General features: G+C 42.7%; 1 protein-coding gene across 1 annotated transcript; it reads right to left on the reverse strand.

Moving 5' to 3' along the window:
- Window positions 1–209: 209 nt before the first annotated feature.
- On the reverse strand, window positions 210–108,338 carry LOC125769994 (dendritic arbor reduction protein 1). Its single transcript, XM_049439121.1, has 6 exons — window positions 106,930–108,338; window positions 58,434–58,617; window positions 57,284–58,194; window positions 56,701–57,217; window positions 43,864–43,923; window positions 210–3,364 (listed from the first exon to the last, which is right to left on the reverse strand). Exons 1-6 carry the CDS (start codon window positions 106,981–106,983, stop codon window positions 3,177–3,179), a joined length of 1,914 nt encoding a protein of 637 aa, XP_049295078.1. The 5' UTR covers window positions 106,984–108,338; the 3' UTR covers window positions 210–3,176.
- Between the last annotated feature and the right edge of the window lie 2,555 nt (window positions 108,339–110,893).

The following is a 110,893-nucleotide window of genomic DNA, read 5'->3' on the forward strand; positions in this document are numbered from 1 at the left end:
TACGGGGCGATGTGTTAGAGGATTTTTTGAGCCCTTGTAGTAGTTTTTGTTCATCAAAATCATTGATTTAAAATACAAAATATTTCATTTATAATACAACCACTAAAATATTAAACATACTTTACCTTTGCATTACTGTTTAGAATAACAAATTAATGGACTTTAATTTTCGGATCCTGTACAGAGATATTCTTTTCACACATTTCCCATTTTCCTTTGAACATTCATATATTTGAGACAAAATGTTGAAACATGTTGCGCGACAATCGCCTTTCGATTCCGTTCGATTTACTTACACAGCTACGCTTATACGATATAGTTGTTGACCAAGATGTGGGTTTGTTTTTTTCTACGCATAATACATATAAACAATTGATAATAAGCGATAAAGCGATCAAACCGTTCGTTTTGTTTCGAACAAAAAATGAACGCAAAACGTGTGCTTAAAACATTCCAAAAACACATTTTACACAATTAGTACGGCTGCTTACAGTAGGAGAGCAAAAAAGAGGGAGAGAAAAGCACTAAATTAGAGTAAGTAATTAATCTAAAGCTAAAGTAGGCAACATAATTAAACGGTGGCTTACAGCTAAATTGGTTTTGCGATCGTGTTTGTGTTGTTTTTCTTTTTTTTGCTTTGCTTACGATTAGCGATGAAATTATAAAACAAATAAAACAAATAAACTAGTAAACCATCATAATACGATTTCTTTACATAGGATCGTTACACACGAGGTTGTACGAGGCGAATAATAATACTATGATTTTATGTACGTGCATTCATTCAGCAACGCCAATCGTTTTCATACATTTACCATTGCATCTGTTGTTGTACTTGATTGCTTCTTGAACTATTTGAAAAAGAGTACTTAAGGAATGTGTGTGTGTGTGTGTTTTTGTTTTGTGAAATGACTTCCATTTCCTTGTTAAGGGGGTGGGTTCACAATAAACCCTTTTACTTCACTACCAGGTCCTATACACTAATGGCAACTTAAGAACACAAGAGCTCGGCTTCTTCATATATCGTTGAATGATGCGACACAGAGATAGGTTTTATTCCCTATCTAAAGAAAAAAAACGTTCTTTTTGCAGAGCTTTTAAAGTGCAAGCTTATGTACACACAGCGACGATGGTATACGGAACAAAAAAATATACTGCAATTAATATTATTTTTAATTTTTAAATCACTATTATTTAGTAGGATCACGCAAGTGTTGGTGCTATTCTGGTTGTAAAACAAACGAATAATAAACGTACATTGATTTTCGTTTTGTGTTTAATAGTAATCGGCTTAAGTACAATAAAGATCGATTTGATAAATAAAGTGCATGGTAACATACGGCTCTGTAGGCAATCTAACCTTTTGGTAGCACTTACAAAAAAATCGAAAAAGTCAAAGAAACTAATAACATTAAATATAATGAAAAAAGAAAAAAAACGAAAAAGTAATAAAAACAACTATCTTACTATAGCTAATATGCAATAGGTAAAAAGGCCATGGATAGGTGAATAGTTTTAGGTTTTTTTTTGCAAGAGCGCAAAGAGATGCCGAGAGGAATAGAGAGACAGGATAAAATTTTGTACGGTTCGTAAGTTCGAAATTAGTATGCTTTGAGATCAGTTTGTTGTATTAGGAAAGTAGTTACAAAACAACATAAAAGGTAAACTCTTTTTCTTTTGCATTCGAAAGTCATTGCTTTAATTCAAGTCATGTTTGATCCGAAAAGCATCCGTTTTTGTAGCAACAGTTGTTTTTAAATTGCTGCTTTAAATAGTTAAATAATTGTACCTAGTTACAATAGATAAAGTTGCACTACAGTATTTTTTTGCAGTTTTTTTTTAAATTTATTTATTTTGCTGCATAAACGATCGATTTGATCGTTTGACGGTTTTGGTGATTCGAATAAGTCAAGGCATGGATAACGCTAAATTAAACAGAGATAAAAAAAACTAAACGCCCAAAACAAATAACAAATTTGTAACTCGCACTGACTCACACTGACCGATGGACGCAATAATGGGTAAATATTTAGTTGAGAGAAATTTGTGTTCCCTTCATACCGTTGATGCACAAATAATTTCGTTACCTATTTTAGGCCGGATTTTGAGGGAGGAAGAGGAGAAGGGATGAGGAATCTGTCGGAATGTGTCGGAATGTGTCGGAAACATTTGAGCAAGAAATTAACGATCCAGTTCTAGTTAATTGTCCCCGAATCGGTCCGTTTTGTTCGTATCGTGGGCGTTGGAAGGATTTGTTGATGCTGTGGGTGATCTTTCGTTTGTTAGGATTTGGAAGGAAAGAGTTTCGCTAAATATGGGGTGATCTTTTTTTTGTTGGGTGAATTACTAAACGTCAAGCAATTGCGCACGCACGTACGTCTGTTGGTTTTTCCAGCTAATTCAAACATATCCATACAGCAAAGTGCGCAAACGCTACGTTGTGGGTGTAACCACAATTGTTCTGTAACCGTTTTTCATGCAATTGTTAATTTTTAAACCAAAAGTTTGCTGCAGAAGATGGTGTGACATTGTGGGCGTATTTTTTTTTTTTGAGGGCAAACTAAGAAGGAATCCGTTACCAATCCGTTCATAGGCGCATCATTCGACAAATATTGATGCAAACGGTTATCGCTTGCGGTTGCAAAGGGGATGATGAAACGGGATACTGTGCGGGTGGCCGGGTTCTCCGTTGCGTTGGAGTAGCTGATGAGTAGCTGTAATTTGGAAATTAACAGACCAAAGCCGAAATCGAGACGAAAACCCTATAATTAACACCCTTTCGATCGTCCGACTCGAGAGTCGTTTAGCAAAAGCATTAAGACTGGAATTCGTCAGTCGTTTTTTTTCTGTGTGTGAATTTCGGTGGAGGAGTAGAGTCATACTAAACAGGCATTAGCATCTTTTACGCACGTCCAAAGTTTGTGTGTAAACAATTTTACATCCACTGTTTGGATGTGGGTTTTTTCCCCCCTTGACGGAGAAAAAGATTTTCCATGCTGTGTCGTCATACCGTTCCGAGGTGTGGAAAGCTTCCCTTTCGTCTGCTTCTTCCCTTCCGTTGCTTGATTCGTTAACCGTTTGCAGCTGATTCACGTTCGTTTTTCGTACGTTCTATGCCGAGGGTGAAACGCAATGTACAGCTTCTCTAATGCACGCCTAGCGCTTATCAGGCTATTTTACTTATTTTTTGGTAAATGCCGCTTCATGTGAAGCGCTAAGTGATCACTGCGAGCGAAGCTGCGCTCACAGACGATGCACTTGAACGGTTTGGCGCCGGTGTGTTTGCGATAGTGACGCGTCAGCTCGTCGGATCTTGCGAAACGCCACTCGCATTCTGGCCACTGGCAGGTGTACGGCTTCTCACCTGAAAGTATAGAGAGAGAGAACAAGCAAAAAAGGGAAACAAATACATTAGTTCTGGTGGTGGTGGGAAACATATGCGGCAGAATGAGGGGGGTGTTCGATCCGGCACACAATAGAACTTGCAATCGGTTGCACTGATGTCTATAATTTCTAGCCTTTATTATCATGTCGCCATCATCGATTTGTGGGCAAACAAACGCAGAGGAATCTCGTGTCACTTTTACTTGGGGGCCGGCACGGTTTTGTAAAACAATCAATACGAACCGCGGTTGATTCGGTTGACAACGTGATGCTATTCTTGACGATTGAATTGCGATCCGCCATCACATTCGATATGATGATCAGCTTCAACTCCCACTTCCACCGAACGAGCGAACGCATGGAAAGAATTGAAATGGGCCAATGTTTGCCATTCTAGAGGACAATTGCACTCCGTTTGGTGCGGATACTGTTTCGGATTCTTCTCCGAAGAGATGTGCAATTCGTGTTGCGCCATAGCAACCGGGTGACCCTGCGCGACACTTGTGACAGGGGTGGATTGTACCCTGGAGTTGGAATGGTTGTAGGATTTATGGGATTATTAAAAGCTTGTCGTGAGCGTTAATGGCCGGACGGGTACAGATTTGGAGAAGCATTTGTTCCGTGCTGAATGCTGGGAATTGACCCTCGACGCATTAGATTCTCTTAGAGTCTCTTGATGCAATGAAGCTTTTGGAATTATGGTATGAAAAATGAAAGCCAAGCGCTATAAATGTTAAGTGGCAATTATTGCTCTACTTATGTCGTATTTATGTACAATAAATTGACTCTCTGTCTTACATTTGTTTTATTTAACTATGTTTGTTTTCTTAATAAATTGTATCTCGTATTTACACATCTATTAATCGTTCAAACTAAAGATGTGTTTTACTAATTATAAATAATTTATAAACGAACGCTTGGAAAAAAATTGTAATAAATTGTTAAGTTCAACATTTCGTTGTCATTTTTAAAATGTAAGTAAGTAAAGTAAAAAAATATAAAAGATAGTATAAGAAAAGCAAACAAAAAAGATGAAAACAAGTGCAATTAGAAGTAGAAACAGAGAAGGAACAAGAACAAAAATGATGACAAGTAAAAACAAAGAGGCGAAATCCAAACAGAAGATCACAAGAAGACGATAAAATAGTAGGAATGGAACAAAAAAGAACAAGTGGAAAAAGAAAAAAAATAGAAGAAAAAGAAGAAGAAGAAGAAATAAATAGGAACAAAGAAAAAAGAAAACTGAATGAATGACTGAATGAAAAAAGAAGAAGAACGAATTTGTTAACCCCAATATAAGCGTTCCAATATGATTTGATTTTTCAACTTGTTCTGTTTAATTAAACAGGATTTAAAACATCTTTACAATATCTCAATATCAGTTACATTTCTTTAACGAATCATAAAATAAGAATGAAAAATGAAATGGAAGCTAAAGAATGTAAACGTGAAAAAGGATCGTACAGCAAACAAATGTCGTAAATATTTCATCAACACGAACGATTCAATAAATTATTTGCTCAACTAAAATGATTCGCGCATTAGAATATGCATAGTTTAGAAGGATGCATTCCTCTCTTTCGATCAGATGCGACAGCTGAAGCGAGAAATGATCCTTAGACATTCCTAAGGGCCATTGAGTAAACTTAAGGTGCAAAAAAACACAACCTTTGCACAGAGTCTGATCATACACGATGGCAGAAAACGGCATCAAAAGTAACGTTCCATCTGAAAAAAAAAACGCGATGATGATGATGATGGTGGTGGTGCGATTATGCACTGCACCGAAGCCGCTCGGCTATGCGTGCGAGTATTTAACTTATTTCAATCACGTCGCCAACTAATGCAAACAAAACACTCCGCGAATGCTGATTGGCAATCGTACGCCGCAGTTTTCACATGCCACCGGTACGATCAGCAGCCCGGTGGTGGTAGGGGTTTTGAGGAAGGAAAGAGGAAGAAAAAAAAATAATACAAAAAAAAACACAAATCGGAATGTTCCGTTCAATAATTGAATAATAATTATGATCGCGATTATCGATTATAGTTTGTGTGGTGTTTTTTTTTCTCTCTCTTTTATTTCCATTGCACCTCGTGCGACCCTTTGGGCCACGGCCACAAAACGGTTAAAAAGACGAATTTACGCCACAAATGAAGTGTCGTCAGTTCCCAGCGTGTTGCACTTTGGTGTTCGCCTACTCTGCCATAATTCCACCAACAGCCATTATAGCATTCGACTGTCGATCAACGAGATCGAAGATTCTTCAGAATTTTTCAAGCGTATATTATTTATGAGCAGCACGAGTATGGTTGTACAAAAAAGGGGGAAGAATAGTGAAGCACCCCCCCAGGGGAAATCACACCGGCTAGCAAACGGTGTGACAGCATCGGCTGTTTCTTATCCGACACACCGATCATCCATCCAGTCAACCATCTGCATTCGTTTGCCGTACCGGAGGCACAGTTTGGATGCAGTTTGGCCCACGTTTTTTTTCCGAAACCGAAACGCGCCATACAGTCCAGATCGCCCTCCGGGGCAATGGCGCGTCTTGTACGTGTTGCATCATGTATGTATGCGAAATAAAAGAGAAGTAAAATAAATCCAGAGATACGTACGTACGGGTGGAACGAATTCGGAATTGGCGCTCAACTTTGACATTCACCATTTGGGTGCATGGTGCACCCGGGGGCCGGGGCCAAAAGAAAAGATGACAAATGATTTTCTAATGCAAATTTGCGATTTCATCACGAAAACAGCACAAACTCAAATTCTGGTGTATGTTTGTTAAAGTGTGCACATCCAACCATGTGTGGTTGTCGGTCCTATTCGAAGAGGGAAAATGGAATGGAAAATCTGCGGAACGTAAAAGGTGAGCATATGGATATGAGCATCGGGTGTGAAATCTTATCATCACGGTGCCATGTTTTTGTTTGTGGAAGCCCTGGATTAAAATGTCACTTTCCCATCGGCCGCAGGCCGAGTAGGATAGTTATGCAATCGGTTTAACAAAGGCTTGCGTAATGTACTTTATGTTCTAGGCAAGTGGAGCTTTTTTGTTTTGTTTTTGTGCAGAATAGAGTTGTGCACATTGAGTAAGATTTAGTGAGTGAGTGAGTTAAATCTTGCAATGAAGTTTATGGTTTCAACTCAGCAGAAAAAAATCATTAAAGCCCCAATGACTCTTTTTCTTACTTCTTCACGTTTTTACTCGTTCATTCTCTGTGCTGAGTAATGATTGATTCTTTTGCGGTTTTATTCGTTCACTCTCTGTGCGGACTAATAAGTAACAATTTAAACCCAAAAAGAATAACAAAACACTCACTCACTCTTATTGAGTGAGTAAAAACGCTAAAGAATGAGTCATTGGTCGGCACAGAGAGAGAGAGAGAGAGAGAGAGAGAGAGAGTGAGTGAAAAGTGACAAGCAGTAATTAAAGTATTAGGTTAGAGTAATATTTATATGACTCTCAAAAGAGTGAGTAAAAGATTCAAATCTTTATAACCACTCTTTCATTCTGTTTCAACTCACTGAAAAGAGTGACAATTCTCATCTCTAGTGCAGAATCTTAGGGCGGCCCGGTGGTGCATGTGATAAACGGCGCCAGTCCACACGGCCGGACCGGGTTCAAATCCCATCCGGACCGTCCCCCCGTAGCAAGGACTGACTATCCGGCTACGTGGTAAAATAAGTCTAGTAAGCCAGAAATGGCCGGCGTGACCTGTAAGGTCGTTAAGCCAAGAAGAAGAAGAAGAAGTGCAGAACCACAGAAGCAACGCGGCAGAGTAGTGTTGGGTGAATCTGATTCAGATTCATAAATCTGAAAGAATCTCTGAACTGAACGAATGAGTCTAAATCTCTATTCTCAGATACAGATTCATGAATCTGAATGAATCTTTGGAATAAATACACCCCCGGGATAAGCCCTTTTAATTTCAATTTGTTGGCTGGGAATAATAAAAGATTCATGAATCTTTCAGGATTCATTTTTATTTATGAAAATTGATTAATATTTTAGGAGTCAGCTTATGATTTGCATGACTCTTCACTAAAGATTCATATGAATGATTCTTTTCAAAAGATTCAATAAGCACAACGCTACAGCAGAGTATTTTAAATAGCCTGTTCTTGCCTTTACTAAAGCTTGTTCTAAAGACGAGGTCTATTTTCTCTCTCTTTCTCTCTCTCTCTCTCTCTCTCTCTCTCTATTCATTGCAAACAGCTCGTATGGTACTGGACACCGGTATGTATCAATTATGGATGCAAAGTAATACAGAAGCTAATTTTGTTTGTTCAACATTTTTGCGTTTCCTGCAAAGCTGCAGCCGACCGCCGTCCGCTGCGGTAATTAATCATTCCCATACAATTCTTAAGCTTGTACGACTGATTAATCATGCACGATCATGTCAATTAGTCTGGTCGCTCCTAAGTCCTAAGACCGTCCCGAAACCGTACGCAGCGTCCTCGGCGACGCGAACAGAACAGGCGTCATCACATCACTTGTAATCGATCAGAACACCTTGCCGCGATTAAAATGGTACCCAACCACACTGTACAAACCGGCAGCAGCACCATCTCGGTACCATTGCTGCTAATGATAATGATTAATCAATTATTTCATCAAACTATGATTGGAAATTATAACTCTAACTGGAGCAAGCGCTACCGACACCGTCCGGTGCCCGGATGCCGTACTGATGGCGGCCCTTTCGAACGCGCCGTCGTTTGGGTTTGCTTCGGGCATCCTCTCTCGGGTTTTGGGGACCGGAGGAGAGAGGACTTGTGCACCAGTTTGTCGTTCCGATGTCGGAATCGGAATCTAGGACACTGCAGGTGACATGAAGACGAAGGTGATCATATCTGGTTCTTCGAGGTAGGGAGGATGTTAAAGGAATGGAGTTCCAATGAGCGACGTGGACAAGGAATTATTGACTGCAAATCGAGCCACCGGGTGACCCGTCACCAAAACGCTTTATGAGCGGGAGATGACTTGATTCATGTTCTTGCCGCTGCGCAATACACTGTGCGCAGAAGCTTACCACCTCCAGGTGGACCCCGCTGTTCGGAAACCTTCGGAAAGCTTCCCGCGTACGTGGATTGGCCACGAGCGCGTCAGTGTTAGATCGTTTTGCTCACCGGCACCAAGGAAGCAGACGGTGCAAAACTATCCTCTAGCACACACCGGACCGGTCCAGATGTGGCCTGGGCAGAGGAAGTTTGATTTATGGCGGTGAGATTTTCATAGGATGTGTGGTTGTGCCTGCACCATAAGCTTGTCCGGCGGTGTACGCTCGGGTTGGAATGTTTACTCAGAAGCGATGCCAACAGTCGACGCGAGACCCTGACAGCCTCTGGCGAGGCTTACGTCGCACGCCGTTTGACATCGCAAGCCAACCGTGCGGGATCAATGTGATCTTGATTGTTTGTACGAGCATGTTTTTTCGATCGTCAAACAATCGGTACCATGCAGAACGAGATTCCAAAGGGAGTGTGTGTGTTGTAACGTGGTGTGAACGCAGAACGCCGATCAATATCGTCGATGATCGTACGCGAAATGGAAGGAAAACGTGCGCTGAAGTGTGCTGATGCACACTGCCGATGCTGAATTACACGCAAAACGCGCAAACCATCTAATAATAGTTAACTCTCCTCAGCACACGCTCTGCTGGGGTAATATGTAAGGCTGCGTTATGATCAATGTTAATGCAAAAAAAACAACAAAAGGGATGCATTAGCACAAGAAGAAGTCTGTTTTTGGCGGATCAACTGTGATAACTAATTATTTGCTAACGCGTGGGTTAGATGCCGGTGCTAAGTGCGCTCGTCAAAACCTGACATCGATCAACGTACGCGAGCAACACCCTTGTCATCACTCAGTCTGGAAGATGCGTTTCGCCCGCTGAGTAAGACATAAGCGAAGAAAGAGCGCTTACCGATGCAACTCATCGACAGTTGTAGGTAGTTCTGGTAAAAAAAACGTAAAAAAAACCGAAAACCTTAATGCGTCGAAAAGACAATTACATGGATCGCTCATTGTGGTCATATTTCAAACCCTCAAGCAAAGCGCATAATGGCGCAATGAAGGTACGTGTGCGTGATTTAAGGTAAAGAGGTCTGGTCGGTCCCCATTCGGTGGGAGGAAAATCCCTGCCAGGCTTCATCAATCATCTTTGGGCAATGTGTAATCAACACGCCTTTGGGGCCGAATGCGCCCGGATGGAGGCGACATCCACTAACGTCCGCCATTTGGCCAGGAGGTGGATTGGAGGGGCGAAGGACAAAGAGGTGGGGGGCTGGGGGATGGGGGTTGTGTGGTGATTTGCGGGCACTGCCTACATATGAAGGTTTCCCACCTTCCTAGTTTTTGCTAAACGTGTACGCATATGAGGCAAATTCACACTGGTGGCAATAAATATAGGGACATAAGAAGTTTTATTCTTGATCATGTAATTAGTTGATCATGTTGATCCTGATTAGAACAAATCATACAAAAATTATGTCTGTGTAAGTAAATTAGAAAAAAAGAAAAGAAATGTTTCTGTACTCTAGAAAATCGAGTGAAAAGTAACAACTGTCGAGTGAAGGTTTGTTAAATTTACTCAAAACAGTTTGGGATCTTAAAATGGGTGGGGAATCCATTTCTTAAAATAGGAAAATTCAAGAAGAAAAATCTGAGTTTTAGAAGAATACTAAGAAGGTAATATCTGATTGATCCATGATAATTTTTTTTAAATAAACAGGTTAAATAAACGAGTTGGTGGTGTATGTGTTAAACGGGGCCAGTTCCACACGCCAGGGTCGGATATCAAGTCCCAAATCGTAGCAAGGATTGAGTATCCGGCTACTTGGTACAAACAAGTCTAGCAACCCAGAAATAGCCGTCGTGAACTAAGAGATCGTTAAGCCAAGAAGAGAGAGAGAAAGAGTTTTAGTTTTAAAATCCATTGATCCATTGTTTATACGACTTTTATTAAAAACGTTAAGCATAGTTGCAGTAAACAAAGAAGAAAAGATTAAATGAAAAAAAAATGCATAGCTCTATAACTATTTCCACAACTGTCTCTGTGCGAATATGTCGTTTTGTGTGATTTTATTCGCGCTAAAACAAACGCACTTCACTCTATTGCATACGTTGAACGGTGTTTGATAGTGCGGAAAGTGACGAAAATATGGCCAAACGTTTCGCCCCGAAGCATGTAGCAAAACACGCATCAATCGAAGAATTAGCATTAGAAAAATCCACTTAGATCCTACGCAAAACCGTACGCGAATCAATACGCACGTATCGGGCGTATCTTAACCGGGACACGTACAAGGAGTTGGAGGAGTTTGGTGATTTACGGTGAAAAATGTTCCACACGTCCTGCACTGTTGCACCGTTCGGTCGTCGAACATGATATCGGTTTGAAGCCCGAAACTGGGCAGCCATTAGGCCGCCGCGCAGTGGAGTTTGAAGCACCACAGCGAAGGTGTGAAAGAATTTGTGACGAGCTGGCAAAGTCTGGTATTAATTGCTTTTCATTGTTTTTTATGGTAATTAATTCCGCGTGATTGAAGGAAAGCGTCCCGAGGTGAACCAAGTGCGCAGAAGTAAATGTTTGACGATCGCTTACCGCTCACAGCTAACATATCATTTCGTAAGCGTATGCGAACTTTGCAAATGGTGTTTAGAAATTATTTTCTATTATCGTAAAGAAATACTTCTTTAACGTTTTAAAAATAATACTTCATTCACATGAAATATAATATTAAGTAAAAGTATTATTGATGCATTGAAATGAATTGACAAAATCCCTACACAAAGCAATGTTTAATAATTATTTACGAAGTTATTTAATTATTCTTTCATATTATAAATCTAAAAATCTCATTTGGAATTAATAAAAAAGAAAATGAAAAACATTTATTAAAATTGTTTTTCTATGTTTTGATCGTCATTACCGGGTTTTCACCTTCTTACAGGGTGACACATTCATTCAATTGTTCAATTCCCATCTTGTGCTAGTTTTTTTTTTAATCTTTAGCAAAATATTAAATAAATTATTTACATTAAAATAATTCACTCTTAATGGACTCTTTACACATTTTTCCCTATAAATTTGAAGAGTGTTTTGAAGGACATAGTACATTACTTCACTAATTTGTTCTAATGTGTTTGTCAAAGAGATAATTTAATGTGTAGTCGTGCATAACCTAGAAGGTTTAAATTCTTCATATCACAATTGAATACTTTTGGCTATTGATGTGTACAAAGAATGCAAAAAATGTACGTAATTCGATCCAGTCTGACGGTTGAAACACACTTCCAGCTACTTCCAACTATTTCTATATATTTCAACGCTTAGTAGCAAACGATTCTAATAGCTATCGCAAGTGGAAGTAGCCACCGCATTTAACCGAAACTGGGTCCAGTCGATCGATATCTACCTTTCAGGCGGAGGACACGCTGGCGGATGGCTAAGAGATTTATGGACAGCGCTGGCAATAGTTTCCGTCCATTTTTATGGCATACCGAATCTGCAGGGTTGTACCCGGTGGGGTGAGAGGAACAAAATGGAATGACGGCTCGTGTCGAATCGCGCCGTGACCGGTCAGTGCTCCTCCTTGAGGAAGGAATGCTAATTGACCGTCGTCATCGGTTTTGTTATTTTTTTGTAGCTTTTATTAAAGCGAACCCAAACCAGACAAACTGGGTAATGGGGGTTACTATTAATTGGAATAGTTTTTTTTTCTTCTCCTCCTTCAGAAAGGACCTTTATCCTCTTGTGGACGGCCACTAAAACCGTAAGCCATTTTGTTCACTGTACGTACCAATTTGTCCACAGACGGCGTGCGGCAAAACCGCCATTGGTCCGGTTGGTTTGCGGTTGACGCTTCGCTTTGTTTACCCTTAAGGTTCGATATTATTGATTTGTCTTCATTTACGTATGCTAAATTGATTTAAAACCAAATAAATATCACCGATGAGGCGGCACACCGGTTAGCGGGTGTCTCACCCAGTAAAGGAGGTAGACAGTTTGTCTTGTTTTCGCTCCCCGGGTCCCCCCATTATAGCCGAGTGAGCCACGGTTTGCTGATGATGATGAAGGCAAAAACTGTGACTACTTAGCCACAGCACCGTGTGCACATAGATGGCGAGATGGCCGGACACGAGAAAGCTAAGAAAACAAATGAAGTAAAACGTTTGCAATCGCGGAAAAGCAACAGCAGCAGGTAACACGGGTAGCAAACACCAGAAGGAAAAAAAACATAGCGCCCTTTTGCATGGCCGCCCCCCTCCCGGCCATGAGGGGTGGAAAAACAGAGTGCAAAAGGTGGGCGCGTATGGAGTAGCAATTGAAAATGGAAATTTATTCGCGAATATAAATGAATTTGAATTCTAGGAAATTTTTCAATTAACTTTTTTTTTGCTCTTCAAACATACCGTACACGCTCTCGCTCTCTTTCACTTGATCACATTTTTGCTTCCCTTCGCAACACCCTTTCTTGCAGCACACCGGTGGTGGTCCAGTGGCTCACTCGAAGAGCTTCATCCTTATTACGATTTGCCTTGGCAAAGGTACATGATTAGCCTATTCGCGTGCTGCAAGACGTTTGGCCGACAATCTCATTTGCCTTACTTTTTTTTTGTTGCTATTTATTTGTTTGCTTTATTAACCCCCCATTTCGGTGCAGTTGATTTTATTTCTCCTCTTACGACGGGAGTTGCTGAGCGAAGCTGTCAAAATGGTACCCCTTTTTGCACATTGACATAACGAGATTTACTGGCCGTAGCTGTATGGTTGTTACCTCATCGCGATATCCATCCATGGAAGTGGGAAACGTTGTGAAGGAAGTATCGCTACCGTGCTTTAGAAGACGCCATCCATGATGTTTCCTCCAGCCCCTGTGGGTGAGAACCCCGTTGAATCGTAGGGCCGAATATGTGGCGAGATTTAAAACGGGGTTGGAGAAAACTTCCATTCGCGAATGTGGACACCGTTTTTGCCAAAATTGGAGCATTTATCTTTACCTATTTTTTGTTTGTTTGTTTGCTGTTGCCCTCTCTTACGGGGTAGGAACCCGTAAACGAACCTTCGCCCGGTATGGTAACCTCGGCTATTGGGGGGTTTTTCTTTCGCCCCTTATTCCTTGGTTTGTCACGAACGCATATGGCGTTTATTTGGTGGTCGCTTAATTAGAGCACCTAGTGGTCGTTAATTGAATCGACCAAAAGGAGACAATTTATATCCCAATAAATCACCAGCCGGTACCGGTTTGCAGGGTGACTCCTACCAAATTTATCAATACGCCAGCTACGAGACGGAGTGGCGTCTCATTAGTGGAAGCGTTTCGGGGATGCACATATTGTAGGTATTGTAGGGAGCTTTTTATTTTAAAGGTGTTTGAAAGCTTTTTTAGAAAACCATTTTCCTGCTTTAAGCAGTTATGTTACAAAAATTTCCTTATTAATTATTTTCGTCGCTTATTTACCTTTGATGATTGCAGAACACTTTCACTCTAAAGTTATTGGAGAACATTGGAGCTTTAACGAGTCTTTTGGATACGGGAGTACAGGGTTTTCGAGTTCGAGTTTTTTTTTAAGTTGAAGTAGAATCTCTACAGGTAGACATATTACCCAATATTTTGATCTTTTTCAAAAATGAATTGATTATTTGCAAAGCTTTCAAAAAGCTTTCCAAATCAACACGTCCGACATATCGGAAAGCTTTGTAAACGTGAAGAAAAGGTTTGTACAGAATCTCTTTCACTTTCACAAAAGCTCTAAAAAAGAGATAAGATTTAACTTTTAACCTTTATAAATTCCACTTCAACTTAAAAAGAATCCAGAAATGGTTGCAACTTTACCATTTCATCACAAAAAAATCTTGTAAAGTGGGAAAGTTTATCAGAAAACTGGTGCGGGTAATGATATGCTAATGATTGCAGCTAACGATTGCATTACTTTCTATTTCCTGGTCTGTGGCATTTTTCTTTTCCTGCTTTAAAAGGAAATTATACAAAAAAAATAAATAAATTAGTTTATTTATACTTAACAAATTGTTGTTAAATAATTGTTAATGCTTTCACAATGCATGTTTAATAATTAAACATTAATTATCAAATATAAACGACAATCATTCCATCACATTCCCTTTTTCATACTCTATCGCCATGCGAATTGAAATGCTAATGTGCGTCACCCTGTCTATGGTTCCCTGGAGGGTGCGCTCGAGCCCATCGAGCCCGGACCGATAGCTCTTCAACCCCGGTGTAGCCGACGGATGCAGATGGCCTGCAACGGCCCCGGGTGGCCTTGGTTGGGATTTGCGTGATGAAATTGTAGCAAATTCCAGCGCACGTTGGCCTCGGTTTCGTTTGTGTTACCATTTATTTATATTTTTTTTGCTACCATAACCACATTATATCCCGCTCGCTTAGGTGCTGCTGGGCACAACGCTGCCAAGGCGCTGTCACTCATCGATTATTTATTGCCTGTTTCCATGGATCCCCACGGTGTGGTGGTGCTTCGGTATGGTAGGGATTTACCACTTTTACTACCGTTGTTTTGTGCCGTACGACTGGGTCGGGACGGGCACTATTCATCGATCCATCGTCCAGGCGCCCATCCATCTGAATGCATCCATTGATGGTGGCCCGATCGTTGGCATACGGGAGTTGAGTAATAGGAAGCATCCAGCCAAATGGGGGCAGGTTTGCTTGGAACGAAGGCGCTTGGAAGGCTTTCGGAAGGCGTCCGTAAAGGCTCCAATCCGTGCCTACCGTGTTAGGCTTACTTTTCAACCGTGTGGCACCCTCGATCAGCGGTGTCCAACTGTGGCGATCTGCTCCATGAGACCGTGTGCTGCACGTCGCAATAATTGATCATGAAATTTAAATTAAAATAAATCAATTTATTGCAATGCACGGACCCGAGACATCAAAGCGGATCGCTCACCAAATCGATCAGCACGCGCGGAAACAGTTGAATGCGTTTGATGCGAGCCAGACTTTGCATTCAATCGTTGACGAGATGTTGAAAATGGGAATTTATTTGCTTTCCCACTTTAATACCATCTAAAGACACGTTCAGAAATCTTCATGTCCATGTGGGGGAAGTGGGAAGAGAATTGTTCAACTGTTCTAATGTTAGATGTTGAAATGGAAACGAGATGGAAGTTTTGGTATTAAAATACACTTAATGTGCCAGTTTTGAAGACTAATTATGGGGAGCAAACGTCTTACACGAACTTAGACGTTTGACATTTTTGTGTGACATTAGATCATTTTTTTTCTTTCCGTTAGAATTTTCGTGTAACACGCTTGAGAGCTTTCAACATACTATTGTGAGCTTTGTGCGATCAGAATATCCAAAATAACATTTCTTAGCTATAATACAGAATTTTGCTTTTATTATTTACTAAATTTATAAACTAAATTTTTGGAAATAAATTTGAAAAAAATCAAACATTTTTTTGAAACCTTTTTTGGAGTGATAATTTAGACAAAAGCTTTCTAGAAAGAAAAAAGCTTTTATCTACTTAAACTACTTAAACTACTATACTTAATACGAATCTGCTTCCTTTTTAGATTGACAGTAATAATTTAAGCTTATTAAGCTTATTATTAATTATATTTAAAACATGTTAGCTTACAAAATAATTGCAACAATTTGCCCTAAAGCATATCAATCCATATGAATGTAAATTCTCACGGATATGTTTAAAGTGAACCAAACCAAAAAAAGTAAATGTAAAACACATGCATCCGTGAAGGTGAAGGATTCCGATGCGGTCCCGAACGCGAATGTTCCTTTTTACCTTTTGCACTATTAATTGGGTGCGCTCTTTTCTCATCGATCTACCGTTCTGTGGCTCCGGGACCGATCATTAGGTTAATGGTTCAATAACAGTATCGCGCATGAATGTCGCACAACGATCTTGAGCGTTCACCGTTGTCGGTAATTTTCACATTTGCCAGCCGTGCTTCTTTTTTTGTTTTTTTCTCTCTCTCCCGTTAATGACTAATTACACAGATCACTGATCGGTGTCCGTCCGAAGCCCCCCCAAGGGTCGCGAGGAAGGGTTTTGCAGTACTTCGTCCGCCCACTGACTGATCGGAACAATTAGAGCGTTAGACGTTTCGATGGACCCGTCGATTCGTGCTGTAAACGGCATGAAAGTGCAAGTGCCGCCTGTGGAAAAGGGGTTGTTGGTAGGGAAATTGTACGACGGAGCCCATGATCCAGTGATACAGGAAATGGTTTACAGGATGGATGGTTTAGGGCCGGCGTGTATTGAGCTTAGCACGCCCGTTGGACAATTATTCACAGCGGCTTGTCATAATTCATGCAATTGTGACAATTACTCAAACGCATTCAAACGCCCAACACGACCAAATCAATGTTTTCTGTCAACTTCAAGCAAAGCGAGCACCGAACGAGCACTCGTTTGACAGTATTTGTCATAACAAACGGTGTCTAACTACAGTGCGCTTATCAAAGCAAAGCGTGGCCGTCATGATGCGATACGGGCGGTGATATTTTGCACTGTAAAATTGTAAACAATTCATGGTCCAAAAATCCCGGGCAACTAATGTAGCCCGCGAGCTTTGGCTCTGACAGTCCAGAACGGTTAGTGAGCGCATTGTGCGTGCGTCATGATGTTGGGTCTTAAAATGTACGCCCGTTCGATTGTGCAGTGAAGTTTGCTCAGCGGATTAAAGCTGGCCAGTTCGCGCCTGTTATTATGGTATGTAAATTACGGTAGCTCTCCGTGTCGGTGACGGTTGCTCGCGTCATTTTTGCGTTGTCATTTGACTTCCCCGCTGGCCGTGTGCAGCGGAACGAGCGGGCAGTTTAGTAATCGAAAGTATTTTTACTTTAGTCTTTCTCAGCCCCGCCCGCGGGGGAGGGAGAAGACGGGAAGAAAGGGCGAACGCTTGGGGAGAGGAATTTGTCGCGGCTTTTTTTTGTTATGTTTTTTTTTGTTGCTCTAATGCCTGGCGATGATGCCTGACCGTTACTTTCCATTGCATCGTTGGAATGTTGGCGACGGAATCGATGGCTGACGACGGTGTCATTTTGCTGCAGACAACCATTAGTGGGTGTCCGCTGGCGCTAGGGTCGGGTTCTCGCGACCGATCCCAACATGCGCCCGGTGAAACCATCGCCCAATCGAACGGGACGGGAAGAGATAATTCATAATTATTAATTATAATGGCAAAGCAAAGAACTAATAATTCACGCAAGCGGTAATACTGACGATGATGGCGCAAGCGCACCAAACCCGTGAAAAGTTGGAGTCGCAACGAGTCCCGCCATGTGACCGTGCGCAAAGGGGGAAAGCGCAAAGAACTAACTGTACAGCTTCGAAATAATCGGTGACAGTAGTGTATGACAGTGTGGCTGAAGCCTTCGCAAAACACGACAGGACAACGCTAGAACACAGCAACACGGCCGGAGATACAATCTATTTCGCAAACGGCCCCTGACCTTGCGGGCGGTTGCACGTTGTGATAGAAAACAAACTACATGCAACCGGAGGCACACACTGGTGAAATAAACCTTATTCCGTATTTATGAACAATTTTAGAGATCGCAAATAAAATAAATCATAAGAGCACCACAGGGTTGCGCCCGACTATTGCCGTTCTTTTGCTGGAGCTGTCCGGTTTAGTCACATTCAGGTCCGTACCGTTTGTCCAGCCGTGTTGTGCTTGTGTCCAACCGGCCTGGAGTTAACCTCCAATTAGAACCAAGGTTAGGTCGGTTGGTAGCTATTGCCCATTGCACAGCTCCTGCCGACAGCGCACGCTTTGCATTCGGTTCGGTTACCTCCGGAAGGGTGAAGATCTTTGCACAGGGAAGGACGAAACGAAAAGACGGGGGAGGGGAGGGGGATCTCAGGAGTAAAAATGAATTCCGTTTGCAAAGCAGCAGCAGCAGCTGCTGACATGGAGGTGAAGTTGTTGAATCTGCTGCGAAGTTGGCCCAGTGTAGCTTACTGGAAATTGCGACCTTAAATGAGTATACTTTGAGTTCAAAATCTCCTCCGGTACCGGTTCTTTCGTCATGGCTATTTGGTGTGCTGAGTGGAGTCAGTTTTCATCACGGGGGTCAGAACACTGCGGCCCAAGTATCGCGTTCCATTTACATTGACGAATTGCGGTTAATGGTTGGCGAGGTTTCGGCTCCGAAAGGCCTTTGGAAATTAATGCTATCAGAATTGACCTTTTTGCTTGGACAAAGTCAATGAGCTACTGAGGTGAGCTAATGCGTGAATTATGATTCAATAGAAAATAGATTGCTCAAGGATTTGTGGTTAAATTCGATTTCAATTGATTCAAAATCGTTGTTTTGAATGATTTTTTAAAGTGAAAGAAGCTTAATTTCTATTGTCATGATGTGCGAGAATTCTTGAACAATTATAAATCTTCAAAGGTTAATGAATCTACATAGAATCGTGATAGATAGATCGCACCATAGATTTGACTTTTTTAGGTCCGCATCATCTCCATTTAAAATTGATAATCCAGAACCTTATTCGTCTTAGCAATATCTTCGGCATTTTAATTACAAAAAATGATAAAACCAAAAATTCAGCGTCGAGGTCTTTGCAATCGAAAGCTAGTAGTGCTTGCGATACTTCATATATACACAAAGTTTTATTGCAGAACCTGAATACTACAATTCTTGAATTTTCAAAGTGTAACAAATGTCTAGAAACTCACGGATTTCTAGACATTTCTCAATTATTAGCTTTATGTTTCAAGAGTTATGACTCATGATTCGAATGACTCTTCTCAAAAGATTCATTTAGTATAAAGCAATAAAGCACGCCTTACTGATCATTATGTGTCTTTGGGAGGCGTATTAATAGGTTTTAGAATTAGAAACATAAAACACGAGAAGTACCAGAAGTACCACACAAAAAAAAAATCTGTAAAAAAAAAGAATCGCCCCCGGCACAGGGTTGCTTTCATTTCAACAACCTCCATTAATGCGTCCGAACATTGAGTGTCCAATATACGTCAAGGTGAGAAGGAATCGTGCATGCAAAACCCAATGCATGTGGATACTTTCCAGGTGCCAAAAAAATCACCCTTTCGGTACCTATCGATGTCGATCGGATCGGTACTTCCTTGTGCCGTGCTCCGTAGAAGGAAAGGCACGATCATTTATCAGATCGCTTTTATCAGTCCGGTCGGGTAAATGGGCTGAAGGCACACCAATCCCGTCCAGCATGGTTGCATGGTATTTGAGCGTGATTCAAGCCACCAGACGTCGGTTTGGATCGGCATTTTGCTTCCCGTTTTCGGAACCGATCGATTTGTGAAATATTGCACTGTCCTTGACTATTGATGGCTTCGATGACGTGTTTTGGACGATCGATGTAGTGATCGATTTAGTGTTCCGCTGTATGTAAACATCGGCACAGGCTCGCTACATATCCACACACACACACACACACACACAGCCAACAACAGCCCCGTACGGTTGGTTGCTTTGGATGTCATGGAGGCTGCGCGGGTATATTGCGCTATATGCGCCACGTTCGCCATTACCAGCCGAACGTCCATTAAACGGTCGCGTTTTTTAAAGGTCCACATGCAATAGGCGGGTGTGAGTTTATAAATCAAAAACCCATTCAACTTGTCTTTTGCTAACGTGGCCTCGCTTCTGAATCGATATTGTTGTTACGGTAGAGCACCGTGGCACCCGGTATGACGTTGTAATTTGTTTCTGTAAAGTCCAGGTCACTACTATCGCCCTGTGTATGTTTTTTTCCTCTCTCTCCCTACTGACTGACTATTACCCTGGTTGCATTTTGCTCTCAATTTGTGATTAATTTGTATGCTCTTGAATTCCGTTTGGTAAAATAATTGCTTCGACCCGTAAAGTACAATTACATGGACTTCAAATTTGACGCCACAATAATGGGACGCATCACGCTGAAGGGGTCGAGCTGTGCTAATGCCAAGGAAACGTTTGCAACGGTATGGCGTTTCATTTACAAAGGTTTGATACGTTTGAGTAGTAATTTGGGAAAATTCCATCGTAGCATAAAGAGCATAGAATTACGGTAAGTAAATAATATAATCAACGATCAGAAGGACGGATTTGTTGTAGTTGAGGTTTAAGATACAAAAAACCCAATTTAGGTAATTAAAAGGCATCAAAAAAGCTCCTAAATATTTTTAACTGCATTAAAAAGCAAAAAGATAAATTTTGGCCACACTCAAAAAATGACCAATCGAGAGTAATTTCCACAGAAAGTAATCGAAATGGAAAAGAAACTTATTCCACCAATGTTTCAGAATTGATCACTGGTACACTTCAGAGTGGAGAATGCGTTTTTTGGTAAATGATATGTTTCGAAAGCAAATAAATGATATATCAAATGACATAATTCATGTATACAACCCGTTTGACAGTTCGGTCATTAAGCGTACGGTTAATGATATCGCTGTCAATTTCTCGTGATCGGTTCAGATCGCAGGCCAGGAGGGTAGGGGGAGGGGGGAATAAAAGCTTTCACGGCAAAAACCAAGAAACAGAGCCACGGTATACAAATCGAACAATAATAATCGATGCTTGACAGCGTGATTGAATAGAACCCGGAGTTGGACCGGTGGGTTTGTAACATGTAAAATAATAATTTTCGCAAACGATAACGAAAGAGAGCAAATTGGCAGTCATGAACGGGGCAGATGGCAAGTATAGATGTAAATTACTTTAACAAAAAAAAGAAAAAAAAAACAGAACCAACATAAAGCCGACCGATTGCACTGTTTTGTGCGGCTTTCTTATGCTCGGACGTAGCGTTCTATTTAAACCCATTCGGGCACTTTCGCTCCATGTGATTAATGATAAACGGCTCACTTTTGATTGAGGTGAGTTGTGATTTTAGTTTCCTTTTTACTTCGATCTGTTGCTGTGTATGTGTATGCCCCTTTTTGCTTCCCGCACCGTGTTTTCCACCCTGGTTTTGCTCTCGCATCGGTCAAGACGTTCGGGGTGATAAAATGTTAATTATGTCCACGGTTCAGCCAAAGCCAAATGGTTCCGCTTGCTGGACGTTTGCGATCATGCAATCATTTTTCTTACTTCGCTAAACTCCTACTATTTTAGATGGAGTGTTTCAGGGGTAGAAGGAAACAAGTACGAAACACCCTGCGAAAGGGACGATGGAGATATCCACTTGTTCGTCTATGAATTAAATTTAACGATGGCGTAGAGTGAACGGTGAAGGTGGAACACGCGGACCTGGGAAGATGTGTAATGGTGTAAGGCGACCAATGACGCCTATGATTAAGTGGATTTAATTTAAAAACGATTATGTGACCGCTGAACTAATAATCCGCACACCACTGCACACAAGTGAGCATTAAACGATCACCTTTTTCTTCCCGCCGCTGCGCCGAACGTATATACAGGACGCGACGGTTCGGGTCAAGTTGAATGATGACTTTGACCACCCATTGAGCTCCAAATTGTGGAGGGAATGCAGCGGGGGAATTTTAGGCAAGGGAAGAAGACAAAAAAAAAACGGGGAGAGAAACACACACTCATACCGCAGAATAAAAGGGGCGAAAACGGAAAAGCATAAAACAGAAAGCAAACAGCACTACACGGCGATTTGTGCGGAAATGTAAACGACACATCGTCACCGATCGATGGAATAGTGGATTTGGGCTGAGTGAGAGAGGGGTTTTTGTTTTAAAACTTTGAATTGAAAGTAACGCTTTGACCGACCGGCCGACGAAACAAAAATACCCGACGCTGTAGCCGGGTCCTTATCATGCTGTACCGAAGCATGGTGCATCATTTGCGAAGAGTGACTTGATCGCTTGTAAAAGCGACGAACCCTCGCGATGGCATGAGGCATAGTGTGTCGGGGAAAAACCGACCATCTCGACATCGTAGATTAGGACACATAAAATGCATCATAAGATCATAATAATGCATTGTGCGTTGTTTCGTCTTCATTTTGTTTGGTTTTTGTCCACCGCTGAGAAAAGCTGGCAAACAAAACGACGGGGACGAAATCACGGCAAACCACCAAACAACCACGGGGCAATGACGACCATTATGAACCGTTGCAAATTATATTCGACTCCGGGATCCCAATTGCATCTTTCCCCGAATGTTTTGGGGCCGCACCGGGAACAACAATGGGCATGGGCAGAAAAGGTTTTTTCATTCTTTATCTCGCCACTTGGAAAGGATGCAGGATGCAAACAAAAAACTGCAAGTGGAAAAAACATTTTAATATGCTCATAAAAGACACCAAACCATAAGACTGAGAAACGAAGGATAGAAACAGTTGGATGTGAAGATCGCAGGAGGACGGTACCTTCGCCTTGAAAATGGCAAGGTTTTACACTGGAGGTCACATGTTAGTCCACGTGGGTGTTGTAGAGTTGAAAGGAGAACTTTTTTTTGTATAGAGTATAATTCATGGGACGGGGTTATGATTCGGATGGACATGAACATTGAAGCACGTGCGAGGTAAGGCTATGATAAAGGCCATCAAGAAGAGTAAACGTTCAGACAAAATATTGAGGAATAGTAATATAGATTACTGGAAATTAAGATATTAAATGCATTAAATTTATTGAAGAAATATAATTTTGGACAAAAGGACAAGTTGTTTTAGATTAATTGTCTGCCATGTTGTTGATCTTTTTAAAAAGTCCTTAGAGAGCATTTATCCAAGTTTTCTTGTCCAAGTGTTTTCTGCTTTCACGTTTTTTTTCCACATTTTTGTAAGTTACTCTTTAAGCGTCGGGTTTTTGCGTGGGAGAAATGGCTCGCCCATGCCCACAGCCTATCAGCTTAACAAAAAAGCGATCCATTCGCCTTAATCGCTTCGTGATCATAATTGCATCAATTGCCGGTGCCATCGTTCGTGGAAAAATGATTAACTGGTCTGAAATTTCAAGCAGAGCTGTTGTGCGAAAACATTGGATGATCGCTGATGTTGTTTCCGTTTGGTGTTTTTTTTTTTGTTCAAAGAACTTCAAGACTGAAACCAAGAAAACCTTGCTGTAGGCTTGCCTATGGCAGGATAAAAAAAGAATGATGCGACGCGTGCAGCAAAACATTGGAGAGCACTTGGAGACAGAATTCTTTCTTGCCGTTGTCGTTGTCAACTTGTCATCGCGCAACGCGTTTTTCTTACGTTCATTTGTAAGCTTATCCGTTAAGGTGGCACGACTCGGGGACCCAGGACTTTACAGGTTTTTTTGCGAAGATGACTTTCATGTCTTCCCTGGGCAATCGTTGTACGATCGTTCTTGACGACAAGACAAGTGCCGGTATCGTTGGTTTTGCGAGGCGTGACTTGGCAAGGCAGTTGGCACTTTGTTCGGTGCACTTGCTCTTCACAAGTTTACCCAACGTGTGACGGTGGCTTGTTAGGCAATCGTTGCTATGTCGCGCGTCCGATTCCAACTATTCATGTTGCTCTAGAACTCCAACCCGAGTAGCTATTCGCCGTAGTTTAGGAGTTCTTGTGTTGCTTCTGGTCGTTTTGAGACACATCTCCATTTTACCAATGTTATCCTGCTACTTCCGATGTTGCTCCCGACGCGCCTATATGTCGCACACCCACTGTCACGGGGTGAAAAGAATCGTGACTCCTGTGTCGCCTAGTCACCCTCCGGAACTCTGGGCAATATTCTGGATCGGATTATCTGTGCGAATCGATCTATCATTAACAGCCGACCTCGCGATCTCGCATATCGCATACCCGATCTTGATTGCCATTATTTCACCTGATTTTCAGGTTGAATGTTGTCCTTCCCTGGACGGTGCTTCCCGATTTTCGCTTTCTTCCAACGGTGCGCATATCAGGTGCGCTTTCTTTGTTGTGTCTGATGCTTAACAACCGTTGCAAAAAGTGGTAATGTTTTCTTTATCAGCAGCAACGAATCTGTGCCACCGGGCGGCCGGGCATAACCGGTTACTCTACGCCAGGGCCTCCATCAAAGTCCCCCAAAAAGGGAGTGGGGGCGGTAGGCGGGAAAATCGAGCGGAGAAGGACTGCAAAACGGTATCTCGTATCGCGTACGTGAGATACTTAAGGTAATTTTATTTCGCAGATTCTCGGCCCCACGACCACGGCAATGGCCCCGGGGTGTTGACTGCGTGTTTTACTACAGTAATTAATTGTTAACGTTGTGGCGAGCTCTTTCCCTTATTCGTGCTGAATGTGTGTTTTTTTCTGTTGTTGCCTTCATCTTGTGTATGTTTTTTTTCTCTTTGTTCCCTTACTTGTGCTGTTGTTTGTCGTTTCCCATCTGGTGCGCGCTTAATTTGTCTACCGTTTCCGAACCAATTCAATGGAAAGTGGCCGCTTAGCTGATTGGCTTTGGGGTCAAGCATTTCGTTTGGAAGGATTCGCCAATCTTGCGGGTAAAATCGGGAGCTTCCAAAAATAAAGGTAACATCATGACCCACTGCTACTACTGATCGTCGTTTGATGGTTTTCTGCGGATTGATACCTATGCTTATGTGTCGGAAGCATAAACAGCCACAAACAAGCCCATGTATACAAGGGTAGAAACGACTTTTAATGTTACGATTTCCTAGCCCGGCCTATCGCCGCCGTTTGGCATCGGAGTTGATCTAGACGCGGCCCTGCATCTGACATACATTAACACGATAGTGATCTGCCGCGGAAAACGGGCGTTTAATTAAGCTACGTGCAAAGCACCAGTGTGCAGTGGGTGGGAATCGGCAGGATCGGCATGTCAAGACTGTTATCAACGAGACGTTTCGGTTGGCGTTTGTTTTTCCGCTGCACACCGCCTGTCGGAATGGGTGTCGAAAACTTTTGCAGCCATTATTTGTGTGGGCTTCCGTGCGAATGGAAACCATTCAGTTCATTAGGGTGGACATGTTTGCCAAAGGAAGTGAGTGCAATTAATGACGGGATGGTGAAACAACCGATCAGCAAGCGTGAATATGTTGTTGAGATTTCTGTTTTTTTTTACCTTGGCTTCCTGTTATACTCCGTTTTGGCACGTTGCATTAGAATAATGTTTCTTCGAGCAACATAACTTATTTCAATGCAACAACATTACTTATATTTCATAAACAAATCAAAACGCTCGTTGGCTGAATTATTCACGGTCAGCATGAAAATCTATCTGTAAGATCAAGCTGCTTCTTTGCGGGTGGTGGTCAAGAGTTGTGTCTGTCCTTTAGTGACTCACGAAGAAGTTTTTTTCAATGTTAGCCGGACTAGAACTCATTTGTTGGGATATTGGAACTGGCGATCTTAGCTTTCTGCATCGGAATGTGGTTTTCATTGGGAAGCTCGGGAACTGTCGGGCGATTGTGATCAATTTTTTTCCCCCAACAAAGTAGTTATCGTGATGATCGAATAAATCGTCCTTCATGAGAATTATCGTGCTTAGAATGTTTGAAAAATGTGACCTTATTTATAGTTAGAATTTTAATTGCTTTTAGAGTGATATAGCTTGTAGTCAAACCCACTTTTTTGTTTAAGTATTGATTTTAAAAAATCTTTAATTTTTATGTAATAAGTAGCACACTTCACCACCGTGCCATTTGGGTGAATCGTGATGCAGTTTCTTTTAAGTGCTTCGTTCAGCACTTGGCAAAGGGCTGGGAAATGGGTGACAGGTCGTGTGGCAGCGACCCTAGTAGCAACAATTTATTTGCTCTCATTCAATTCAATTATTCAAAGTCCCCTTTAGGGACTAAAGCAGCATGCTCTGGCGGTGCACCAATTGTGCACCGGCACCCGATAGCGAGCTCTTCGGTTGCATTCGGTTTTAATTAACTTTTGGCATGTCTCTTTGCAAAAAAAAGGCCGCACAACCGATCGGTCGCGGTTTGGTTTGGTTTTTTTAGCGCACGTTCACGAATCGATATTTATGAACTTGTTGAACGGTCGCTTTAGTGTGGCCGGCGTGTGGCATGATCGGTCCGGCATGCCGGGTCGCCCCTTTTTGCGCCAGGAAGCAATCGGTCGAAAATGAGGATGAAGAGAGAGAGAGACAGAGAGAAAACATGACAAACATGAGAACCCAGGGGCCGTAGCGTAGCGAAATATGATTAACTGCATATGTTTAGTGTTTCGTTTTTGCTACTCCTTCATACATTTATATTTTCCATCGCTCGCTCTCTCTCTTTCTCGCTCGTTCTATCGCTTATTTGGTCCGATACTACACCATGGTGAATTTTACGAGGAGTAGTCAATGAAGCGCGACTAGGTTCCATGAAGAAATGACCATGTTGAAGGTGTACAGCAGACAATAAACCGACACTTGCATGCTGTAGCGTCATTCGTCTACAGGATCGTCAGGATCGGGTTAGTTTTTTTTTTGGAGGAACCGATACTGAAGGAAAGAATGGGAGAAGGTAAGGGTATGGGTAAAGCTAGTTTGGAATTTACAACCGTGGACACACACGCGATTTGTTAATGAGAAGCATAGCAATCGATTACCCGGGTGTACCGGACTAAACCCCGTAGTAAAGGATCGTGCGCAATAAATTTCAACTAGGAACTGGCAGATGAAAGCTTCTCAATGCACTTTTGCACTCGTAATGTTGCACGCAGTGAATATTTCTAATTTTTTTTCACTGCGTGTTTTACATTCAGTGACTTCAGCACAGCAACCAAATGCATGTTGTTTTGCGTCAGCGTTCGGGGAATTAAAGACTTTGGGGGAGAAAAACAACATACACGAAGCACCCTAACCTATGAATGACTGCAATTTGTTGCGCATTACCGTTGTGGCATTGTGTAGTATATTAGCCAAGGTGTATAAACAATTTGTTGTTAATTATTAAAGAGCGTTTTTTCTTAATTACATTGTTGACACTTTAATGAAAAATGAAATAAGTGAATAAACTAAGAGATTATTTTCATGATACAAAATAGACTTCAAGTCATGTTTTTTGCAATTTAAATTAAATGATAAATTAGTGTCCTCCAAATCGAGTGGATAAAGATTTGTAAGAATAAGGGGATTTTGTGAATACAAAAAAAAAAAAACAGAAGGATTACCCTCACCAATCTATTTTCCCACGACCCTTGCGCTTGGATGTTGCATAAATCGTAGCATAACCAAGTTGACCACCTGTATTTTCGATCGTGCGAGAACGCGCGATCGTACCACGGGCAGCATTATTAACTTGACCCCGCTCGAAAGAAGAAACCAAAAGTGAAACTAACGACTTGAAGCCTAAACACCACTCGATAAGCATCGTCTATCGTCGAGTCGTTCATTTTGCTTTGCTTTTCTCCTACGGATTTCCACACCATTTATCGAAGGGAGTGCAAACTGGGCTTAAAGCGCTAAAGAACTTCAACGAGCGAAAGGAAAGGAACCGGTGTAAGGAAAAAAAAAAACAAAACACTTCCAAAGCTAGCCTAAAACACCCCCACAGTTTATTTCGGTCACCTCTGGTACCACTTGGTACTACCACTCCACGGGGTTCCCCACACTCCTCCCCTTCTAGAAGTGGTAGAATCCGTAGTGAGACCGATTTATTAGTAATTTTGATTTATAAACACCGCCGAACCAGGGCCCGAACGGTGAGATACACGTACGAGCGAAACCGTTGTTTGTTCCCGTCTAGTGGTTACTTGATATCGGACACTTCAGATCCACTCGGCACTCTGCATGTGTAAACGCAAGAGCACTAGACATGTCATTTTGTCACTTTACAGCTCCTCCAGCACAACCGTAACGCGTGTTCGGTGCAGTGACGGTGACGGTGGCTGGAGACTTGGAGACTGCCCTTTGCTGTCCGTTTGCCATAACGCTAACGAACTGCTGACCTACGGTAGGGAGTACCAGACCGGGAAGGGATTTTTTTTCCTGCTACCCTGAAAACATGGAAGAAGGCCGCAAATATCGACTTAACAGTGGTCCGATGTTCGAAAACGGATTACAGACAGTACAATGCAACAAGAAGCACTTTGGCAAATCTTACTATTTTGACCGATGTCCAGACAAAAAAAAATACACAGAAATAGAAAATATTACAAAAATCAACATCCACCATCGGTGATCGGTGTTGGGCCACTGTTAAGCAAAAGAGTTCGTCCAGTACAGGCACCACCGAACCGTGGAGTGGAAATGCAAAGTCAAACAGACACGTTTTCTGGCGTTTGGTTTGTTAATTTTGAAATTTCTTAAGTCAACTGGACGGTTTCGTCCGAAAAAAGTTGCGGTGTTATTTGATTTTCACCTTCCGTTAGCGCCACCAGCGGGGAAGAGCAGTGTGTGCAGAGTATGACAAATAAGGGGCCATCTGTACTGTTTGGTTTTTTAATATAAATTAAAAATATAAAATTGTTTGAAAATAGATAAAGTGATAGCAGATGCAAAATGTATAAATATGTATAAAAAAATTCCAATGCAACATTTTTTTTCTTTTCCTTACTGTTATGAGTATTGTAGAAAGCAAAAAGCATATAAATAGATCATGAAACTGGTTTTCTAAAGTTATGAACTAAATCGTAGGTTTGATGTTGTTTACATCAGCAGCACATCGATCCGTTCACCGGTCGAACAAAAAACGAGCATAAATATGATGCGAACTTGAAAACTACTGGAATTAATAATAATAGAAAACTGATGGACAAATGCGACAAGACTGCGACTGCGAACAGAAAATTAATGCGCGACACTAAGCAGCGGTCCCGGGGGTTTATGTACGTTCGTGTTGAGGCTATGAAGTTGTTAAATTTCTCACGCTCGTCGCCTTCGTCGCTTGAGAACAACAACACTCGTTGAAGTCACTTGAAACCCGTGTCACTCGCGGTCAGACGGGTAGCATGCGATGGAGTAGCTGCTGAAGTAGCAACTGCTACACCGGGTACCGCGTAGCACTCCAAAACCAGCTGGCCAGGGATCGCGTAAAAATCATCATTCATCAGTCAACGGACTGGGACAAAGTACAAAAGGTATTTTAGGAGGGCTTTATTCTTCACGGTAGCGGTGTTATAGCTACTGAATTGTTTCACCCAAGCAGACCGTGCAGCGGTGCGAAATGTAGGACAACATTTACAAGCGGTTGATGCGATCGCATGCGCTGCCCGAAAAACATCACCAGTGAAACTTCGTCCCAGACATTATAACTCCTTCGTGTGCGGTTTGGTGTGAATGCTCATAATGAGCCACAGACGTTGAAACAACACCATCGGTTGAAGCCTTTCGGCAACGATCCGATCGAAAAATGCGATCTCCCCCTATTGGAAAGATTCAATCAACATGAAAACTGATCGTTTTGGCCTCCTTGGAAGGAAGGAAGCGTACTTTGGCGTTAATATTTCGTGTGTTGGGGCTACCCATGAGTGTCCATATATGGAGCGTTTGTCGATATATGGAGCGTTGGCCTGGTCGATGATTTATGTTGGCCTGGGCGTTTGGTGCCAGGAAGCCGTTTTGCCAACGGCGAGGTTAAATATCCTTTTATTCTAAATTATTGAAGAAAGGTGACACTGAACAATCGGTAAGGGTGGTAAATTAACAAAACTAATGATTTCCAGAGGTCATATGTCAATAACCGCGCACGCTGGTAAGTGAAATAGCTTACGCGGGGAGAGCCAAAGACATTCGACCGAGCGGTCAAGACTAACTGCTTTTACAAATTTAGTAAAGCGAGGATATATTTCATGACAGTTATCAAAAATTATTAACAAAATGAGATATATTTTAAACGTTAATATTTTCAGTTTAAAAGCCTTTCGTTGGTTACCGCTATACTTCAATAATGCAAACTAACATTAATTTAGTAGACGGCTAAAATGTTGGACATCATTTCAAAATCACAAGAAATTAGTCGAAATACACATAAAATCAATCCCAGCAGGGTGTACAAATTCTACCGTGCAGGTGTGAAAGAAACCATGACGGAACTATCTCTTTTCACTTCTTCCATTTTGTTCACCGGTGACTCCACAACGCCAGCTCCGATAATCAGAAGTTGTGATACCAAAGTTTTGGCATGCGGTCAAAACACCGCACACATCTTGCGGTCTTGGAGATAAATGGATTCAGAAGCGTTAAATAATAGATATGAATCGCGCTTCACGCTTATTATGCCGCGCCGAACAGCGAGGCTCTAGGTAAATGAGAGCAGCCGTTGTAGTGGTTTGGTTAAGCAAACCTGATCAAGCGAAAGAAATGCGTTGCGGAAACTGTGACAACAACGAGATTCTTGCTACGGTGGTGAAGAAGGAACGAGGAGGAATGGTCAGGTGGGTCCACACGCATCCTCCAATCGGCAGTCTCGTTTCGCTTAACCTCACGGTGAATAAAACGCGACCGCATGAGCATACTTTAAATGACTATAAATATGACATAATTTACGGTTATAGGTTCTTATTGAATTTTCTTCCATCGCCTTTTCATCTGCGGTCACCGCCGTTCTCTAGCGTGCTGCCAAGTTCCAGGGTAGGTTCATTCACGATACGGCCGGACCTTTTGGCAGCAAGTGCGTGTAAAGGCATCCCGTGCTGGCTGTGTGTGTGTGTGTTTGTCTCCATACGTACCGCTTCTTCCAATAAGGAGAAGGAATCTACTTAACTAGATTTTTTAGACACCTCGAAACATCGAAACATTGGGGCATCGCGGTTCGGTTCAGTTTATGAGTAATAAAAAATTTAATTTATGCCTCGATAAGTTTGGATTTCTTCCTCCGCCCAGTCGCGAACCGCGGGCGGATATCGTGTCCAGGGTTGACGGTGATGACGATTTCCGCTGCCGCTGATGACGATACTGATCGAGCGGCATAAGGTGCGCACACGATTAGAGGCGCGAATGGAATGTGCCGGGCGGTAGATTATACCACATCATAGAGAGAGGTCCCCGCATCGTTGGTTTCCCACCCCCTCCCCCCGGCAAAGGGTCGTGGCAAATATCTGACCCCAACAGAGTCAACAGTGGGAAATTTTATGGGTTGGCAAAAAAAAGGTGTTCGCCTAGGCATTATCTATTTCTTTTTTACCAACAGAAAAATGATGATGTGTAAGCGATCGTTTTATTCCATCCCTTTAACTCCTTAAAGTCGATAAACTGTTTGCCCTATCTGTTGCTGGTGACATAAAGATGAGAATTCATTCACCTGAATGTGTGGCCGTGATCGTGAATGGAACCAGCTTCCATGGTGGCTTGATAGCCTAGGGTGGTATAAAACAAAATTATCCTATATCTTGCTCGAGTGCACTATCTGGTTGTGTAGGAAATGGTTCGATTAAGGAACAATGTATGCAATCGGAAACGGTCTTCAAGATAATGTCAATAATGCTTTACGCTTGTGGGCTTGTGCTCTGTTGACACATGACAAACTTGTGGGCAATTCTTGTTTTTTCCCATCCTCATGCAGAGGTAATTATGTTGCATGATGTTTCATTTCTAATTTCCCTCCGTAGGATTGACCCAAATCACTCCCTTTTGCGAGTGCGGTACGGTTGGAAGCGGAACGAAGACGCAGTTTCAGTACGCTGATCATCTGCAGGCGATCTATGCAGGTGGGTTGATGTGGCTGTTGCACCGTATGGTACCGTAAATAATAAATTAGCCAATCGTTGGCAAAGTGGGAATAGTAGATGCAAAATGGTTAAATTGTACTCCACTGTACGGTATGAATCATCCATTTAACCGGGCAATATCGCTTTACCGTACGTATGATCCGCCAGAAATCCTCCGCAGTGCTTCACACGATGTCACTGCGGGTATGGGAAGACGTTATGGCTGCGTTTGAAGGCAGCAGGAAAATTCATCATCAATCTTTTTGCGATCGCGTAAATCTTCTTGATTTCATCACTGGCAGTGTCGCGATCGCATGGAAGGTAACACGCCCGGGCATATCCGGAGGCGGCCGGCGGGCCAAGTATCGTACCGATCAGAACTGTCAACTGTCGTTGCATGATTTTGCAGAGCCGGCATCCTAGGCCATAGCAACGTTCCCAATAGCACAACGAACCAAAAACACCCTCCAGGCGGCAATGTGGACGAGTAGCGCAGTACACGTCGAAAGGGAGAAAATCATCCACCACAATCACAGATACGGCACCGATGAATTGTAGTGGCTAGCCGGAATGGAAACACGACAAAGGGGGGGGGGGGGGGGGGGGGTGATACAAACACCATCTTCTGCTGCTCAATTTCCGTACACAGAATGACAGGCCACTGGCACGCCGAGTGCCAAGGGAATAATTGCCGTCTCGTAGCTGAGCAGCAGCGCATTAGTTGCAGTAGTTTTCGCAGGCACTATGTACCACCTCGGTGGTGGTGTTCGAAAATTGAAACACCCACGCGCTGCTAATCAGACAGATCATTTTTAAATCCGTTTCCACCATCACCGTTTGTCGTCCAACTCGCGCCGTGTCTAGCCCGGGTCGCGGATCAGTGTTCAGGCAGGATCTCTGGCTGCTGGTGGCTGATCATTAGTAATGCTTGTTGTCGTCATTGTCGCCAACAGCAATGAATGTTTGAGGTGTACTTAGAAGATGTAGATATTGAACAGGATGTCTATCTTCGTTGCACATTCGAGATCCTCGCGCCTCGTTTAGCGAGCAGAATATGGCAATTTGTGTTTTATCTAAGATGTTGGCTTCTTTACTACATTGGTTCGTTGTTTTGAATGCATCTGAAGTTTGTATATTAGTTCTATGCAATCTCCAGAATCCAGAATGACTTCAGCAATTGTAGTTTCGATTTGTTTCGAACTGCGCCATTGTTTATTCTCGAAGTATTCTTAAGGATTTTCTGAATTCTGGATTATAACACGTTACACAAAACATGGAGAGAGAGATATATGGCTTGTGTAGGTCTTTTTTTCTGGAGAGCGATAGAGTGTTGACCGAAGTACTTTCCGAAGAAAATCTTTGGAGATCTCTCGTATCTCTCAGATACGATACGAGGACGATATTGGTTAGTGTCCCGAAAATCTACTCAGAAGATAAAAACTTGTCAATGCTTTTAGTAGATTGTTTATATTGAAGTAATGACGTGTATTATAGCAGATGAATTATAGCAATCCACTATAAACCTAATGAATATTGACGAAATAATGAAATCACAGTAAAATTATCGCGACTATTATTACAAACATTAAAAACATAGTGATCTGCTTTACAATAAATTGTTTTTTAATCAATTTTTATCGATTATCTCTGCTATAAAGCGGTCGGTTAAATTTGGCAGGACAGGTGCAAACGGGAAGGCAAAGGTGAAAGAGAGATCTCAATTCTGACACTACAAAACCTCAACCATTTGCGAACGCGTGGAGCATCGAAATGGAGAGATAACAAGATCACGCATCGCACCAACATTGGACAACATAAATTTGGAGCCAATTATCGTGTCCCCGTCTCCTCCACCGATGGCGGGGAGGGTGGAATGAACGCTTTCCATATATGTCGTTGCAGCAGAGGGTACGAGAGCAAACATAAAAATCTCGTTATTTCGGTGGATATTAAGTTTCAAAACATTAAATAAATTACCACCTCGTCCCGATCGTGGATGGGTTTTTGCTCGTTGCGGTTTTTTCGTTTTTGGGGTATCTCCGAAGGGAAACCCCTTGTGTTTGGTGACACTTTTCTGGAGTTTTTGGAGAGATGTTTAAGAGGAAGGGATCGTTACACCGGTAACAATCCGTACATGTTGCAATTATGGATCGACTGAGAAATGCCGAACGAGTAGAAAATGGCTATCGGTGGACACATGCATCGAAGAATCGTTTAATATGTAGCATCCCGCATCTTTGGGTTCGTAGTGTAAATGGAAACGTGGACGTGGATGCTGGTTTCCAGCGCTTGCAGACGATCTCGTCACAGCGGAAAACTTTTCAACCTGATCAACTGATGCCCCACCAGGTGAGAGGATGACGATGGGAGGATGACAGAATGGAACTTTTCTTGAATGAAGATGAAACCAGTTTGAAGCGCAATGCAAAGATTAAAACCACACTCCTGCACCCTCCCGTAGGACGGTTCTCCTGTGTTTGTCACCCGCTTTACTACCAAAGCAGAACACTACAATTCACCAAACGACATAGCGTCTGATTTGAGCAGTCGTTTCATCTACCAGTGGCATCCACAAAAAAAGCTGGAAAGAAAAATGATAGAAATCCCTGGTGTGGAGACGCAAGGTGGCACGGTACCACTAGCGGGGCTGGTGAATGACCACCAGATAAAAATAAAACACAGCTTACCATGCACTGAAACATGCCGCACCGGGCAGACAGGTATGCAAAGTGAGCGAAGACAACGCCACCATTGCCGAAACGAAAAGGGGGTAGAAAACGAGTAAAAAGGAGGTGGAGGAGGAGGGAGTGGAGGGAAGGAGTTGATGAAATCCCCCACAAAACGAGTCTCGAACGATTGGAACGGTCGGATGATGGAACGAGTCAACTGATAAGTGATGCTGAGAGCCTGCCTGGGTGAGCTGGTCAAGAAGATTCGATCACGGCTGGTTCCGTGGAAATGAGAAAGGAAACAGAAATGGGGCGGCAAATGGAAAGAGGGGGTGGAAGGGGCACTACCCAGATGGTCCTTCTGGTTAGGCGGCACAACACAACGACGGTTCGAGAGCCCGGTGTGTAACCGGTGAAGCAGGAAATGTTGTACAAATTCATTCATTTATTCCATTCATTAAATCTTCGCTGAGCTTTTTCGCTCGTTCCGTTTTCTGTTCGTTGTCGTTTTTTTTTCGTACACTTTTTTTCGTACTTTATTTTCTTGTTCTTTTTCTACCTTTTCTTCTTCTTTGCTTTATTGTTCGCGTTCTTTTTTTCTTCTTCTTTTTTTTGGTTTATAATTCTCTCTCTGTTTCTCTCACTACACTTCTTTCTCTCGCTTGGTATCTTTAGCTTAATGTTTGCATGTTTGCATTTTCTATTTCTTCCACGACTCATCGCGCTCTGGACCCATTCTGGGGTATGGGCAAAAAACAGGCGTAAGGAAAACGTTCGTTTCGAAGTGTTGCGCTGTGTTTGCGTATACATTCCCCCGCGCATTCAGCTGTATTTCGAATTTGCTCATTCTTTCGTTTTGGCCGGCTTCCGGCACAAGGGTCGATCTGTGCCTGCGCGTTTGTGTGTGTGTATAGAAGTGGCCACTTTGGTACGGCCACTTTGGTGGTTCTGCTTTATCGCTTCGCTAAGAGATGCGTTCGGGGCGAAACGGATTTATTTATTGTGCGATATTCGGTGATCTACGGTTGACATCGTGACCCCTAAAAGCGTGTTGAACATGCCCAGCATATCATGAAAGGACAAGTCGAAAAGCAAACGTTGTTTCGTGGTATCGGGGCGTGTCAAGTGGCTGGAGGGTTTGTTGTGTGTTTTTTTCTCTTGTTTTATTATTCATTATTATTATTTTACACCCCGTGGCACCATCGGATTCGGATCTCTGGGCGCGTTGGCGAATGACGATGCGTCTGCGATGGGTTTAACATTTATTTGATTAAGCGCCCGTTTGGAATCGGCCCAAGATTGGTGGAAGATAGTGATGTGGAAATTTATTATCACATATTAATTTAAGCATTACTAGCTGTTTTATACAGCGTGTAAGAATGCTTTTAGTCGGGTCAATTACTTTTTTGCTCAAGAAATCGTATCTGCAGAATTTACTTGTGTGTTGACACCTGTTACGGATAGTTTTGGACACGCTTTACAAACAATATGTGCAAATTGAAAATGTATAGCTAAATTAAATTTAAGAACAAAAATGTCAAAAAAAGCTTTTCTTAATAATAAATTTTAGTTAATGTTTACAAAAATATAAAACATGTAAAAACGTTTAAGAACATGAAGAAAAAAACTCAACAATTTCTCTTGTATGATGCCCATTTCCGGGCATAAGTGATGGACCTGAAGGGTACACATTTCCATGGTACTCGAAATTTTTCCTTAGCGCCTCCATATTTAAAGCTCACACTGCTTGACTCGGAAATGTAAACTTCACCGGAGTCGCTTAAATTTTGAGCCGTAAGTGCAAACACAACGCAACAAAGGCTCGATGTGCCGCGATCGAAAGCAGATCAAACCGTTGTCCCCGAACGCGTGGGCCGTGGGAGAATGCTAGCGGGTTATAAAAGAAACACGCATGCCGGCGGAGTGTTCTCTGGGGATTTTTTTGTTATTGCTCCTCTTAAGCCAGGAACAAATTAGCTCCGGGGCAGCGCACTCGATAAACCGCTCGTGAAGGAGGTCTACGAATCGCGACAAAGCGGCTTAAACGAAAAAAAAACACTGCGGCCCAAAAGCCGACCCAAAACCTTCGGAACCTTTACGAAGCGTAAATGGTGCGTAACTCGAAATAGCTCAATAATTCAGCACCAATCGATCTGCTCGAGATTGAAGCTGAAGCCGTGTGTAGACAGGCTAGCATGAACCGGGAAACATGAACGATTTCGAGAGCGAAAATCCAATATAAATTATCGATTTCACACCTTATTGACATGAACGAGCTTTTTGTTATGGCGAGCGATTTGGTTTCCTCCAGTCCCCCCGATCGGGGACCGTTTTGACACTCGAAATCGAAAAAGCTTTAAGTATGTACGATCAAGTTGGAGTTAGGGTGCTTTCGTGCGAAGGAAAATGCTTCATTTATTGTGACAATTCTTGTAACAACTGCACAACGGTACTCGTCGATGCGTTTGAAGTTGATTGTTTAGCGATTGTTTTTGGGGGGGTACGGAAAGTGCGAGAGAAAGTAAAGTTTTTTTAAAAGTAAAAATAAAAAAATCCAGTAAAATAACAAAACTATGTATGTCGTATGTAGGCGTGAAAATGCGAACAAAAAATGCAGTCAACCATTTTTTTAGTACATCCATTTACTAGCGGGATTGGATTAATTTGCACATAATTTACGATGCATTTACCGAGACCTGAGACCTTTCCAAGTGTGGCTTAACGTTACACAATTATTACACAATTTATAGCTAATCGAACAAATTTTAACGATCAAATCAACACGACCAGATTTACCAGAGAGAAAAAGAGAGAGGGATAGATATATGGTAGGTGAACGTTCATACCGAAAGGTGGAAAAATTCCAAATAATAGACTATCAAAAAGGGTAAACGAAACAACTACTACGAAAAACAAAAAAAAACATGCCAACGGAACAGAAAAGAAACGCAAATCCCGCCTCGTGTGTGTGCGCCTGCGGGAGGAGAACGCATCGTAAAGTTTTATATGGGGTGGCTTATGAGGTTGAAGTTCTGGAGTAAGGGAAAAATAAATTGGTGAAGGCATTTTTACTAACAACGGATCATCGATACCGCACGGTGGAATAGGGTCCTAAGCCGGTGCGTAAATTGATATATAATAATAAAATTGTTTTTATCGAGTCTCTGGTTCGATTTCGCCTGCAGCATCCTAGGTGGTTGAACGTAGGGAAAAAGTTTTATACGATCGCATTGTGGTGGAGAAGAAACACTCGTAGCGAAAAATCAAACGAATCAACAAAAAATATAAAAAGCAGTCACGGTTCAAAACTTGGAGCAGGCGTGTATGAGATTAAACTTTTTTATTGTCTTCGCTAGGTGTCGTTGATCGAAGGTTAAGGATCAACAACGTTGGAATGGAAGGCTATACGGTGACGGATTCTCGATGCTTGGGTGGGTGTTTCCCTCCCCCCCCCCTCCCTCTCCTCTCCTTTTACGAGAAAGGGCTCAATGTTCGGAAAGTAGTGTAAAATGGTGCTACTACGTAATTGAATATTCAAGCGTTCGACTTCAGATGGGTCTGCCGGGCGTGTATTATGTTTGCACTTAATATGCAGATGAACGATGGCATAAATCATCCATCCGTGGATCGAGTCAAGCGCTACAAATTAAGGGTTCTTCTTGGTGTAACATTTTTACGACTCATGCGACACAACTCGGTTTCAGTCGGGTGCCCCCATCCCCAAAAAGAGTGATGACATTCGAAAGAATTTTGTTGTTAAAATAAAAAAAAACTTCCTCATTGTATGGAATTTTTGAATATCAAAATACTTTCATTATTTAAAAAAAAATCCCCATTATCTGTAGATTTTTATCCCCACTTTTTTTTTCAGCTGACCAACACTCATTGACCCATATTTTCAACACGCCAGTGCGAAAAAAAAAACATTTTACCTCAAAAATGAAACATTTCCAGTCATTTTACAGATGAAATAAAACTGACAAAATCACAGTCGGTCAGTCGGTATCGAACCGTGTCGAAAGCGATCCCAATTGTGGGCTACTCAACCCTTCCCCGAGGGCAAGATATCATTATTGCTCGGTGTGCCAATTTTATGGCCCATATTCACTTTTACCAACCGAAGAGAAGAAGCAAAAAGGAACCCAAAAAAACACTGGAACTTCATTAACCGTGTATCTCGAGATCTCCTGAGGTATCCCTTTTTATCGCCATTCTACACATTTCCATCTCTTATCCACATACATATAATGGTGGTGGTTGGTTTGCAATTTTTTTTGACTAAATGTTTTTGTCAGCTGTGGAAGTTTGGAAATTTTTTTTTCACCTCACCTCCCAACCCCAGTGTTGCTGGTGAACGGCATGCAAAGTATTTGACGACTAATTAAATGTTGCTTTATTATTTTTATAACCGCCCGGAGGTTGTTGTTTGGCCTCTGAATTCGGCTCGGCAAAGGGTTTTTTGCGGGGGGGGGAAGGTGTTGAGTGTAGTTAAGCTGAAGGATACAGCCAGTTGAAGTGGAGCAAAGTGACAGTAGTGCAGGAAGATTGGGAACTCCATAGGTCACCCTAAAAATTTAGCTTAATTGATCGAGTGGAGTTCAAACTTAGCACCGAACTGAATTCCCTAGTAGCTTGGCGATGGTCGATTTAATCTCAACCAAAAAAAAAACACAAAATTGGCAACATAGCCGGGAGCAAATATGGCGAGTGATCGGAGTTCCCTTTAAAAAAAACGATACCAGCGGCTAATCGTTCGTCTAGCCCGTGCGGAACTCTCGTATAACCAAGATCGCGATAATGGCGTCAAATCTTGACACCTATCGGGATTTCGTGGGTTTTTGTTTTTTTTTTTTTGCTTCACTCCAACTTAGAATCAAGCTCAAGTGTCCGGAAAGAAACGCTTGACGCACGGTGTGCGCATCGGTTGGCTTTTAAACAACAGCCATCGTTGATTGCAAAGGAAAAAGGCAAAATCGATGGGAATGGTGATCGGCAGTCGGCCAAGTATGATACTTATGGTTTTCCCCGCACATTGGCCCCTTTTGTGCGGCTGCCGGTGTTGCTCACCGAGCATATCTTCGGTACCGGTAGAGACAGAATGCCTCCGGACAGCACGCGGCAGCGATCAATCATAATTCTTTAAGTACAGCCCTGAGTGTTTTAGAGGCTGGCTGGTTCGCTTGCGGGCCCAAACGAGTCAGGTATTTCAGGCACCTTTCGATTCCAAAATCACTTAAAACATCACCCCATCTACGGTGGACGTATAGCCACGACTTCTGTGTGATCTGTGTACCCTTTTTTGCTGCTGCTGCTACTGCTTTCTTCTTCTAACAACTGTTGTTCTAAAGGGTGGAATGCTGAAGAAGTTGGAATTCGAGCAGAGTTCTCCGGTCGGTGTGAACTATTCCTGATTGAAAATACGTAACAAACGATCCTCAGTTACGCAAATCGAGAAGATATGCTTAAAAAAGGGAAAGAAAAAAGGGACAACACTATGCCGTGAATGGTTGACCACCCGTCGTTCGGGTGTTTTTGGCCGCACGCAGGGTCGGATGCAGAAGGATACGGATCTTAGGTTAATGCGATCGTTTCTGTTTGTACACGAGACCTGTCTCGCACCGAGCGCGTGAGGAAGGGAATAAACGTTGTTGTGACAAACGGTGGTGCGGCTTAGAAACCTGAAGGCTCTTATAAATGGATGCTTCCCAATCCAACTTCCCGCTGCCCCAGGTGAACCTAGATCAGCGCGATTAGGATACGAAGTTTTTGGGGTATTTTTCTCACTTTCCTTACTCAGCGACTAGAACACGCTTCACGCTACACCGCCATTGTGCGCTATCAGATTTACGGTTTGTTTGCCTTTTTTTGCCGTTGTTTTTTTACTTATCGACACCGCGTGTAAAAGCGGTCCATTAATCTTACCACTGCAATCGATTGCAGTGAGCAAAAGACAGTGTTTATGCAGTGCAAAGGTATTGGAATTGTTGGCGGTTTAAATTCCTTGCCCCAAACCGTTCCACATACGCGTAATGCGATCCACAACACGTACGTACACACAGAGACCGTGCCGTAAGTAATGGCAGCGAGCAGTAAAACGAAGGGAGGGGAATAATCGCTATGCGCCCTTCGCAGCCTCACACGAGGTGGCGACACGATAAGAACGTGTATATGTTGGTAGCGTGGTGGTTTGTGCCACTCGAACCTCTCACCCGACTCACCCGAACCCAAGCCGTTTGATGGAAGCGAACGGGTAAGGTTAAAAAGTGTGGCAAATTTGCGTAGTTACACCGCGTAGCAGCGGTTGGTACGGACGGGTAGGACGGCGAACTGGTGGCAGGGTTACGGTACCTTCGAATTCAGTTTCCGCATTCGTTGGTGGAATGGTTAGAAAGGGTAGATCACTCGGATCGCTTACCAATCGGCCGGTGCGTGTAATGGCCACCGTTCGATTGTTGGTCCCGGCAGAAATGAAGCAGGACGGTGAATTAATTATTGGAAACACTAAATAAATGTTCGCCACACCGATCACAAAGATAGATCACGATGGATCGTAACAGATAGAAGGTGCTGCCTGGAGTGAGGTGGATAAAAACGGTTTTTTTTTTCTTCTCTCTCGAAAAACAAGCGACGAATAAGTGTCCAAAGTGTGGGTCCTAAATTGTTGTTGTGGTTCGTATCGATTTGTATCTAAACTGGGAGTTGTAAGCGCCTGGTAGAGGTGTTGTGTATGTATCGGAGGAATGCAGATATAGTGAGCTGTTTGACACATTTTTCAACGAAAAAAACTTTTAATTAAAATAATAGGATATTGGTATAAATACGCAATAAATGCCACTTCGATTGATGTTGCATTGAGTCACTCTATTCATAAGACGACTCTTCAAAGATTCATGAATCCACAAAGATTCATGAATCCTCGAAGATTCATGGATGCTTAATGCTTCATGAATCCACGAAGATTTATGAATCTTTGACGTTCAGATTCAGAACATCTTGACTCCTCAACTCCGAAAAGACTCATGAATCCTCGATGATTAATGAATTCTTGAAGATTCGTAAATCCTTGAAGATTAATGAATCTTTGATATTCAGATTCAGAATCATGAATTTGAATTAAATTCACCCAATACTAGTTAAAACATATGAAATGAGGTATTTTTAGAATTTGTCGCATAAATTTAAAAATTTTATTTTATTGATTGAAGAATTTTGCAATAATTCATGGAGAAAAAACTATTCCAAGATGAAAAAAAAAATCAAAAACAATCTTTATTTCAGTGATTTTATCAACTATTTTGCTTATCTAACTATTACATTGCCAAAGGAAATTTTTCACATTGTTCACTTTTTTCCGGTCATGCGTAGCCATTTCTTTCCCCAAAAATCTCATGACTAATGCAAGTCATATTTTATTCAACAGTAAATTAAAAAAGAGACATCTCATTCTTGCAGCTAAAATATGCTTTCTTGTCAACGTGTAACGGAATCTCAGACGACAGGAAAGCAAAACATAAAAAGGAGAAGAATTCGAAACAAAAACTTCACCATCAGAACTGGGGCTGTAAAAACAAATGGGTTTCAGTCGATTGTTCACTTGAGCAGCCTTTCAAAATTAATGCCGTGTGATATATCTTCTCCTATCAATCTTCCTCGCGCATTGAACGCATACAGGGATGGGAAAGGCTGCTGCAGTAGCAGTACCTAGAGAAGCTGGTGTACTTCTCCATTGCACGGATGATTACGTTACGTGGCGGAATTTCGTCCAATTGCATTAATGTTGGTTTTTTTTCTTGCGCTTCTCTTCGTTTCTCCAAAACATCTCAATCATGTACGTTTGGTTGCCGGTGGCCGGTGAAAACTTGCTCCAACACCGTTTAGGACACACACACACACCCGGTAGCCCGGCAGGAATGATGGAATCTGGCCTCATGTTTTCGTACTTCTCTACATCTTTCTTATCACCGTCGGTCGTCACCGGGACACGGGCGACGCGGGCCCTACAATCCCTTTTGCCGCGTTGGCTTTTGTTGGAAGGATTTCTCTTTCCTTTAACCCGTTGCGTTACACCGTTACAGGTACGATTTCCGATCCCGTTGTCCACCGTAGCGCACCCTTGGTTCTGACCATTTTCCAATGCCAATAGCTGTCAAAACCTTCCGCTGCTACCGTCAATCATTTGCACAGCTCATCGAAGATAGCACCAGATGAAGGCATTTCTTTTTTGCGTATCACGAAAGGCCCTGTACGACATGACGAAAGGGAGCGGGAGCTTCGGTGCGTTCGGGAAACGTGCAAGCCAGGACCGTTTTCGCGCAAAAGATGCCGCCCCGGCGGTCAAAGCGAGCGTGTGAAGCGAGTGAGTGAAAGACTGCTTTTATTCTTTTGTTGCGCGCGGGGGCTTTCGCGAAGGGTTCCCCCGGCGGCTGCTTTACAACGCGCATAAGGAACAGGTACAATGGGAAGAATATAAACCCGGTGCGAACAATTGCGAATGACTTTCACTTGACAGACGAAATCGAAAATTTGGTGAAATAGCGACGGACAGCGACTGAGCGGCGATTGATGGAGGAAAGTTTTCGGACTCGACAAAATGCCCGGGGTTTGCCTTCGTCAGAATCACGCAAACGGGTACTGACGGCGATCCCAAGGATTGGGTGCTACATTGGGGGGTTTTTTGAGAAACAATTCATTTTTGAAGGGGGGAGTTCAAACCACCCAGCAACAACCATTCCATTCCGGGTAGCTTTACAATCGTGAGCGGGTGCGAAAATTGTTGATGCGTTTTGTAAGGAATCGGTTCGTGCAAGACCTATTTTGGTGGAGGCTGGAATTGTTGTTGGTTGATGATTTTTGGGAATGTGCTTTGCAATGTGGTGCAGGCAGTTTGAGAAAGGGGGTTTAAAAAACAGAATCTTTCAAGATGAAACCATCGCAAGGAAGAGTTTGTGGAGTTGGAATGGATAAATGGCTTGAGAGTTTAAGCTACGAGAATGATCGAGAACAATAATTAAAAATAAAAATATTTTTCTTTAAATGTAATATTATAACTCATTTCCCAACTTTGAAAGTAAGTCATGCAAAAGGAAAAGTTCAGTAAATTTCACAAACAAAAAAGGTTACTAAATACAAATATTCCCACGCACGATTTTTCAATCACCACGTTCGGCCCTCTTTCCAATCACGTACATCCCCCTCGTAATGGGAGATGTAATGTACGAGAAACAATGCAAATCGTTTGTGCTATTCGAAACTTTCCCGGCATCTGCCGCAATGGCTTGTCACCGTTGGCATTAAATTAATTTTAACTTACCGGTATGAATGCGTTGATGGGCCTTTAGATGCGAGCTTTTGGTGTACACCTTTGTGCAACCTGGAAATAAAAAAAAAACACAAATCGGAACGAAAATAGAATTAAACGTAAACTCGGGAATTAATGTGTAAGTAAAATTGGCACTAAGTGATTGCAAATGATGCGCTAAGTGGTGGTTGAAACGTTCGACATGCGCGCCACGGCAGGCGACGAACCCGTCTTATGATGCACTGCTTGCCCTCAAGCTGGGAAAGCATTCAGCTGTGTGTTTTTTTTTGCACGACCATTTTCAACCAGACCTGGTGTACCTTTTACGGGTAGGGGAAAGTACGCCGGTAGCCAAAAGGTTTGTGTGTTTTATTATGATGAATGACAAATAATGTTCCAATGCCGGGTACGCAAGCTGACCCATTCTGGTTCACGTCCGTCGGCCGAGGATGGGAGTTAATTAAAATTATAACTTTAATTATACCGCACATAAAGCCAAACGGCCTCAGGAGAGTTTTTGGTGTGCAGCGGGGTGGGTATCATTTGGTACAGATCGAGCAGATCCATTGCAGATGAAATCGGATGCCGGGTCGTGCCGCATTTTCGGTATGGGCAGCCAGATCGTAAAGTGAGCATAGTAGTTTAAATGTCAAAGTCGTTGCATACGACCGACCGACAGTGTCAGATCGTGGACGCAATAGACGGATGGCCACGAATGACGACTTCAGCGTCGTTCTGAGCGTGTGCATGGTTTTTATTTTTTTTGCACAACTCGATTGTGATTCAAACCGAAGGTGCACTGCAATGAGGAGATTGTACGATTCCGGAGCAGGTGGCCAGAATGCTTTATACACGGCATGGGCTCAACGACTTAATTATTCGTTTCACGGTTCAACATTAAATGGTTCAGCGATAGCTAGAAGCCGATAAACGGCATTATGCCAGCCGGTAAAACCTCGTTCGGTACCTACGGCTCTAGCAAAACATCTGGTCATCTCAGATTTGCGATTCACCTCGACTGTCCCGACACCAAGAAAACAAGACTGACATGCTTCTTGATGTTCGGAGATCGCTCACTGTGCAAACGTTACCGGTATATGTGTGAAGTTCAAGGGTAGTTCAAAAACGAACTCAACAAAAAGTACACACAAAAAGAAGAACAAGCAACAACAAAAAAAATAACATCGATCTGTCGACACTACTCCGCAAGGACCGTGGATTATATTTGTGGCGCAGGGCGCAAAATGCTCCGAACACACGAGCGCCCAGCATTAGGATGCTGGATAATTGCAGTGTGGCAGGCCCGGGGTACCTTTTCTCTTCCACATGCCGGTTATGTTACGAGCTGCTTCGGCTTCGTGTTTACTAGTAATGATGGCCTTACCCGGCTGACAGATAGATTAGACGCTAAAGTCAAGGATTTTCATGACCACGCGGCCCGCTAGAAGTGGTGCGCGATGGTACTGCGCTTTATGCTTCTAACTGTAAAATATGATTCATGATGGGGTGTCGGTTGCAACGATACCCGGGGAGGCAGAATTGGTGCGAAACCAGTGCCATGTGTCCGTAGTAAACGGCATGATTTTTATTTTTATTTTTGACAAATGTCATAGCATTGGCCTTGCAACGGACAGTGGCAATGTTTGGTTACTGTTCCCAAACAGCGGATGTCTTTCATTGGTAGCTCAAATGCAGTAAAGCATCGTTGTGGATGAGAACATACCATTTTCTTGCCCATACTAAAATAGGCAAACAACTTCATCTTTACTTGTTTGTTTTTATATTTGATGAATTTGTATAATTTTTTTTCCACTTTAGTAAAATAAAGACATAAAAAAGATAACTTGCAAATATGTTTAATTTAAGTTTTTCTCTTTTATGTCTTTTATTTTTTGTTTTATGTTAAAAATCTTTATGTTTGAACCTACTTTAACTTTGGATAGCTGAAATCTAAAACTTTAATATTTTTTTTTTAATTTTTCATTAGCTATTCTTACTCAATGAAATATAATTTTATCAAAATGAATTAAATGACTTGGAAAATATATAATTTAAAATTATTTTTATATTGAACCGACAAAATTCATATTGAAACCTTTTAGTGTAATTTGCCGAATAACTTGCTGTGATTCTTAACAGAACTCTTAAAATATCCCGTTAATTAATTAGTAGCAGCAACAACAAAAAAACAAGTCATCACGACGAAATAGTAAGGCAACATTGCATAGAAAAAAAGTAAGTACACTCCTAACTCTCCAGCTCTAATCCGACCAGTACGGCGTGAACTCGTAATGCACCTTTTCCGCCGTGTGTTTGAACAAGTGGACTCACGAACTAAATCTATTAACCCCTAAAGTCGAACCTCTTGCCACATTGGCGATAAGCAACCGTGGATCCAGAAGGAATTAAAAGGGCAAAAACAGAGGGCAAGTTTCTGAAGATGCCCTCTGATGAGCTGAGATATGGTTTGCGATCACAAGGGCAAAAATTAATTCCCCTTTAAATCGCGTACCGTATGACTCGGGGTGAGCTGTCGGGGTGTCCATCGATCGAGAGTGGTATTAATTATCAACGACTTGGGACTTGGGAATAAATATAGAGCAAATATCACTTCAATTGTAATCGACTATCAGTGCAGCTGGGCAGGGAAAACATCGTTGGAAAAATCAAAACCAGCTCCAGTATTAGTTCATCCTAGACACTATTTATTACCGTCCGCACTTCGTGGCAGGTTTTCCTATCCACACGGAACGTGTTTCTGCTTCTCTTTTTTTGTATATTTCTATCGATCTGGATCCAGCAACTTAGAAGTGCTGGAAGAAGGCAATAACAAACCAACAAAATAAAAAAAGGAAAAAAACACCACACGATCGACACAAAAATCTCGTCCATCGTTAGCGTCCGTCTGTGAGCATGATGTCGTGATCAAAGTCTGGTTTAGTGTTGGAGCCAACTTTATCACCACTGGACATGCGCCCTTTTTTGCCCGCTGGACAGCGCACTGCAGACACTCCACCCCTAAAGAAAGGTACTTCGCTTCGTTCTGTTCGCCCCTTTCTCACCGGTCACCGGTCGAGGACGAACAAAATCGTGGCAAGTGCGCACAATTTGTTGTAGAAATGTTTCTGCATTGCTGCAGAAGTGTAGGGTGTGCACGATCCTGGGGACGATCGGGAGGATCACTGTGGAACGTTGCTTCACAAACCTGATAACTCCACAAACACGCCCCAGCAGGGTGGTGTCGCGTAGCTCGGGGGCAAATAAGCAAAACCCGAAGGGTTGTGAGTTTTTTTCGGGCCGAGGAGGATGATTGCGCCTTGTACTAACCGCAGGCAAGAGCAAAACCGTCTGCTGGTCGCTGAATTCAATTTACTTTTATAATTTAATTTAATTTAATGAAAATAGTTGCACCGGAGAAAGGAGACGAATCTGTTGCACGAGCTGTGTGGATACAGCAGGAGGCGATCAGCTTCGTGCTGTGAATGTCGCTCCACACAGACACAGGCAGGCTTAGAAACATTTCATGACGGCATGCTCACACGCGGAATTGTTGGCAGCAGGTTATGCCGTGCGCATGAGTGAAACCAGTGCATAATACCTAATCAAAATAGCATAAATGAGGGAAAATTATCACCAGCATACTATCACGCCACACGCGACAGCCGGCAATCTTCTTTGCCCGCCTTACACCCAAGACCACATGAAGACCGCAAAGAAAAAAAATCTGCAACGCCACCAGCGGGACGGCAAGCGATGGCAAAAGCTCAAGCCATTTATCCAAACATGGTGTTAAATTGTTTAGCGAACCGTTTCCCGGTTTGGCTGCCATTCGGTGTTTACCTATCGCTCTGGTGATATTTCGATCGCTCTCGGACGGCAGCTTTGCTGCGTGTCGTGGGGACAATTGGTTTTCGCGAATGCGAAAAGCGATTTCTAACCGTGCTATTGTGCTCCCGATTAAGGCGTACGGGTAAGCAAAAAGCTTTGTTTTTCTAATTGTGCAATCACGCGTTCCCGCGTGGCTGGGAAGTTGTGTAATGGGAGTTTTTGGCATGGATTCATTGATTGTGATATCTTTATAGATTTGCTTGCTGAAAAGCGACACGCATTTAATGAAATTAAATTTAAAAATTAACTTTGACCATGTTGAGGATAGGTCATGGGCCTATCGAGGCCCATTTTAAAATAAGCTCCCGGTCTTGGTTAAAATGTCGAGTATAGTGTACTTTTTACTATCGTCGGGCCTAAGTCGGAACACTGTGACAGGAGTCGACATAATGGCCGCGGAAAAACAGTATAAATATGGGCGAAAAGCGCGCTTTCTGCCCTCTCTCATTGTAATCGACTAGGAAAGAAAGACAAACAAAATATTTAGTCGTTTTTTTTAAAACATACTTTATAAAGGCATAGTAATACAATTTCCATTTATAGGTTGTAGTGCCACGAAAGACAAAGAATCCCTTTTTGGTATAGTCCCAATGAGATTTGGTTCCAATCCAGTTGTGTCAAGACCGGTGTCGTTACCACAGAAACCTCGAAATCTTCACCAATACCTTCAATAACCCGCAATTTGGTGAGATGATCATGAATTTACTTGGTGGGATGATCAGAAAGTTAATCATTATGAGCCAATGCTAAATGATCAGACGTTAACGGTGTTAACAGTCGTGAAGGAAAAAAACTCTTTGGATAGAAGATTCTGGATTGATCAAGAACTGATCGTTCATGAAGAACTCCTGAGCCTGAGGAGTAGGACAAACAATGCCATTTCTAGACAATTGCCATATTTCTAGTAAAAAGTATGTGGAAAAACTTTTAACGATTTAAACCAATTCCAGTACTTTCTAGCTGTCAGATTGTTACAAAGCGAGCTGAAAGGAGACGATCATATAGGTAGACATCACTAAAGCTCCGGATAACGATCACTACAATTGTGGTAAATCCAATCTACTCACCCACGTACGGCATAACTAACTGATCTAATATTCCACCGCCACTATAACCGATAGTGGTTGCCTACCAAGGTTTTCTGTCCGGAAAGACTCACACAGGTCATGTTTATATTGCATCAATTACACAGCAGGCTTCAATTGTACGCTCGGCCATAACCGCGAGTTTGAAACGAGACAAAACAACATTCCAAGGAAACAGAGCCCGTGACTGTGCAGAAATAGTACGTTTTGGGCACGCGGTTTTCGGTGTCGTATCAAAACCCAATTTCGCAGGCACACCATATTGCCGGGTCACCTAACACCAGCGTGGCACGATGCACGTATGGAAGCGAAACGGACGCGTCGGGTATGCTTAATGACGCGTTGAAAGGTAATAGTTTACCAGCGATACTAGCGTTCCAGTCGTCGTCGTCGTCGGGCATGCTGTAGGGTCCACGTTTAATGGTGTTTTCGGTTGATCCGGATGGTGGTTTTTCGCTACCGCCATGAAAACCATGACTGACGGTTGAACAAAGGCATCACAAAATGTGGCCGTCGAACGTGGCGAATGAAATTATGCACCCAATACAACCGCCGGGAAAGGGTGTCGAGGCACGCCAGATCGATGCCAGAGAGCATGCTGGCCTGATAATTAAGGTCACTCGTGCGACCAGAGAAGGTGAACTATGGTTCACTTTCGTTTTCATACCAGCGTTTGCATACCAACGCCAGCAGGCCACCGTCTGATCGTTTCGACCGGGTTCGTTGGCTGCTGGGCAGCCATATCTTTGGCACGCTCCAAACGGTCATTATAACGATGTTGTCAAAATCGGTAAAAAGAACCATTCCATCCCTCAGCTTGGGCTGGTAAGTTGCGATGTCTTAATTATGCCCTGTTGGTTGATCCGTTTCCATTTTTTTTTTGCACGTTTTTGGAACCGAAACTTCATGTCTAGGCGCCTTCCATCCTGTTGAAATGAAATTGACACTCCAATAAGCACCAACATAATGGGATCGTTATGCGTTACGATCGAACCCTTTGCCAGTACGTGTGCATGAGGATCTAGCCGCACAAACCAACATTACCGAATCATGTCCCGATGGACATACGAAAGAAAATAAAGCTCGAAAATATTTTAATAGCCTTTTGTACCGCGCGTTCCTTTCCGCTTGCCAACGTTCCGACGATCGCGAGCTCCGGGCGATAATGGTTAAATGTTTATGGTACCGTTGAAATCAATCAATTCCCTCTTGTTTGTGACCCTGGCGTGGAGATCGTCAAATAGGCGGCATGCATGCCCGATATCAGCCCCAAAAAGTTGGAAGCCAACATCGGTTTTGCAATCATCCTCACCTTCCCGGACATTCCTTCGATCTTCAGCACGTACGACACCCACGTGTATGTCAGTGGTTGATGCTGCCCGATCGGTAGGTGCCCGCTGCGTGCTGCCCGTAGTGCAATCGCAATTTGATCTCAGTGGGGTTAAAAATCCAATAAACTACAATCTATTCATTACCTCAGTGCTCTTGTGGCATTCGCTCGCCCAATGTGTACGGCGAAGCCGAAGCCTAAATCAGGCCAATCATCACATGCAGAGCAAATATGAATGAATAAGACTGACGGCGAGGCCTCACCTCACGTCATCGTTTCTTTTTTCTTCTTCTATCAGTTCGGGGCGTTTGAAAGGGTATAGTGCGCACTCGAAACCAGTGCCCTCCTCGGTTACCTGGTGGTGAGTGGTCCAGTTTGAACTATATGTTTTATTTCGTTGCAGATCTGTTGCTTGCTTTTTTTCTTCTCCTTGTGTGTAATATCTCGCTTTCGATGCTATACCTTTTCCTTAAAAGCGTCAGTGCGGCACTCCGGCTTTATTGGTTCGTGTCGGGTGTTTCTGCATGACCCATCGAAGGCTAAACCGCCGTGCAAAACATACCAGCTGGGCTCTTCGTGGCCTCGAAACCAACAATGCGAAATAAAAATAAAATATTAAATTTTATAACTTATTCTGATCATTTATTACAGCCCGCGATCCCGGCACCAGTCTGCAAGCGTGAAAACGAAAGCACTGCAGCAATTCGTAGCCGATCGAAAATAGAATTGTATCAGGCGCACCGTATCCCCGGGATCGCTTTTGATAAATGCGTGCGATCAGTCGAAGCGAAGATCATTTACCAAAAAAAAACAAAACTTCACAACTTCGATCGCGCGAATCGCGTAACCTTTCACTTTTTGCTCTCCCGCCCTTGTTACTTCGATGCTGTGTGGCCATGGTCACTCACGGTGACTCAATTGGGAGCTATTTCGTAGCTATTTCAACCGTTCCAACGATCCAATCGTCACCAGATTTGTTTGGACGTTAGCATGACGAGCGTGCAATTTGTGTCGTTATGCGGCCAAAACGCATTCGCTATGTATCCCGCCCAGCTGGTTCTTCACGCAAGCTTCAGGGATGGTCCGGAATGTCTGAAGTGTACCCATCCCAAAACCCTCTCCCAATACCGCTGAAACTTGCAGTTGGAACTCCCCTCCTCCATATATCCCTCGAAGAAACGAGTTCCAAATGCAATCGAATTCAACTGTCTATTGAAGAAGGTGCACCAGGCACCGTACGGCGGGTGGTCATAAAGTGAAACGGTTATTATCAATTGGCATTGGTGCACTGGTGTGTACGTATAAAGTGCATCGGGTCGGGCGCCGTTTGGAAAATGGTAGCTAATTAATGATTCGGTCATGAGCGCAATAAGGATTAATTAAATTTTATCTGATGGTACCCTGCGACTTATGGGACACGACCGTGATCTGCGAAGCTTTTCTTGCTTCCGGCAGGCAGATTTACCATGAGTAAAAGGTTTAGCGAGCGCTGGTGAGCAATTGGCTTGGGCTGTGAGGGGTGGGAAATGGCAATCTCCGAAACATCTCCCGAAGTCGTGATAAGGAACGTCTTCTGTAGGTCTAATTTTGTGCTGCTTGGCTAGTTTTCATTTTAATTTACAGTCGGAGATGGAAATAAAGACTGCTCCTTGATGATATTAGTCTCTAATAAAGTTCATTTCAATTTAGAAATTAAATAAACGATGCTTACAGACATTTCAAGGAACTGGAGCTATTTTAATTCAATGAAGAGATAATAATTTGCAAAAAAAACAACTTAAATCTTAAAAATAAATTTTTTAAGTTTTTTTTCAAAAATGTTTAGAGGCCTTTTCGTCAACAAAAATTTACACCTTTTTGTGTTTTTTTAGGTTATCTGTAAATAATTTGAACCAGGAAAAACTTATTCTCGCTATTTAGGCATATCTAACGTTGGCCACTTTAAAAGTGATATAAACCCGGTGATTAACCTTCAACAAAAACGAAACATTGTTTTGTGCTTAGATCGTCAATATCCGGTTTGTTGCAGTAGATTGTTTTTTTTTGTGTGTGGTGTACTCCACATGCTTCCTAGCCCTCTAACGAGGGTAAAGTAAGCTGTACACAGTTGGCTGTTGCTGTACTTAAAACATGTTCCCCAAGCGTCTGATGCCTTGTGCTCTGAACTGATGAACTAGAATTGATCCGCCGGTTCGTAAATCGAGGTTGCTACACCACCGATAGGTTGAGATTAAGGGCCGAAAACAAATCTCGAACCGCCTAGAACCCAAACAGCAGATCGATCGATAATGTTCGCCGCATGTTGGCATATGCCACAAGCACACTGTTGCCCCGGAGCCGTGTCGCGTAAAAACCGTGTATCATACCTTTTTGATTGATTGGTAAAGAAAAATCACGTCACACTCTCGCATCAGCTAAGAATTCGATCTTGATTCACGATCATTCGTCAATGGACAAAGCAGCCCGGGTGACGATCAAGATTGTGCCCGTGCTCGTTCTTTGTACGAAATACGAGGGGGAAAAATAAAAATAAAAACGAATATAAAAACATAAATAAAGCACCACAACCACCTTCCCCAAAAGCATCGGCAAAAACCTGAAAGGTGGAAGCGAAGTTCAGAAGTTCAGCTGCTAGATCCAGACCCTGAACGGTGGTTGTTTGCTTGGTGGCTGCAATTGAGTGACCCCCGTCGACATGTCCTCGGACAACACAACGGTAACAAAACAAACAATTGCGACCAATAGAAGTGCTTCTGCGAGCAACACTCACACATGCGGTACGCGATTAATCATAAATTGTATCGACAAATTCAATTGGATTGGAAGTTGTGTAAAGCGCGACTAATAACAAGGCAGCAAACAAACATTGCGCGTTATTAATGATTTTTCAATTTACGAAACCGAAACCGCTGGGAAAGGGGATAACTTGAAGCACAACTTGGTAAAAGAGGTAGACTCCATTTGTCCTGATAGAGCGCCAGGTATAGTTGTTCCACCGGGGGTGACACACGATGTGTTCCGTCGCACGGCTAATGTGGTGTAGCATGCCAAATGCTACAACACCAACAAAGCCACACCAGACAACGTTGACAGATGACACGGTTGAAAGGTGCTCCCCGGTAGACCAAATCCCTGGAAAATCCTTGTGGATGTAGGTTCGATTCGGCATCCTACGTCATGTCAGTAGGGTTGTTAGCAGGAACGCTTGATTATGTTGCTACTGATTTAGCTACCAAACGGGAGGTTGGAAAGATGATGTTCCCTACACCCCCTTCCTTCCCTTCTTTGCCACCAAACTTCCGCATCTACGACATGACTGCACGTGAGCAGCAGAAGATATGTGGAACTAGTTCTGTCTGTTGCAGTGCATCGCTCACTAGTCGCACCAAGTCGCACGTTTCTCACCACTTTATATGGAGCTCGGAAGCTGAATCGGTTCGATGACAACTTTTTCACCCACCGCTTCACTTTGCCAATGGGGAGGTTTTACTTCTTTCCCAGCTGTCAGTCGTCCAGGTGGCGGGCAAGATGGATGGCGTGTAAAAGAGGGTAAAGTACAGCGAATGGTTTAGAAGTGGCGCGACTAGCGACTTAAGCGAACAAAAAAAAAGCAACAACCAATAGAAATCAATAAATCATTGTTTCCTTCAGGCTGGTGGAAGCGATGGTGGGGCAATTGGGACGCAATTATTAAATCTTATTATGTGATAAATCATGATTAAAAATTCTGTTCCTTTGGCGAACGCAGGGTATCGCAGGGCTGACACTGGTGTTAAGTGCGCCAAAGCAAAAAAAAAGTAGTGCAGATTGCTCCCCAACATCCGGCAAGGTGAGACGTGTACCTTCGTACAGCCACGGGGTAGTAGCTCACCCGATCACCATTAATTGATTTAATTAGAGAAAATAATTACGCGCTTCGTTAGGACAATTGTTGTGCCACGGTACTGTTGGTGGTTTAAACAGGAAAGCAATGAAAAAAAAAAAACTGAAGAAAACCCGATCGCCAATCTATCTGGAGGTGATCAAATGTGCAGGCGGATAAAAAACCAAACACTGGCGTTACATCTGTCTGGACTTCTGTGACTGATCTCCTATTAAATGGCCCATTTCCTTGTAGTATTTTTCACTACTTCGTAAAACAAGGACTTGTGCACTTGTCCAGAAAAAAACGGAGATTTCACTTTTGCACGCACGCACGAATTGATTTCGATCGCGTGAAATTGGATCATGGTGAAAATTACAGTTAATTGGTACGAAAGGGATCGCAGGGTTTGGGTTGGGAGTGTTGTGATAAGTTTTCCACCCAACGGTAAGTTCAGTCCGTTGGTGATGACGTTTGATCGGCGACCCATTCGACGGTGGTTTGGATCATTCGTAACAGGGGTGACGGTGACGGTGTGGAATGATTCTGTCGCGACAGTGGTAGCCCTGATTAGCTGACGAGTTGATCGAGATTGTGACGGGTCGTAATAATCACCGGGTTTTGCTCAATTTGCAACAACAGCGACAAAAACACAAACGGCTCAGAAATAGTCCCGGTTGATGGCGGGTAAATCGTTCGCGTTAAGCGTTGCTTCGTGTTGATGAAGTTTAGATTACAACGAACGGAGTGGTTTCAATACTTTCAATACGCAAAACGACAATATACTAATGAAAGTAAGTTAACTACAATGTGTTTGTTTTGTAGTTTCACATCGTAAGAATTAGTGTTTAGATTCTGTACAATTTGTTTAAACACTATTGGCAATTGTTTTACAAATTTATTTTTTTTTTGCTTGGTTAGAACGGCCTGTCCGTATCAAGATTTATTTTACCACCAAATTGATGATATAAAAAAAGACGGAAAAACCCTTTTGGTATTTGAATAGTTTAGAAAAAAGTGGAGACGGATAGTTTAAATAGACGGAAAATAGAACACAAACACGAATTGATTGGGAGAATTACCAGAAAAAAATTCTAAATGTAAAATGTAATTAAAGTTGCGACAAAATCCAAATACCAAAATGCAAAACCATTGAAGCCGCAGGAATGCCTCAAAAAATTGTAAATGTTCTAGGATCTTACTTTCATTTGTGAAATTGTACGATTTTTTTAAATAATATTTTTACTTCAATAATTCATTTCCTGGGGTTTTTGAGGGATATTGAGAATTCCTTGTTACTGTACAACTCCATCGGACTTGAAACTATAATGAAATTTTCTCACGAATCTCACACTTTTTGAATAGGAATGAAGAAATGTGAACTCCGAAATATTTAATTAGGTTAAAAACTCTATTAGCAAAAAACCAAAAATTGAAATTACCATTATTACCCTTAGTCAATTCATAAAAAAGTGTTAGCTATGCTGTTCTACCCATATCAGCACTAATTACCAAGAGTTTCAATAGTCGGTCCCTCCCTATTCTGACCATCGTCTTATTTGCCCTACATGGTAAGCCAGGAGTCGTTTTGCACTACACCTCGGTGATCAACGATGGGAAAAAATCGCATCGAAAGTTCAGTTCACCACACCACACAAAATCCCTTTTTTGGATGTGGGTGAAAATGAAACTTTTGCAAGTCCGCGTTGTGGTACAAATTGATTCATCAGCTGATCGATGGCTAGTTACCGTGAAAGAATATCGCACGTTGGACCAATCCATGTGTTTACTTCTTCCGCGGTGCTGCGCAGCTCGAATATGGTAACTTCACGCTTCGCTACCCCATTTACGCCTCGATCGCGATCGCAACGCAGCTGGGAAAGGGAGAACGTGTACGTCGCGCGAGGATCGAAAGTGATAATTATCGATTTTAAATGGTGCGTACGCAAAGGAAAAACGTGCACGTCTGCTCCATCGTCGTCGGGCCTCTAGCCGCATTTGCGCCAAACATCATAATCAAAAGGGGAGCGAGAGCGAGAGCTAATGAATTATCGCGTAAATGTCTTAATTTTATTGCAGCACCAATGCATGCGTCGGGAGGGATACGAATAGCTTTGTCGGGTGTCGAGATGGTCAAACCCCCCTGGGGGAATGGGTGATCCTCCCGTTTGGCTGGGAAGGGTAATGAAGGGACTGGTGGTAGTGAAAAATTGACGAGTGATTTTTCTCACATTCCGTTTATGGATGACACCTGGAACCGGCCGGTCGGAAAAGTCTTCACCGAGACTCCGTACTATGTGTATGTGTATGGTGGTGATTACCGTCCGTCTTATGACCAGACGATGACGATCATATCCAAACATAAAATGAACGTAACGTAGCGCTGGGACAAAATTATCCATATTATTAATTATCTGCCCTTCGAATCGGGCACAGGAACATGGAATCGGAATTGGGGCGTTGTCGCCCGAACACTGCATTTGGTAATGAAGTGATCATTTGGACAATCGTGTTATCGGTGACTAAAGATCACCCAACAACCGTGATGGAAGGGGTGGTGAGAATGGACCCACTGTCCGTACACGATCGATACCGATTTCATGGGAATTAGGTACGGTTCGGTCACCGAAAACCCCAACGAACCAGCGGACCAAGAAATTGTGCTCAATGTCTTTCGTACTTACCGATAAAATCACAGTGGTGTATTCGTCGTTTCTCCAGCTCGGGATTGTTGCGACGGTTGTAACGGCCTACGATATGCTTCACGACACCGGCACTGCTTAGCACGCTGTTGATGCTGTGTGCGGAACCATGCCGCTTGGAACTAGAACCACGCGAGGACGTTCCGGTACGGGTGGACACTGGTGGGTTGCCACCGGTATTGCCGGTATTGCCATTGCTCGTACCGGTCACCGTTGCAAGCGTCCCGATCGCATTCGGTATCGCCGGCAATGGATGCAGGGAACCGTTGGCCGTAATTGCATTTGGTTGCGTTGGTTGCGACATTGAGACGGGGGTTTGGGGTAGCTGCTGTTGGAGTTGAAGCTGCTGCGAAGTGTTCGGACCCGGAACTGACTGGGCACCCACCATACCGGTGTGCGTATGGTGATGGATGTGGTTTCCTTGGAGTGTAATCTGCTGTTGTTGTTGATGCTGCTGCTGCTGATGATAAGGTGGAGGTGGAGTTCTACGTGGAGGGTTCTGAGGAGATACAGAGATACTTGTTGAAAGGATAGGATGTCTTGTGATATGATGAAGAACACTAACCTGAAGATTATTCCCGGGACTTCCGGGATCGGAGTTCGGTGGTGTTAATGGAGGAACGTACATTAGCCTCGATATAGGTGTTGGGCAAACATTGGAACCCTGGGATGGTGCGTACTTGCCATGGTACATAGGACCAGGAGGTTGACCTAATGTGGCTGTTCCTGCGGGTGCTTGATGTTGTTGCTGTTGTTGGGGCTGCCAGTGATAGTAGTTATTGTTCTGATTCACCTGCAGATGTTGCTGTGGATGATGTTGCTGATGATGCTGATGCTGCTGGTGCTGCTGATGGTGGGGATGTTGTAGTTGAGTGTGGTGTTGCTGCTGCTGTTGTAGCTGCTGAGACTGATGATGTTGCTGCTGCTGTTGCTGCTGTTGCTGAGGTGGGTGATTAGTGAGAAGCTGCAGACTAGAACCACTCCCATTCGTTCCAGCTAGATAGCCATTGAGATTGTGCTGATTGGGATGACCGTGAGCCGTTGCAATGCCGTGCGTATAGCCGGTCCCATTGTTCGAGAGGAAATTATTGCTACCATTGTTGCTGGTGTTACTATTGTTGTTGCTATTAGTGTGACAGCTGGTGACGTCGCTGTGCATATGGTTTTGGTGAATGCTGTTGTTGTTGTTGTTGTGTAGATGGCTAAGGTTGTTATTATGGTTGGTGGCGTTCTGCGCAAGCAGGTTGCTCTTTTCCGTTTTGATCTCGAGCGGGCTGAGCAATGGCGAGGACAACGGTTCCAGAAACGGATCATCGACGGCTTCCATCTTCACCTGCGGTATGCCGTTCATTGTACCAAGCATGATCGCATTTTCGGGGTCAATGTTCTGTATCGAGCTGGTGATGTCCTCCCACAGCGGTGGCCGTAGAAAGGAATCTTCCGACTCCGTGCACAGCATGTCTCGATGTTTGTTACCTATTGCGCCAAAGGGGGGGAAATGGAGAGAAAAGATTCATTTTTATTAATCCGTTGTTGGTAGTCGACTTCAAATTAATTCCAATCGTTATCTTTGCGTAAGTAGCTTAAGGGTCTTTCCATTACGGTAGCACCCAACAGCTGGGAAAAATGCTCCTATCAATCCTTCCTAACTGGCGTTGGGAACTTCCTTACGTTTCGTTGTTGCCTTTTACAATCAACTTTGTATTGATACGTACCGAAGAAAAACTCCTTTCCATAATGCTCGTAGTTCTGGCTGGTGTAGCTGGATAATCCCGACGACGACAATGGTGAGCTGGATGATGGATGATGCTGACTGCCCGGTACAACGTCCAGCTCGACATCGGTTTCCAATTTATTTATGCGCCCCATCAGCTCATGCCGAAATTCTAATTCTGGTGACTGAAATTAATTGAGCGGATGATAAAACCGAAAAAAGGGGGTGAGATATTAATGAACGTTGCTTGCTTGCTCGAGATTGTCACAGGCGGTCGTCGATATCATGTAGAGGGAGGGAAGTCAATTTAACATAATTTATGATAAGAAGTTTCATTACAACAAATGCATTTAGCGTGTTGTCAAAAAATGCAGCGTTTGACAGGATTATACATTAATGGTTGAATGGTGGATGGGGAGAAGACACCAAATGCACTGTTGCTAATGATGCACAACACTGCAGATGAATGTTTCATGAGTTTATGTTATTAAAAGAATATGTCAAATATAATAAATGTTTATATAAACTTAACGCCCTTTAATCGAAATATGTATCAGTCACAAAAATTAAACAAAAACATCTAAAAAAAAAACAAAGCAAACATTCAACAACAGCTCTGTTACGAACATCAACGAAACAGATGATCGCTTCCCATTGCACCTTCTCAAAACGATCTTCACGCGCCTGTCAATCCTAATCACTGAGAACATTAATTTACATAAACACAACCCTTCCACTTCGCGCGGTGGGCCGTCGACCCCAAAAAGCTTGGCAGATGGGCGCTAGTGAAAGCTTTCGCATCAAGTCGTACGAACGCTAGATCCATAAGCTTCTTCTGACGTCAGCTGGTAACGTCTGCTGAAATGGTGGTTGCCTGGTGGATGTACCTGGGCCACCTTAGAATCCCTGTTGCGACGCTGAGAAACTGTGGAAAACGATTAGATCACTTGATGGACGCTAAAGTGACGGTCTGAAATGCTACTTGCCAGTGTGCTGCCAGGTTCATGTACCGATTGGTTAGCGCAAAAACAAACGTTTACGTACTGTTGCACATCAAACAACCAAGAAGGGACGATAATCACACAGATTATAGACACCCCGGGTTCGGTGTGATTGATTTATTTAGTGCTAGTGATGCCAAACCGTTTCGCAATTAAATGATTCGCTTTCGATCGTGACCGGTGCTGCACGGTGCTCAATAGCTTCCCCAATACCACAACGCCGGACAACAAGAAGTGGAATCACTACCAAAAACGATGCAAAACACGGAAAGAATGAAGCTTACACAGACTATAAATTATCGAATTTTATAGCATTCGAAACGGTTTAATGTTAACCAAAAAGAGAGAGAGAGAGAATAAAAAGAAACATACAGCAACTTTTAATATTCTAGATTACATTAGAGTTTAATGGTTTTTATGTAAATATCTACCGTAAAACATGTGGCGCATCTGCTGCGTTACTACACATGTCCATGTCCCAATTTAGCTTACCCGATGGTAGTTAATAAATTCACCCGTAAACATGCATTTTTATCACGTTTGCAAAAACCCATCCATGAAATGAAAAATGGTTCCTTTGGTGGAGTTGTGCAGAAGCACCCGACGGCACCCAGAGGCGATTGAACCACGGAAAGGGCACCACAATTAATCGCTAACCAAACGGCAGATTTTAAACACTTATGAGCGCGTACCACGATCGGTATGGCAAAAAAAAAGAAGAATTGCATCTAAATAAAGCAAAATGGTCGAGCAGTATTTGCATACAATTGGTCGTAAAAAAAATATTATCCACCCCAAACAGCACTATGGCAGAGCACCGGGTAGCGCACCATGTGCGGTGCATGTAAAATGTTGTGCGGCATTTTGTAGTAGAATTTACGATCGATTTTATATGATTCTTTACCTGATCGAAATGCGCGCTGTGGAAGGAAACGCGGTTCGCTGTCAGATTGAGGTGAGATGACACTTTAGCAGCGGCTAAACGAACACTCGACCGGCGAGGAAACGATACGTGTGCCAATATGCGGGGTGTTTGTGCTGCAGATAGAATATTAACTTCATATCTCAATTGCTTAGAATTTGTGGAGGAAGGAAAACAACCTGAACAAGAGGTTCGTTGCATTGTTTAGTGGTGCAATATTAGAAGTAGCGTGCGATTGTAGTGGAATAAGTAATTCGATTCAGGCGGTTAGGTGCTGAATGCACTTACAATGAGTGAATGATTTCTCAAGGTACATGATTCAATGTGCTTCTTCGCTTACTTACGCTAGGCCGGGAAGCTAGTTGTGTACGACAAAATTACAGCTCGGCCGACTATTGACAATTCAATGGAACATTTATGGCAGTAAGGGAAACGGGGAAAGGTGATCTCCATTTTATTATGCTGTCAAATCAGCACTATCTAAATGGGAACTTTTTTATTCTGTAGAACGCTTATGCCATTAAATTATTGGTGACAAATATAGTCGTTTTTACAAATCTCACTAAATATTTGTTTAAAATAATCTTATGCCAAAGCCAAACAGCTTTCAATCACACCGATTAACTGTTAGATTGATTGTTTTGTGTGTGCGTTCTTTTTGTCGAGCTGTAAATTTGCATCACAAGCATTCTCAAGTGACACGTTTAGCAAACCACCGGTGAGCCGCTCTGCATCGCAAACATCGCGAAACGCATAATGGCGTAGATATCTGTGTCACTAGGCTAAGAACACACCGGGGCAGAACAAGCTCTCGATTCAAAACCGCTGGACACCAACGCGTACTCATGTACTCCTCATCACCAACGGTACGGTTTTGCTGAAGTGAGATATAGCTGAAAGTTATAATAAAACAGAACAAAACCCGATCACCATCCAGCTGTCCAGATCTGAACCCCTACACACTTCCCCTTTTGCTCTTCTCTTCATCGACAAAACAACACAGTACGTAGCGGAATGAGGCCACCGGTTCGACAAAATGTCTATTGAAAATATGTTCATCGATCGATCGAATCAAGCCGCTGGTCAGCTGCGGGTGTATTCCGGTGTGGGTGGCTATAACCAAGAGGAGAGAAGGAGAGAGGGGGATTCGTCCGTTGGTCAACATAGGCGGGGTGACCAGAGGGAGGAAGGTAGGAAGCTGACATAAAGGGGCAAAAGGTGAGATCCAGGGTGACGGTTGACCGAGATCAGATGTGTCACCATTTCGGACTTTGCACACGAAGCTAACGAGGAATGCCACGCCAGGTATGTGACCGTACCGATGGTGGCTTACACCCCCCCCTCGGTTGCTGGCACATAATTCATCTGATGGATGCTCGAAATCTGCACTGCGCTGCGTGTCAATCGGTTCGGCACTGAACACTCCATAAATAACCAGAGAGCCACCGGATTTAGCGTACCGGTTGACAGTAGTCACCACGGAGCCGTACCGTACTGGATCCATTTGCGATTAAAATAATGGACAAAAGTGCGATAAAATTTGAATTGAATGGATGCATTTTGAGCTTCACTCGTGTGTATGTGTGTGTGTGTTTGATGGCAAATTAACCTCTTTTTTTTCGTTGGTGTCGGGTGCTGCTTGAGCTATTGGGTGACTTGAGCGGTATGCAGCATTGACAGAGCGGTAACGTTCCATATTGATTGGATGGAGGAAAAGTATTGGATGGTAATTAAATCCTTCCAGTCTAGGAATAATGGTTTCTTTTCAACTGATCTAGTACTGATCTAGTTGAGCAAAGAGAAAAGGAGCTTTAGAGGTCTTATAAGAGTATTATATGGTTTTTGAGTACAGCAGCCTTCGTTACTCATTAATGAGTACCACTAATGTGCCTTACAAAGAGAAGAAGAAAAATAAGAAGAAGAAAAAGAAGAAAAAGAAGAAGAGAGAGAAGAGTTCAGCAGGCATAATCCTCTTTTTCTGATGTCGAGATCTCGTGAGCAATTGGCTCTGAGATCTTTCAGAGCGTTAGTCAGAAATGCTTAGAGCAGCTTCCAATTGAATGAGATCTAGAAATTGCCAAGAATTTCAGATCGACTTCAATACACTTTAGTGTAAATTGAAAAATATCTAGAAAAGACACCAAATTTGTCAGTAAAACTCAAACACCGTATATACGATTGAATGCGCGAATTCCTTGCAGAATGGTTTTATTTCAATGGTAATAAAACTTTGCACTTGTTCTGAAATTAAATTGAATAAAGCATGAGAGTAGTAGATGTGTTGCTTTTCCTAATCTCATTAGATGCTTGTCTGGTGTGGAAATATTACAGCATCCTGCATAATGTGCCGCTGCGTAAAACACGTCACCCTCAGCGAAGACCTCCGATTGCTGGCTGCGTGACAGTAAGACCGAACGTAAGCACGCTTCCTGGATATAGGTTATGATTATTGGCTAACCGCTAACGGCACACATCGGCCACTTCTGTGCCAATGTTATGCTAAATACGTACAAGTCACCCTTAAACGAGCCCACAGTTTCGCGGATATGAAACAGTCGAGCAAACGGATTCGGCTCGGGGAAAATGGCAGCAAATTTATGAGCGACCCACCGATGATTTGATGCGATTGCTAGAACACACAATATTAGCATTTACAGCAGCGCTCCCGGTGCGAGCTGGAACGGCTCATAAATGATCAAACTAACTTCCCCGGGGTCCCTTTGCAGCTGACTGTAGAGACCATCGGTTAGAATGTTAGCCTGCCTGTTAGAGGCAGCGATCACGCCACTCGAATCACCCGCTCGAGACAAACAAATTGATTGTAAATTTAATTAAACCTACTGAGCGAACGTCCCAAATACCGCAAAACCCCCCAGCACCATTCCGGGCTCCTCGACTCTTTGGATCGATTCAAAATCTTTTTCCTATTACTCATACCCAGGGAACCTCCGGTTGGATGGAAAGTAGCTGCATAAGCACAGCAAAACGGCACCAACAACTAGGGGAACTGTTTCATGTACCTTTTTTTCGGTTTGCTTCCGCACGATCGGATGATTTTTTTTCCAAACCACCAGCTCAGGAATTGGTAGAAGAAGGTTTGGTTTTGCAAAAAGTAATGCCAGAAAGTAATGCCGTCTTTGAAGGTGCTCTCGGTGTGACCCAGCTTCGGGTTCGCAGTTTGTAGTTTCGCAATTCGGGGGATCGTGTCGCGCTAGTCACTGCACGTAGTAGTGGTGGATTCTCCTCGGCCTATACCACCACGTTTGCCTGCCGCACTACGCCTTGTGTTGTGCCAAGTCGTTTGTTTGTTTTGCGATAAAAGTATGTTTGTCCTGATAGGTACCTCACGGTCTCTTTTTTTTCTGCGATGGACACCACATTATGAGACCGAAGACGAAACCCCTTCGCAAAGAACGACAACCATTGTCGATTTGATGAAATCAATCGACCAGTAGGAGGGTGGGAGCGGAGCTAGGAGGAAGGAGGCCAGGGTAGGGGCACTTTTGTTAAGCAAACTTGTTGATTCCCTTTTGACGCAACAGGTCAGCACAGAAGGGACAACACCTCATGCCAGTCCATGGTTTGGAAGTAGAAAATTTTTGATGTATGAAAGCGCAACAACAGCAACAAAAAAGCATTCACTTTTGCCCGTGCGAGAGTCCACTCATCACTAACAACACTAACAAAGCAAACAAAAATAAAAACTGTCAAAGATTGCATGCGCGACTTCGGTACGGATATCGTCGTCCGGGATCCATCGCAATCGGTCCGGTTTCGGGATGAGAAGTTGTCGCCGGCGGAATATATAGGTGTTTACTTTATGATACGATACAGACCGGCTCAATATGCGCAATTGCACCGTTTGGAGCGCACAATATCCAGTCCAGGCCAGGTCTTGGGTCTGCGGTGGAATATTTTAGTGTTGGCCAAGCACGCTCGCCGCCATGTCCGGGTCCGTAACTAACCTTGGATTTGCACCTATTTGACTTGAGTTTTCGCAACATTCGACCACGATAAGATTACTTCCGAGCTTATCGATGTTTCTCATGTGGTGCACAGCTTATGCAATCACCTCAGCCCATGGCTCTCAGATATATTGGAGAATGCTTTGTAAATGAAATTTTTTATTTCCCTTTTAACTAAAACTGTAAGATCATGAGAGACGAAAAAGCGTTTTGTATAAATGAGAAGTTTGTACAATAATGCCACCAACGAAGCAAAAGGCATCTCCCCAGAAGTCCCACCAACATCTATCGCACGTTTTCAATTAACTATTTCACACATGAAAGAAGCAAAAAAATACGGGAAGGAGGAGAAGTAAAAACCTTCCCAAGTTGATCACCTGTCACCCTAGAATGGCAATATTTTGTCATCGATGTCCTGTGCGGTTGTTGAGCAAATTAATAACCTGTCTGCGGGTTTTCGCTAGTATGGCCCATATTGGTGCGAGCAGCGTACAACGTTCCCCGTCGGGTAACATCCGTACCGAGCTGGTCATACGCGGTCGGTTTGGTGCAAATATTGACAAACGATTCACAATTTCCGTACGATATTTGCACAATGATTAGGAAATTAGTCATGCGCACCTTCAAACGAGCCTGGCAAAGAGGTGTGAAGTTGTATATCTTTTTTTTTTAATTTTACGCCGATCGCCCGTCTTAACCTGCGCGCACCACCGCGCGAGGCGGCTATTTCTATTAAGTATGCATGTGTATAAGAGCAGCCTTGTGGCGGCTGTAGGGGTACGTGCGATTAGCCGAGCCGAGCGAAACTTCCCTCAACCAAGTTGCAATGTTTTTGTCACTTGCCGTGCACTGGCCACGCTCAGTGAAGACGCATCGCACCACTTTCAAGGTATTGCGCATTGCGCAAAAAAGGTTAGCTCGTCCCGATCTGTACGGAGGCACACCGTAAGGTGTGGGCTGGGAATGGCTACGTCAGCCCACGGTCCCTTGGCAAAAGGCTCGCAAAATGGTTCGCCGTAGAATTTTCCTCCGTTACCGAGTTGTAACGTTTTTGCCCAGAGGTACGCAGCAAGTCAGCTGTACACGTCACGCGCATGGCGTGAAGAAAATGACACATTTTGGGTAAGCAACGCATGGTTACAACGCTGGCAGACATCCAGCAGCCAAAGGGTTCGTGTTAAACTCCTCCTCAGTTTTTTGTTGTTGCTGCTGCGGTGTATCGGTGTGTTTTCTCACCGTCTGTCTGTCTGTTGGTCCAAAAGCTTCTGCCCCTCAGCACTGTTGGCTGTCTAAGTCGGCATTAGTATCGATACGGTGGAGCACATTTGCCAACCGCGTACAGTATTTTTTTTTCGTTCAAAATATTTGCCTACCTGAACCTGAAGACATTCGGAAATCTACTGCTTGTCAACTTGGGGAGCAGAGTTAGAGTTTGTTTTGTTTCTCCTTTTTTCCCTTCTACCTCTTGTTCACGTTCGGCCTCGTCGGTACCACTGGTCTGAATGAAACATGCAAATTTAACATTTAGCACACAGGGCACCGTACGAAATCATGCAAGGAGCGTCTGGAGGCTGTGACTCAATCGGTCGTTTTGATTACAGTAACATAAATTCAACAATTTACATACACGAACATGTCGGACACTGTCTTTCTCACTCGCACGCTGCTGTGATCTCTCCCTCCCGGAGTTGCTTAGAGAAACTGTCCCTGGTGGCTGGAAGTAATGAGCACATCTATGTCTATTTGCTAGAACTCTAGCACAAATAGAACAGAATTCTAAGCATGGTAGAGATTGAAAGCTCATAGTGCTAAAAATAAATCAATCTACATACGATCGATGATTAGCATATGACATGAGCTGTGTTCTATTGAAAAAAAAATCTTCAATAATTTAGAATCTCTGGGGAACACCAAAACAAAACCCATGACTTCAGGAACAGACACTCACAGAAGCACATTCCAATCAAAAGCTTCACTCGAGACGACGAAAAAAAAAGATCCTCAACTTTCCCCGTACAGAGCCATTTGCACGACACGATTAAAGCGTCCAATCTTTCATCCATGCAATGATTGATAAGCGCATCTTTGTCGCATCTTCCTCCACATGTGGATAAGCAAATCATCCAAATTGGTCAATGATTTCAGGTATCATTGTCCGAATATAAAAACTCATTTGTCACATTTTTGTGTGCATGTGTGCGTGTGTAAATGTTGCGACACAATCTGCCTGATGGTTTCAAAAACATTCGTACCGGAAGATTTATGTCCCGAAAAGTTTGAGTCACAAGCCATTTTATCACGCGCGTCTTACGGTCTTCAGCTTCCTTAACGAAAGTGTTTCCGTGTTGGGGTCGGAGAGAAGCAGGCAGATTATTTTTGTGAATCATTTAAAAAAAATTCCCCCCTTGAGGTATTGGGCCGTCTGGCCCGTTGCTGAACTGAAAATTTCATCCCACCCCGGGGGAGCATCGAAGTCACCCGAATGGTGATTAATTGGACGAAATTATTGGAACATCATTTTCTTAATGTGATACATTTTTCACCCGCTCGGTCCGGTCGGGACTGGTTAGTGATCGTGTGTTAGTTGAAGCTTAAGTATTTATTTGTGTAAGCATGCACACGTGCGCGCGCGTGTGTGTGTCTGTGTGCCTTATGCTCGAGGACACTAGCGAACGACGAGTTGCGCGCGCATGTGTTTTTTTTACAAACGCTCAGAAAAGCGCGCCATTTAAATTCAAATATTTCATCGCTAAATGCCTAAAACGTGATATCGATTCCCGTGCAGCACGAAATGAAGAAGGTGGTAATATAAGTAAACAAAACGTTTCAAACTCAACGATTCGAGTCTGGCCCGAAGCGTTCGATTTTCCCGTACGAGCGATCAGCCTGAGCTCGTGCTTCGTGGCATAGTGCCGTCAACAGATCAGGCGGACTCTGTATTGTTGCATCTTTTGACATTTTTGATGCTGAAAGAACCGATGATGCTGTCAGTGATATGGGATGTTCACATGCAACCGAGGGATAGTGTGTAAGGTGCATCCGAGTCAGTGATACACTAGGTAAAATGAAATGATTTCTGAATAGGAAAAAAGGCACATGATGCACGACGGTATCGGATGGATGCACGACTTTTGCTGGTTTGGAAAGATAAACCAAAAACCGTAAACAAATGTTTACCCCTTCGAAAGAGCTTCCTTACGCTTCGCTGCCAAACGTTGTCGAGCATTGCGAAATAGGTTAACAGTCCATTGCAACACCTTTTGCCAACGCGATGTCGGTCGCGGATTACCGCCGGATCGATACATCGCTAAACCCTTATTTTAAATGATTCAATGTAATGCGCACTGCGAGCAAAATTGGATAAAATATTGCCCTGTTCGGTGTAAACTAATCAAAACCAAAGCATCACAAACCTGTCGCACTCTTCCTATGGTAGCAGGTTCAACGTTGGTTGAACACAGGTTTTCAGGCCTGTCGTCACCCGAATCGGTTTTCACTTTCGTCCGTCCCGTATCGTACGGTTCATGCCGTACATCAACGCGCCGATGATGAAGGATTGTGTGCCTTGGTGCCTGCATCGCTAAGTGAGGCAAGTACACATGCTAACCTTACAGCCACTGCCCTCGATCGCTGTCTGGGCGCCTTGTGTCATAGCAAGATGTTCACCACCACCCTGACGTGTGTGTGTTTGAGCGCAGTGTTGCCAGCTACAAACCAACGACAGCCTTAAACTCGGTACGGCGCGTACACCTGAAATTGGTCACGATTCTGATATTTCGTTCTGAAACATTCCGCAACATTCTTCCCCGGGAATCGGTATCGTACCGGAGCATATTCTGCGCTACCGCACGGTACGTGTGTGTGCCATTGCGCACTGGATTAGTGGAGTTTCAATCCGACGTACCTACGGTACATTGGTAGGAAACGGCCAGATATAGTCAAAGCGCAACGCACCATCAGGCCTTGCCGCTCCGTCCGGCTCGGAGTGTCGGGCGTTGCATCATACGATCAGGAGAGCTAAGGAATAAAAGTACCCAACTCCCGGGCGCTTCCAAACACGGCGGACGGTCGCTGCCGGCATCATAATGCCAACAAAGAACCAACAATGGTGTTTAGAAGTGTTTAGAGTGCCTACAACGGCCACTATAATCAGTGCGGTGTACCGCAAGGAAGGTGAGCGGTCCGGACACGGGCAAGTACGTGAGGTAATTTTACAATAATGGAGCTCCTCCTGGTACACCCCGCACCACCCCAGCTGGGTTGGATTCGATTCGCTTATGTGTGTGCTTTGTATCGGTCGATCGTTTGATATGAAAGTGCTTAAAAGTTGAACTATTGACAGGGTTCACCGGGTTGCCCTCCGGCTAGCCTGCAGCCTTTGGCGCTTTGGCAGCTCAACCATGGTTGGCCACCGGCTGCTGGCTGGAAGCACACCGAGCACGAAGCAGTAGGCGCCGAAACGAAACGTCAATGTGTCAATATTAGTTGCTCCCTCCCACCCTGACTCCGTCTTTGTTCGTTAAAAGGACCCGGGAAGCGAACGGCTTAAAGTGCGACCTTTTCGCAATAGCTTTGACATCCGTGCGTGGCTCGTACTCGTACGCCATTTGCAGATATGGTCACATTTGCAAAGAAGACAAAACCTCCAACGCTAAAATTCACACTTCTTGAGAAATATTCTTGCACGATAATGCACAGTTGTCGCAAATGTCGTAAACCAACTTGCCTGGAGGGCCGTTATGTACCTTAACTAAATACGAGCAAACTATTAGCAAGAAGTCTTCATTAGCATCTAAATTGCTTGGATTATCACTAAACTTCAATGCGTATTAGAAGCGAACCTCTAGCTGAGTTTAGAGTATTATAAAGACAACCATGTAAAATGCCTGGCAGCGATGATAATTTTCCTCCCCCAGCCCGTGTGTGTGTGAGTGCAGCTTTGATTTATCATTTGCGAAAAGCCAATTAGTGTGCATTTACATTGAAAATTTATAATTTGTGTCACGGCAGGCAAATAGGAAAATATTTATTTCACACCGCTTCGGGCTTCACGCATTTATGATGATTATTACAAACACTATGAATATTAATGCCCTTCAGCTGACCCTCATGCCGCTCACTTCCTGCTACACCTTGAAGCTGTCAATTACGTTCGACTGGGGTCGTCGAAAGCGAAATCGATTGGAGTTTAGCCTGGGTGAGGGCTAATGTGAGAACATGGGGCAGGGAAACCGACCCAGGATCTCGGGTTAGGTATGACGATCGCCACGGTAGATCATTCATTCTTTACGGTCGTTCTCAATACTTATGAACACATTCAAGTGTTGCGGGCGGTATTTCTAGTTCCTCGAGCCAACAACCAACAACACGCTGATCCTCGGATATTGATGGTTCGGCCGGTTTTACAGGTCAACAAGCGTGTGCTCATAAACGAAAGATCGACGATTAAAGCAGTGCAGCAAACCCCATCCTGATGCTGGGGACAGAAGTGTTTCAGCTTCCGTAAGGCGTCCGGACAGAATAAAACATTTAATCCCCTTATGAACGGTCCACCCCCCGGGGGCGGTGTCAGCAAAACTAAAGCACCGATAAAAACGAGCATCCGAGCACAGACTCCCACTTGCAAAGTGCCAGAAATGGAAGCTGCTGTAGGTAAGGTGCTCGTAAAGTGAGGAATTAATGATATCGGAATGGATGGGAAATGAAAAAAAAAGAGGGAAGAGGCAAGTGTGCCCGATGCTTTGTGTGGTCTAGCATGGTCCGGTAAGGTCCCTAAGGAGACTTCAATCACGTACAGTACAACAGCTAGTCAACGCGGGCGCATGTACAAGAGCCCAAGGGAGGGGACGGAAAAAAAAATCTAAGGAAGTCAATTTTTCAAACCACTACTCCAAAAGGGTGCCTACGTCGCAATGGCTCGACTGTCTGAAATAGGTCAACGACGAGCATGGTGCGCACAGGCAGACAACGACGGTATGCTTTTGGATAAAGTAATTATCCAATACCAAGTGCCAGTTTGCATCGTTTTGCACAAACACACAACGACAAAAACCAGCGGAAAATCACAGATTCTTCGGAACACCCAAGCTACGAGGGGAGGGAAAAGTGAAGCAGCAGTAGCCGCTCATCGAAACAGAGCCAATTTCGAAGCTCAACGATACCTACTCTATCACGCTAATTGGCCCAATGAAATTAAAGACGTCAGACAAAACAAACCCGTGTGCTGCGGCGCGCATCGGCACACGCGGGGAGGAACGCTTGGTGCGCAAGCAATTTTCCGCACGGTTGAGACTGAAAATGGTACTTTTAATAGACCGGACCAACAGTGCATACATATGCAACATCTCCTATCGAGACACGAAACAACAAAAAAAAAATCCTCAACGAGCGTGTAGCGATCCTCGTGTAGCGATCAGCGACGGAAAGTCTACCGTACCGTCGGGGTGGTTTTCCTACCCAAAACAACTGTCCATGTACATGATGATAAGAGAACTATAAGGGTAAGTTAGAGTTTCGCGCACACGAACGTTGTCGCTGCCGTATGCCATCCTCGGTAGGGAGCGGACTCTATCTCCCGGTGGGAATATAGGCAGCGGTTTGATGGACGAAAGCATAAACAAAACAAAAAAAATCACACACATACACGACGGGTGAGAAATGTAGATGGAGTTCGGTTGCAGGTTTGCAATGAGCGAAGTTCACTCGTAATCTGCCCAACGCCTAACGAGCTTAACGTGCAGAGGATTAATTTCATCTGACATACTCCTGTCGATCGGATACGGCGAGTAAGCTTGTACTGCTGCTTGTCGACTACTGGATGTCGTCTACCGTACGAAAGAACGATCGTCACATGGCGAGGTGACGAAAGTTGCATAATTTATTCAAAATCACTAGGAAGAAATGAAAGGAAAAGCTAAATGTCATTGTTAGTTGGTTTTGTGCAAATAATCTCAAGCGTTGTAGAGTTAAAAAATAACTTCTGATACACGAAGATAATTATATAAATTAAAGAAAATAATAGAAAAAATAAACTCTCTGAAAATGCTATTCTTTGCACACCTCCACACCGAATAGTCCATTCGACCAACTACCACCCCAGAAAGGTACTGAGTGTACACAATTTGCCTTTAGCAGCTTGTATTTTAATGGATATCTTTCACGCTCCGGAGATAAGTGCCTTCTTCAACGAGATTTAACAACGCGAAAACGACTGCAATAAGGCACCAACATGGATTCGAATCGGTGTTTCATAACCCATATATATATCCACCGTAGAACGAAGCATTCGAGCATGCAACGCTGGGTAATGCCGGACTTCGACAATCGTTTTTTAGCGTGTCTTTTTTTAGCATTCCCGCTTGGCAAACCCCGGCACCGAATGTAGCGAGACGCTACACTCGCAAAACTTCGGCTCGAAATCGAACGAAAAATCAATATCATAGTTCATTTGGGTTATGTTTGTCACGAAGCGCATTTGTAGCTTCGCCGCATGCTTCACCGTTCCCACCAGGCGTCGCACTCATTCCGGCACTTCGGTACATTCATATTAATGTCGTCCTATGTGGCGTCCACAGCGAAGCTACATCACTTTCGTTCCGCTGCGGCTAGTGGCTCCGATTCAGGTTTCATTCATGAGCTGTGAAGAGCATAATCCGTGGAATTAGATAAAGCGCGGGGGAAGGAAATGGTGCCACGGTGGTTGGTTCGGTTTTGCCGCGCTGGAACCGTGTTTCTTTTCGAGTGACTTGAATGCGCGGCTACCGACGAACTGATCGTGGCCAATTGGGGACACCCTACCCTCATGGCTGACGGAGATGACTATGTCCACGAGGGGGGTTTTGGCGGCACTCGGCACTGCACCCGGGTGCAAACATGCAGCAAATGCACCTCGTGCTCGCAATCGTGGCTGGAAGTCCTGGTGCCGTAACAGTATGACCATTAGATTGGAGCTCCTCCAGGCACGCGGGTGTTGCGTTTTTTTTTACTTCTTTCTTATTCATTTGTTTCAGCACCAGGCGCATGAAAACGAGGGAAATGCATTAAAGAGTATAGGTTACCGCCGACTATGGCGAATAGGCAGCAAGAATTGAAATTAGGAATTCACTCTTGCTTTCGATCAGCGGTGCTCTCTTCTACCGCTTCCACCGGCGATTTAGCACCGCCGTTCGGGTTTGATATTAAGTTTATTTTAATTATGTAACTTCCTCGTCGTGGCCGAAAGGATGAGATTCGTGCGAGGGTGCTGAACGCAACGGGAGGTACGAGCGGGAATGGAACGCACGAACAAGAAGGTATTCTTTGTTTCTGTCCGTGCACGGCCGCGTGTAAGAGCACCGGCGCTCGCGGATCTAATCAAGAACCGTCCGGTGATGGTGAAAAGTGTACGGTAACCTGGCGAGGAGGGAGGTAGTGTGTTTATTGAAGACAGTAATGAGGCAATTTGAGCGAAATGCCCATTGAAATTTGTTTTGATCTTTCACAAAGGTCAATACGCTTGGGAAAGATAGCATGAAATCGGGTTTGTGCGATTTGTGGTGTTGTTGTTTTTTTTGTTTTTTTTTTTTGCACGTTCATATTTCACTTTAGATCTAAACGTTCCTTGGTGATCGGTTAAGCAAACCAGTTGAAGATCAAAGAATCTCGATTGTTATGAGATGAAAAGCACTGGAAATGTCGAGCGATTGGCGATTGGGAGAAAATGTGCAATGACCAGGAATGATGTTTCAGCCATGATTAAGAACAAAGACGGGAATGGATAGTAAGGGGAGGAATTATATAAACATTTTTTTTAAATACTATGTTTAACGCTGACATTGTAAGGCTAAAGATGGATAATTTTTATAGTAGAAAATCGGTTCAGAAAGTTTTTTTAAATTATTTTTGAATAACAATACGGCGAGAAGTCTGCGATTAGTAATGAATAAAAGAGAATTTTTAAGATTTATACGTTCAAAATCGTTTAAGTTAAAAAGAACCCCATCTTCTATACATTTTAATGTTTAATAGTATAAGAAGATGTACCTCTCCGTGTTTTTCACTTATCAGGGCTGGACAACAGATAAGTGACGTGCCACACTACAAATGTCAATGAAATTCGTATTTATACAAACATTTACAAGATACAAGAGCTTGAAGTACTAAAAGTGTCAAAACTATTGTTAAATTGTGTTTAAATCATGCTTCAACAAAAACTCATAAAAATATGACAGTCTTTCAATGTCTTGAAAGCTTCCAACAGTGATTGGCCATGTGAAAAAAAACCTTAATCCGTTCCAGTAAATTTCTGTACGCGAGCGTTTGCTCTTTAGTCACTCCGAAACACGCGTGTTGATTTTTATGCGTGAAATCACTCGGTGCGATCAAGGCTAAAGGCACCCCCACACCCAGGCGCTACATCACATGCGCAATCTATGACCATCTTTATGTCCACGCAACGATGATGATCAAAATTAGGGTACAACATAAAGTGCAGCAAACGAAGGAAAACGATACCAGATACAATCCGGCTTGTAGCAAGCTACCCTTTCACTAGCGATCGAGCGAAACACACCCTCACAAACAGCCGCCAACCGATGGTACGATCACGGCACTGCCACAATCCCTCAATTCAATGGTAATAAATTGATTGGATAAATAAATGATCTACTCGATTCCTTGCCACCCATACCGACCGTCCCTTTCACGTTCCTGCTCAATAACTTTCCGTTGGTGACACGGCGGCAGCAGCAGCAGCAAAAAAAACGAACCCTGCCAGCAAAACCAGCATTCGTTGTTGGTCCAACGCGATGTATGATGCTCTCTGGCAGTTCGTCATTAAGGTGTTTACGTCCCGTCGATACCTTGTAGAGGTTGATTATGAGAAACACAATCATTATGTGCCACGTTTAGCTTTCTTCATAAACCAGGAGGTCCCTTGCCCATTCTTTACACCGTTCCTCCGTCGCCGCACGGTCCCATTCGGTCCTCCCGCATCGTCCCGAGATGCAGTTGAAGCATGTGCTTCTTTTTGCCCCACTGCCGATCAAGAGCAGATCTGTGGCAAAGGGACAGCTTCAATCATTAATTAAAGTGGTAAGACATTTTTGCTGACATTTTTTGTTCACCCCTTCGGAATCGATCACTTTTGCAGCGTTTGTCTGTCGTTTTTTTTTTAGAAAGTGTTTCAAAAGAAAGACCCAACGCAGTTTATTCGGATCTTCAGCCGTGTACGCACGTTTGTTGTGTGATGTTGGTATGTAAGTGGAAAGGAAAAAAAACATGAGACATTCATCCTCTTGCTAAACGATGCTGCAAGAACGTGGGAGAAGCGAACGAGGGTTATGTAGGAAAGCATTGTTCAATGAAGTTTTCTATCTGATGAACCAGCAAACTCGCTAATAGAGATTGACCACAGGGATTCGCAAAAAAAAACCAACACGCTGTGTACCAATGGTGTTTGTTTTTCGCTCGTAGATGTTAGTTTTTATTCTCATTGTTTTGAATTTATGATCGGAGACTCATAATTGAAATGGTACAATAAAAACCGGATCGAAATAGTGTGTTGATGTCAGTTTAACCGGTTCGTCGTTTGTTTTACGTACATCGCTCGTTGAAGTCTTTCATACGATTGTTGCTCGATAGTCGTTTTTTCGATGCCCTTTCCACAACCACTGCAGTACGGCGGTGTGGAAAGTTCTCAAAATAGAAAAAAAAAATCAAAGTCATATTTAACCTGTTGACTACAAGCGCCTCGTCTACAATTACAAGCTGTTCCGCAGGCTAATTCTATAACCTGCGAAATGGAGGCTGGATTGCCGTTACGCCATGCTGGGTCGTAGCATTTCGGGGCAGGCATCCTTCTTTTTTTTTGCTTCTTCTTCAAGCCCACCCTGGTGTGCCGAACACGCTCGATTCAATTATCGATTGGAAGAAACGGTGTTGTTGATGTTTGTTCGAATTTGATTGAAGCGATGATTTGGCTGATTTTCAATTATCACCCGCAGTCCACAGCTGGAGGTGCCAACTGGGAACCGGGGAGGGATGGGAAGTTCAGTTGGGTAGGAAGAGCTGTAATTTTTTATCGATCTGGCCTGTCGATTGGGCTGATCGCGCTGCGGGGGCGGTAGAACTTCTTAAAGTTAATCCGATTTGTATGCGGACGCGCGATCATCCCAAGCGTTGGCGACCGATGCGTGCTTGAATAATCTGCGGGTGATGATTGCCATTCTCCAGTCACCTTTTTCTCGCTTTAGGGAAGCGTTTTTAATTGAATGAATTGTGTGCGGCATTTGCAAAGAAAATACAGAAATAACAGAAACAAAATCAGAAGTAGAGAACAACTTCGCAGCAACCCATCATATACTGTCGCAATCGTGCAAGGCTATTCGAAAGGATGTGCCCGATCTAGGATAGGTGATTGAGAGAGAGAGAGAGAGAAAGAGAGAGAAAGAGACCGGAGGAGAAGGAAAAGTTTGTCAAGCTGTTTCTTGAAGATTACCTCCCATCAATGGTCTCATGATCAGCTAAAAGCTTACCGACACAAATCAGCATAGGAAAGCACCGCGAGGGAGGTATCTTAAATTTAACACCGAGCGGAAATAGTTTGACCTGCTTCAAGTATGAATTCTACGAGGGAAGTCCACAAGCTAGCGACGAGACCGCTGACGGAGAGAAACAATAACAGCGGCAACAAAAAAAAAATCCTCGAAACTGGTGAATGATCTCGAGGCAACGATCGGTTGCGTGATGCCCGCCTGAGATGTGTGCTGATGAATACGGACCCCGACCCGCGGATGGCTTGATGAGCCAAACCGAAAAGGGGGAGGTGTTGCAGAAGGTGTTATAGAAATAATCAAAGTGATTCAGATAAGAAGATGTTGAAATTTATTATTATTAAGGCAGGAAACTCGTGTTTATTGTTATTAATTTTATAGCCACTTATTCACCTTCCCAACGAGATACACTGGTTTGCCTTTTACATCGTGCGCGTTCTTTTTGCCCTGTTTTGTCCTGTCTCTTCACAAAGCGCTGAAGTGCTCATGTTTAACCGGCATTTTCTGCCCCGAGAGTGGTAGATTTTTGAGCATGAATAACAACACACGCACAAGACAAGAGAAGCGAAAAAAAACGCCAAACGGCAACAAGGAGTTGTGGTTGAGCAAAACTCAACAGAAAAAAAAGAGAAAAACAAAACATAGCTTACCACGCTCACCGAATGTGTTGTCCACGCCAAATGGCGGGGCTTTTTAAAAAAAGAAAGAAAACGATACATGATAAAAATACACACATATTATGTAGACAACACACTGCACCGCACACCTTTTGCGTCTACTTTTCATGAATGAACATTCCACCGGTCGGCTGAAGTCGGTCGAGAACCGAGAAAGATAAACAAAGCGAAAAGGGACACCAATGCCACCTAGCGGTTTTTAGCGACGGACGTAAAACAAACGCTCATCGATCGGATGGTTCCAGCACGGGGCTAGCAGGATGGCAAAGGAAACAGGCGCATAGAACGCAAAGGGTTCGTATCACAAACTAGGACAAACTGGACAGCAAGAAAACATTGAGTAGCGTACCATCCGGAACGGTACGATAAGCATAAGAATGTTTCTTTGCCAAGGCGTACAGCGTACCATGTGGATGTGCGCAAGCAAGAATAAAGCAAACAGACTAATATGCGATCGAGAATCGATCGTAAATTTGGTAATTAGTGTTTTCGCAACATTTATTCACACTGCGGTACGACAAGAACAAGTTCAGCCGAGATGTGTTCCACACTACGAAAAGGAAAAATAGTGCTTTACGTACGCGAGTTTTTGTATGCAGTTGCAAATGGTAAGCGGTAAATTGTGGTATCTCTTCTTCGGGAGGTGGCAATGTTTTATGAAATTGGTACACGTGCAGCAAAACAAACAGGTGATCCGCCCAGCACGTTGGCGTGCGGTGATCGTTGGAGATGAAGCTTTTAGCACAATAACACCCGACAAGGGATAAAACAAACGCACATGAAACGATAATAATTATTTCCATAAACAAACGCCAACAAACGATTGCCGAGGCGCATCGATATAATGCATTTTGCAGCTTTTTAATCTCGGAATGTATTCGTTCTACCTCATTTTATACGCTACAGCTTCGGTGCGAAGAAAGGACATAAGCGGACGAGCGAAAGTAAGCAGAAATGCTTGCACATATGTCGGCTGGAATCTAAAAATGTGCAAACTGGTGGTTCTGTTTACCATTCGCGGATAGAAAAAAAACTTTAAATGGAACGACAAACCGGTGGCACATTTACGATGAGGCAGTGAAGAAGAAGGAGACCAAGAAATGCATCCCGCACGCGTCGCTGGTGCATTTAGAAAACAAATCCTAGCGCACGGAATGAATATTCAATTTACCTCATAAGCTACGGCTAACAGTTTTGCCAGAGTGTTTGCGCCGAAGCGAATTATGACCGGCAAGAAAGGGGATTGATTTGGAAAATGCCAGCTAGGGAATAGGTTCTACTTCATGTGGCTTCATGGTAATCAGCGTAACTTTGTGACCGTCGCGCAATAGGCCATTCGTGCTGGTAGGTTTTTGTATTATGTGGTTTGATGTTTATGGCCGTAAAAATTATAATATGGTTTTTAATTTATGTTATATCCACATTAAATTATTCAACTATGTTGAGCGTAATTAGTCGTTGAAATCAATTGGTTTTAAAATGAGTAAAAATTTTTTTATCTGATTTGTTGAAAGAAGCAATAGTTTCATCTACAAAACTCCACTCCGAATAACTCCACTCCGAAACACTCCGAATGCTTTTGTATAGCCGCATCAAGGTTTTTGCTGTATTTGGTGATCTCTTCAATACCTTTTTTCTGTAAAGAGTTACTTCGACAATCAAGAAAATGATGTATCAATTATTTGTTGCATAATGGATTCATTAAAAACAACTAAGTCAAGACTGCAATATAACTAACGGAGAGCAATTACAAGAAAAAAAAACATAATCCTATTCAACCGATACAGGGAAATCCAAATGATAGGACGCCCACTTTAAGCAACCAATACGATAGCAAATCATCCAAAATTTTTTGAGAATCGCATGCCATTGATATGGAATGTCAAATAAGTAGGCTGTTAACATATTGAAAAGTTAAAGAGTTGAGATATAAAATAACTTTTTTAACGAAATTTCAAACAAATGTTTTCCAAAATAGGGACTATAAATTATTAACAGTAATTAATACAAACAGAATAAACTCACAATTAATTATTAACAGTAATAAATCACAAATAGCTACTTGATACGGCCAGGCCGTTCTAACCGAGCAAAAAAAAAATTACAAATAGCTTAGTTGTCATCAAATTGAAGCTGATTTTTTGAAACGAACGAAGGATCACACGAACACAACAACAACAATCGTATGAATCTGACATTCCATATCAATAGCACGTGATTCCGTATCAATTTTGGGTGATTCGCTAACGTATAAACCATATTTTCAAATATTTTGACAAATGAATATAATTTTTTTATAATATTATACACTTTGAAATTGACAGCATTGCTTAATCTTTTACACATCGCCCATTATTACAATGCCAATATAATAACATTATTTCGCATTCCTGTGCCAAACTTTCTCTTTTGTTTGCTCTGTGCAACTTTTGCCAAGCCACCTAATGACATGCATAATTTTCCTACATTCATCTTCAACAACATTCAACATCGGTGCATCCATTCTGTGCCCTAGCCATGGGCAATGCACGCACGTTACAGCTCGCTCAGCAGAACCAGCGCTAATTTTGTTAGCGTTTTAAAACACCACATTAAATCAACCGTTTATGTATTATTAAGCTTCGGTTACGTAGGAGGCAGGGCCACATTATTTGCCCTTTCGGCCGTATCTGTCTGCTTTATCGGCATGAGCCTTTTGCTGCATGGCAGCAAGGAACGTAAACAGCAAAAAAAAAGACAACAAACAGCTCACACGCAGCTTCTATGCAAATATGTTTATTTGTATAACATACGCTTTTGTTGCTTAGATTTGCTTGGACCTGTAATTACTTTTCCACTACAATTTAAATACTAAATGAGACAGGCGGCACTGCGTAGTGCAACTTTGTGATTCACGCAATGCATCTTTCAATTTTTAATGTTAATTTGTTGGATTTTGAAACTTAAAGTAATTATTTTGAGGTTTTTTTCTTTGATTGTTGTAGAAGAAATTTGAATTTAAAGTTTTTATGTTTGAATATTACTTTTATGTAATAAGAGTGAAACCCTGTTTAATCCGTAGTCTTCATGACTTAGACCAGAGCCGGATAAGTGGAAAACACGGATACATCTGATATTTCTTATCAATATATTAACTTAAGTTTTGATGGGTTGCTTTTTCATGTATAAAATTTTTGTTTTTTACTTTTGTATTTGGCCTTAAAAATTTGTTTTATCATTCACTCATATCTTCACGCATATCTATATTTTCCCAGGAGCGTGGATAATCCAACACCTGGTATTAGTATATGTGGAAAAAATATTTAAATAGCGTAGCATCGTTATTACTAAGCTCAATAAAGCTCGTCAAAACGGTTGCAAAACATCACCTAACTCCCGGCTAACGTAAAGCGAAGACAAATTAATCAAGAACATTTTGTAACACTCTGTAGCATGCAACAATTTTACAGATAAATAAAACTCTTCTCAACTCCAGGGACTGTAGCTAGTAAAACTGTCAAGGTTTAACAATTTTTAACCATTTTTGCGAAGCTGCCGTGTGTGTACCATGCGCACAGTACGCATTCTAACCCAGTGAAAGGCCAATACGTAAAGTGCGAGAGATTGTGCTTAAAAACGTTATCCAGAAGCTCGAAATGATTCACCTGTACGAGCATGGGTGTGCAATAAATTATGCTTCAAAACAAAAAAAAAACAGAACACTGCTATCGCACATAAATAATTAATAAAGTTGATTAATTTGGTTGCGCTTGTTTATGACACCCAGTTAACAGTGTTTGCGTTACGCGAAGAGCACGTTACTGCACTGTCTATCTTCCCTTTTCTTTATGTTTGCACAGCAGCGACAGTCAGGTAGCAAATGCAAAAAAGGGAACTTTCGAGCGATCTGAAAGCATGTGTCATGTGGCCGGTATCCTTCGGCGAAAAAAATAACCGGATCGAAATCGATAGGCGGATTATGACGCGAAGTTAACGCGTGTTGCGATCTCCCCTCACCCGTAACGCCGGGAGAGGGTTTTTTTAATGAAATCGGCATTCGATAATAGCACGATAAATCGACTCATAACGAGGCAACAAAACGAACGATAGATCGATGGCTTAACGCGTTCGGATTCTTACCGTGACCGAAAGCTCCACCATCGACCATGTTGCCTTATAACGCATAACGCTGGACGGACTTCACACGACGTTTCGAGCGTGTTTTGGGTTTTTGGTGGAGGCTAAAGCTTTTTGCATGTTAATCCGGTCTCCTCCCGCCCGGGGGGGCCGGTGGATCGTACTCATCGGCAAACGGCCGGTTTCGGATACGGCTGGTTTCGGGGCAGTAAATTTACATTAATTAGCATCGCTTAAGCCCGGTGAGGCGCGCGCACCGTAGGGAGGCGTCAACCTGTTGACAAAACTGCCGAATTTTGATTGCTTTGTTTTCGGTGTACTGGCGCGAACGGGCCCGCGCACTGTGAAACGGTATATTTACGTTTCCCATCGGTAGGGCACAGGGTAAATCGCTGAGCTTTTTTTTTTGTTATACTACGAAAGATCAGCTTCACTGCGGTCGATATGGTAGAGCAAACAAACGCGTACAACTGCAACCGGTTTATGAGTGTTTGGTGCAGACATTGGAACAACAGGTCGAGGGACGAAAGAAGAAAAAAACAACAGGGATTGCACTTGATGCGACCAGGAACTTGGAAAGTGAAAAGATGAAAAGTGCAACTCCATATACGAGCGGCCTTCGGGTCATTTGAAGCGATAATGCCTTCCCATCGAAGGGTGAACCCGGGGAAGCGAGTTGCTCTGGATGTGTAAACAAAGCGCCCCTAAAAACCCTGGGCAAGATTCGTATCCATCTTTGTCAATAGGATTTTCTAGCGAACCATTCCGATCCGTTGGGAAATGAAAGCATTGTAAAAACGGGACACATTTTATTATGTTTGATGGATATCCCGATATGGAACGGAGGATTTCATTCGTCTTAACGGCGAGCGCAACGCATTGCTGCGGACTGCTATCGTGGTCTATTAAGAATTGAAAATCAAATAATAACGATTATCTTGTGCCCAACGACTGGTGGAGTTTGTTTTTCTCAGCCTCAATACGAGTGCAATTCGATGGGGGTGTAGAACCATTTACCCCGGGCGCAGTAGTAGCACAACTTAGTTCTGTTGCCCCGTTCACTTGGGGCAATATACACATATCCAAGGGTATTAGGTGGGAGGCATAAACATAAAGCACCACAAAATATGATCACCTTCAATCCAGAACGAAAAAAAACAAAAAAGAGCCCGAAACGAACGATTGGGTAAAGTAAGCACAGTTCTGTATGACTAATCCAACATTAAGGCGAAGTTTAAGCTGAACTGAAGCTGATGTCGATACCGATTTCGAATGGTATTAATATCGCCCGTGTTTTAAAGTGGTTTTGTGAAGGAAATTTTTTTGTTTCCAACCACCATAAATTGCTTACCTATGTACAAATGGTGCAAAAATGAAATTATTCATGCTAGAAATACGAACAAGATCTAGCGCTTCGGTTCAAAAAACCACAGGGTAATCTAGGAAAGCAGTTTATTAGTTGAAACGGACCCCTGGCACTGATCACCATTTTATGGCACCCGTTCACTTTGTGTCATCTTTGGCGACAGCTATAAAATTAATCCTTCGTGCGGGATGAATATTATGCACTCGTCGTTAAGCAGAACCATTTTATGGTCCTATTTTTGATCATATAACTGGTTGAAAGAGAAAAAAACAACCATGAAGTAGATATTGATTATAACTGATAAAATTCCGATTAAAAAAATCCTTTGCCATATAGGAGTTTAGAGTGGAGTTTAGGGGTAGATTAAAAAAACATGTTGAATATTGAATTTTTTTTCGGGTTTTTATATGATTTATTTTGATAAAATATTTCCTTGAGAAGATTATAAAATGCATCCAACGCTCCATTACCTTACAGAACAAACCATAACTGTTAACACGCGTGAATAAATCGAACACATACGCTCGTAACACCCCCCCCCCCCTCCCCCACCTCCCTTCATGTAAGTAAGTGAATGAACCTAATCCACTTTGTGTTGGCTGAATTGGCGGTACACACAAAAACCATTTTGCCAAAGCCACAAGCTCACAAAGAATGGCAATAGAACAACAACGAAACAAACAACAACAAAAAACCCTTCTAAGCACACGGACGCAACACATTCCGTGAAGGCGGTCATTTCTTGCTGAAGAACGTACAACCACGCACCACATTTGGACCACGTTGCATGTCGCACGGTAATATTTAACAATAATTCCTAAATTAATCCGATCCATTAGTCACTGTGGGGTAGACATGGTTTCGTAAGGTGAACCGAGAAAAAAAACGGGGAACAAACACATTAGAGGAAGAGGAGAAAAAAAACCGCTCGTCGACTAGTAAAAGTCCTCGCTAGAACGCCCATACGTCTAGAGCCCTTTTACGTACTTCGTACGTGGCAGAAGAGCTATCGTCACTTCACCGAAAAACACCCCCTGTCAAGTTGAAAGGTGCAAAAGGAAGAGTCCACCGTGACTTATGCGCGTATAATTTCTCTTTCATTGCCTATTAGTACGACCCCACAACCGTTGGGGTGCTGCATGTACCGCAGAGTGGGTAAAAAGACAAAATGACCATTAAAAAAAAGGTGCATTGATGGGTTTTTTTTTTGCTCTTTACTACTGGCCACGGTACGACTGGAACAGCTTGCAATCTAATGAATCAACATGGTAGAATGGGTGTATGATTACTTATTTCGAAGCATGGAGTTCGACCCTCCAATTTTTTTGGACTTCATAATTACGGCGCCTTGCTCAAAGTGTTCCGATCGTTAATGAAATGATGACCTGTAAATTGAGCGCGAAGAGGGTTTCCTTTACTTTGTAGTAAAGGTGTTTTTTTCTTTTTTAAGTAAAAAGGGCAACAAAGGAACGTTGCCAATTGTGTGCCATTTACAATGCGTGAATCTATCGCTGACGAAGGTACACGCTCTACCATCTGGTGTCACCTCAGTTGAGCGAGGTAAAACAGTTTAATGTCAAAAAATTGTACATCTTTAACCTACATATTTTTCGCACAACCAACCAAAATGATCACACGGTGTGAAAGTACTATACTCCCAAAAACTGACAAGCGATTGATGACAAGGGATGAAATGCGCGTGCGTCGTACAGCGGTTGTATCTGTGTGATCCTGCGAAAATACATCCACCAAACGGACGTCGCGTCACGGGTGGGCTTCAAATCCATCACAATTCATTTAGATTATGCGCAGCGTCGAGGGCACGCAACGATTTCCCTTTCACCACCGAAAAAACACCACCGGTTTGGTGGGCTATCTCGGTACCGAAGAATGTAAATTGATTATTGACATTAGTGTTGCACAAACAGTGTATATTGCTTGTGTTTTATGCGTCACCGTTGCAACAAACCGTTTGCGTGCGTTTCCTTTTCTGTCCTGTCCGTATGCGTAGTTCATGCGTTTTTCGGGAGGTTTTATTTTTCTTTTTCGAACGTTTTAGCTAGCTTTTTTTTACTTGTTGTTGGTTAGTTTTCAGTTTCCTATTGGTGCGTAAAGTTTATTTACACACGTGACCTTGTTTGACACGCTTCCAATAGCTCATGTCAGATATCGTGCGCGCGGTAGGTTACAGTCCTTTCGAGGATGATTTGCGGTGGTCTCACACCATTGTTTTCTTATTGCTACGACGAGGAGACAAGAAATATGAGCCGAAGGGGTTTTTTGGGGAATAGGAAGATCACACTGGGGGAGAGCATTGACCAAACAGGCTCGCACAACGAAAGTGGGACTCATTTTTATTAATCAATTTACACACGTTCATCAAATTTCTCACGGCCGCCGGCAATGGTGTTGTATTTTTAGGTTTTTGTTTGTTGATGTGCTTTTTTTTCCTTCTTCTCCTTTAGTGATGGAAGGCAGATCATAATTTCTCGCGATCATCGCTCACGATAATTTGAGAAGATGGGATCAAATGTAAACCTGACGAAGGCAATGCTTGAGGGCATGGTGTTGTTTTATGTTTTTAACCATAATGCCACGTTAAAACTTAAGGTGATGGTAATTATGAAATCATTTTTATTAGTCTGTTAATGAAACATAAATAAAGTGTTATGATATTTCGATCCATATCAACTTTTTGTTATTTTATTTAGCTTAGTTTGATAAAGTTATCTTATAAGAACTTTCAAAGAACTTTACAATAAATAATTTATAACTATCATTTACAACAAAGTATATAATAGTCAGTAAACTTTAAAAGCACCGTAAAGATAATAGTACTAATAGCAACTTTCCTTCATTTTTATAACACCAATAAACAACACAGTCCTGAAAAGCAGCGCAAAAAAAACGGAGACTTCAACGCCATAAAGTACACTGTTTGGCACGCGTCACTGTTTAACATTCATTTAACATCTGACATCCGTCCAGCCGGGACAAAAAGAACGCAACTGAGCGAACCATCCAGACAGGAAGTGTACAAAACCCGAACGATAGAATGTGGCAGAAAGCCTTTCCTTTTCTCCCTTTTTCCCTCCATCCGTCCCCGCACGCCGGATGATCCTCCGATGAGGGGACTTTAAACGGCACCGTTGCGAGGTGCGAGCTTGAGCAAACAGCTGCACGCGGGCAACGAGGGAAACGCGAGAACCGTGGTACGTGGAAAATATAAAAATAATAACGCGGAAAGAAACAACGCCTCATACACAAAAAAAAACGCGACCGCCAAAGGCTAAATGATAGATTAACACCGAATGACTTGTGCTTAATGCATTCGTAATGGACGCGCCACGAGCCAGATGAGAGAGGAAAAAAAAGTACGGAGGACCCAATCGCTAGAACTATTGCTCATATTTCAAGGAAGATTCTCCACCATCTCAGATGGGGAAGAGTCGAGGGAACGTTTTTTTTTTATGTTGCATTCTCCCTTGGCCACCCTCGCAGAAAGATCGTTTAGACTAGGTTTTTATTTTACGTCCCTTTGTGCTCGGGATCCTGTCCGACGTGTGCAACCAGTACTACGGTTTGGCTTTACATGTTTTCCACTGTCACTGTTTCATGATTTTATTAACAAGGCAAAACCGTGCGCTACACGCGTGAGGTACGTCTGTCAATTACAATGTAGCGTGAAATTGTTTCACCTTTACGGCCACGACCGTGAGCGGATAGAACGGTACCGAAAGTGTACTACAGTGTTCAAGGTATTGATCCGATGTGTGAGAAAAACTGTGAAGAATTTCTGTCCAAAATGCCCTACATGTTTCGTGTTCTTCTAATTCAAGTTCTGAGTAGTGTAATACTGAATAACAAAAAGGTTTAATTAGCATTTTGCAACTGAAATTTGAATATCCCCAACATTAGACCATTAGACATTAGATCTTTCAAGGATTTTTAATAAAGATTACTTTACAAGTAATGTTGAAGAACTCGCTGCTAGTGTTTTTGAACTTGAAGTTTGGAGGTGTTGGAGAATAGACATATAAAAGTCATGCTTTATCCAAAAAACCAAGCAGGACCAAACTGATTGGACCGGTAATTCTAGTGCAACAGCAGAAAACAAATATCTCCTTAAAGCCGATTATGTCACTTTAAAATCTACTAAAAATTAATGATAGCTATCTCTCATATTCTAATATCCCGTTTCGCAAAGACATAAATTCACACAAAACATAGCTCCAGATTACTATCTCGTACACACTGAAAGTCACCAATCTGCACAACTTTGAAACTCGAAGGAAAGAAGGAAACAGCCAGTACAGCGGCAATTTATGAACGGCTCACCAATATATGACTCATCACCTTTTTGAAGGGGTAACGAATATAAAAAGACTTAAATCCAAACCCGAATGTGAATGTGATTTGCCTGCTAGCGGTAAATGTGGCACATAAATATCAAACACCACGGAGTAATTTACTGCGAACTCTAGTTAAACGATAATAAATCTGTCCAAATGCGAATCTTAATTACTCCTGCGCTCCATCCCCTCAAGTCTCAAGGGTTTCTTGGGTCTCCAAAAAAATAAAAATAAAATGTAACTGCAATGGAAATGAAAAATCGTTGCGGTGGGAAATTTATCCTCGTAAACATTTCACGAATTTCTCAACCACCCAGCCAAACGGAATGGTTTGACGTTACCGATGCTTCGATCTCCCTTCCCGGGAGATCGGTTTGCCCCCCACCACGTCGATAGGCTCGATGGGTATCGCTTTGTGGCAGTATTGCAGATTTAAGCTAAGATTAATTCCAGTACTTTTCGGTCGGGTAGATTAGATGCAATCGCTACCGTCCACCAGGGTAAATGGAGCCACGGTGGTCCTTCACATGGGTGGCAATGTGGCTCATACATACAGGAACCTGCTGGACATCTATGCCAACGGATCGTTTGATTCTCCAGGAGATTCGCGGTGACTTTCGGAACCGGGTCCGTACACAAACGAGTCGCGAAAAATGAATCGCAAAAACCGGTTCAATATTTGTTGACTTACGCGTTCGATGGGGCCGGCCGATGTGGACGATGGACGGAGAACGCTTGTTGGTAAAACTTTATTAAAATTTTAATTAAATTATATCACACCGTGTGTTTAGCTGGCTCGCGTTTCGATGGTGGCCTTTGGGTTTGGCGGCCGATCCGAATGGAACCGTTAATCACCTGGCCTGTTTGAGAGCCAAGCCTCGAAAGTGATCTTGCGATCGCGGTAGTGTATCGGATGCTGGCAGGATCAGCGTTCAGTGTTCAACGTTCAAGCGATTTATGAATTGCCCTCGATGGCGCACCACAACGATGCGGGTCTACGCAGGAGTAAACCGGCAATGGTGAACCCACACCCGAACCGTGCCACCGTGCGACATTGTAGCAAGGTAGGCCGGCACACAGAGGCAGGGAGACACAACGGACGCGTCATTGTTGCAGCACCAGAAATCTTCATTGAAATTGCGTGTAATTAAGTTCGCCTATGTGACGGTCGGCTACAGGAAGGGCTACACACGTTGCATTAGCATATATCCATTGACCATGGAATTAATGCACGTCTACCGAGGACTATGAAGTGTGCCGTATAGCACCGGGAAGGTATTCGATGCTTCCCACTAGTGTCGCTACAGGGTAACGAAACCTCGTACCGTGTCTGGTGGTTTATGCGAGGAATAGCTTCCGAATGTGACACGAATTTTGACTCGTTCGATGATTTGGTACGGAGGTTCCGGTTGAGCTCAAAGCACGTGTTTCTTCAAAAACCCTTCGTGTTGTAGACGAGTTTCACGTTTGAAGCACCAACAAAGTCACAACAGACATTAAGTGACTGGTTGGCTTTATTAATTGACACCGATCGTACAGCAGTCGATGCGTCTTTGAAGCATCACTTCCTCCGCACTGGGATCATTAGCCCTGCTAAACATTATAGTATGAGAGAGTGTGTCATCTCTGGATGCAAATGTAACAAGCCACACGCTTGATGTACTGTGTGAAGATACCACCGAGCAGAGCCCCGGGTGGGGTAAAATTATAAATTCAAATCTGTACATTTAAGCAACTTCCAGACATCGCTTGATGAGCTATAGCCGCATGATTCATAATCGACGACGCATCCTTCGATCATACCCATGTCAGCAGGATGAAAACAAAGTTGCCATGCGACTTCTCACCAAGAATCGGATATCGCTCACGATCAAGCTGATGATCATCGTAACGTCAAATCGTATGACATTTAGGTGACGTAAAATGCGCAACACATTTCACACAGTAATTGCTGTTCCGGTGTACCGCGTTTTTTTTCTACAAATTGGTCCCACGCATTGCACATCATAACATTGTACCTTTATGTGCTTGTAATCGAATCGTTTCATCCCCTACCCGTCTGCGGCCTCGAACAATCTTCCGAAACTGACATGACAGAAACAGTGTGAACCCAAACAAACAAGACGCCTTGCCGTTGTGTTCCGTCGCGCAGCCTGACGGCTCTGACGGTACGGAAACGTACGGCAGAAGAAAGGTGACGATCCTTCACGAACGACAGCAGATGCAAATTAGGCGTAGCAACAAAAATTATTGTGATTATAAGCTGCCTTCGATGGCCGAACCGTAGCTTTATGGCCTTTTTGTGCATAACTTAGTCTATGACTCCACTTTGTTTACGAGCTTCACACCATCAGATCATCGTTTCTATTGCGTTTTTTTTTACTGAAGCATTTTTTTCAATTGCTCGTCTTCAGATCACACTCCACCACCCAAAAATGGTGGTGATGAAATTTTTGGCAAACATCAAAAGGGACGAGAGCGTGCGGAACGGTTGACCCGGAGTGTTCAAGTACACTTGGCGGCATTTATAAAACCCTCGCGCCCATTGTGTGCTGTAAAATGGAACAACGTTTTTCGTGTTTTTCATCGATGATCCTATTTAACGGCAAACTGTTTTGACTGGTACAACCAAATGGAGCATCCGGTGAACTTAACACTTTGTAGGGCAATCCCTGCGGGCAAAATAGCTCGGTTTTAGCATGTTGCCTCTGTTACTCCTACACGAAAAAATTTTGTATTCGTGTAGGAGTAACAGAGGCAGCATGCTAAAACTGAGCTATTTTGCCCGCAGGGATGTTTTGTTGTCAAAAACCGGGGGAATCCTTGATGTTTTCAGAGTTCTGTGAAGTGTGCGCTATGATGAGCGCAAGGTCAATTGAAAATGTCAGTATCTTTGGTGTGAGCCTGTCATATTACAGCACGAGCATAAGGGGAGTTGGAATTTAAATGCGAATGCAGATTTCGCTGCGAATGGATGAATTCATTGCTGAAATAGGATATTTTATTTCCATTCCTCAGAGTTAAAAATAAACTTCACCAAAATGAGTTTCACTTTTCACATATTTTTAACAATTAAAACTTTTTTTTTTACACATTTTTACCTCACAACGAGAACGTGATGGGCATTAATTTATATAATGTAATATTCCCCTTACTACACCATATTGTACACTTTTACTGTTTGATATGAATATAAAGCATCTCATTATCACCGCTTTCAATCATCACGATGATTTATAGATACGTAGCACGCGCGTGGATGATGTTTTCCCTCATCTCGCCATTGCCCTCGGGGGTGGAGGGTGTTTAGAAACACCCACCTTGAAACCACCCCGACAGCCCACCGTTCGATGGAAAGATGGGCAAATGCAATGAAAAAAATAATATTACCCTCCCACCCTTCCACCCCACGCTGCCGGGGGAGGTAGGGTGATAAAAAGGTAGACTGAATGTCGACGGGCACAAGATATGCGGTAGGTGACCATAAAAGCTAAAACAAAAACAGAGCAAAGATCCTATCAAAACTCGCCACGGGCGCCCCATATTGCCGGGACGCCTTCGGAACGAAGGGTCGAATTCATTAATTAATGGACGGCAAGAGTGTACGGTTGTTTTGGTGGAGGGGCAGCCAAATGGAAGGGCAAGCAAAAGGAAGGTGATTCCTAAACCCCCGAGTGTGACAAGCTTTTGGCCTTTTAGGCAGCCGATGGCTTACGGGTGAAGGCGAAAGTAAAAATTGTTTCGCCTCTATCAGTACGGCACAATCGACCAGGCATGGAAGGCAATTCAATTCGTCGGTTGATTTTTATGTTATTCGATTTCGATCACAACACGCAGCAAGATGTGGAAGCGCGCATCTGCTTCGGGGTAGAAATCCATCGGGAAACATGTAACGGGCCGATAGATCCTCCACAAAAAAATGTAGCAAAATTAGTGGAAAAAGGAAATGGCTCAATGAGGTGTTAGTTTAGTTCCTCGTTTTGTACAGGAAAAAAACCACAAATTTAGAATTAAATGCCAAATGCCAGCTAGCTACCGATGACTAAATGCGCTCGAACCGTGTCTACCGGTCATGGAAACCATAGCCACGGTTTGACCTTTACGTGACTTTTGTGCTATGATCTTAAAAAAACTGCTGACAGCTAGGTCCGCTTCTATTGACATACATCAGCAAAACAAGACGAAGGAAGCAAAAAACTGCTTCTCGCTAGATGACCGAATTTAATTTGATGAGCGAACAATCAGTACGCGTACCGGCACGATCAATCATATGTGCCCAAAAGGTGCTACTTATGTACGAACACAAATCCCGTTCTATTCCACGTGGAATTGATCACAGATTCCGCGATGTGTACAGAGTTCCTGACGCGTGTGTATGCAACCAACAATTTAAAGCGCAATAGCACGCGTACGATTCAGCTCCGGATTCAAGCCGCAAAAACGGGGTTCCGTTTCTATGATTCTTGCTTCTAAGCTGCTGCTGCCGCCACTTCTATGGTACGTATGAGCCATCGAGAATTGGGACTCATTTAAAACATAGCATAGGAGGGAGTTTAATTATTACTCACATAACGCGTGCACAATACGCGTATGTGCATACGGTACGATCGACTGATCGAGTCGGCAAAACATATATATGAACCGTAGTGCGTTCTGGCGCCTACAAGAAGTAGCGCAGGTCAGATGTGTGAAGGGCAGCAGCAGCAGCACAGCACGGCCACTGAACCTTGAAATATTTTCTGACTCTAAAACTACCCTTAGACACACACACACACGGTGCATTGGTAGTCCACGTGCCTAGTCCCAGGAGTGGAATGGATCGCGATTCGTCAGCGATCGTTTTCAAACGATCCAGATGTCATCGGTACGCGCAAAACCCCGATGAGGTTTGCAAGCGCGGCGCAACGGCGACGAAACTGTGTGCCTGCGAGCTCAGAACTCGCAAAGACAACCCGTCTAAATTGCTGCCAATTTGGCGCTTGCGGTGCGCGATTCCGACCTAATCGCTATCCTACCGCCACGATCAATCCACGTTGATCAAAGCGGAGGTGAAAACAAGAAAAAAAAAACCTGAGTTCATGGAGACTCAGATGGTGGTGTGTAAAGGAAGGATATACGCGCGATGCAATGGCCAAAAACAAATCATGCATCAAGAATGGGAACATTGTCGTGCTGTGGGCAACACATTCCGGTGCGAGCTGTGGCGCATAGGGATAGATCGCGAAAGGCAGTAAAACCCCAATTGGGGACCCGTTGTTCCAATTTGCAGCTAGTTTTGTAAAAGTGCCAAGCATAGAAACCGTGGCGGATGACACGTGTTAAGTTGTGCAGTGTGTTTGCGTTTTGTTGGCACTTTGAATGTGGAGAGCGAAGGAGCAGCAATGGTCTCGTGCCTCGGTACTTGGTCTCATACTCCGAAGGTCATCAATTGGAATCTCAAACGGATCGCGATCTCCTCCGGAGCAAGAATACGTTATTCTGCAGTTTTGAAGACTATTATTGCTTGGTTACACCAGTAAATCCATGAAGAATACATTGAAGAATTAGTTAATAAGGACTATGTTTTACTATAAAAAAATATTACTTCATTCTTACCTATAAATTTTATGAAGATCTCCTGTAGTGATGGTGGTTATTGGGATTACTTGCTATATTTTATAATCAAATAATATTTAAAAAATACTGGCTTAACTTGAAAAATAATTTAAGTAAAACTTCATCAACAAAGCACCATTTTAAGCAACCTCAATTAGACCACAAATATTAGACCAATAGTTCATAAATTTACTACAAGTTAAATGCAAAGCCTATTAACAACCTCCAGATCCCCTCCTTCATTTAATGACTATTAGCCACAGGTAAGCCCGCGCAGTAATTAATGGTTGATTGATGGGGCATCTTTCGCAAAATGAAGGCAATTCTTCACCCGTCGAGAACGGCGGCGTACACTGTACGTACCACAGGCCAAATCGAATCACCCGCCGCAACCATCGACCCTGCAACCCTAGACAAACAATACAGAGATTAATTATCTGCTAAAGCGCTGCAATTATGCTAGCGAACCGTTTCACTCCAAATGGCGGAAAAGATAGACCCCAGCTGCTCCGGATCACTCCGGACCACCTCTCCACGCGCGGTGATACGCGGTGTGGAGCACGTACCGACAGCTGTCACCCATCTCGCGCACTAAATATTGTTATTACAATTATCTTGCACCGATCGAAACGAAAATAAATCAATGTAAATTGCAAACCCGAAGCAAACATTCGGTTGGTAGGAAAGTGCGTGCAAAATACATGCGGATGAAAAGGGGCAGTGAGGGAATTGGGATGAAGAAACGGTTGGATGGGGAAGCACAGGGATAGCTAAGATCTGTCGCAGCTTATCAGCCTGATCAAGTGCGAGAGCCTTGTGCGAGCCCGATGGAGAGATAATTATGATTCATTATACGAAATTGCGGTGCGGTTGCGTGGATCCGATCGTGCTCCAGTTTTTTGCGTTTGCTTTTAGCTGATCGCGCAACGTGCGAGTCTGTTCTGCTGCTTGTTTTGGAAGTGTTTAGCACGGTGGGAGCGATCGACGGCAGTAGTCATCGGAAAATGTCATCCAATTTCCAATCGGCACGGTAGATCGTTTGATGTTAGAAACCTTTACCGAGGCGACTACATTTATCCGTTCCTTTTTTTTATTGAGGTTTGTCCATTCGGGTCCAATTGCACGCACACGAAATGAGTGATGTTTTTCCTTCGTGTTTTAGTATCTGCCACCGAATGCCACCGAAAAGGGAACTGTAACGTTACTGTCCGTTCTTCGGTGCGGCACTTTAGCTCGGTGGACAAATTTATCTTCTTGCTATCTGACACTTGCCACTCGTAGACACCTTTTAGGCCAAGATGCGTTACAGCAGTGTGGACATACAGATATTGAGCATGGACCCGACGATCACCGGTACAATTCAATCCGAAACCATCGAGTACCTTCGGTGCAATTCGTCACTCGACGTAGACTGTGGCGCTGCTTAATCATGTACCTTGATTCTACTCTTTTACTTCTGTTTACGCTAGATATTCCCCTTCGAATGGATCGGTTACCGTTCCACCATACCGATCGGGTGTATGACGGCGACCGGTATGTGATTGTTGTGATAGTTTATTTAATTTTTGCTGTTTTTTTTTGTTTCCCTACCAGTCAGCTATCTATAAATGTCAACCATCCTTTCGCGGCCAGCATCAATCCGCAAAATCGGTCGAAACAACATTATTATCGTGGGCAATCGGGCACAGGAATTATATCGTTGACGGTTACGTGCGATTTTGTGTGTTGTGTGCGAACGGGGAAGGTGTGCTATTTGGGATACAACATTTTGCACGACCACAGTTAGTGTCAACTAAGCCGTCAAGAATTTGACAGCCATAGAGATGGATAGTCTGGAGACCGAGGGGGACATCGTATCGTAAGGATCAATGAGACATTGTATAAGAATAATTCCATAAAGGGAGTCATAATTCGCCAGCAAGGGTGTGAATTAGAAGGTGTTAAAAGCATGAGATGTTACAAAATGATCTATAAATAAAAACAATATAATAATCCAATGTCGCTGAGAAACTCATTATAAACTAATATAAAAGACTTCGAATGGGGATAAAAAAAAGATTAATTAAACAAAAACTAATAATTAAATAAAACACAATTTCCTTCTTCCCAGAGCTTTCGTAGTGCCTCAAGAAAAAATAGATATCAGCCTTAATTTTTGCTATTTCGTGGCCTTGGAGAGCGATTGTCATTCCGTATCCCTAAGATTATTGGAGTAGATTCTCCATTTGATACTTAAAAGACCTCAAGAATGATTTTTCGATAGTGTTTGAAGGACATTGGAAGTTGGTATTGAAATACCAGATTGCCCGATACTTTATGATGTAAGTTGCAATTTCCCGGAAGACACTCTTCGACCATACTCCAGGTCACCATAAGACCTAAAGAAAAGAGCTGTTGTTTGTTAAATGTCTAATAATATCAAGACATTAGTCAAGAAAATGCTCGTTAATGGTTATTTTCTTGGTTGAGGAGGAGCAATTACGATCGATTATCTTCAAGTTCTGATGGACTTTAAGGACACGTTTGGTCACTTTAATGTGACGACTGGAACTAGGTACTATTGGAGGTTCTGGTCTTTTTTTTCAGCGTATAGAAATTAAATTTAAAAGTCAAATCGTATCGGGTAGATATCCGCAGTATCCCACGATTTAAAGCTTCCTCATTTCCGGCTCATAATCTTCTATTAATGTATCTTTTCATTTCATTCGGAATTTCCTTCATTTTGTTTAATCTTTTGATATAATGAATTTTAATAAAAGCACCTAATTCTTTTTTCAAATCAGTTAAGTACATTACAACGTTTCAATATTCTACGGTGAACTACTATTCAGAACCGTTCATCCCCATGGCATGGCATGATTCAACAAATTGTACTACAAATCAATAACCCACCGGAAGCATATTTCTTCTCCAATGTTCCCATTATAATGGAAAGCTGTTTTCCCCTATTTTCCCTCTCTTTCTTTCTCGTCGCCATTTTGTCGTACCGCGTAACCAATTTTTCCGCTTTTCGCTCCAAACCAATAACCGCAATACCCGGGCCCATAACGGACGATGAATGGAAATGCTGAAAATCACTGCTTTTCCTATTGGCCGAGCGCAATGGAAAGCCCCGACACGCTACGTTAAATCTATGACGGGCCGTGTTTCGTTTGCGCGTGTGTGCCACAGGTCGGTGGAAAAATGTGGAAAACTGTATACCAATGCACAAAATGGCTACGACGTTCCTATTGTACGGTGCTGATGTTGGTGGTGGTTGTGGTTTTTTTTTCGCTACTGACTGATTCGCTTCGAATGAACTGAGGATGGAAAATGGTGTAGAAATGGTGCGTCACGTTACACCGCACCGGTAGTAGCGGCAAGGTTTTTACTTGCGGTCGCAATGGCTCACCACCACTACGTAAATCTGTTCTAGTTGTGAGGTAGTGCATTGGGTAGATGAAAGAAAACCAACACCCGCAGTCAACCGTGGAAAGCCGTGAAGCCAGCTGGAGGGGATCGAGGAACTAGCGGGTTTCCGAACGCGCTCATTTGCGCATGAGTGAGATTAATGATGATGGGGCATCCCTTTTGAGACATTGTTCGATGGCAATATTGGATGATGACATAAAAAAGAAGCAACAAAATAAAAGCTAAACCCCCGAAACCGACATCCAACCCTAGCGTTCTGCTACCGTTGTACAAAATGTCGGCCGTTTCGCCAAGCTTCGATACGTGTGTGTTTGTGTGGGATGGGGGAAGGTTTTTTTTTGCGCAGCCATGCGATACTTACATGCAGTGCTTTGTTCCTGACGACAAGTACGTCAACGTACGGTTACTGGTTCTCTGTCGAAATTCCATCTTTTCCATCATGGGGTTCCGAGTGTTTCAGGCCCGCTCAAACCATTTCCGGTCTAATCGAACGTTTGGACCAAAAAAAAATATCATAAAAATTCCAGTACATGTTTGGGTCGTTCTTTTATTATGCTCAATTTTTTTCCCTTGCTGTAGCGACAAGCTACAGCCCCCCCACCAATCACACAACTATCGCCAAGTAGACAACGACACACACTCACAGACGCACCGGATCGTTACAGCGATGCCACGCAACTTGATCATATGTCACCGGTGCGTACGATTTTTTGACTGCTCCATGGATTGTTCCGTACCGTCTGTGTCTTTTTGTACCACAAAAAACAACCTTCCGACCGACCTGTACACCGCCACCAGCTCTTCCAAACGTTCCGTCTCTTCGGCGAGGCGGGAAGAGTTTTATTTGTTTGACCAGTCGAGCGCATAATAACACTTTACCGGTTCGGTTTATGCTTTTTGTAGGCGAAGTATCGACCCGAAGCTCGTATAGATGAAAAAGGATAGCAGCACCAGATACCCTTTAATCTAACCGGCTGAAGGAAAGAAAAGGAGAACGTGTGCTGAGGGTGGCCAAATTCCAGCGTATCTACAAAGTAATGGCCACCCTTCGGAAAGGGAAGTTGCCGAACAGACAGGCGCACACAAAATGCTTGTTTGCTTCACCATTTCCTGCAACATAAATATCATCTTCCACCGAGCATGAAACAGGCCCCTGTTAGTTGGCCGAGCTTGTACTAGGCTGCTTTAAGACACTAAACGCTTTTCTTGAATTTCTGAAGGATTTCAGTTACAAAACTTGACAGGAGTTCAATGATTTTTTTCATCGAAAGAAGTAAAAAAAATATGAAATTGAAACCCACACTGATCTATGTACAAAATTTTAGTCATCAGGTACATGGTTACACTTTTCAGAACGTTCGTGACGCATGGAGCAGCGTCAATGGGACCATCGCATCGATCCACTGGCGGCCATTTGCATTCCTCGGCATGCGCATTCCGTGTGCTTTTGCGAACAAATTACCTATTTCCCTTTGCTAGAGTCATAGATTGTTTGCCCACTGTACCAACACTGCAAGTCCCGCGATATTTGCCCATTCGCGAACGAACGGCAAACATCCGATGCCGGTACGAGATGCACGCCACACGAGAATCCGCATGCTCTAACGCTCGTACTCATTTTATTTGTCCCCAAAAAACATTAGCTCCACGTGCTTGCTGTTGAACGCCGTACATAAAGAAATGGTCCCGATGTTTGATGCTTCCCGTTTGCGGATGTTTTCAAAGTGAAGTTAACGAGCCATTTTTTTTTGGTCACATTTTGACGCATACCGAGGAAGTACAGCGTTCTTGGTGCTGTTTAGAGACGCTTTCCGAACTTCCGCTATTCGAATGCTTTCATATCACTCATGTGTGAACACGCTGGATGAGCATTATAGCTTTTTGGGGTAAAATAATCGATTTTGATGTTCGCTTCCACGCTAGATCATAAGTTGCAATGATACGCTCACATGAACTCACTTTTATTTTGTGACATGTGATCCACGCAGTTACATTGTCGGGCCGGGGAGGCTTTTTTTTGTTTTGTTTGAATATTAAAACTAATTTATTCCTTTCGCTGACGAAGCATGAATATTGTTCGCTTCACTGGCTACTCCGGTCATGCGTTCCGTTTTTGTTCCTATGCTTCCGAGAGGGAATGCAAAACCCATTTACGTTAAGGATGAATGCACTCGATGGAAAGCATTTTTTGGGGTTTGATGGGAAAACACATTAATGAACGGACGGAAATCATCAAGAACAACAACAACAACAAAGGCTATATATTGCAACAATCAATAGACTATCAACTTTCCATCGAGGGAAATCCGGTTTTATCACTGAAGAGTTAAACTGTATTAAATTAGCTAAGTTATTGTTTTATATACAAATTATTAAGATATTGCAATTTTTCGAATCTACCCTTTCCGAATAAGAGGACAACACGGATAATGTACAATCAAAGTCCTAGTTAGTTTGAAGTATTGTAGTAGAAATGTCAAAACTTCTTGAGAACTGTCATTTCCGAGTAGTATGGTTAATCCGACGCCCGGTTAATAGAGATCCGTAAAATAAAAAGTTTGCACACTACAAATAACAAATATAATTAATAAACTGTTTTTTTCTTTTTTATTTCAGGTAGGACGACCTGGCCGTATTGATGAATAAATAATAAACTGATTTGGTAAGTACGAAAATTATACTAATTCAGACAACACTTAAAGGATATTGTTAATTTCGTTTTTCTTTGCTGATTCATTTCCGCGAAAAATCGCTTCTACTACTGAGTTTACTATTAGAAACACTCATATATATTCTCTACCCATTTCATAACATCCACCAAATCTAATCAAATTGTGACAACCCGCTTAAGTTAAAGTCATTAAAAGTCGCACTGTTTACGGTTCCATTCGTTCTGCCGGATAAATGACAAAGCTCGTGAAACAGTGAAACAGGCGCATCTCGTTTCGTTCTACCAGTTCTCATGCAGTTTATCACTTTCCACCTGAAGCCTCGCCCTAAATCCTAAATCACCGCTGCAGTGTCTGGTGCAAAAGCTCACCCAAGCTCGGTGAGCATATCCGCTCACTACTAAACAACCGTCATCATCATCATCATAAGTCGGTTATTGGTTTTCACAATTATACACAGCAACGGCTTAGCGTACCGCGGTGATCCACCGCGCAGCCGAAGGTGCCGCAAGCGCCGCCGGCCGTATGGATGAATCATCAAGCATGCGGTTCGGTTGAAAGCCCAAGTTACAGCTGGCTATAGCTCGGGTGGTACCGAAGCAAAACTTCCAGCAAACTGCACCCGATGTGGTAAAGGAATTAGCGAATTTTAATTGCGAGATGTCTCCATGCGCTCGTACGTATGCCGCGCAACCGCTGCGGACGGAGCGGATTTCCTGCCAATCAGCAAATGCCTCCATCGGGTTTCATTTTTCTTTCCACGGCCCACAGAACCCCTTGGGGTGGCCATTATGGTTGCGAACCGTTTCGGGGTGCCCACGTACTGCGCTTTTCACGCTTCACGAGCGCCATTCGCACGTACAAAACGATGACATGATGATGCCCTGGAAGGCGTCGAATTTTCGTCCCGGCGCATTCCTGACGTGGAGCGCGGTCATGGTAAGGGAACGCAATAGATGTTTATGATGATCGTACCGTATCGGTTTTGTCTGGTCGGAGTACTCCGAACTGTGGCACTCCGAACGGTTGAAACCAATCTAGCCGGAATTGGATAGTCGATGCAGCGCGATTCGTTTCTCGTGTACGATCAGTACAGAATGGAAATGAATTAATACATTACCGTACGGTAAAACACGCTGTAGGTGCATGTACTTTATTGACTGCAGCTAGAACCGATTCGATGGGAGCTTTTCAAAAAACTGCTGCTGCCAGGGCAAAACACTATTGCACAATCGCATCTTTAGCAACCCACACTGCTAAACTTGTGGCGCAGTTGCAAAAGGCGATTTTTTTAATATCTTTTACCATTTAAATGTATAGTTACCAGTCTCTAAAAGGTGATAAATTTGTGTACTCATTATGGTGAATATTGGGGTTTTATATTAGTTTTACTGATCGTGGGTTCCGCCAGGAAACAAATCCCGTTTGGAAACTCATTTCTGTTTGATCGAAGCCATTCAATAACTTTTTTGCGTCCGAAAGATTGCAATGCCCACGATGTAGGTAAACATGCTTGCCTGCCTGCCTAGGGAACTTCACATCACAAGCGGAAGACTCACACGGTAGGCAAAACAAAATATTGGAACGCAACGAGCAAAAGGGCATTTGGTAACTGAACGTTTGCCGCGCTTCGATGCATCCGTGGCCGGTTTCGTTCTGCCGCATGAAATGGAAATACATATTATCCCCGCAAAACGTTTACGTACCGTTTTCATGCTCACTGAGCAATCGTGTATTATGGATGGATAAGCATACGGCCGGTGTCTTTGCGAAGCCGTAACCTGAAGAGATTGGACCGGTTGCAGTTGAATGGGAATCCAATAAAATTAGTTTGCGAAAAAATAGGTGATTTGTATTGAAATAATTCGTATTGTTATCAATTATTTTATGTTATTTTTTGTATACACATTTCCTTATGATCTTCAATGTTTTTTACTAAACATCTCTTAAATTTTTAAGCTTAAACCATTTTAAATAATGCTACCGGCGTGATGTATGTCGAACAAATCTCGGCACAGACATGGGTGACTTTGTTAGTCAATCTGAACGACCAAACGACTCAGACCCATACTCAGTCAGTTTTCCATTCGTTCGCTTACCAGTTGCACAATTGTGTCGAGGGATTTTGTCGCTTAAACGTATGCGCAATAATTTCCCTTCTATGGTTAGACCACGACGATCGCAGATCGCTTGCGGATGTACCATATATCTGCAGTCGAGGCGTGTGTAGGCAGTGGCCCAAGAAGAAGCCTCCAACACACGACTGCAAATCGATGGTAGCCTTCCGCAGTAGTGTTTGCCAAACTAAAGCTGGCTCGTTTTTGCGATGCAGTTGATTAATTATGAGCATGGACTCAAACTCGGGAACTTCCTCACGTGTCACACTCGTGCAAGTAAGGTTATTGCTGCTTTAACCAGATTCTTGGAGGCCAACGCCTCCAGCATCGATGACATCGAGAATGGTGGCGCTTCTTCGTCCACTTTGTTCTCTCTCGCTGTCTCACACTCTCTGTTTCAACGAGTTTTCACCACGAGTACGTTCCAAGCACCATTCGCAACAGTTGTCGGACACTGCAGTTGTTGGCGTAGTTCGAATTGGACGAGATGGAGTCAGGAGCTGTAGAGGGGCGAATCGGGTTTTCCCATGTCGCATTCAATTAGTCCCATCGGTTCGAGAGGTGCATAGGGAAATCGATTTTTCACATGAATTTCACGCCCGTTGACTCACATGGACATGGTAAGGCGCATTGTCTTTTCCCGTAGGCCAAACCATTTCGTCGCTAATGCAAAAGCGAGGCAGTTTTTTTTTGTGTTGATCGAGTTGATAGATCGATCAATTCCCAATTTGACCTGTTGGACCTGTAGTCTGCCCCGTCCGGTTTGCTTTGCAATATGTTCCGGTGATTGGCTAAAACAAAAACCCCTCCAATAACTCCACAAGTGGTTACGTGCAACAGTCAATGGGAACCCCTTGCTGGCATTGTTCATAAAACAGAAAACATATTTTTTGGATGTAAAAAAAAGAGGAGGAAAAAAAAAACGAATCGTATCAAATGCACCGGAGGTCAATGTGTTTTGCACCTGTTGAGTTTTGAATCGAAAATGTATCAATAAAATTATGGTCGAGTTAAGTAAGGGGTGCGCTTTACGATAGTATTGAATTTTGAATAATTGTTAAGTGAAGGAGCTAATAAATTCACATTCACCTTCCACCTTATGATAACTCCTTTTTTCTTTTCCAGAGTAAATTAAATAACGAGTTTTCTTGAAATTTTGTGTTTTTATTAAAATGGAATTGGATATTGTTTGAGTTGCGTTGGATATTGTTTGAGTTGCGTTGGATATTGTTTGCGTTTCTTGAAGTCTACTCTTTCCCAAACTAAAATAGATAAATGCCTCAAAGTATTTACAGCACGGTCAGATGAAGTCGACCTCATGTGGGTTATCTTTAACAAAGGTTAAAAGACAATTACATTGAAAACTTATAGGAAATATTAACGAAAATTTTACGTATAAGAAGGAAAAAAGGAGTCTTCAACATTTCTTAGGTCTTTTTGGAATCGAAGAAAATCCTATGACTTATGCCTGATTAGATTTAGCATTAGTGTACTTGTATCGTTTTAAAAAAAAAGATAAATCATAAAAAATACATTAAATGACACTATAAAAATGCAAATTATTTTGAACAAAAAAAAAAGATATTCTTTGCCTATTAATCGACAATTTTTTACACACTCTTACGGACGAAGTTGTTCCAATGGGTAATAGAAATGCATGTTTATGTCACTACCTATTCCTCAGCTCCTTCAGGCCAACCATTGCAAGAGCAAAATCCATGCCCCAGCAAAACGATACATCATTACCGAGGCGACAAATCGTTACCTTCTGATTACTGCGTGCTTGTTCTTGGCAGTAAAATAAATAAAGTGAACCACCAGAAAAGTGAACCCAAAAGCAAAACCGCACCACATCGTGGCAGAAGAAAATCGTGATTCAATTTATTAATCAGATTGTTGTTCACCGTTGCCTATTACAATCCTGCAGGTATTACCCTCAGGGTTCAACTGCAAGACAGGCGAACCTTCCCCCCGCGGAATGCACAAGCTGCCGCAAGCCTGTGAGCGCGCACGGGTGATCACGGGCATCGGGGGACGAAGAAAAAAAAACGCTGCAAAACAGAACAATTGACGGTAAGAATTGAATCATTTGCACAAAATTTAATGCAATTATTCATGTTGCTTTGCTGCCACTGCAGCTCGTTCGTTTGCAACTCCGTTTGTAGCCACCTTTAACCAAACCTTTTCTGCAAAAAACGCATTGACGATTGAACATAAAGTAGGGGTGGATACGGTGGCCTACCTGGAAGCCATTGGAGCCCAAAGAAAGAAAAGACACCAGTTGACACTATCGCACCGACATTATCTATAATTGAATTTGTTTTAATTTCCGCCCCGTTAGAGATCGTTTTAGCAAGATCAGCTCGTCTTTTATGCGAAAAGATATTACTTTTGCCTTCTTTTTGTGTCGATTTCTAATAAGCCACCAAAACACTTGGTCAATTTCGATTCGCTACAAGCAATGAAACAGTGATCGTTTTTTAGTATCGAAAATGGAGCATAAAACTCGCGGTTTGTCCTATTTTCCCGATGGCAAATGAACGATTTATAATGGAGAGTAGAGTGTATTAAATTGGAAGAAAAGACACCGCCACTGGTGGAATACGGCAGAGGTCACGCGTTTCGTGCGCTTGCGCACATAGAAGTCATTCGTATTTGCAGCAAAACAATCGCGACCAGAGTAATGGAATGATTCCCTTCCACGAGGTCATTACTTGACTAATCGTTTAGTGGGTGGAAAATGAAACAAACAATAAAAAAAAACCTTAAGAAATACGCTGCTAGTAAGACACAAGGGAGATGCTAATATGTAAGCTACCCTTGGACATCTCTTTAATGGGGGATTGACGCGGCAGTGGGGCAGGGAAATGGGGATGCGATCAGACACAATGGGATGTATAAGCTGGGCCTGAATGCTACCGCATTAGCTACGTTTTGTTTCGCGATACGTTTTTCATTATCATGCTATGCCAATCATGATCTTCCAATTGATCTGCGTCAACTGCTCTCCCGGGCTAGTGTGTAGTTAGAAGAATAGACGAAGGAATTATACAATAAGGAAAACGGCACACAACGTTTCGGACTGGGTAGGAGAGGGGAAGAGGAAGGGCTCGAAGGGTTATATGTAATAGAGGAACAAACAAAAAACAAGAAGCATTTAAAAAACGGTAATGTGTCAATGGTGTGACATTTGACTAAACATCGATGCATTTGTGTTTCCATCCATTTCATCCTGCCAAACGTTGGGGTTTTGTTACACACGGGTTGCAGTAGAACCTCCTCAGGAGGGGGATGAGGGGGGCCTGTAGTTTTGGTGTAGCAAATTGCAACCGACATCGCAAAAACGATTGCATAATGCCACTGCAAACGGGAATGTGGAAAATCATGAAAAATGCAGTTGCACCTGCGCCGTGTACCGTGCAGCTAATACGAAATCGCATCGCCAGTTGCCCGGTATCGTGGCTGACATTTGGAGAAGAAAAAGCAACAACAACAAAAACCAACAAGTTACACGGAAAGTATCGCGATTGCAACACCCCGGTTGGCAGTAGCATCAGTCCGCATCCCCGCCGTATCACGACGATTTTGCACCAAGGGAAGGAGGGAAAAATGTTTTTCACTAATGTCACTTATGTGCTGGCATGCTTGCGCAAAACGGGTTTTTGTCCGTTTTTTTTTGGGTGGCGGATGGAGATTTGGTGCTGGGTTAGCAGGTGATGCTGACATTTAACCTTTAACATGCTATCTGTTACGGTTACGTTCCTAACGCGTGTGTGTGTATTTAATGCTTGAAACACTAACAATGAATAATTAATTAAATTATATTATTTAAACAAAGGAGTTTTTTATTTCTATGCGAAACTTTAAGGCATTTTCCTGTCCTTAATTAAAAAAAGAAGATTGTATTCAGTTCTTCTAGATAAAGATCTTGATTGATTAAAAATGTATTATCTAAATCACATTTAAAATTCCATTAGCAAATACAAAACCATTTTAATTTCTAATCAATTAAGGAAAAGTTGAATTTCAGCATTTTTGAAATCAATTCAACCCCGGTTAGTATTTTTAAAAAATTGGCTTCCCGCGATCGTTTATAGCGGAGTAATGCAAAATAAGACTTCCTAATTTAAGTCCTTATTTTGCCGACAGTGCATCCATCTTTAGTTTTTGGGGTCCCAACTAGTATTCCGCTTAAGCCCTCCGAGAAGCTTGATCCACCACTGACTGAACCCATAATCATCTATAAACAAGTATTATTTTCTGAACTCTACTCCACAGGACGAACTTGTTAGAGGTCTTTCTATGAGTATGAGAATGTTTGTGTGATCTATTCTTAATTAAGTCATTAGCTTACGATCGTTATGACAATGTGTGTCGGACCATGGAGCTGTTGTTTGTTTTGATTTATAAGACTCATTAGTGGAGCTATGTGAGAGATTGATATCCTTTTTATGCCTTTTTCAACTAATTCATCGGCTCTGGAGGCTATTTCTTCTGCTAGATCTTTGTCCAATATTATAGTGCCTTCGTCCCAAAGCCTTCTGGACGCTTATGCTATGTGTAAAAATAACGTTAGGTCTGTCAGAAATAGTGACTTCTTCGGTAGAAACTGATACAAAAATAGTTTTTGCCTCAAATATTGACGCATTTTTAGGATATCACTGCTGACGAATGTTGGTTTCATTCCACAAACTTCAGCAATGTTTGAAACCAAACCATTTTTATAATTTATGTGGAAGATCACGTAATTATCGGTTAATAGTTTTGGACTTTCATTAAACAATAATGTGGCAGAAATGTTAGAACTCAATTAATGGTATATCGAATTTTTAGTTGTTTTTCTCAATTATTCTGATGATAAATGACTGCTGTAGCATAAATCTGCTTAACTCGAGCTCGTAATAAAAGTACATGGGAGCAGAGAAATTCAATACCCCGCAACAGTTTTCAACAAAGGTTCAGTGACAGGAATAATGCCCTGTCTGGCGAAGTTGTAGATTTTTCAATCAGTGATTTCATTAAAAGGAGTATATAAGTATTATGCTAAAATGCCATCATTTAGCACTCATTTGTATAATTAAAAAGAATATTTTAAAAACAGCAAAACTAAATGACCACTTAACAACCATTTTGCAGGAAGATATCAAACGGCCCGATAATCTAAAGCTCGATTTGCGATTAGAAACAAAAAAAGACAAATTGTCTTCATTTGACCGAATGAGCACAAGCATAATGTTTCACTATCTACAAGCGATAATGGTACCAAAAAAAAAACACTAGCATCGCTTTCCATCTTCACCTAGCATCTAACCATCACACTCCATCATCCGGTCGCCGATTATTTTGGAGCACACCTGACCCTCGAGACGGCACGAGCAGCTGATATGGAAATTTAACGCTCACGGTTTGGTCGTCTGCAAAGCAAACGACACCATCATCATCATCATGGTCATCGATTTATTTGATCGATCGACGTGGGGCTGTAAAATTCGCATAATTTATCCATCGATTAAAACCACCCAAAACAACCCAAAAAAAAAGCTCTCTCACACACAAACACATAAAATCACCACCCATACCGATCGCATTGCGTCGTCTGTTTTCTTTCACTTTTATTCGACATGACGTTCTGGTCGCTTCCTGTGCCACCTTCGCGGGTGAGATTGTATCCGGCTCGTTTGCCTTCGCATCTAGGCGGGCAACCTGCGGCAATCGTGCACCATTTGCCCTGGTTTTTTTCGTTCATCTTCCTCTCCTTCTGAGCAGTGAGGTGAGCGATCCGTTCATCCCACCGAGAGACGATCGGTCTGGGCGATTCGTACACAACCCCCAGCAAGACGATCGTGCGCCGGTCGATGAGCAAACTAATCACCATCATCATGAGGTCTCGCCGCGACACGGCATCTCTATAGGGCTTAATTTATTGATGATCCACCATCAACTGTCCGTTTCTCGGTGCAAGAATTCGCTCCTTGTGATGATTGGTGGCACACGCTGTACGCACCACAAAGCAAACGGCTGAGGGCCGGTGGATTATTGATAGAAATCATTGATTTTCCGAGAGCTTGCGATGTCTTCTTTACATGCTTGTTATTCCTGCTTCAGTCTCCCCATCCATTTAGGTGTTTTTTCTGTTATTTTTTCGAATAAACTCAATCGATAATAATTTATTTTACCTATCAATGTAAGGCTTTTAAATGTGCGCCCAAAGCCAATAATTAAATGCACGTGGCGTATGGTGCGCCCAGCGAACGATCGTGCAACGCTGCAAAGCCGTCGGAATTTCACGACACGCGGCACGGCACCCCGGGTGCGGATGGCGTTCCGTTTCGGCCCAGCCCGGTGGCATCTTTCGTCAAATATTTGTGTAGAAAGTGAGCGCATCTTCAATCGGTTTGCCGAGCTAACGAGACGATGCATTTATTGGTGGTATTGTGGATTTGCAAACGCATCTTGTTCGCTCAAGTGGCTAGTAATGCTTCCTGACAAGTGTATCATAAAACCATACGTGGGTAATTTATCCACTTTGCTTAACAGTGCTTTAATTGTCATTATAGCGCCATTAGCCCTTTTATTGTTTTATAACAAATGATTTACAATAGTGTTATTGAATCACACAGATAAGTATATCCGAGAGCACTCATCAGGAAATCAGAGCAAAAAGGTATAAAAACATTAAATGCCTTAAACAAACTGAGCCAATATATTTATCATTAAATTAAAATACGAAATAACGTCTTTTTAAAATTGGAAATGAAAACTTCACCAAACTTACCTGCATTACCCAAAAGCTTGTAGACGGTACTATTTGATCTCCTGCTGTATCCATAAAACGATGACCTACAGCACCAATGCTCCAACCAGCGAGATCGCTAACGATCTACGCAGGGAACCGGCAAATTCGTTCTGTTGCAATGTTCACTTTCACTAAACGAACACACACTATGCTTTAAAAATCGGCTCAAATGCGTGTAAATAGCCAAATTATAGCACCAGTGCCCTCATGATACACTTAAGGGAAATATTCATTACTATCCACCGATACAGAACACTCGATCACTGTCTGCGAAACGGCTTAGCTGCAAGTCACACCAAAGCTCATTACCATGCGCGATTAGGCAATCGCTCGTTTTGCACATCCGATAACGCAATCAGCTTCCGCCCCGTAGTGCGAATCTCGGCACAACTGTGTTCCGCAATGAATGGGACCGCTTTCGATTAGTGTCGGAAATGTCGGAACAATTAATCACACGAATCCGTAATACGATACGGAAACGGTCTGGCGTGTTGTGAATGGATGAGTTAAGACCCGCCAAAAAGGCGCAAAGCGCCAAATTCCTAACCAAGCGTGGTTTCGGCCGTATCTAATGTAAAACACTCGTCAACATCTTCGCCACTTATCACTAATTATTCACTATTCGATCATGTAATTAGTTTGGTATACAAACCGCACGGCTTTGGAAATTGACACTCGAGGTTTGAAACACACAAACTTCTAACACTTGAACGATTTACGCTAAATAATCATCAATCACACAACATTCGATAACGCTCGACCGATCAGGTTCTTCGATAACGCGCTGTAACGGAGCGAAGTGTGCTCGGAGTGTATCAACGCGGCACATGGACACCAGTATTACTAGCAAATAAAACTGAGCAAACCAAAACAACTAGATGTCATGTAAGTTGTAATCTTCTAAACTACACGTAACGGTCACACGCGGGCAGCAAACCGTACGATCAAGTGCTGAGCTTGCACTTTCACTTGGCACGGGAATAACGGCGGCAATGCGATCCAGATATTACGTAGTTCCAACATACGCCGAGCATGTGGAGGACTGGCACACGGAGCGATTGCGCGTACGTCTTCTTCGCGTGCTGGTTTATCGACACATGACTTGGTTCACCCGAGCCAGGCTGAGCCGCGTAAATTGAGCCCGCTAGGTTGAGCGGGTGGGGAGGCCAAACACTGTGTCCAATTGGGACCTAAAGAAACGCATGCTCGCTGTTCGCTATGCCGTCCATTCTCTCGCGTTTTACGTGCGTTCATTTTCATTCGGTTCTCTCTCAAACACAGTCCGTCAATGAAAGGACAAATAAACTGCAAAATAGAAACGAAATGTTTAACGATCCTTTCGATTTTTGTTCAAGGGAAAGTGAGATTATTTTTGTCTTACTTCAATGAATTAAAACTTTTAAGGTATTTGCATTTTTACCACAGCCATACGTTACTTTTCAAGAACATTAAACAAAACATAACTGATGTTCAATCTCATTATTGAAAATTATACCAAAATGACACAACTGGCTGTTTTGGATCTATACTGGATGGAGACTTAAATTGCATTTAACACAAACCCAAAGAAAGCTGATGGACCGAAATCAACGGTCATGAACTCACTGATCTCTGGATGTAGATTTCCTCTCAGTTCATTCTCTCTTCGATTCACGCACACGCCGATGTCGAGGGCTTTAAATTCGTGTTACTGTTGCCGTGTACTCAAGTAAAAAGTAGGCGTATTCCAAATGGTGTATATGTGTGCATTGTATTCATTGGAAGATTGTGTTCATCCAACAGCGTTATTATACGTTACACGGAAAAAGGAAAAACTATTAAACGTCTCGTCAATTCTTTTTTTTTATTTTTCTCTGTTTAATCTTATTACAAGAGTAACAATAAGGGCGCATTTTTGATCTGGCTACGTGATAAAATGAAATCCAAAATGCTACTTGTGGCAGGCATAACATGGCAGGGTACTACGGCAAGAAAACTCTAGTTAAATCAGTTTCTAGGCCGTATCAAGACTTGCTTTACCACGTAGCAGGATAGTCAGTTCTTGCTACGGGGGACGACCCGAATGGGATTTGAATGCTGATCCTGTCGTGTGGATCGGCGCCTTTAATCACATATACCACCAGGCCGCCCCCATTTAACCGTTATGATAATGTTTAAATTAAAAGAAGTACCATTAAGAGTGGGACTCGGATCGTTTTCGTCCATCACAGGTTCAATTGTGGTCGCAGGATATATGTACATATAGAAGGTAATGGTAAGATAAATGGCACTTGGTGTAGTCCTGTCGTATGAGTATTATCATCTCCAAAGGGTCATCAATACCACGTCCCTTTCTTTTTTGTCAAACGTTCTAAATCACAACGTAAGGCTGGCTCCAGAAATAATTAAACTATGAAACTATATATCACCGTGTGTGACATGGTTGTTATTAAAAAAAGGATCTTTGACGAATCCACCTAGGGCCAGGTTTGTTTGGCTAACATAACTCTTTTTTCAAAAGTCGGTAACAATTAAAAATTAGAGCAAAACCTGGGAAATTCTAAGAAGGACAAACACTACTGTAGAGATAAGAATAACAACTGTTGTTAGTGAATCAACTCAGAGTGAATGAGTCGTTATAAGGTGTCAGGTCGTTTAACAACTCATTTCGGAGTCATAAAAAAACCCGGCTTAAACCTATAAGTTAAGGGATGTGTGTACAAAATTCTATAAATTGATGTATATTAATGCGAATTTGTTGAAACAAGATTCTTTTCACTCAAATAATGCTTTAAATAAAAAAAAATAATAAAAAAAATAAAAAAAATTAAAAAATTCTTTAAATTTGAAAATTTCCTAAGGCTAAAGCCTTAGCTTTTTTTGAATAATTTTGCAAGATATTATAAATTGATTTATTTTTATGCAAATGGGTAGAAATAAGTTTCTTTTCACTCAAATAATGCTGTAAATAAAAAAGAGTAAAAAATAATAAATAATTAAAAAAAAAAATCTTAAAATTTGAAAATTTCCTAAGGCTATAGCTTTAGCATTTTTTGAGTAATTTAGCAAAATTTTATAAATTGATTTATTTCAATGCGAATTGGTTGAAATAAGTTTCTTTTCACTCAAATAATGCTGAAATAATAATTTAAATAAAAAAAGAATAAAACATAATAAAAAAAATAAAAAAAACCTTAAAATTTGAAAATATCATAAGGCCTAGTTTATTTTTATTTGGCAAATTTTTATAAGTTGATGTATGTTCATTGCTTTAAAAAAAAAATAAATAAAAAATAATAAAAAAATGCTATAAAATTGCCAATTTCCTAAGCAGAGGCGGATACCGTTTCATGTCCTTGCCGATCAGACTAACCCGCTAGTTCGCTTATAACGGTTTGATAGTTAGGCAGAGCGAGAAGTATATTCATTTGGCTAGTTTGGGTATTGTACACATGTATTCCGTTTCAACTCATGTGTATCAAACGTTTCGTTTCAACTCATTTTTGTTTCAACTCACTCGCACATTTTCGTTTCAACTCACGTATTTACACTCATGAGTGAGTAAGTGAAAAAAGAATCACTAAAACTCCTCGTGGTGAGTTGGTGATCTTTTCAACTCACTATCTCACTCTTACTCACTTTACACATCTCTACACTACTGTACAAGGATGAAGATCCCAGTGATGTTACTCTCGATCGATGTACTTACTCCATGGTATAATAGAAATATTGTGTTTTACTCAAATGCAGGATTCTTCGGACAGTTCCTAGTTCCACTGCCTTGCCCTGTAACATGTTCGATTGACTAGCATCTCGTAACCATACATACTTGTGCTATATGAGCTTTCATTAAAAATTAATTTTATTAAAGGAATACAAAACAGATGCTAAGTTTTTAGTTTTGCTTAATGAAATAATCGAAGTCTAGCTCTTTAGCTAATAGAATTGTAAAGCTTGGTTTCTT

Source organism: Anopheles funestus, chromosome 3RL, assembly GCF_943734845.2.
Source record: "Anopheles funestus chromosome 3RL, idAnoFuneDA-416_04, whole genome shotgun sequence".
Taxonomy (NCBI): domain Eukaryota; kingdom Metazoa; phylum Arthropoda; class Insecta; order Diptera; family Culicidae; genus Anopheles; species Anopheles funestus.

Bases quoted from the DNA above. Each gene is read 5' to 3' on its own strand.
- LOC125769994 (XM_049439121.1), bottom strand. From the start codon at position 106,983: ATGGATACAGCAGGAGATCAAATAGTACCGTCTACAAGCTTTTGGGTA. The intron at 57,218-57,283 runs GTTAGTGTTCTT...GTATCTCCTCAG, and splicing joins GTCCCGGGAATAATCTTCAG to AACCCTCCACGTAGAACTCC. The intron at 3,365-43,863 runs GTAAGTTAAAAT...CTATACTTTCAG, and splicing joins CCATCAACGCATTCATACCG to GTGAGAAGCCGTACACCTGC.